This window comes from Cnephaeus nilssonii (genome assembly GCF_951640355.1).
Source record: "Cnephaeus nilssonii genome assembly, chromosome: 8".
NCBI classification, from domain to species: Eukaryota; Metazoa; Chordata; class Mammalia; order Chiroptera; family Vespertilionidae; genus Cnephaeus; species Cnephaeus nilssonii.
In genome coordinates, this window is record NC_137079.1 from 8,316,146 (window position 1) to 8,455,408 (window position 139,263).

General features: G+C 50.4%; 1 protein-coding gene and 1 pseudogene across 5 annotated transcripts; both read right to left on the minus strand.

Annotated features, from left to right (window-relative positions):
- Positions 1-19,470: 19,470 nt before the first annotated feature.
- IRF2 (interferon regulatory factor 2) lies at positions 19,471-95,020 on the minus strand. Of its 4 annotated transcripts, none has more exons than XM_079778567.1 (9): positions 94,846-95,020; positions 56,429-56,524; positions 50,068-50,167; positions 48,856-49,032; positions 48,485-48,531; positions 39,997-40,114; positions 28,682-28,846; positions 21,685-21,731; positions 19,471-20,492 (listed from the first exon to the last, which is right to left on the minus strand). In XM_079778567.1, the coding sequence occupies exons 2-9, from the start codon at positions 56,513-56,515 to the stop codon at positions 20,190-20,192; spliced, it is 1,044 nt and encodes a 347-aa protein (XP_079634693.1). In that variant the 5' UTR covers positions 56,516-56,524; positions 94,846-95,020; the 3' UTR covers positions 19,471-20,189. The 4 variants fall into 4 exon arrangements, with proteins under 4 accessions (XP_079634693.1, XP_079634695.1, XP_079634694.1 ...); XM_079778569.1 differs by lacking the exon at positions 94,846-95,020 and adding an exon at positions 94,463-94,508; XM_079778568.1 differs by lacking the exon at positions 94,846-95,020 and adding an exon at positions 93,396-93,417.
- Positions 95,021-132,747: 37,727 nt separating this feature from the next.
- On the minus strand, positions 132,748-135,717 carry LOC307104461 (large ribosomal subunit protein eL15-like; annotated as a pseudogene). The gene is made up of 2 exons: positions 135,682-135,717; positions 132,748-133,307 (listed from the first exon to the last, which is right to left on the minus strand). The product of its transcript is annotated as a large ribosomal subunit protein eL15-like (transcript).
- Between the last annotated feature and the right edge of the window lie 3,546 nt (positions 135,718-139,263).

The window sequence follows — 139,263 nt, forward strand, 5'->3', positions numbered from 1 at the left end:
CGGGTTTCATTTTAAACTGAGGTACCTCAACAAGGTTAAGTAGCTCATTCAAAGTAAACGGATAGTGGCTGAGTTGAGGTTCAAATCCAGACCAATGTAACTCTAAAATCTGTTCTCCATCCACTCTAGCATATAATGAGTACCACCACCACCACCCCCCAGACACCTGGGGTGCTTACCATCAGCTTCCAAGAGCAAATGCTTAGCACCCACAAGGAAAACATCAACCCATTCATTCCTCCCTGGCAAGACTCGCCCAAGTAAGTTTTCTCAAACTGCTCAGGGCCAACCTGATGCCCTTCACCTTGATAGAGTAACCCCATGTGCAGGAAGTTTGAAGAACATGTAGTCATTGGAAAGTGAGATTTCATTGTACATAACTGTGCACAACAATAACGTATGGATCTGTGGCCACTCGCGTACTAAGGGTAGGCTGCAGAGACACACAAGTGTCTTAGATTATTGTAAGTTTTCATGTCATCGTCACACAAGGCTGATTTCCCTTCACATAGCTGCTTCTTCCCAGTCAGCAGCGAGGTATCCCTTCTTTCTCTCCAGAGATGTTACAAAAGCAACATCGATTCAGAGAGTGACCAACTGGTCACCAAGTCAGCCTGTTTGCCAAGCCACAGGACATTTAAAAAGATAGGTACTAAAGCCAAGAATCCAAATGACTTAGTAGCACCTTCTCGAATGGAACCTTTTGTGTGTGGATCTTTGGAGACTTTAAGTAAAGGCACAGTATTTTGGTGTTGGAATCAGGACAAAGAAAAGAACATCACATTTTCCCTTAGTGCCATTATTACCATAATGGCTTCACTTAGAGGACGTAAGATAGCCAGGCACTATGCCGGATGCTTTGCACACATTGTCTTAGTCAACCCTCACAGTGATCCCACAGAGACTATAATATAATCACTTCTATTTCACAGAAGAAAGCAAAACCAACTAAGAGTCAGGTTAAGTAAGCACTTCGCAAATGACAGCAAAAGAAGTTTAACCCAGGTTTGTCTGACTATCTCTAAAGCCCACGTTCTTTTGGGTGCACCAGCCCACCCAGAGCCCCAGAGCGGAAAGAACGCCAGCAGGAGGAAATGCGGCCTGGAGCGGGAAGGCTGTCCGGCGCTCCATGGCAGTGTTGTGCAATCTTAAGGAAGGGAACACAGTGTTCTGAAGTTGCACAAGGAATGTAAACAAGACAAATGAAATCTCTCAGAATCCGTGCTAATCCGTTGCCGAAGTCTGATTCCAGAAAAAGCTTCTGTGTATGTAGCGTTTGACTAGGCAGCGTGGCTCTCAAAATACTCAAAGTGGTGAGAGCAATGGCTGAGGTTTGCACAGTGTCTGTGCGTTGAAGGTAGTTTATTTCTCCCTCAGCAAACAGTGTCTGGGCTTATAGCAGGTCTCAAGTGCTTACTGAGCTGCTTTAAAATTCCAAGGAAGACCAGACTTAGCTTTTACAAGGAAAATTCCAAAGCTGACATTTGTTGATGGACGTAACTTCTTTAGTTTTGATAACATGGCCTTGGTGGGTCCCAGTACATTCCAATGCCATCTATTCAGGATTTGTGAGCACTTACGGGGCAGCAGGGGGATGGAGTTCTGTGAAGGCCCCCTGCCAGCAGGTCCCTTCACACACAATAAACAAGCAGGTCACGGTCATGGCTCCCCAGGAGTGCTCCAGTGGCTTCACAGGAAAATGCTCCCGTGTAAAACACACACACCTACTCCATCACAGTTTATTTGTAACCGAGGCTTATGGGAATCAGAGGTACAAACGAGTTCATAAAATGTACCATCTATTATGTGTTAGACTCCACAGCAAGCATGTCAAACTCAAAGGCTAACATGGGCCAGATAAACAAGGTTTAAGTTTATGTGGGCCACAAAAAACAAAAGCTTCAATTTTCATAGAAACGTAGGTTTATTTCGATAGAGACATGCTGAATACAAAGGGCTGAAATAAATGAATAATCGTTAACATAAAATAATAGAATATTTTAATAAAAATTAATATTTTTTTCTTGAACAGTAACTTACCAGACACTGAATAACTGCACAAATTAATAAGCGTAACACAAATAAACCTATTTTTCTTGTTCTCCGAAAGTGAAATATTTCCCGTTGCACACACCAAACAAGTCAGCCCAAGACTAATGACATAGCAATCGGCTGCTAAAATATTCGCTGCTAGTATTAGTGGAGAGAAATCGTGCCCCTGCACGTAAGGCGCATAAGGGAAACTAATGCAACACGATTGTAGTAATCAGTCATTAACGAACATTGTAGTTCGTTATTAATAATTATGTATAACAGGATATTGTAAAAATTAAGTTACAAAAATTTATTAAAACGTTTCTTACATACCATTATATTGACTGGGCCAAAAAGATGTTAGTTGTGGCCCGCAGGCCACAAGTTTGACATGCTTGCTCTACATCTATTATCTTATTTCATTCTGACAACACCTGTGAGTTTGTGGAGCAAAGGATTTTCATGTCCCTGGGACACACAAGGAAACTGAAATTCAGAGAGCTTAAGAGATTTTTCTCAGGGACACAGAGCAGCTGAGCTCAGATTTGAACCCAGATCTCTCTGTATCACTTTGGAGTTCCTTGAGGAATAGCAAAGGGTGATTTTTATATGTACTTGGAGAGAGCTATATATATATATTTTTTTTTACATGCCTAGTCCTTTCTTACTCATCACCATTCACATACCAGAGTCCCCAAAGTCTACCATCCACCATGTGAAGTATTACATTGATCTGAAAGTCTCTTAATTTTGAGCCCCCAAATTTGCTCAGAATTTCCTCTACCTGGCGGGATTCTTAGCCTTTGAGTTCCTTCACACTCCGTGTCATCTGGAAGTTTTCGCCTTTCCAGACAAAGTTAGGAGTGGACGCACCTGCAAGGCGGAGCCTCTCGGCCTCGTGGAGCCTGTGGGCCTCCCTCCGCTGCCCTCTTCCCGGTGGGGGCTAAGGCAGCCGGCATCCTCTCAGCCGTTCTCAGGGTCCCAGCGGGGGAAGAACACAACATTATACACATGAAAGCAGGTGTGGACGCCAACGGAGTGAGAAAAGAATACAAAACAAGCGACAAATTTAAAACTGACAAATAACACAAGCATCACGAAGTCCAGAAAATTAAAATATTCACTCATTAACTGCTTAAAACACCTCTACCATACTTTTAACACACATTTATTAGCTACCCGTTTTTAAAATATTTTTATAGAAAGAATATAAATGCCATGCAGCCTTTTCTCCAGCTTGTTGGAAAGTTCTTTTGCACTTTACAGGCTGCTCCTGGTAATATCGTATAAATATCCAGAATGGCTTTCAGGTTCAAGGAAAGCGCTATGGTCTCTCTTTCATCCAGGAATTGTGTCAGGTGAACTCTGTACTGCTACAGGTTTGGGTCCCCTACACATAGAAAGCCTGACAAATTCTAGTTCATGTAAATTCTATCAAAAAACAAAATAGATGGCCCTGGCCAGAGTTGTTCAGTGGTCAGAGTGTAAGCACGCACACCGAGGGTCTAGGGCAGTGGTCGGCAAACTCATTGGTCAACAGAGCCAAATATCAACAGTACAACGGTTGAAATTTCTTTTGAGAGCCAAATTTTTTAAAGTTAAACTTCTTCTAACGCCACTTCTTCAAAATAGACTCGCCCAGGCCGTGGTATTTTGTGGAAGAGCCACACTCAAGGGGCCAAAGAGCCGCATGTGGCTCGCGAGCCGCGGTTTGCCGACCACGGGTCTAGGGCTTGATTCCCGGTCAAGGGCACGTACCTGGGTTGCAGGCTGGATCCCTGGCCCCATGGGGGCACGTGCGGAAGACAACCAGTCAATGTGTCTCTCGCACATCGATGTTTCTCTCTCCTCTGTCTCTCTCTCCCTCTCTCCCTCCTTTCCACTCTCTCTGAAAAGCAATGGAAGGATTCACAAAAAAATAAATAAGTAAATAAAATAAAATACATGTATGGTGAACTTAGAATTAAATACTCCGCATTACCAAGGTCATCCCCAGTTGGGGAGAGCTCCCCTTTGCGAGGGAGAACCTCACCCTCTCCTTCGCAGTTTGAGACTTTGGGGGGCGGCAAGCACCTCCCACGACGAGCTTCTGGCTCCGCACATTTAGAACACAGCTTCTCCCCAGCCCCGAGGCTCCAGTGCGGGTGCAAGCGGCTCTCGGACTCTGCACATTCACGCCCTCACGCGGGGAGCACCTGCCCAGTGGGCGAGGGAGGACTCTGAAGGCATGCCTCATCAGGAAGGTTATGAATAGCTACATGTGATTTAGTCTGAAAACCACATAAAAATCCTCCATTTAACCCAAACTAATTATACCTCAAACTCCATACAAGCAAAAACCACCCGGGCCCACTCCCAACACTAACACAAGGGAAATAGAAGCAAAGAAGTCAGACTGGAATAAGCCAGCAGTCTTCATTGGTTGCTTAAATGTCTGACTTGCAAATTTTATAAATATCTGACCTTTGAACCCATTCTTAGCCCCTCAGGGGGACTTGGGAGAGGCCCCAGCAGGTCAGGGACCCAGCCGCGTATGCTTCTAGAGCAGTGATGGGCAACCTTTTGAGCTTGGTGTGTCAAACTTCGCCAAAAAACTGAGCATAACTCAGGTAGTGTGTCACTTTGAGGAAAAAGCATTATTTCGCAAATGTTTCATCCTCGGTGTGCAGCCGCCTCAGCGGCCGCGTGTCATCACAAATGGCTACGCGTGTCAGTGCTGACACGCGTGTCATAGGTTCGCCATCACTGTTCTAGAGCCTCGTGGTAAATCGCCTGGGCGGTTCCATGTCAAGGGCTCCGTGTCCTGTGCCCTCCTGGGCACTGCGGGGCACTGCAGAACCCCCCAGAGCTCCAGGACTCCAGGACTCACAGAACACACGAGGAAAAAAAGTCGGAGGGAAGAATTCAGTTTATGCAAAAGAGGCGGAGTTTAGACCTCAGTTCCAGCTGAAGTGAACAGAGGGCCGGCACAGTGATCACACTGAACTGCAGAAAAATAAAAGCTACTTTGGGCCACGAGACCTGGAACCTGCTATAAGTGTACCCCCCACTTCATAGATGCCAAGAAGCTTAGAATGCGACTCTGAAAAGAGGGACTTTACAGATGTCACTAGTTAAGGAGCTTGAGCTAAAATCATCCTGGTTTCAGGACGTGCCCTAAATCCAATGACAGTTGTCCTTACAAGGAGAGGGGAGGACAGAGAGACCCAACAGAGGAGGCCCTGTAAAGACAGCCACAAACCAGGATGGGTCGGCACAAACTTGAATACCTAACCCCTACCTTCCATTCCTTTCCCTGTAAACTTACCTTCCCGTAATTTACCGCCTCTGGAAGCTCTAAACCCCTTTCTTTTGTCTTTTCACCTCTCCACAAATGGTGGCCCTTTTGCTACCATCCTATATAATAAAGAGCTAATATGCTAATGGTCATCACACCATCAAGCCGTAACGACTGATCAGCAGAAGATTGCATGCACAGCAGGTGCGCGTGGCTGGGCGGGGCTACATGCTCGGCAAAGTGCACGCGGGTGGGCAGGGACTTGACGCTGTGTCCTTCTGGACAAAGCTACAGTGGCTGCCTGAGGCTCAAGCAAGCTGCAGATGGCGGCTGCTACTGCCCAGGGCTGGCCAGAGGCTCAGGCAAGCTGCAGTGATTGTGAGGGCCAAGGTTCAGGCAGCCGCATGGCTGGCAGTGGCAGCAGCAGAGGTATGATGGGAGCGTCGCCTTCTCCTGATCACCGGGTTGCCTCCCACAGAGGGAGGCTAGAGGCAGCAGCAGCAAGGGGGTGATGGGGGTGGTGCCTTCTCCTGATCAATCGCAGGGAGCGGGCCTAAGTTGTCAGTAGGACATCCCTTAAGGGCTCCTGGACTGTGAGAGGGGGCAGGCCAGGCTGAGGGACCCTCCCCACCAGTGCACAAATTTTCGTGCACCGGGCCTCTAGTGGTAGATAAGCTTTGAGGTCTGATGGTCTTTTTAGGGTTTTGATGTTGTGAGGGTGCCCTCCCCTCTTATGCACATGAAGTAAACCTTTTTGTGCTGTTCATCTGTCTTTTTTTCAGTTCAGTGTCTAGGGTTCCAGCTACTGAACCGAGGAGGGCAGAGGAAAAGGGGTTCCCCCAGCCCCACATCTTCAGCGGATGAATGGATGAACGCACTGGGTTCCCTCCACAGGATGGGATACTGCTCCACAGCAGAAAAGAATGAACGACTGACACGTGATTGAATGACATGGCTGGATTTCTAATACACCATGTGAGGGGGGAGCCAGACACAAAAGGCTGTGTGTGGTATAATGCCATTCACATGACATCCTGGAGTGGGCAATGCTTGTAAGAACAGAAAGCTGATAAGCGGCTGCCAACATCTCGGAGGAGGGAGGGGATGACTCCACAGAGGCGGGAGGGGAGTGCCTGGATGCAGGAAATGTTTTACATCGTGGCTGTGGGGATGGACGGCTACATGGCTATGCATTTGTCAAAACTGAATTGAAGACATTTAAAAGATTAATTTGGCCCGGCCAGCGTGGCTCAGTGGTTGAGCATCGACCTATGAACAGAAGGTCATGGTTCGATTCCCACCCAGGTTGCAGGCTCGATCCCCAGTGTGGGGGTGTGCAAGAAGCAGCCGATCAATGATTTGCTCTCATCATTGATGTTTCTATCTCTCTCTCCCTCTCCCTCCCTTTCTGACATCAATAAACATATATTTAAAAAATAAAAGATTAATTTGACTGCATGTAAGGGATATCTCAATCATTTTTTTAAAATGAGGATAAAAGAAGAAAATGACACAGCATGAATGCCAAACAATTTTTAAAAAATTTTAAAGCCGATTCTCATCCGCTGGAACTGGGTTCACATTCCACAGGACGTAGTTTGTCAATGGGTTTGACCTCACAGAGTAAGCGTTCAGACAGTCTCACCAGGATCCATCGTGTATCTGTTCCTCCCACCAGGATGTAGTGAGCACCCTACCATGTGTGTTGTCCTTGACGCTGGGGCGTGTAAGCGCAAATGAAAAATAAGAGGCTTCATTCTTCCTGTTGCAAATGAGGGAAGAGATTTCCCCTTCTCCCTGTCCTTCCAGAATTCCCCTTCCCTCTGTCCTCTTCAAACGTGGACATCTTTCTGATGGCTAGATAGGCCTGTGCCAGTCTCACCTCCCAGGACTGTTTCTCACCACCTGAGAGCTATCTCCTTGAAACGCAATCATCAAAGAGAAAGCGCTGTCTCTCCTCACCTCCCTCAAATCACAAAACTCTAGTTTATTTCTTCATCAGAGATTAACTACTCTTCCAGATCATTTTGGATTCCTGGGTTATCCGCAGCCTTACGGGGGCACACAGCCTTACGGGGGCACGCTGTCTTATGGGGGCACGCAGCCTTACGGGGGCATGCTGCCTTATGGGGGCACGCTGTCTTATGGGGGCACGCTGTCTTATGGGGGCACGCTGTCTTATGGGGGCACGCTGTCTTATGGGGGCACGCTGTCTTATGGGGGCACGCAGCCTTATGGGGGCACGCTGTCTTATGGGGGCACGCTGTCTTATGGGGGCACGCAGCCTTATGGGGGCACGCTGTCTTATGGGGGCACGCTGTCTTATGGGGGCACGCTGTCTTATGGGGGCATGCTGTCTTATGGGGGCATGCTGTCTTATGGGGGCACGCTGTCTTATGGGGGCACGCAGCCTTATGGGGGCACGCTGTCTTATGGGGGCACGCTGTCTTATGGGGGCATGCTGTCTTATGGGGGCACGCTGTCTTATGGGGGCACGCAGCCTTATGGGGGCACGCTGTCTTATGGGGGCATGCTGTCTTATGGGGGCACGCTGTCTTATGGGGGCACGCTGTCTTATGGGGGCATGCTGTCTTATGGGGGCACGCAGCCTTATGGGGGCACGCTGCCTTATGGGGGCACGCTGTCTTATGGGGGCACGCTGTCTTATGGGGGCATGCTGCCTTATGGGGTTCCTGCCTGCACTTCCCCCGGTCACACCTCATTCCTGGTCCTAAGCTCGGGCGGTTTTCATGGCGAGGATGCGAAGGCTCCTTTTCCGGGGCCCTGACCCTCATCGGAATTAGTGTGGACACGCAGTCCTTGCGAAACACCCCTCCCGTCCGATAAGGGAATGAAGATTAATCCTCTAAGAGGGTTTTGCAGTTCTGTGTGTTCACATGTGTGGCTATTCTTGCTCTGGGTGTTGTTTGTTTGCTTGGCATGAAGTTACAGAGCAAACAGCCTTTGGATTCTGGTTCCACGTTCTCACGCAGCAAGCCCCCTCCCTTCCGCTGTGCCCTGCGGCCTCGGACAACATCCCCAGCTTCGTGAGAAAGAGTAAGTCCCTCCGTCTGGAAATAGGGGACAAGAACCCACACAGGAGGGCAGAGCCAAACCAGGCCAGATGCATGCATCTGCAAGGAACTCACGAGAAGCTCTGGAAGAAAATGCCACCTGTGGGCGCTTGGTGCCTGTCCCAGGGCGAGAATGAAGGAGCCCCATGCGTGTCTCTGCGGCCACCGCCCCTGTGGGCGCACACAGCCCTCAGACCCCCGGAGCCAGATCACCAGCGAACAGGCCCCCAGGCCTCGGCTCCTGCACCCCCACTCCTCACTCCTGTGCTAGACAGGGAAGGGCAGCATCTCTGTTGGGGCAACCAGAAGCCCTTCACTCTCCTTTCTGGCCTCGGAACCCTCCACTTTACCCCCCTCACTCGTCACGCAAGCTCCCAGGTACATCTCACTTCCCTGGGTGACTGATGGGGGAAAGCCTCATTCCCCGTCCCCGACTGTCTCTGCGTGGCACTCCTGGGGGACCGGACTCGCCCAGCCACTGGTGGGACGTGGGCGGAGCACCGCTGAAAACAAAAATAATTCATTTTTTTAAAAGATGCTTGTATTGATTTCAGAAAGAAAGGGAGAGAGATATAGAGAAACATCAGTGATGAGAGAGAATCATTGATCAACTGCCTCCTCCACACCCCCCACTGAGGATCGAGCCCACAACCCAGGCATGTGCCCTGACTGGGAATCGAACCGTGACCTCCTGGTTCATAGGTTAATGGTCAACCACTGAGCCACTCTGACCAGGCGGAAAAAATTCATTTAGAAGAAGAGACCTTGGATCTAAATTAAACACCGTTATTACTTCTCAGTGCTGTGTTTGTGTACATGCATCTTTTGCAGCTGCTCATGCCAAGCAGCATACTCCTCTTAACATAACTACTAATTTTCTAAGTAGATGCAGATGCTTCTTTAGCGGATCTTGTCCACAGGTTTTCTTGTGGTCAGTGATATCGCCACGGTCCCTTCCTGGATCTTAAAGATCTACACACATTTTGTGCAAATTACATCTTCAGCATCAACAAATTACACCTTCAGCATCAACTTTCTTGAGAAGCAAAAAGATAGCAGCAATACGTTTTTCAGTGAGCATGCACTTTTTAAAAGACCATGTTGTCGAGAGACATAGCTGTGTATGTACACCGTATGGTAAATGGCAACCACAGCGGCAGGAGCATGCAGAGCGCCTCGTACATGCTCTGTGGCGGGAAGGAACGCTCAGCTTTTGTTTTCTGCTCGCAGTTCAAGTACAGCTAACCTATAACGGCCCACGTTTCTGCTGACCTTGATGCTCGGCAATGTGATGCCCGTGTTCACGTCCCAAGCTGTGGCACAGCCCACACAGCTCAATGGACGGGCACAGCGAGGGGCAGGCAGAAGCAGCTTCAAATCCCTCTCTGAGGCCGAGGGACTTGCAGGAATTATCTGTCCCTGGACACTGTGTCTGGAGGCTCGTTTTACTTTACGCCTCCCACACACTGTCCTTAAAAAGGAGATGGTCATTATGCTGTGTCAGGAAACGGCCCGGGACGCATGTTAAAGTGAGAACTGTTTTCCCTGCACCTGCATCTCATTCTTCGAATTAGACCACGGAGACACCACCACTGTCAATATTACTGCTCCACCTTCCCGATCCTCTCCCTGCCCCTCTTCCCTTTTTTTTTTCTCTCTCCCTTCCCCTCCCCTTCCCTTCTCTTCCCTTCTTTTTTCTTTCCCTTCCCCTCTGATTTTTGGTTGCATGATTTTTACTTTACCAGAACTTATAATATATAGATACCACACTTCAATCCATGCCTTTACCTTTGTTTTAACCTTAACTATACAATTAATATATAATTTTATAAATATACATTGTTTATATTATATTTATATATTATATATAGTCTCATATTTATGTATCCTCTCTAATAAAATGGTAATATGCAAATTAACCATCACTCCGCTACATAAGCCACGCCCACCAGCCAAGCCACGCCCACCAGCCAATCAGGGTGAGTATGCAAACTAACCCCAATCCAAGATGGCTACAGCCACAGAGAGCAAGGTTTCCCAGGTAACAGAGTAAGCCAAGCTTTCCATAGCCGTTGCAGGCCTAAGCCTCCACTCAAGCTACAAAGTTTCAATTATAGAAGGTAAACAAATTCAAACAAATGGCGGCAGAATGGAGCTTGAGAGAGCAGGCCAGGGTTGCCGGCGGCAACAGGGGAAGCAAAGCTTTCCGCACACCCTGGCCGGGCCCACCCGCTTAAGGCTACAAAGTTTCAATTGTAGAAGGTGAATTAACTGCCACAGAAATGGCTGCCGCCCCAGAGGGAGCAGCAGTCTTGGCTCCACTCCAGGCTACAAAGTTTCAATTGTAGAAGGAAAATAAATTCCAGATACCAGGGCCTCCCCTTGGGTTGCCAGGGGGCGTGGCCTGCCTGCAAACCACCACAGGCCCCTCGCTCAGGCTGCCCCACACCCCAAGGGAACCCCCACCCTTATCTGTGACAACCTTCAGGGCAAACCAGCTGTCCCCCACCTGTGCACCAGGCCTCTATCCTATCTAATAAAAGAGTAATATACAGATTGATCATCACTGCAACACACAATATAGCTGCCCCCATGTGGTCAAAGATCCTGCCCCCATGTGGACACAAGATGGCCACTACAAGATGGCCAGCAGGGGAGGGCAGTTGGGAGGCACCCGGCCTGCAAGGGAGGGCAGTTGTGAGGGACCAGGCCTGCAAGGGAGGGCAGTTGAGAGGGACCAGGCTTGCAAGGGAGGGCAGTTGGAAGTGATCAACCCTGCAGGAGAGGGCAGTTAGGGGTGACCAGGCTGGCAGAGGAGGGAAGTTGGGGGCAAACAGGCTGGCAGGGGAGCAGTTAAGCATCAACCAGGCTGGCAGCGGAGTGGTTAGGGGGTGATCAGGCTGGCAGGCAGAAGCGGTTAGGGGCAATCAGGAAGGCAGGCAGGTGAGCAGTTGGGAGCCAGCAGTCCTGGATTGTGAGAGGGATGTCCGACTGCCCGTTTAGGCCCACCGGGATCGGGCCTAAACGGGCAGTCGGACATCCCTCCAAGAGTCCCAGATTGGAGAGGGTACAGGCTGGGCTGAGGGACAACCCCCCGCCGTGCACGAATTTTGTGCATCGGGCTTCTAGTAAGTATATAACAATTGTATAATTAGATAATACATAATCTATCCTATATAATAAAAGGCTAATATGCAAATCAATCAGATGGCAGAACAACCGGTCACTATGACGCACACTGGCCACCAGGGAGCAAACGCTCAATGCAGGAGCTGCCCCCTGGTGGTCAGTGCGCTCCCAGAGGGGGGGCGCCGTTCAGCCAGAAGCTGAGGGCTCCCGGACTGCGAGAGGGTGCAGGCTGGGCTGAGGGATCCCACTCCCCCTGAGTGAACAAATTTTGGGCACCGGGCCTCTAGTAAATAATATGATAATTAATGTGTCATAATATATTACAAAAACAATTGCATCATAAAATAATTTCCACTATCAGTCCTTTTGCTAAAGTTTGTCCGGTGGTCGCTTGGTGAGAGAAAGTTCACCCCTAGAGGAGTCCCACTGTACACGTGTGCCGTATCCCCTGGTTACTGCGTGTTGAAACTGTGAACTTTAACCTTGATGCTTGAAGGGCATCTTGGCTGGAGAGACCATCTTTGGTTCACATTCTTGCTCTTAAGTCTCTTCAGAAGGTGCCCCATTGTTGACTGGCTTTATAACTTGCTCATGAGAAGCTGGTTTAATATTCTTACTCTTGTAAGTAATTGGACCTTTCAGCTTGGAGGCAAAAAACCCAACCCCGTGCCACTATGCTGGAGTGTATAGGAAGGAGACCCCACTCTCTGGGCGTTCCAACCTTGGAGCTTTCGCTTTCTTCGGTGTTCGCGGGGAAGAGTGGCGACCTCGAGGTACAAGTGACCTGAATAGGCAGGCAGGACCCACTCCCACCTCCCCTGCGCCTCCCTCTGCTGCAGAGGAGCAGTGTGCTCAGCACTGGGCACCCCATTTCCTGGGCTTCCTTGCATCTGGGCTTCTAGCTGTGCGTCAGGCTCAACTAAGCCCCACGCACTCGCATGAGCGTGGAAGCCAGAACCGAAGCCAAAGCCACCTTCCTGCTGGCTTGGCTGTAACCACTGGCGATGGCGACTCTGGAGACACTGGGACTTTCTAAAGCTGTGTCTCAGTGTCCGGTCACTAATGTAACGATGTTGGGAGACAGGGTGGGGGTGATGCTCGGATTTCAGCTGAAGCAGCGTGTTCTCACGGTCAGCACTTCCGCGATGGGCCCCTGATGTCCCACCTTCACGGTGGTGGGGAGGTGGGCGCAGCCTCCCGCGGTTCAGCGTTGGAAACATCCGCCTCTCTGCATTCGGTGCCTTCTTAAAATAGCGAGGGTAGTTTCTGTTTCCTGCAACGGAACCCTGCTGATACACACTGTTTTCCTCTTTCCCACTGACGGCTGGTCTTTGCAACTGCCCGCCCTTTAACTCATCCTTGAGGCTCTCAAGGGAAGGTTGGAATGACTCTGCCACTCCTGTCTCCCTTATCTGGCTTTATTCTTCTTACTGTCAATCAAGGAATATTGATTGGCTGAATGGCCACCCTGGCTAGAATTTATGCTCCATTCGCACAAGGACTGTGTTTTGATCGCTTCTGAATGGAACGGCTCTCTCAAACAGTACCGGCAAATAGAAGGAACCCAATAAGTAGAGTTAAATGAATGAATTTGCTTTTCTTAAATAGAACCCTACTACTAAATTAATGTATTAGTAAGGGACTCATCAATAATAAGCCCTCAAGCCCTAGCTGGGTTGGCTCAGTGGATAGAGCGTTGGCCTGCAGACTGAAAGGTCCCGGGTTTGATTCTGGTCAAGGGCACATGCCCGGGTTACAGGCTCTATCCCCAGAAGGGGGCGTGAAGGAGGCAGCCGATCAATGATTCTCTCTCATCTTTGATGTTTCTATCTCTCTCTCTCTCTCTCTCTCCCCCTCTCCCTTCCTCTCTGAAATCAATAAAAACATATCCTATCTAATAAAAGATAATATGCAAATTAACCATCACTCCGCCACACCCACAAATCACGCCTACCAGCCAATCAGAGTGAGTATGCAAATTAACCCCAATCAAGATGGCTGCGGCTACAGAGAGCAGGAGGGAGGCTTGGGTTTCCCTGGCAATGGAGGAAGCCAAGCTTTCCACACACCCTGGCAGGCCCAGGCCTCCACTCAAGGGTACAAAGTTTCAATTATAGAAGGTAAATAAATTCCAACAGAAATGGCAGCAGCCACTGAGCTGGAAGAGCAGGAGGCTAGGGTTGTCCCGGGCAATGGAGGAAGCCAAGCTTCTGCAGCCTTGGACTGCTCAGGCCTTCACTCCAGACTACAAAGTTTCAATTATAGAAGACACATAAATAGCAACAGAAATGGCTGCCACCACAGAGCAAGCAGGAGGCTTGGCTCTGCTCCAGGCTACAAAGTTTCAATTGTAGAAGATAAATAAACCCCAGATACCAGGGCCTCCACTTGGGTAGCCAGGGGGCGTGGCTGGCCTGCAAACCACCAAAGGCCCCTCGCCCAGGCCGCCCCACGCCCCAAGGGAACCCCCACCCTGATCCGGGACACCCTTCAGGGCAAACCAGCTGGCCCCCACCCATGCACCAGGCCTCTATCCTATGTAATAAAAGAGTAATATGCAGATTGACCATCACTCCAACACACAATATGGCTGCCCCCATGTGGTCAAAGATCCTGCCCCCATGTGGACACAAGATGGCCACCACAAGATGGCCAGCAGGGAAGGGCAGTTGGGAGGGACCAGGCCTGCAAGGGAGGGCAGTTGGGGGCAATCAACCCTGCAGGGGAGGGCAGTTAGGGGTGACCAGGCCGGCAGAGGACGGAAGTTGGGGGCAAACAGGCTGGCAGGGGAGCAGTTAGACATCAATCAGGCTGGCAGCAGAGTGGTTAGGGGGTGATCAGGCTGGCAGGCAGAAGCGGTTAGGGGCAATCAGGAAGGCAGGCAGGCGAGCAGTTGGGAGCCAGCAGTCCTGGATTGTGAGAGGGATGTCCGACTGCCCATTTAGGCCCGATCCCGGTCCTAAATGGGCAGTCGGACATCCCTTGAGGAGTCCCAGATTGGAGAGGGTACAGGCTGGGCTGAGGGACACCCCCCCTATGCACGAATTTCGTGCACCGGGCCTCTAGTTTAATAATAATAATAATATGCCCTCAATAACACCTCCCATGGAGCTTTCACCTGGTTGAGAAAATCCTCTGAATCTCAACACTGAATTTAGGGTGACCAGCTCCTCCCAGCTTGCCTGAGACCTTCCCCGTTTTAGTGCTAAAGTCCCACATCCCGGGAACCTCTTCAGACCTGGCAAAGCAAGACAACTGCTTCCCCAGGTTAAATCCGTGAGGAGCTCAAGAAAGGCATTTGGAATTATAAGTAACCAAAGGGCCCTTAAATCACAAGTGGGGACCTTTTTTCTGCCAAGGGCCATGTGGGTACTTACAAACATCATTCGAGGGCCACACAGAATTATCAACTTAAAAATTAGCCTGCTCTATTTGGGCAAACATGTAATTAACTCACCCCCAAGGCCTTGGCAGGGCCAGACCAAAAGATTTCATAGGCCTGTGGGCCGGATGGTCCCCACCCCTGCTTTAAATCAATTTTGCAATTAAAAGTTGGCTAACACGAATCTATTAAGCTGGCCTGTGATTTCCTCCCCGTGTCATAGCCGTGTCGCAAATAATCCCGGAAGCCACCGGATGAAATTTGAGCAACAGCTCTGGGCTGCATTTTCCATTTTTACTAAAATTTCTATTTGCTTAGACCCTGACTGTGTCAGGGCTCAGCCTGTGAAATCGCTTCTGTATTTCACAGTTACATTAGAAACACATTACATGAGCTTCCCAGAGAAAACGCCGCAGCATTGACGCCCCAGATTTTGCAGGGAAGGCCAGAGAAGTCCAAGTTCATCATCCCGTTGGAAGACAGAAGAGCGGACTCTGCAGCGAATACTTAGCAATGCAAATTCTAGGAACGAATGAAGCCCTAGCCATCTCTAGCCTTGAGAAACGCACCCCCTCTAGCTGCTAACATGATCCTGAAACTCCAGACAGTATCGTCAAGTATATTTTGGGGATTTGACATGTCAGCATCTTTGAACTGGCACATGAGAGAGAACTTGGAGAATCCGGAGCATTCTCAGATCCTCGGCCCAAGCTTCTGGCAGCAGGGAGGGACTTCACGCTATTCCATTTCCCCGATGATTCATGGGGAGGGAGGTTGGGGTGTTTAGATTTTAAAACACTCTTCTCAACCAAAACTGAAACTTAGCGATGCTGTCAGCCTGGAAATTTTTTTTTTTTTTTGCACCTGCAAAAACTGTCGTGTTACTAAAACCAACTGTTTTTGCTGCACAGGCTGCTGCACGTGACGGCGGTGTTTCTCCAGCCGTGTGTGCGAGGGGCTGGCCGCGCGGCGGTTGCACAACCCAGCACAATACACCCCACAGAGCCAGCAGCCTCTGCTCCAGCCTGTTTACAAAGCAGACGCCGGGGAACGGCGGCCCTCCAGAGGGCGGCCTGCGGAGGATCGGGAGCTCAGGCGCTGCCCCCCCTGCTGAAAACCGGCCACAGGGCTCAGCCAATGTTCCTCTCGGGCCGTGTGAACTCCGAGAGGCCCTACCTCTTGATCCTTCCACAGCATGACTCAAGTTCTTGGACAGACTGAACCTTTTTGCTAAAACCGGCTCTTAGGCCCGGCCACTTCCTTCCTCCCAGCACTATTTTCAGCAGCAGACAGGAGCCTGCACCTGCTGCCCCCGTGGCCCCAGCAGGGAGCCTCACAAAGCCCTCCCCCGCCTGCACAGCAGGGCCAGCGGTGCCCAGGCCGGGGGCACGGGATGGTCTGTGTCCAGAGGGCTGGATGGGGCCCAGAGGCCAGGCAGCCCCCAAAGGCAACAGCTCACCCTCCACCTTCTGGTGTCTGCTGACCGGACTGTGTGCCCAATCTCCTCTGCAGGGCTGTGGCTGGTCATGATCCCTCAGGGTGCAGCCCAGGGCCCCAGCCCCGTGGCCTTGACCTCCAGGGAAATGACCCCAAGGAGGAGGAGGAGACCCTGGGGTGACTGCCGACTGTGTAGCCAGCCTCCGTCCACATGTTGGGAGGGAAATGTGGCTGAGACACAGCCCTGAGAAGCTGACAGTCCTGCAGACTGTGACAGCCGGGGGAGGGGTCTACTGCAGCCAGGGAACAGGCCCGGCTGGCTCCCGGCCCCTGAGCGGGTCAGGTTCAGGCCCCACTGGCCTGACCACCCTGGCCTGGCTCTGCCACAGGCTGGAATTTCAGGACGCGGTAGCTGAACACCTCCATTCTCTGTCCAAGCCCAAACTGGTGCCGAGACACCGGAGAGCTGGCCTGGGATTGCAGGGGCCCATGTGGCTACCTGCTGGCCGGCCTCTCCCAGCATGCCTTCTCTCTTTCTTCCGTAGAAATTTGTCAGGACGGTGGGGTTCTTATGCTCCCCTTTTATCTGGGTCTGTTTGTCCGTAGCTAGAATAACAGGGGGCTTTTAAAACCGAATGAATGCAACATCCAAAGAATGGCCTCAGACCAATGGAATGTCTCGTGTTCCCTCTCTCTGGCTCGGAGCAGAGGCCCTTTGGGGCTTAACATCTTTTTCATTCACTTGCAAAATACTTCCCAGAGCACAAGTTTGAAAACTCCAAGTCCTGGAGCCAGCTCGCGAAGCTCCCTCTCCTGGCTCCCAACATTTCCCTCTCAGGGGCAGTCACTTGATCAGCTAATACACTGTAGATTGGGGGGGGGGGGGGGGGGGGGAGAAGAAAAGTTATTATTGGGGGTTTTAATTTCCAATGCATTTGTGTTGTATTTCTTCTCCATGTCTGTTTCTTCTTCTCTAAAAATATTTAAGTCGACTAAACACCGCCTTTGGCCCATCTGTCACCCAAACACAGACACTGTGCTCTGGTTGGTCATGGATTTACCAGGGACCCGCGAGTTCCGTCAACCTTCCTTCCGGTGGAACCCCTGCCCCCGGAGACCCAGGTCACAGCTGAACAATGTTCTCAGGATCAGAGAGAGACGAATGGAGACTATTGAATGTCCCAATGGCTGTCACACTGCCCTTCACACACACACACACACACACACACACACACACACACACACACACCATCATAAAAGCCTATCAGCTCACACAGATGCCGGCTGAGGAAGCACGTGTCCCGGTACTTCCTCTAACTGACACCGAGGTCCGAGGCAGGGGCCCGGGACACGCCCCAGGGGTTTGTCTTCATGTCAACTGCTGCCAAGTAACCCTTAGCGACCATACGGCCTTTCTCCGAAATAACTCCAACGTGATTCTGTTTTTCACGCCCTTATCAGCCATGGGGGAGGTGATCTTTAACACTGAATTGTGCGTTTCCCAATCCTGAATTGCCTTTCACCTGGCCAGGTTCTGGGACGCTAGCTATAGCCACAGACATAGAGGAAGCAGGGCGGGGCAGGGGGGGAGGGGGGACCTTGGGTTTGGGGCCGGCAGAGCTGCTGAAAGGGGCAGGACATGAGCTGGGAAGAGGGAAGGGGAGCTGGGGAGAGGGGCCACCTTTAACCCTTAGATGGCCAGGCATGAGGCTCAGGGCTACCTTCTGGTACTGCTTCTGTGAACTCATGTGGGTATCAGCACGGGGAGCTGGGAGAAGGGCAGGGCTGTGCTGAGAGCTCCTTGCTGAGGCCGGAGCGCCTTTCCTCCTCCCCACTCCTCCTCTCCCCTCCGAGGTCACCCTCAGTCAGCACAGTGCTCCTCACAGAACCAGCAACCACCCCCAACGCGCATCTCAACCACAACCACGGGCCAGTGAAACGCTCCAGTTAATTTCTGCTCAGGGCGAAGCCGTTTACAGCCCCTAATTACCTCTGCAGCCTCACACTGAGCGGCATAAAGTCAGCCCTTTGTCCTTCACTGCGGAGCCTGTTCAAATATTAACTCAGCCATCTCCTCCACACACACCCCCGTCCCCTGGGGGGGCGGGGGGAGCCATCTCCTCCACACCCCCAGGTTAGCCATCTCCTCCACACCGCGGGGCAGGAGGGAGGCAGCTCAGCCTCAGCTCCCCGGGTTCACCGACAGACACGTGGGAGCGTGAGGTCAGCACAAAGGCTTCCCAAGGTCAGGACTACACCTGGTCGTCCAAACGGGTGGTGGTGTCTGGGGTCACACTTCTCACTGGAAAGACGTGCCCTAAGTCTGAGACCTCTGTCTGTGGCCCCCGGTCCTGGGAAGAAGATGGACTTAGCGTAGGAACCCAGCAGACAGCTCCAATTGAAGATGCCTTGTCCAGGGGCCCATGAGGGGACGTAGATGTGACATTTCAGTCCTACGGAGACGCCCCTGGATGAGAAGGAGAAGAGCACAAGGCGGTGGCATGTGCGCAAGCAGAGACAGTGGGTGGTAAAAAGACTCCCCCCGTCGTCACCCCAGACTTGGGCTTCATCACGCCCCTGACTCTGACTACCTAAGTGACCTTGAGGAAAGGCATTTACTGGGCACAACTGTGATGACCGCGGAGGGCGACTCCGGTGAAACACGCCGCACAGCGCCTGGCTGGGGACCAGCCCGCCAAGGAGGCCATTCCTACCCTCCCAGGAGGAACCTCTGGGGTTTCCTGCGGTGGGAACGGGAAAACGGTTTTGGTCCCCAAGGAGAAACGATCCTTTGTCGGTCCTGTCCCGTGACTGCGCTCCAAAGTACATACAAAGCCAGGCGTGACGCCCATTAAAAATTTAACTATATATCATATTCATTTATTATCAATCCACAGGATAATTTGATTGCTACATGAGCTCATAAAAGCTTTTTCACCTTTACAAAATTAAAAAACAGTGTGCCACAGGGTGTCATAACAACTGCTGAGAAACAAGAAAAGGAATCTTAAAATTATAAATTTGCTGTAGAAAAGATAAAAAACGATTTTATTTTATTTAGAATTTTTTTTTTACCTTGAATAAAATATTCCCCTGTATAAAAAATAAAAAAGCTTGCTCTGGTTAGAATTAGAGTATTCTCTCTCTCTCTCTCCCTCTCTCTCTCTTTTTTTTTTTTGTCTTCAAATCTGGGAATTTGCATAAGATCTCCGAGATCATTTTCCTTAGTACCGCATGGCCTTCAAGCATAGCAGATTTAGAAAGATGCTCTCTCTCTCCTTTAAAGCAGTCTTCACATGGGGCATCTGTGGAGAAGGGCCCTTTCCCCTCCTCCTGCTCCGGGTGCGGGGAGGAGGAGGAGAGGAGCCGGGTGGGGGCAGGGGAGGGCTGAGTGTGGGGAAGGAGGGCGAGGGCTCGAGAAGGTCTATCTGTAAGTGCTTTACGATAAGGTGCAGAAGCCGGCGAGTCGCTAGTACTGCCCTATGTACATATTCACAAGGATCACCACTTCCAGCTCGTTCACATTTTCTCCTCCGCTCGCTCCGACGCGCCCGCTCGGCGAGGTGGCCGGGCCGCAGGCGGCCGCGTGGGGGTTGGTCCTGTGCCGTCCTGGCGCTGGAGGGGGCGGCCCCGGACCCAGCAGGCTCTACAGGCACCGTCTGCCACCTGCCGCCGGGCTGGCGTCCTGAGTTAGAGAGAAGCCCGGCGCCGCCGTCGGACACGGCGGCCACTGTCCTGTGGCCGAGGCTCTGTGCCTTGGATTTGTATAGAACAGGTGTCAGAGAGGGAAATAAAATACAGACAAACAACACGAAGCCGAGGCGTGCCGACCGACCGCCGCCGGGAAGTCGCGGGCCTAACAGCTCTTGACGCGGGCGATGTCGGACGTCTTCTTGATGACGCTGGCCCGGGTCTCGCGGTCCGGCCGGCTGCCGCCGGGCGCGGGGGTCACGGAGGCCGTGAGCGGGTGGTCGGGGTACGGGGGCCAGGAGCTGCTGAAAGGCATCGGGTAGTTCTCCTCCTTGATGGTGACCTGGAGGTCGGGCTTGTTGGAGGTCACGAAGGTGGCCATGCTGGGCAGCAGGTAGGTGCTCCGCGTGCCCATGTTGCTGAGGTACTGCTTGCCTTCGATGTTCCGCTTCCGCCAGGGTGGCCGTCCCTTTCAAAGAGAAAGAAGTAAGAGGTGTGTTTTCCTGGCCTCCCATTGGCTGGGGCTTAAAAAAATAAAAGTGCCACCCACCCCACGCGGCAGGAAACGGAATTCCCTAAGCGTTGTGGAAGGAACGGGAGCTCAGCGCCTCTACGTCCCTCCACGGACACCCGCCCCAGCTCGGCCTGCCCCGCGCGGTGGCCTCTCTTCCCTTGTCACCGGTTCCCCTTGGCGGCCCCCCAGAAGCGCAGCCAGGACGCTGGGTGCAGGCAGGAAGGCGGGGCAGCCGCCGGCTGTCTGCTTCCCCTCCACGCCCGTGCCCAGCCCCGTCACTGGTGGCCGCTGCCATGGACACTTGGTTCCTCAAGGATGGCCCCATCAGAGGGAGGGGAGTGAGGAACAGCAGCACCCAGTGAGCGCCCCTTGACTGCTGGCAAACGGGTGCTGCTCGGAGCTCCAGGGTGCCACGCAGATAGCTAACCCCCAGGGCAGCCTCCTTCCGAGAAGGAGCCGGAAGGCCGACCTTGGAGACGTGGCTGGAACGTCGGTGGGCCTCTACACCTTGCACTGTTTTCTCAGAATTCCCGGGCTGCACTGGGAAGGGTGTAGGGCACTGGGAACCCACCAATTCCAACAGCCACCAGTCGGTCAGAGCCCCCCTCTAACTCAGACACAAAGCAGGCTCTGGCAGGGCTGCTGTCCATCACCACCACGGCCCTGGCCTGCCACGCACGCGCGAGGCAGCCTAGCAGAGGGAGACCCAGGGGAAGGGGTGACTCAGAATCAGGACCCACACACACCTGCCCGCAGGGGGCGGGGCTGCAGGAAACGGGGGTGCAGGGGGCGGGGCCGCCAGGGCGAGGCTCCAGGTGCCCTGGGCTATTTTGCTTAGCACTGTCAGATCTTCGCATCTGGCTCCCGCTTTTGGTCACGGGCACACACTATTGCCGCTAGAGCATTGGGCTGTTTATAGTGGTTGCAACATCAGCGTTTGTTGGCCTGGATTTCGGTTTCCTTTCCCTTCTCTCTTTCCGATGGCAACGTGAGTTCCCAACGCTTCATGTTATCATTCAAAACCCGAGAGTATGATACATTTTATGTTCTGTACACCTAACCGCGCACGCGCACACACATCCACGAGTAAGACTGACGACCGGAAGAAAAGAAACGTAAGGAGCGTAGGCGCGGGCGGCGTGCTTACCTCGGCGCTCTCCTCGTCGCTGGGCACGCTGTCGGTGGTTTCGCTTTCTGTTCATGAGAGAGAAACACAGGGCCGTCATTCCTGCCCGCAAACTGTCCCGAGGCTCGGGCGGTGCTTAGAAAACGTATCAGCACCTCTCTTTCCAGAAGCGAAATGGGTACCTGACCTCCCCATCCCCGTCCCCTTCCTAAGGTCAAACACTGACCGTGGGAGATGCCAGAGTGACCACGGCCCCTCAGACACCATCGCTTCCCGTGGGCCAGGCGATGTTTGCCCACGGCCACCACTTCCCAGGGTGGGGTGCTGTCGCGAGGCGCCCAGCTGCTGTCTGCTCCCCATGCCCGCCGCGCTCCCGGCCAGGCCTGTCCTCACCACGGCTTCTCCCCAGCCCCATACGGTCCGCTCCCCCAGCCCATGTCAATCTGCCCACTAAGTCCCAACGCGGAGCTGTTCTCCATCACCCCACTCACTCAGACCCCTCCTTGCCCTCACACCCCTTCGGTACTGGTATCTGGGGTTTGTAAGTTGCACTGTCCACCCGGGTCACTGTGGGGGGGGGGGGGGCAGATTCCAGGGTGGCCCCCAGGATCCTCATCCTGGTCTTTACCTTCTTGTGGGATTCCCCCCTTGGGAGTGGGAGGGGGGGCAGGGAGACGACCTGTGACTTGCTTTAAGCCAACAGAACACAGCGAAGGTGATGGGGGATGTGTATGATTACCTAACGAGACTGAGGCCTGTGTGTGTTGAGGAGATTCTGTCGCTGGCTTCGAGGAAGCGAGCAGTCATGTTGGGAAGGCTCGTATGACAAGGAATTAAGGGCTGCTTCCCGCCAACAGCCAGCAAGGAGCTATGTTTACTGTACCCCACGCCGTAGGCGCTTGGACAGAGACCCCCCCACTTCGCTCCTCAGATGGGACACAGCCCCGGGCCGCACCTGGACTGCAGATGGGTGCAGGGGACCCTGAGCTCAGCCACGCCTGCACCCCGGGACCCCAGGAACGGGGGTGAATAAATGGGTGCTGTCTGCAGCCACTGCGTTCGTGGTTAGACTGTGCGCAGCCAGAGATAAGGAATTCTGGGCCCATCCTGACCCGCCTGCCCGCCGTGAGCCACTGCCCGGAGCTGCCGTTCCCTCGTCTGCAAAACGGGAGGGCGCTCCTTCCAAAGAGGGTTCGGTGATGAGTGGGCGAGGCGGGGGCGAGGCCGACGGGGCCCGGGGCGGGGCGCACTCGGTCAAGGGGACTGGGCCTCTGCACTGAGCCCGAGGCCTCGGCCAGCACTGGATCTGCACACGCTAGACTAACAGAGTCCAAGTCGACCGCTGGTGATCACCAATCACGTGTAATACAAGATTGTTTTAAGCAAAAAAGTTAACTTTTTTAAGCAAAAAATCTTAAAACTCTAAGTAAAAAAATTGTGTGCAGTTGCTCAGCGTTCAGTTTTGAGAAAACCAAATCCAAAGGGTAGAACTCTTGAAATACACAGACCCTGAGGCTGGGCCATTCATTTTACAGGCAAGGCCGGCAGGGCAACCATAGCTGAGAACATTCGCTGTGCCGCGGGCCAGGGCTGCCGCCTGTACAGGCCGCGTTCGGCCTGGAGGACTGTTCATGGGGAGCAGCGCCCATCCTCCTCCCATTAAGGAGAAGAGCTCTCGGCCCTCACGCTCGAAGCCTTTCACCCGAACCTACTGAGGAACTGGCCTCCCGTCTCACTTCCTGCTGGTGGTGCAGCCGGGACTGGCCGGGCCGAGCCCAGCCCTATCGCCCACCCAGAGCACAGGGCACAGACCAGGCTCTCTGGAACGAAGGCTGGAGAACCCGAGGACAAACCGAGCCTCAGGTTCACTCCCTAACCCAGTGGTCGGCAAACTCATTAGTCCACAGAGCCAAATATCAACAGGACAACGATTGAAATTTCTTTTGAGAGCCACATTTTTTAAACTTAAACTTCTTCTAACGCCACTTCTTCAAAATAGACTCGCCCAGGCCGTGGTATTTTGTGGAAGAGCCACACTCAAGGGGCCAAAGAGCCGCATGTGGCTTGCGAGCCGCAGTTTGCTGACCACGGCCCTAAACGAAGAGAGCGAGCGTGCCGACATACGGCTCCACCCTGCACGCGGTCTCTGGGCCCCTGTTCTCCAGCGACTTCTCCCGGGCACGAGTGACTGCCGACGGGACCAAGAGCAACTAGAGGACGGCCCCTCCTCTCCTCAGACGAGGCAGACGTCCCCAAGCATCCGGCCTGGGAGCCACAGACCCTCGCTGGTAATGGCCTTGGCTCCCACTCCAGCCTCTGATGAAATTTCGAGACCCACTTCCCGTTGCTGTGCTGAGCTTTCTCTGGCTCTGAAGCCAAGGTTTCTCTTCCTTTCGTACACGTCTTGTCCCCTCCACTCCTAATCACCCCCATCGGTACCCTTCCCCTTCAATGAAGAACAAACAGGTGCCAACAGGCAAGCTTGGGGGCTGGAAATATGCAAAAATGGGATTCCACAGCCCAAGCCACAGCTGTGGGAGGGGCGGGAGGGGCGGGAGGCAGCCCCTGGGCGAGGCTCCTTGCGAGGACCTCACACAGACCCTGAGCATGAGCAGACGTCAAACCTCCCCGGTAAGTCCAAGCTTTTGGCTTCAGGGAAACAGCTGGGGACAAGAAAAGACACACAGGCTCTGAGCTCTCGCTTCGGCTGACACTGAGTGCAGAGCATGTTTCTGAATCGAGACGATGCCCCTGGCGTGGCTACGAAGGCTCTCCACACTGCCACACCCGAGCCCCACGTGGTTAAAGGCCCGGCCTGGCGTGCCTCCCGCCCTCGAGCAGGAGCAGCCGGTGCTGCAGCCGAGGACGCGGGCCTTTCTCTCTAGGTAACAGTGGTCCTCGGCTGACCGGGAACCATGGCACCAAGTGCTTTGCTGGGGGCGCGCAGGCCCGGTTCCCGGTTTGACTTCACCGTTACTGCCACTTTCCGGGGCCATGCTTATCCCACAGATGAGCCCCTGCGGCTGCTGCGTCCAGACCCGTGTTGGTGCCCAAACTCCAGCAGGAGTTACTTCACTTTCCCTGCTGATCACCTTCCATTTGGCTTTTTTATTTACTTCGGACACAATGGAATTAAAAAAGCATTGGGAGCTGCTTCCCGCTGGTCTGAGTTCTGAGGGTTAACAGGTACGCGATCATCCATTTCACCTTCCTGGCCTCTGCTTCCCCGAAGGCCATTGGAGGAGGGGGAGGGGGAGGGAGGGGAGCAGGGCCAGGCTGATCGCAAAGACCCTCTTCCCGAGGTCGAGGAGGACGCTCGCCTTAGGCTCCCGCTGCCCTTCAGCCCAGTGTTCTCGGCCAAACCTTCTCGGGGACTTATGGGAGGAGGGACAGCATGCTTTACAGGGAAGCCTTTCTGCATGCTGACGTCCTCGTACATTTTCTGGAAGGTTCTTGTTTGACGAGTGTGAATAAGGTTGAGGAGGATTTCTTTCCCGCGATCCTTTGCTCAATCGCTTTCATTCGGGCTCAAGTAAAAGGTTCAAAGCAGAATGGTCTTCATCTCAAGGAGCCTTTATCCCTGCCCTCGCGCCCCCCCCCCCCCCCCCGCCCAGCAGAATGCAATGGTTTCTGTCAGGGCCCCCCATCTTTGCTGCCGGCGGCTGGTCAGCAGGCGATCTCCGTTCTCTGGGCCGTGACCGGTCAGTCCCTCGTAGCATGCTTCCTTCTCCAGCTGGCCTCCCGCCCCCTCACCCGCCTGCTCCAAACACTCTTCCTTTCCGACACCAGCAGCCACCTGGCAACACCCTGCTGTCACCCCCCGGGCAAGAGGCCCTTCGGTGGACCTTCAGAGATCAATGCCTCTCCTCCACGCTCCCCAGCCGGGCTCTGGGACCCCCTCCCCAGGACGGAAGTGTGACGGATCCAACCAGAGAGAAGACAGACTTGCAAAACCGAGTGTGGTTTTGTGATCCTGCTGGGATTGTATTTCAGTGATCAGAGGGGGAAAATAGCTAACAGCAGCCTCCAAATACCAGTTTCCTAAACAAAGGAATGGAAGTGGTTAGTGGAGGTTGAAACACAGTTGAATAAGCAAAACCAAAAAGAAAAAACACAAACAAACAGACCCACACCCTGTCACGGGAAGCAGGCAAACAGCCAATCCTATTGGCAACATGCAGGTGGAAAGGGGGTCACAACCAAAACAGCTGCCTTTCTGAGCAGCACGCTCCAAACCCGACTCCTGAGACGGACACCAGCCGTGGCCAGGAACAGGTACGGTTCCCACGTGCCCATCGGCTCTGGGAACGCCGCAGCGATGAAACGCTTTGGCTCCAACCAAGCAGCCTCCCTCCCCAGGGCTCTGGAGAATCCGGACGATGAGAACAACGGAAGGACCGAAGGCCAGGCTCTAAGAGAGCCGGCCCCCGCCTGCCAGCCCCGCACGGAGCTTCTGAGACCCGTGCGGCTGTCCTGAAGCGGGAACGCTGTTCTCGGGGTTCTGGTGCTAACCCGAGAAGCCGCGGCTGGCGGAACAGCAGGGGGAGGCCTTTCCAGAATCGCTGAGAAGACTTCGGAAAAGTCTGACTCGACACACACACAGGGACGTCTATCAGAAAGCTCCAACCCGTTCAAAAACCGCACGGGCCCTACCCAGTTTGCTCCGTGGATAGAGCGTCGGCCGGCGGACAAAAGGGTCCCAGGTTCGATTCCGGTCAAGGGCACGTACCTCGGTTGCAGGCTCCTCCCCAGGCTGGGCCCTGGTCGGGGCTCGTGCCAGAGGCAACCCATCGATGTGTTTCTCCCACGTCATTATTTCTCTCTGTCTTGCCCTCTCTCTTCCACTCTCTCTAAAGTCAGTGGAAAAACACCCTCGGGGGAGGATGAGCAAACACCGCCTGGGGAGTCACGCAGCGTGAGCTGCAGCCGCACGCGGTAGCCACAGCCACGTAAGAATGGGCAGAGCAGCTCCGTGCTTCTAGCTTCCGTTATCTCTGCTGTAAAACCCAGGCTGGAACAGCCGGCCCGGCCTCCTTCGGTGGGTCTTTGCGATCACGAGAGGTGGACGTGTCCTGAGGGCAGAGCCCCGCACGGCTGTGGGGAGGGGGAGGGGGCGGGAGACAGCATCTGGGTGGCAGGGCTCCGAGCAGGCCTCTGGCACACGCTCCCTGTGGGTGCTCACTGTGCCATCCTGATGCTCATCCCTGGGCCACGGCTTTCACCCGCATCAGCCCCGGATTCCTGACTTCAAAGAGGGCGCCGTGACGGTACCCAGGCTGCGGGTTACTCTCACGATCATGAAGTCAGCGGGCGCCCAGCATCCACGCTGCTTCCCGGGCGCCATACACAGGCAGGAAATCGCAGTGATGGCTCCTGGGGGCCGGCCAACCCAGCGCGGGGCTCGCACGTAGGCTGCAGAACACGCCTGCTGATGAAGTAACGGACCAGCTTATCCCGTCTGACCGATTAGACGCGTCTGGCGGCCAAGGCGGTTCCCACGCTGCTTCAGTGGTCCAGGCCCCAAGGAAAGTTAGGGCCCTGAGGACACGGTGCCACGTGAAATAAGCCCTTTCCCCAAAGGACAGATCCTGGAGGACTCCACTTCCGAGGAGGCGCCCGGAGCAGCCAAATTCCCAGGAAGCAGAACGGGCTGACGGACGCGGGGGAGGGGGAGAGGGAGTCAGCAGGTAATGGGGACAGAGGTTCCGTTTGGGAAGATGAACCCAGTTCTGGAGCTGATGATGGTGACGGCTGCACAGCAACGTGAATGCACTTAGTGCCGCTGAAATAACAAAACTGGCCAACTTCATGGTATGCGTATTTTACCGTAATTTTTAAAAGTCAGTTAGACAGGCAGTTGGGCTTCGGGTTATTGAGTAACCGGTACCTCACAAATGGCCCCGGGCAGCCCAGGAAGGGGACCCTGGGAAGGACTCCTGAGCCACGTGTTAGAGCTGCCCCGTCACTCACGGCAGGGCCTTTGCTTCGTGCTTTCAATGTTCGCGAGCAGGAGCACTGACTCGGAAGTTATATTTCCTAATTATGGCCAAGTCCCCAAACATTCACGGGAGACCACTGCGAAGGGAGCGTAAGACGATGCGGCGGTGGCGGGAACGGAGCCGTCACTACTCGGTGAGGATGGAGAACCCACCGGGGCGGGTTCCAACCCTGGCTGTCGGGCCAGTTCCTGCCATGACAGGCCAATCCTGGGGCGTCGGAAACGGGCTCAGCTGCCTGGCCCAATCAGAAGCTGCACTGAGTTGAAAAAGAAGGGGAACTGTCCGGCCGGTGTGGCTCAGCAGTTGAGTGTCGACCCAGGAACCGAAAGGTCACCGGTTTGACATCCGGTCAGGGCACATGCCCAGGTTGCGGGCTCCATCCCCAGTACGGGGCATGTCAGAGGCAGCCGGTCGGTGATGTTTCTCTCTCATCGATGTTTCTACCTCTCTCTCCCTCTCCCTTCCCCTTTCTCTAAAAATTAATACTATATATATATATTCCTTAAAAGAGAAAAAGAAGGGAAATGTATGTGGGAGTCACAAATAAACCTGGTGGAATGGAATGAGGCTTGGGGTCTGAAGGTTGAGGTCAAGTCCTGACCCAAACACTTACTACCGACCATGTGGCCTGGAGTAAGTCCCTTCACTTCCACAGCTGAAGGAACTGGAGGACATGATCCCTGGGGTCCCACCCAGCACGCTCAAGCTCAGCTTCCATTACGAACATCCTTCCAAATTTCGGAGAATTTGTGCAAATAAAATAGACTCAAATGAACTTACGCGTCCAAAGAAATGTTATTACGTGTTAGCCATGCATGGAAATGTGTGGACGATCACGTGGACACACGCTGAGAGCTTGTCTGCTGGAGCACATGTGTCCAAGGCATGCCGGTCGAGAGAGAGCAAGAGCAGTTCCCGGGACAGAGGGGAGGCTGTTGCTGGGCAGGGCAGGCGCCCCGACGAAAGGAGCCCTCCCCTGCCCCCCGCGCCTCGCCAGAGCTCCCCCCCACACCCCTCACCTGCGTAGGAAGACACAGGGGAAATCTGCAGAGGGTACAGCTCACTCATGCTGACCGGCTGCTCGTCGCTCTCGGTGGTCACCTCCACCACCTGGCAAATGTCTGGCGGGTTGGTGACAATCTCTTGGTCCTCGATGTTGCTGTCCAGATGTGACTGTCCTACAACTTCAAAGAAAGGAAGCCGTCACGCACCAAACCTCCCGACCCAGTGACCGTACACACTCTCAGGACTGAACACCTTCCCCGAAAGAGCCGGCCAGCCAGGGCTCAGCGTCTCAGTGACCACGTGTCAGTGGCCGTGAGACTGAAGACCAGGCCCCGGGCTCCCGGGACCGCCTCCCAGCAGGCCTGCCAATGTCCTTACAGGGGGCAGCGTCCCCACCCCAGCCCAGGCCCAGCCCCGGCTGTGGGGCCAGAGGCTGCATCCGGACCTCGCCCCCGGCCCAGGCCCAGGCGGACAGCGCCTGGCACGGACCCATTTCTGTTCTCTGCTCCCGCTCCACACGAAGCTGTGCGCTATGCTCTGAGTCCTAGGGTTCAGAGACACACGATCAAACCTTAGCAGGAAGGAAGCACCACCCCAATCCCCCCACCGAGTCGTTTCTAGCTGTGGGGTGCCCTGTTCATGCTCCCCGGGCCACGTGACCGCTGGATGGAAGAGCAGGACGATGGGGCAGACGCTCGCCCAGTTCTAACAAACACACCTGAGTCGCATCGACTCCCCAGAACACAGGCAAGATGAGTTCTGACCACCTGGCTCGGAATCCTGCCTCACGTTGTTAAGTCAAACTTCTTAGTTTGAGATTATTCTAGATTCACACACCGTTGTAAGAAATAACAGAAAGAGGGCCTGTGTGCCCTTCACCCAAGTTTCCTCCAATGGCAACACCTCGCAGAACCACAGGTCAAGGTCAGGATACTACTGACAGCCATCCACGCATCCGCTCCGATCTCCTCGGAGGCTGTATCCTGCGTGTGCTTATGGGTGTGTACTTAGTTCTATGCAGCTTTATCACAGACGTAGCTTCACATACCCGCCCACAGTCACCAACACAAGCATCTCCTATGTTCCTCTTCTGTAACCGAACCCCCCCTTCCTTCAAGCCGCCTCTTCTCGCTAATCCCCGACACCCACTAACCTGTTTCCCATTTCTCTAATTTTGGGCATTTCGAGTTGTGTTCTCAACAGACTCACACAGTAACCTTCTGAGCTTGCCTTTCCCCCCCCCCCCCCCCCCACTGGGCATAACCCCCTGGAGATTTATTCATTCGGGTTGTGTATGTCAAGAGGTGTGTGTATCGAGAGCTGGTCCCTTGGCACTGCTGAGTGACATTCCATGGTCTGGATGTCCCACAGTCTGTCCACCCTCTGAAGGACTCTGGGGCCATGTCCATCCCTTGGCTGTTACAAATCAGGCTACAAAGAACATTTGTGCGCAGGTTTTGTGTAAACGTAAGTTTCCCTTTCTCTGGGATAATGTATGCCAAGAGTGCAGTTGCTGGGTCATATGGCAATTACATGTCTAGCTTTACAAGAAACTGCCAATCTGCTGTCCAGAGTGGCCGTACCATTTTACATTCCCACCAGCGTGGATGGATAATCTTTTTTTTAAAAGACTCACCCGAGGACATGCTTAGAGAGAAGAAAGGGGAGGGAGGGAGGAAGAGAGAGAAAGAGAGAGAGAGAAGAGGAGAAACATCAATCGGGTTGCCTTCCGTACACCCCAGGACTGGGGATCATACCCACAATGCAGCTATCTGCCCTGACCAGGAATCAAACCGGCAACCCTTTGGCGCATGGGATGACGCTCAACCAACTGAGCCACTCGGCTGGGCTGGACAATCTAACTTATGCACAGTCTCTCCAGCTTTTGGTGTGGTCACTATTTTCTTACTTTTTAGCCACTGTGACTCATCATAGCTTTAATTTCCTGCTCTACCCCTAATGCCCTGCTCTACTTTTACCCAGAGCTGACCTTATACTTCAGTGGGCAATTAACTGGATGGAACACACCCGAAAACTGGACCAGTAATCCAACGGGAATAACGCTGTGTTCCCGGACCTCCGCACGCTGCCATCATGTGTACGTTATTTTAACATTTTCTGCCCTGAAAACGACAGGGAAAGCATCACCATCCTGTTACAAATACAGACACCCAGGCCCAGAGATGCGGAGTGACTTGTCCAAAGCCACACAGCTTGGATCGCGTGCAGTGCTGTGTCCCGCACGTCCTCCTGGCCGCCCGCGAACGCTCAGGGCCGGCAGGGAGGCGACACTCCCGCCTCCCGAGAAGTCAGCCTTCACGGCCGGCTCCTGTGTTCACGCTCACAGTCTTTCCGCTGCTCGAGCATTTCTGTTTAGAAATGGTTCCTGCTTTGAGTGCGTCTTGGGGTGATGAAAAGACGTGCGTCAGGTAGGGAAGGGCTGGGAGGGGTGGGCAGGCCGGGAGAGGAGACGTGGGTGTGACAAGGGTCCTCAGCGCAGCGTATGGAAGGGGCGGGAACGTGGATGCTGCCTAGGTTTTCCTGGAGGGGATGAAATTAAAGAAAAGAAAGGCAGGCGAACCCTGGCAGGCAGGCTCCCGAACTCTTACCTGACCCTTGGGGCTACCTCTCTGAGCATGAGAACACCAGTGACGCCGTTCACTAGACACACACTGGGCGCGACACTGACCCCTCCGTGTTCCTTCTGCCGCTTCTCCCAAATAAAGTAAGACAGCAGGAAACGAGGCTTCCCAAGTCCTAGCAGCAGAAACCTAACGGGTGTCAGAATGTGGCCGAGGAGAGGGGGTGTACAGTACCCCCTCTTAGGCCATTCAGATCTCATGTACCTGTGGCTGGTACCAAAGCCGCTTTAACTTCCCATACTGCACTGCCTTCCCCACAGACACGGCAGCTCCCTGGGGGCATCAACGGCGGCAGCAGTTCAGCATCTTCCTAATTTTGCCCCTTATTCTCTCCCTCACTGTTGCTTTTGAATCCTCACCTGAGGATACTGGTTTATTGACGAGAGAGAGAGAGAGAGAGAGAGAGAGAGAGAGAGAGAGAGAGAGAGAGAAGATCATTGTCTCCTGCACACGCCCCAACCGGGGCTCGAACCCACAACCTTTTGGTGTACAGGACGAGCTCTAACTGAGCCACCCGGCAGGGCTCTCCTCACTGCTTTTCCCACAATGCCCAACTCTGTGATTCAACTAACAAACACTGAGCACCCACTCTGCACAAGACTCCGCTGTCACGTGCTGGGGGGCAGAGAGATCACGTGGTGCAGGACCTGGTGTGTGAGAAGCCACAGGGCTACAGCCGGCACACGGCAATAGAGAGTGCGTTCAGCAGAACAGCGGGACGAAGGGGAAGCGGGGAGAGGCCATGTGACGGGAGTGGAGGAAGTGGAGTGTTTTTTCCAGTTCAAGGAATCAAAGGCTTCAGTGAGGCGGTGACAGGGATGGGAGGGGGGGAAGGGGAGGGGAGGAGGGCCAGCAACAGGCAGTGTTCACAATGCCTGCTTTTTTGGAGCCTTTTCCTGGCCACCCCAGAACGGGCTGACCTCTCTTTCCTGAGCGCCTCTCACTCACTGTCCCCGCTGTTCAGCCAAAACGACAACGTGACACACCTTGTGACATTTCCTGACGTCCTGCTTCCCACTGTGAGTTAAGTCCGTATGTCTTCATACCAGCTGCTAGCTGTGTGTCATTGCCCCGTCACACCGGGGCCTCTGGGAGAGCCGAGGACCAAGTCACAGCAGCCGCTCCTGCCCGGCACGGGATTGCAGCTCAGCGAGTCGCTGCTGAATGGACAAGTGGGCAGACCGGGGCTCGCCGACGGCAGCGAGTCCTGCAGCGGCCCATGCCACTTGCGAACACCGGATTCAACACACGTGTTTTCTAGAAAATGTCAAGGCATTCGGCAAGTGGGTTTTTTAGACCTAGGTTAATCGTCATTGCCCCAGAAGCTGCAGGTAGAGGAGGGATGTATTGGGGTGATGAAATGTCCTGTCTTAACTATACGAGTAGTGGTGGTTACACAACAGCAGGCACCTGTCAAAATTCACAGTCCTGTATGCCTAAAAGGGGTTAATTTTTCTACTGTGTTTCACCTAATCTAGGTGACTTAAGACAAAAAATCAGATAAGCAGCTTGACTCAACTTTTAAAATTAAATTTACTGGGTAACGTTAGTTAAAAACATTGGCAAATATCAGGTGCACGACTTGGTAAAACTACACCTGTCTACTCTATTGTGTGCTCACCACCCGAGCCTCGTCCCCTCCGTCACCAGGTATGCGGCCCCCTTCACCCTCTTCTTCCGAATGCCGGTGACCGGGATTCCAACGTCCGTCTTTGTTTCGGGCGACAACCTGCATCCCCAGTTAAGCTCATTCCATCGTCCCTAAGGCAGCGGCCCCAGGAGTGTGCGGCTGCACGCCTTCTCTCCGCCCGAGCAGTGCTGTGGACACTAGAAACTGTCCGACTCAGAGGCGCAACCCAAGAGAGAAGCAGGGGACTCCCAGCATCTGAGACGCTCTCTGCATGTACTGCAGGCGCCACCCCCCATCGATCTCTCTCTCTCTCTCTCTCCCCCCCCCCTCTCTCTCCCTCTCTCTCTCCCCCTGTGAACGCACTTCCCCACCACCAAGCTTTGCCTCAGTGATAACACACAGTAACCCTTGACCCGTGACAACTGAAAGGTCACAAGAGCAAACGTTCAGCAATCTAGAACAAATACGGTCAGAGGCGGCACCCTCTGATAAGTAATCACAAAACCTAACATCTCCTGAGCACTCACCTTTGCCCCTCCCACCACCCCCAGGACCCCACACCCCACAAGGAAGTATAGCTATCAGCCTCATTTTAGACGGGAGGACAGACATCAGGACAGACAACAAATTCAGGGTCAGACGGGCAGTTACCAGTAAGTGGCAGAACCAGGATTCACACTCAGCATTCCCGGACCCCAGAGCTCAGCAGGTGCTGCACAGCAGGGTCTCCCTACCAGAGAGCCATTAGCACGCTCACACGGAGCGGCTCTGGGCTTTCTAAGCCCCTCTCAGGACAAAAGCATGCGGTTCTCAGCTCATGAGCCTCCTCCCGCCGGGCTCATGGCCAATAATGAACCTGCTTTTCACTGTCCCGTGTCGGGTGCAAAGGCAGGCTCCGAAGGCTGCAGGAGCTAGAAACCCACCGGGCTTCCCCGGCTTATTAAGGTCAGCACGTGAGGCAAGAGCCGCCCACAGGAATGCAATCCTCCCTGGACCCAGTGCTGAGAATTACAACAATATTATTCATGGCTGGCTCCTGGCGAACCGGCTTCATGCCTTACAAGGTCAGTCTGGCTTTATTAACCATTGTTGACATCACATAGGGCTCCACCGGAGAGAGCAGTGCCCCGCGCCTGGGAGAGCGCGCTCGCTAAATCAAAGACGACCAGAAGCTGAAAGGTCTTGGGAGGTGGGTGGGCCCCTCCTGCTGAACAGCTGAGAGCAGCTGAGACCCCGGGAGGCTGGGAAAACCGCCAGCGTCACCTGGGAGCTGCAGGGTCCGGGATGAAGCTCCCTGGGCGGCGTACAGAGTCAGCCCTCCGCATGGGGCTGTGGAGGGGGTCCTCGGCCCACCGGAGGCCTCAGGTGTTACCTGCTAACATCAGCCCTGATCCCGCAGCGCGGAGCGGGGCAGGGGGGACCACTTTCCGACTCAGATGTGTCTGAATGTATTTTGATGATATCATAGCCCTCATCATCTTGGTATTTTACCACCGTACAACCACCCGCTCCCCTCATTTGATCCTCGTACCTGTGAGGTAGGCAGGATCAGTACTATTTTTTTTATTTGTTCATCTTCACCCCGGATATTTTTCCATTGACTTAGATAGAGTGGAAGGGAGGGGGGAGAGACAGAGAGAGGGAAATACCGATGTGAGAGGGACACAACGATTAGTAGCCTCCGGCATGTGCCCCAACCGGGGCCAGGGATAGAGCCTGCAACCGAGGCGTAGGCCCTGGACTGGAATCTAACGCGGGACCCTTCAGTCTGCGGGCTGGTGCTCTGCCCACCAGGGCGGGATCTGGCTAGGGCGGGGTCAGCACATTATTTCCATTTTATAGATGAGGCAACGGAGTCCTAGCGGGGTTAGGGAGCTTGCCCGAGATCACACGGTAAATAAAGGACCGCAGACCAGGTCTGGAAAGCACGTGTTTTAACTTCTAATCTGGTGCACTTTTAAAACAATAATAACGTGGTCACGGTGTGGTCTAGCAGCCCAAGAGCCGTGGTGGGAGAGACCGTCTGTGGGGCTGGTCAGAGAAGGGAGCCCCGTCCTTGCAGGGCAGGCTGCCCCGACAGCAACGGCCCCGGCAGGGGCCTGGGAGGCAAGAGGTGACCGGCACAGTGTATACCCCACCCCCACCCTCCCACCCCGCGAGAAGCATCACACACATCGGTGTCCCAGCACAACTCAGAACAGGGCACCAGCAGGTCTCAGGGTCAGACATCCGGGCTGGCCTTCTTGGGCCGGCAGCTCGAACCCACACCGGGTCTGCACATACTGTGGCCACTGCGCCGCAGCCGCTGCCCACAACAGCGAACGCACAGCCAGCCTCGCTCTCTCTCCCACGGCACGTGGACGTCCAACTGTTCAGAGTAGTTCAGAGTCAAAACGAGTTCTGAAGAGCTGGGCGGGGACCAGGACCCTGGGCCGTGAGGGAGACTCCCGGTCTGTCCTTCGGTCGGTCGGTCGCTGTCCTCCGGGCAATGGTGGCCTGGGGAGACTGGCATTGTTTAAAAACCGCTCTGTGTGGAGAGTGAATGGGGAGGGGACGGGATGAAAGAGGAGGGGACTGGGAGGAGCAGCAGAAACAGAAAGAAGGGCCCTAGCTCAGTGGTTGGCAAACTGCGGCTCGCAAACTGCAGTTTGCCGCTCTGTTGACTGAGTTTGCTGACCATGGCCCTAGCTGGTTTGGCTCAGTGGAGAGGGCCTCAGCCTGCGGACTGAAGGGTCCCGGGTTCGATTCTGGTCAAGGGCACACGCCCGGGTTGTGGGCTCGGTCCCCCTGCAGGAGGCAGCCAATCAATGATTCCCTCTCATCACTGATGTTTTTTATCTCTCCCTGCCTCTCTGTAATCAATAGAAATATTTTTTTTTTTAAAGAAATAGGAAGAAGGGGAATTGAGACCTAGGATGTGGGAAGACAGGAGGATTTCATAGTGAAGTTAATGAGGGGGTAGCGAGGGAGAGAGGGGAGGAGAAAATATTATGTAGCCTCATAGAGATGGCAGGTTTCTTGGGTAATTCATGACTTTTTAAGGTTAAAAAAATGACAGCCAAAACCCACTGCCCGTCTCCCAGCTGCCGGTGGTGACAGCGTGCCATGCAGTCACCTCTGCGCCCAATGAGGACGGCACGGTGCTCCGGGTCCTGCACCTGGGTACAGTGACATCCCGTCCACACCGCACATGGTTTCCTACTGTGCCGAGGTTTCTGGGGGTCCTGGTCAATGTGGGTGCCTCGTCTCTGGCCCCACTACTGGCGGGTGAGAGCTCGGCCTGCCCAGGAGCAGGCATGGGGCACAGCCCCCCCGCAAGCAGCATGGGAGACTTCTCTCGACTCCCACCTAAAGATCCCCCCAAAGCTACTGCTTATCTTGTAAGTGGGATGTTTTGTATCTGAAGCCCCAGGAAAAATGTCAAAAACGGGGAACCATGGAGCCGGGGAAGATGGAGACAGTGCCACCGCCGAGGGTCCCCTCAGCCCCCCTCCAGTCACTGTGAGTCCTGGCGCCAGGGCCTTCGGGGCAGGGGGCAGGGGGCACTCTCCAGGGGTCTCTACGTGGGGAAGCTCTTCTCTGCAAATTCAGTCCTCCCTGTGGACACCTGAGTATCCAAGCTTGCCTAAAAAGGTACCCAAAGTTTACTTTAAAGTTAGTCAAATTTGGAAGCAATTACAAAAAAAAAAAAAGCAAAAAAGGACGTTCTATAAGTTGCATTTTGGGATGCCAAAACCCAAATCACACTGTTTCCTGATTTCTGTGGTCTAGTCACTTAGGACCGGTCGGCTCACTTCAGCGAGTGAGGAACGGCCTCCGGTTCCCCAGCAATCTTTGCTTCCTTGAAGGGCAGGGCTGCCTTTTATCAAGAAACACAAGGGGCTGTACACTGCCCGGGCGGGGCGTCAGACAGAGGCCCACACCTGCCCGCTCCTGCACCTGCCCCGGGCCCTGCACGCAGCTCAGCCAGTGCTGCGGCCCGGGCACGGCGCCAGCGGGGAGTCAGAACAATCCAGCAGGCTGCCGGCGGCTTCCGCTCCCGAGAAGCAGAAGTTGCCGCACACGCAGGAAAACGCAGCACCAACAAGCGAGAAGAAAAGCGGGGCGTGCTTTGTCCTCCCCTCGAAGGGAGAGCGGGGACAGGTGGCCGGGGCGCTAACCTGTGCCTTTAGCCACGGGGGCAGAGGGAACGCTGAGAGACGGGTCTTAGACACGGAGACGGCACCCTCCTTCGGGGCGTGCACGGCTAACCAGACGGGAAAGAGCATTCGGCTGTCCCAGGCTAGAAGGCAAGCCCCGAGTACAGCCTGCGGACGACTGCGAGTGCGTGCACGTGTGCCTGTGTGCGTGTGCGCCTGTGCATGTGTGTGCATGTGTGTGTGCCTATGCGTGCGTGTGCATGTGCATGTGCTTTCCTGCTATGATTTGTGGCCAGAATTAACATAAAACTTAGCAATCAAGCAAGAGCTCACTTGTCGGGGCAACAGTGCACTTTGCACACTTAGGGATCCGCTTACACAAACAGCCATCCTGTCCGGAATACAACGTCTGGGTGCCGGCCTCCACCGGATCAAGTTAATGACTCAACCACTGCCCAGCCCCGAGCCCGCGGACACCGCGAAGGAGTCCTGCCACATTAACCACTTGCTTCCGTTCCCACTCATAAAAGCGGGGTGAAGGCACCCTGACACTCCCGTCTTGGTGCCTAAACACAAAACTGAAAGGAACCCTGGGTTCAGAACCAAATGAACTGGACGCCCGAAACAGCGTCATGTGGAAGAAAGCATTTTTAAGGAGACTCCCCTCCCAGTGGCCTTGGGATGAGGGTCCCGGTGTCTCCCTCTCTCCACAGAAGACGGGGTGGCCGATGAGCGGTCACAGGGCAGCGTGTGGACAGACGCCCCGGGAAGGGTTTACAGTCCAGGCAGTGCAGCTGTCAGCAGTGACCACACGTTACCCACCCTTCCAAATACCTGAATGGCCCACGTCATTTACCATCACGCCCCTTCGCAACGGCCACCCTCGACAGAGAGGTACTCAATCTCGTTTTGCTGCTACCCGTTATTTTATTATTAAGCCAAGAAGAGAATCACGTAAGGCCGTGGTCGGCAAACTGCGGCTCGCAAGCCACATGCGGCTCTTTGGCCCCTTGAGTGTGGCTCTTCCACAAAGTACCACGGCCTGGGCGAGTCTATTTTGAAGAAGTGGCGTTAGAAGAAGTTTAAGTTTAAAAAATTTGGATCTCAAAAGAAATTTCAATCATTGTCCTGTTGATATTTGGCTCTGTTGGCTAATGAGTTTGCCGACCACTGACGTAAGGCAACAGGTGATCGCTAACCACACCCGCATTCGCCGTGGCCCGGAAGCACTGACTCATTACCTTGGTACCAGGGGCACGTGGCACCATCGCAGCGGGGCGAAGAGCCATCGCCGGACCCAGAAGTGACACACTGAGACTCAGCAAAATAAGTGAAAGCCCCCTGCCGCCCTGAGAGGGGTGCGGCAGCGTGGGGCCGCGGGACAAAGGGCCAGGGGGGAGGGCAGCTGGGCTTCTGGTTGGGCAGGGCGCCTCCCTCAGAGGGGAAGTGACCCGACGCTCAATCCCGATGACCTCACTCTGCTCAGGACACACCGGCTCCACGCAGAAGTGCCCCGTGGAGCGTGAGCGCCCGGGCGAGACAAGGCCAGGCCTGTCCCGAGACACCGCCTGCACTCAACGCTGTCTGTCCCACTCTGTCTGCATCCCCCAAAGACGTCCACGCTAAGGGACAACCCGGGCACGCGGTCCACTCCCAGAACTCCCAAACCGCAGGGCACCAGGGCTGTAGTGGCTGCGGCCTCGCACCCGTACCCGGCTGGGCAGCAGACGTGAAGGCGCCCGGTGGGAGGCTGGCTCCGTGCCTGCTGATCTCTGGTTCTACCAGCATCACGCCGTCTCCCACCTGGAGCACAGGTGAGCGGACCAAAAGGTACCCAAGGGTGGCGATTGGGTTCTGGGGCCGGAGCTGGGCCTCACCGTGGGACAGAGCCCCCGCCACCCGTTCCTGGCAGCATCCTGCGGCGGGATGCTCACGGAGATGTAATTCACACGCCACCCTCCCGCCCAGGAGGCTCCAAATGGTGTCTACAGTGTGTCCGTATGTCAAACGTGTGTGCATTTTACTGTTCTACTTGAATTTTAAATACATATTTTTAAACACACCCTTCAGCATTTTGGAAATAAATGCCGACCTCCTTCCCGTGGCCTGCAGAGGCTCCGTGACCTGCCCTGCCCCCTCCTACCCAACCCCTCCCCCCCCCCCCCCCCCCCGTCTGAGGGACCCACCGGCTGCTCACTCTGCTGAGTCACACTGGCCTTCCCTCTGGCCCCTCACACTGCCCCTCCTCACGGCTGCGGGGGACCCACCGCTCCTTGGAGAGGCCCCAGCCTACACCAGTCCCTGGCTCTCGCTCGCCCCCCTTCTTGCCCTGTGCAGCCTTCGTTGTTAGGTGTGGCTTCGTTTACTGTCTCCTTCTGCGAAACCAGGGGCTGGGCTACTTCCTGCTCGTGGCACCGCGTCTGGCATAACGAAGGAGCTCAAAACTCCTCGTGGAACCCACGTGCGCCCTTTGGCGACACGTGTCCGAGCCTCCGTTTCTCCATCTGCACGACGAGCGTGGCCACCGTCGTGGCATTTCTGCCGTGCGCAGGTGTGGAGGGGACAGTCCCCCTCTCCCGGTTCCCAGGTTCAATGAGGACGTGTCCACCTGAGCCATTCCTGCAAGACCCGACTTGCTAATCATTAGCCACGGAGGCGATAACGCCATCCCATCTCCTCGGGCCGCCTGGGAAGGCCCTCTCGGCCTACTTCCTGGAGGCTGGACCATCGGAGTCCCTTTATCTGCTCCTCACACAGCTTCATGGTTCCGCCCTGAAACCTGGGGGCCGGAACTGGCAGCGTGAGACGGTTCCAAGCCCCCCTCCCGCGGATGATGTTATTTCAGATCTCGGTTCCCCAGGGTCGGGCCCAGGGGGCTGCTCGTGTGTATAAGAAGGGAGATGTCAAAAACAGTTTACCTATGATGTTCACCGTACTATCCACTTCATTTTTTATAGCTGAAGCCAGGACCGCGTACTCGGGAGAAAGATCACTTACTCCATTACTAAGCCCCAAAGAGGACTCAACTGGTTCTTGCTAGGAAGAAGAAAAGAAAACAGAATTGAGAACACTTCCTTCCCCGCCCTTTCCTCAGCGTCACTTCTACCCTCCGTCACTTTCCTTCATGCTGGGTCATTCATTCCCTCATCCCCCCGGCAGCCAGGAGCCAGAGCAGCCTGTTTTTGCACAGGTTCCGAGGAGGAGGAAACGGTCTCGCGCGGGTGCCTGCTTTCTGCACCGCGTGCCTCGACCCCAGCGCGGCTTCTCCGAGGGCGTGCGTGGGCACGGGGAGGGATCATGCCACCTCGTTTACGATTTCTGAGGAAAAGCTCCTCCCTCCCTTTCTGAGGAAAAGGCCTCAATCACAGCCCAAGGACAGGAACCTGTGGGTGAGTTCTTCCAGATAAGGTCTGCCCTGGACTCTGGCCACGGAGCATCCTGCCCTGGGGGGTGGGGGCCAGACTCCCAACCAGGGCCTCCCTCCCCTGAGTCCATCGAGCAACCCACACCCACAGCTTCAGAGACACGTCCAGGTGCCTGGATGTCCCCTGCAGCCCGGGAGCCACACATTCCTGTGAGGGAAACAATGAGACCATTTCCTCCTCCTCGGGGTCACGCCTCAGGCCTGCCTTCTTCCTGCCACCAGAACCCCCACCCCCACCCCCATCTCTGAGAGCACCAGCCACCGGGGAGCCGCTGAGTGACACAGTGACTCAGCACTGTGCTGGGAGAGGTCTCCCCACAGCAAGACTGCACCCGTGTCTGTGACGGCAATCGAGCCGGACCAAAAAAATGCCACAAGGACAACTGCTCTGGGAACCCAAAGAGAGGAGGGTGGGGGGCGGGAGGGACACAGGCCGGGAGCAGGCCAGGTAGGGCTGCAGGACTGTGCTTTGAAAAGTCCAGGGTGCTGCACACCTCTAAGTTTTTATCAACGTATTTATGCACTACTTGGAACCAATGATGAACACACATCCCCCCCACCCCCCACAACACACACACACACACACACACACACACACACACACACACACAGTGACTTAGGGAAGCCACTTAGGGAGGGAGGGGAAAGGTCTCCTCCTTCATGATCCCACTTGGAAACGCCTCCCCCAGTACCTATACCTTCAAGCCATCACCTCCCTGTACAGCTCAGCTCTGAGAGAAATCACACTGCAAGGCTGACCAGATGTGCCGGGGGGCGGGCATGAGGCAGGGTCCAGGCGGCCACGCGGGGCAGAGCCATCACCCTGCTCTCCGGCAGCCTCGTGCATCTACCCCGCTTCTACGCGTTCCAAGAAGTCTGTCCTTCTTGGGGAAATCCCACTTGTCGGTTGCTTGCATCACCATCTCAGCTCTTCCTTACGCCAAGCCTCTGGACAGGTGCCTGTGCCCCAGGTAGCCAGCCTGCGGCCTGCCGCCATCCCACCCAAGGAATCGGCTCTGACTCCCGGGGCCTGGGGGCAGGGAACGCCTGGCCCGGCTCTGCAGGACCTCACTAGTCGCTGGACTTCACCTCTTGAAGCCTCTCTGAGGGATGGAGGACAGCGCTACACTGAGGACAACAGGACCCGTGTCATAAAGACGAGTGAGGACCAAGTGAGATAAATGCGCACCCGTCACGAACTTAAACAATATCTGCACCCGGCTGGTGTGGCTCAGTGGTTGAGCGTTGACCTACGAACCAAGAGGTCACAGGTCTGATTCCCAGTCAGGGCACACGCCCGGGTTGAGGGCTCGATCCCCAGTAGGGGGTGTGCAGGAAGCAGCCGGTGGATGTTCCTCTATCATTGATGTTTTTATCTATCCCTCTCCCTTCCTCTCTTTCTAAAAAATCAGTAAAAACATATTTTAATTTAAAAAAATATATTTGCTATTATCTCCAGTCTCCAGTACAACTCTGCTCGCCCCAATCCGGTGGCCTTTCCTCAAGTCCCCTTCCCTCAACACTACCCCCCCCCCCCCCACGGGAGGCCTGCGCGCTGCGTCTGAGGGATGAGCACCTGGCGTTGCTGCACTTGCCCACCTTCCTGACGGCACCCTCCTTCTCCCGCGGCTCCTCAGTGGCCCCTCTCTGCACGTCCCCGCCCGTCACGCCCCCCTCCAGTCACTCCACTTCCTCACTTCTCTCAAAAGCAACCACAGAACATTTGAAGGAATTCTGGAAAGAACTGCTCATTTTCATGGGCTTCTTTTGTTGTCTCAAGTTATTTTTCACTCATTCGGCTTCCAGGTTTCTTATCAAAGTAATGAGCCAGTCAGACTTGCATATATTTAAAAACCTGGATCATTCCAATTTCTCCATCGAAGACATGTGTTTCACGCGATCTGCAGTTCCATTGGTGGCAAGTGATATTCTGTCACTTTGCACCTGAGAAAACTATGACTCAGACACTAAACTATCTTTCTGAGATCCGGTGGGGACAGGGGCACGGAACTCGGTCTTTGATCAGGCAACATGTCCGATCCCAGGAGCTCCCGTCTCCATCAGCCCGAGTCCACACTAACCCAGCGGAGCCCGGACAGAGCCATCCCAGCCTCTTCACCAGCCCCCATCTTGCACCTTGCACCGCTTCTGTGACGGAGACCGAGTCCCTCCATCCTCAGCACTGCGTGGCTCCTCCCGACCCCACTTCAGAAGCAGCCTGTCCGTGTCAGTCTTCAGTGCGGCCGTCCCCTCGGCACATCCGCTCTGGGAGGACCGCGCAGCGAGCTGTACAGAGAGGTGTGCCCCGTGCCTCCCTGGGAGCCTCCATCCGGGTGCAGAACAACAGGGAGCTGCACTATCCTCGGCCGGAAGTTTAGTGATCGGATGAGAATACCTAAACCTCACCCTAAACTCTCTCTGTCTCTCTCTCTCTGTCTCTCTCTCTCTGTCTCTCTCTCTCTCTCTCTCGAGCAAGGAACCCAAAATAAACACGGGGTCTGCAGCTGTCTATGGAGCATAGTCTGGAGGTCCTGCGGGTGCTGAGTGAGCGGCCTTGGCCCTCGCTGTGCCCAGTGCCTCCAGCCTCTGAGGTGCCCACTCCTGCCCGGCCTGGTGACTCCTGACGCAGCCGCCTCTTCCCGCCCCCTTTCTTACTCTAGAGAGAGGCTCCTGTCTAAATCAAGCCGTCATGGTTTCTCACCCTCTCACCTCGCCGCAGAGAGACCCCTCCTCCATGGTACATTAATGCTGCCAAATAATTATGCCCAGGAATCTTTTTTCTCGTAGAATCCAGGTTTGGCCTACAGGGTAAGGGATTTTAGGCAAAAAAGCAAAGTGGGAGGGAAGCCTTCTTTCTAAAATAACATGCCGCTGGGTGGTCTAAAAGCTGCCTTTGCTGGAGGGGCTGGAGTCCCAGGACATCAAGGGCCACTCCCCACTCCCCCTCTGCTCCAAGCCCATTCTGTCTCATCCCTGTGCCCCAGTCCCTTGTCTAGATGTCCCCTCCCTGAGGCCAAATACAATGGCCTTAAGACCATTTCCTACCCTCATGCAACCCCACCCCAGTTGCCATAGTTCCTCTGTGCAAAGCCAATCTCCTCCAAGATAAGAGCATCCCCAGGTCTCTCAAAAACACACGTCTGAACCTGACAGCGGGCCTCACGGAGCAGCCCAGGGCATGCGCACTGCACCGAGGAGGCCACCAGGACAGGAGCTCTAGTGAACAGACGGAAGCCGCCGGCCCGGGCCCAGAACCCCTTCTCCTTTCCTTCGTTCCTGGGAACGGACCTTCATTCTCTGCCTCCGTCCCTCCCCCAGGACCTTTCTTCTTGGCTCACTCTCTCATCTTCTCCTTGGGTCTCGGTTTTCGTCTCGTGCGGCTCCTCTGTTAGGAAGGCATCTGTTTCCATGGCCTCCGATGACATCCTGGAGTACGCGACCCGCATCTGCCCTCCAACTCTCCCCTGAGCTCTCCGCCTGTCAGACCCAACTTCCCACCTGACGCCTGCCTAGAGGCTGTCATTTCAAACTCACACGTTCAGAGTTAAACGCTGAAAACCTTCTCCACAAAACACACGCCATTCCCACAATCCCGTGAGGCCTGGAAACAGGGCCGCCCCTGGGACCCGCCCCTGGCTTCCCCTCCGCATCCTCCTCCCTTCTCCAGAGACATGTCTCCTGCTCCCCAGTCCAGCTGCACCCCCTTCACCTAAACCTCCCACCGCAGCCCCTCCCCACTGCTTCCTGCCGCCATGAGAAACCCTGCCTGCAAGGCCCCGTCCATCCTGCTCCACGTCCTCCCAAGGAGCTCAGCTCTGCCGGGTTTCACAAAATCACCCGGAGAGCCCCCAGCTTTCACACTGTGCTCTGAGCTGCACCCCAAGTGATTCAGGTTTAAAGCCTGAGACCTCTGCTCTCAGCCCTGACAGGTGGCCACGTGGCCTGTCTTGCTTGGGGCAGAGACACGGAACATGCTGCTTTTTAATCCAGCTCACCTGTTAGAGCCAACCGCTCTACTGGAAAGTTCTGCCAAACCATGACCCGCTTTCTGTCACTTCTGCCCAGAGGTCTGCACTCAGAACTAACCCAGACCCAGACCAGGCCTGCTCCTCACCCCGTGAGTCAGAGGTCCCCCTAGGTTCCATTTCCCACCCCAACACCAAGTCTTTGATCTGAAAGCACTTCAGAGTTTCAAAGCTTAATCTTTCATCTGCAAACAATCCTTTGAGGCAGGAAGTATTCACCGTCCCCCCACCCCCTTGTTTCCCATTGTTCCCTCACCAACTGCGCCCTTTTCCTGGCTCAGCCCCTGAAGGCCACACAGCAGCCCTCCTCTCCAGGCCCCTGTGGGTGATGCTCCCGGTGCTGGAGAGGGACTTCCTTTTATCGCCACCCCCCAGGGCCTGGCTCCGATCCCACCGCCTCTGAACGGCGGAGGCCCCGAGTGTGGGTTCTGGGGTTGGACGAACTTGGATTAAAACTCCAGCTCCACGAAGCAGTGCAACCTCGGGGAAAATTCCTCAACCTCTCTGTGCCTCCATTTCCTCATGTGCAAAGGGAGAGAACTGCCCGTCACAGGGAGCACTAAATGGGATGACACTGAGCCCAGCACTTGGAGGAGGCCCCACAAGTCAGCTACCACACCTCTGCTTCAGTCACCTCTGTCCTCATCCATCTTGACCTTGTGACGTTTTCAAATACACAGATGCACAGCCTAGTGCTACTCACTACGGTGTCCCTTCGTCTGACTTCCTCAGACAGGCGGTTCCTCCGTGCAGGTGGGTCTCCCTCGGGTGAGAACGGCTCACTGAGCACGCAGGGCTTTCTCCCCAAGAGACCGTGGGGCACACGGAGGCGGTGTTTCTGCACCTACTGCGTGCCCCAGGGGCCTGGGCCCCCCATGCCCGGGGAAGCTGTTTGCTGAGAACACGTGACATGGAGTTCAACGGCCCGAGTGACCCCAGAAGAGTCCTGACAGCCGGCCCGCGTGCTCCGAACGTCCTTGGCTAAACCTCCATCCAGCCTGGACTGAATGAAGACTGGGCAGGGCTTGCTTTAACCGCAGATCCTCACACCTAGTCACCACACCAGCCGGGCTTCCTCGGGGGAGGAACGCCACCTGGTCTATCCAGGGGCATGTGTGCACGGGACAGGTGCGCTCGGAGCTCGGGGGTTTCCCGTGCAACAGAAAGCAATGCACGTCCAGCTCCGTGAGGATGAGGTCCTTCCTTCAGTTGCACAGTCCCGAGAACCGCAGTGAGCTTGGGAATGCTCTGCAGGAGCGGTCAGAGAACACTAGGCTCTCACCGTCACGGGCCACACGACTGGGGAGGCCTTGCCCAGGGCTGCCTGCAGGACGGATGCACGCAGACTGAGACTCAAAGGTGGCGCGCCTGCTTTCTGCTGAAGGAACAGTGTCCCTCTGAGGGACCAGACCTTCACCACAGGAAGCCTTCACAGTGCACACCGGGCTGGGATGGAGCCTGAGCCGCACGGCTGCACCTCACAGCAGACCTGTCGCTGCTTTCCTGGGCTGAGATGGCCACGCCCCACCCAGGCCTGTGTCCTCCACAACCTGCTCCTCTGCGGGCCGTGGGAAGACACGGCCATCGCCGATGTGACTGCACGTGTCCTGGACCCAGAACACCACGTGACGTCAACTCTGAGACGCACGTTTCCACATCCCTCCCATAGCATGTGCCTCGTCATCAATTACGTGTCAGGCTTTCGTGGCAAGCTGTTTTTCTTGCCTAGAGATACATAAACAAGGATGCCTCTTAGCCCCCATATTGGTTTTGGATAGTCCAAGGAGTGTGGGGGACACGTTTCATCAAAGTTTGTTGAAAACGGAGCATCTGTTACCCCGTTATTATTTCTCCATTAACTGAGGTTGTGAAGTGAAATCTGCATTCTAATGTAAACCTCCCCCCTCCCACCCACATGTTATATTTATTTAAGCATCTACTAGGTCAGCGAACACTCACGCGTGTGTTCAGTGATCAAATATACACTGATCACCTGTCCTGTCCCAGGCACTGAGCTAGATGCTGTGAAAGCAGAAAATAGCATCTAGTCATATTGATGATTATAGCAACTTCTTCACACCCGCATATTTGTGGGGAACTTACACTTTTCTGACTAAACAAAACTAATCAGATTCTAGGCCCTTAAAAACCCCAAACTATGGGAAACTTGAAACAACTAATAGCTAGGTGTGTTTTTTCAATTGCAAGGGAAAAATTGATTGTTTTTAAAAAGTGAGGTAGGGGCAACCTGTAAATTAAAGAACACTTAAGAGACATATGCAAAAATCACGTGTGGGACTTCTGTGAATCCTGATTTAGGAAAACAGATGCACACAAATGAGAACGTGCAGGAGACGGCTGGAAATCAGACACTGACTAGTATTTGACGATACTGGGAAATGCTGTTACTTTTTTCAGAGTCAATCATGACATTGTGCCATCTTCTAAGACTGCCTATCTTTTAAAGGTATAGACTAAAATAGTCGTGGAATGATAGTGTCTGTAATTTGTTTCAAAATATTAAGCTAAACCATATGAAGTTATTTTTTTGTAGGTCAAAAATGACTGAAGAGCTGCAATTTTATATCAGATGTAAGGAAGTGGGTGGGGGAACTAATGCAATCAAATGACCGTCAGCTGATTCATGTTGAAATTGGGGTGATGGTGTGCAGAGTAAATTTTACTCATTTGTCTCCTTCCTGTGTGCATAAAATGTTTCTGCAATAAAAAGTTAAAACAAAATTGGTCCTTGACACTGTGCTATATTTAAAATAAGGCAAAAGCTAAAAATACTGAAAATGAAACTGGAGGTATGGCTATTAAAATACCCTGCCTAAAATATTTCTTTTCCATTGTACAGGTAAGTGTGGCTGAAACGTTAACTATTTACCTACATTTTCCCTCCAACTCTTAACTACCTTCACACGTGTAACTTTATATCTGAAGTTGATTTTTATATCTCTTTTCCTCCTAGTGTGACTCACTGGCTTATTTTTAAACACTGCACTGTCTGGACAGTTTGTTTTTCTTCAACAGTAATTCTAGGTTAGGAATCAGAATACCCGGCATCTCCCTTAAGTTCAGTGCTAACTAACGGTGTGACCTTGGCCACGTGCCCCACAGCCTCTGGGGTCCACGTCACGCCGCTCTCCCAAGCCCCAGCTTCATCTGCAAACAGGGCGCAGCGACCCACAGGGTCTCCCCTCTGCTGGCCCAGGGGCCGGGCACTGCGCTGCCTGCTCTCTGCCCAGCGGCTCAAGCTCATGCTCAGCTTTGCACAGCATTCCTGACTACCCCCTGGCTAGCTACAGGGGCTCCCCAATCTACACACAAAGATCCCCACTGCAGGGGTTTCAGATGCACAGCCTACTGGTAACCCACACAGACCCAGCCCTGCGGGAAACCGCTGGGGATGGTGAGAGCTGGCTGCACAGGGGTGCAGGGAAGAGCTACTGAGGTCCACGCTAATACCGCGATTGATCTCCTCCCTGGGCCCCCAGCTCCTGGCCTGCCGTGGACTAGATCTATAAAATATGGGTGACACGGTTACTACAAGTATATAATATTCAATATACCTTCAAGTATATGTGATAGCCTGCAAGTGTACTTCCCGGTTATCAGGTAGGAGCTGGCTGCTGCAGCCCAGCTGGTACCAGGTAACCAGCTGGCGACGGTGTGGGGACCAGAGGGAGGCTTGAGACTGGCCAGCTCCGTGCGAACTGGTGACTTCACTCACAGATTTCTCGGTGAAACTGCATGAAGCAGGGATATGTGTGCCCGAGTCTGCGAGTGGGGCCATACCAAAGAGGACACGTGGAAAGCACGTAAAACACACACACTGCCAGAGAACAAGCTCAAATACTTCACAGAGGCCACGTCACTGGCGTTTATGAGCCAGAACAGGAACCGTTAATATGGTCACAACGTTAGCCTTCTCCCTGAGCAGCCAATGATTACCTTGATGTGCTTTACTCTGTCTTCCTTTTCTGTCTTTGGTTTCTTTCCTGTGGCAACAGAAAATAGTTTTGGATTAATGCATGAAGAACACACAGAGAAACAGCTCCCCTCAATTAAACGCTTTCTAAAGCTCTCCTAGAAGCCGTGCGTGCGTTCACCTGCACACGTGTGAACCTGTGAACGCGTTAATCTGTACACGGCCAAAATTCCAAATGCTTTCCTGCCTTTGGTGACCTGAGAGTCCTTCCCCCAGCCAGGGAAGGGCGGGATTATCCTCCTCGGTGCGAACTACAGATGTGGAAACAAGGAAATCCCAAAGGCGTTATCATCTACATCAAGAGGTCTCAGTATTAGCAAGTCGGTGTGTCTACCTTTTTTAGAAGGCCGCTCAGATAAGGGCAACATCCGGTATACTCTGAAGGCGTTATTTCCTTTCTTTATACTTTTATCCTTGACTTCTTCAATATCAGGCAAGGAGTTCATGGCACATCGAAAATTCGCCTTCCATGTTTTTGGATCGGGTTTATCGACTCCTGGTTGATGCTTTCCTAACAAAAGAGCCAGGAGAATGAAGGTTAAGGAAAAGAGAGGGAGAAATACTCACACAGTAGACGTTTCTGGAAACACAGGACTGCTAGCCAAGTAGTACAGAGAACCGACCCTCTGAGTCCCAGGCTCTGCCTACCGCGACCAACGTCCTGGTTTGCCTGGGTCTGGGGTGGTTCTTGGGATGCGGGAATTTTTGTTTTAAAATCTGGACAGTTGCGGACCAATCAGTACAAGTTGGTCATCCTGACTTTACCAAACAGCTTGAGAAAAAATAATAATGGTGGAAGAATGGGGACTCCATGTGAGTAACACGGAAGGCTGGGAGGCCGCGAGGCCGATGAGCACAGGTAACCGGAGTGTCTCTCTTTCATCTGACGGTCAGATATTCAAAGTCCCTTCCTGTAAATAGCCCCCTACTTAAATTCTGTTGTAAATAAATACATTCTTGACTACCTTTTAGGGAGATAAATCCACCCAAGTTTATAGCTGCAGAACAAATATGTTCTTTATGACCCCGGTACACATGTGGGGAGCGCAACCAGAATTCTACGTTAGAGGAAACGCAAGCGCTGAGTTTCTGTGGGATGGGCAGAGCCTCACTTCTGAGTGGCAAGGTTTGTGGCCCCTCCTTCGCCCCCCCCCCCCCCCCCGCCTCCTCTGTGTCCTGGATGCGCCTGGGGCAAACCACAGGTTTTTCAGAGCCTTCTTTATGAGCCCATCATCCAGGAGATTTTATATGTGTAGGAAAAACAAAAACAAACACTGTGGTATAACAGAAACTTGCTAAGAGAGCAGACCTAAAATGTTCCCAGTAAAATAACCCAAATAATTAACAGGTACGTATGGGAGGAAGTGAAGGTGTGCATTAACATCCTTTCACGAGGATCACATATCTCAAATCGTCACTTTAAATGTCTTACAATCTTATTAGTCAATTACCCCACAATTAAGAGAAAAAAGAAAGCATGCAAATGACACAGTGTCCCGCGCCCCCCCCCCCCCCCCCGCCCATGCACGACGCGGGGCATCGACACCTGTGTGGATCGCCCAGTTCCTGAAGAGCGGCGCGTCCTTCTCCACGTCCCAGCCGTGTCTCGCTGCATGCATCCAGGGGATCTGAAAGATCTTCTTTTCCTGGAAGGAGAAGCAAGTAAGAACGGCAGCCGCAGGTCTCAGGCCACCGCTGAGGAGGCGTCTTAAGTTCCAGCTGGTAAGGTTCCCCTCCGAGCATACACAGTAGAATCTGCACACCAAACCCGCTTCCCCAGGTCCAACCTCGGCGGCCCGCCAGGGAGGCCGAGAGCCAGGCAGGGCCTGGCAGAGCAGGAATGCGACCGGTCCCAGGTCACAGGCACGACCTGGGAGATGCCCGTGTGCCTTACCTGTGCCGCTTTTCTTTAAAGAACCACAGACAACTGGCCTCCGACGGAAACGTCTCATCTTTATTTTATTCTTACCACGTATTCCCATCATTAGGTCAAAAGGAGCCCCAGCTGCCCCAGAAATTAAAAATTAGGCAGCTCTCCAAGTGACCCCACTGGTACTGCGTAAGGGAGGTCGGGTGGACGAAGCCACGGTCACGGGACCCCGTGTCTCGATGGGCTGGGGCAGCAGCAGACACAGAGCATCCTGCCTGCTGCTCAGCCTGCGTCTGCGCCCCGCATGGGCCGCCGGAGCGTCCAGATGCCTCGATGACCACAGCCGACAGTCCTTTCTTGGAGCAAAGTCCCTCCCTAAGATTCTTGTACCGGACCCTTTCCACCTCTCCTACAGCCCGAGAGGCAACTCGAAATCGCTTAAACCAACCCCGGTAAACACCACTAGAAACTAGTGCTTGGGAACAAAGTCACACTCATAGTAAAACCACACATGTAACCTGGTTCAACCAGCAGCACCCGTGGTCTCCCAGGTCCCCTGGCACCTTACATGTGACGACACATGCTCACATGGTCTCACTTCTGCTTTTTGCAACAACTTAATGAGCTACATGTATGTTATTACTTCTGATTCACAGTTGAAGGAGCTGAGGAATGGAATTAAATTATTTAGCCAAGGAACTTATGACAATAAGTGTCTAAATTCCCATCTTCAGTCGCAATACAGCATCCCTCGCCTCTGGTGCTCGAATGTACGAGATTTCCAGTTTCACAGGAGAACCTGCTGACTTGGATTCTATGGACACTGAAGCCCAGGAAAATGTATTTTTTAATATATTTTTATTGATTTCAGAGAGGAAGAGAGAGGGAGGATGAGGTAGAAACATCAATGACGAGAGAGAATCATTGATCGGCTGCCTCCCGCACGCCCCCTACTGGGGATGGAGCCCGCAACCTGGGCATGTGCCCTGTCCGGGAATCGAACCGTGACCTCCTGGTTCATAGATCGACGCTCAACCACTGAGCCGCACCTGCCAGGCAGGAAAATGCACTTTTAAGTTCTTAGGCTAGTTTGATCACTCCCAGGTCTGGGGTCTCCACGGGACACACAGACAGGAAAGTGTTGGGAGGGATCTTCTGCCATTTGGGTCTCACAGTGAAAACAGAAAGGGTCCTGCCGACCCAAAAGGGCCCGGTGCCTGCGCACAGAACCAACCACAAAGCCTGAACTAAGAGTATGTCAGGACATTTGAGAGTTCCCCAAAAGCTGTTAAAGGGGGAAATTCTGCTGTGTTTACAACTCAGTAAGTAAAGGAGAACCGAAAGTGAGAGATTTTCGCAAACCCGTTCCGTTCGCTCTGTATCATCGCGGAGACAGCAGCGTTTCAGGTTAGCCATCTCCAAAAGGGCCGGCGCCGGAGGGGGGCTGAGCGAGACTTTATCGTTTCGTGTGGATGAAAACCCGAGAGGAAGTCACGTCATGCAGGTTCGACGTTCACATGAAAATGAACCGACTTCAGGGACAGGTTTCCTCAAGCGCACAACCAGAATCTAAAGGTCTGTGCTTCCATACAGGGGCCCTTAAGGAATTTGCTGTTGCTCTTTTCTTTCTAGGTCAAACGAGTTCTGTGGGGACACAATCTGAAATCCGTCTCGTAAGACACAGAGTTGATTCCCACAAGTGGATCTTTTCAAGCATCTGCATGCGTGCAGGCGGATGTGTACACACACACACACACACACACACAGCTACACAACTAAACCGTCTCCCAGAACAGCGGTCGCTAACCGGTGGTCCGTGGACCACAGTGGTCCGTGAGGTCCGAAAGGCTGGCGGCCGCTGTTCCAGAAACCAGACCCAAAGCATGAAGCTACCAAAGTAACGACTGAACTGAGCAATCCTCCACCACAGAACCTCGTGAAATGGGCCAAGGACCCGAAGAGACCAAAGAAATGGCCCATAAGCACATAAAGAACGACCCGACACCACCCCTCCTCAGGGAAATGCCAATCAGAACATCGAGAGGCCACTTCACACCCACCAGGATGGCTACAGCAAAAACACAACAACAAAGTCCTAGCCCTAACCGGTTTGGCTCAGTGGATAGAGCGTCGGCCTGCGGACTGAAGGGTCCCAGGTTCAATTCAGGACAAGGGCACGTACCTTGGTTGCGGGCACATCCCCAGTGGGGGGTGTGCAGGAGGCGGCTGATCGATGTTTCTCTCTCATCGATGTTTCTAACTCTCTATCCCTCTCCCTTCCTGTAAAAAATCAATAAAATATATATATTTTTAAAATCCTAAGTGCTGGTGCCGATGTGGAGGAACGGGAGCCGCCACACAGGCTGGAGGATGGGGACTGGGGCGGCTGCTGTGGAACACAAACTGGCTGTTCCTCAAAGAGTTCAACGGAGGCACCACGTGGCCCAGTCACTCCGCTCCTGGGTGCATCCCCGAAGAATTACAAATAGGTGACCAAGCAAACATTTACACATGCAAGTTCATCGCTGCGCTACTCCCAACAGCCGAAAGGCAGAAGCCACCCCCATGTCCATCACGGATGAACGGGTAAGAAAACGTCGCATGTGCACACGCTGCATGAACTGGAGCCTTCCTCAGCCCCGAAGGGATGCAGTGCTGACACACACATGCGGCAACACGGGTGGCCCTGGCAGACACGGTGGTACGTGAAGGAAGCCAGGCACCAATGCCACATATTGTATGAACCAGGCGAATCCACAGGCACAGAAGGCATACCCGTGGTTGCCATGAACTAGGGAAGGGGATGGGAGCGGTCACGTGATGAGGAAGTATAGTGTTTCCTTTTCAGGGGATGAAAAAGCTTGTAATTAGACACTGGCGATGGTTGCATAATATTGTGAATGTACTTAATGCCACTTTTAAATGATAAATTAAAAAAACACTTTAAAAATGATAGATTAAAGAACAACCACATGGGCCCGGCCAGCGTGGCTCAGTGGTTGAGCATTGACCTATAAACCAGGAGGTCACAGTTCGATTCCCAGTCAAGGCACATGTCCGGGTTGTGGGCTTGATCCCCTGTAGGGGGCGTGCAGGAGGCAGCTGAACCATTATTCTCTCTCATCACTGATGTTTCTATCTCTCTCTCCCTCTCCCTTCCTCTCTGAAATCAGTAATAAATAAATAAATATATAATAAATAAATAAACCCTACATGGAACTTTTAAAGAAACCATCACACATCTCTTTTTTTAAAAAGACCATGTTGAAAGGTAAAGGTGAAATTCATTTTAAAACTGAAAGAGATTCTGACCAATAAGCATTCTGGTCATCGATCCCCGTGTTCTATGGGACGGTGATGGCACTGCACTGCGCTCTGCAGACCGTGACATCACAGCCTGTGACATCAGTATGCGCTTCAGGAGCCCTGAGTGCCCAGCCCGCACAGGTGGCGGGCGCACACACCGTGTACGGGAGGACTGCGAGGACCAGAGCCCACCCGTGTCTACATCTGAGGGCGGGAGAGAGAAGCACTGCTTGAGTTGAGAAGAACCTTTAAGATGACCTCGAGCAATGCAGAACCATCAGACCTCGGCCCCACGTGGAAACCAGTTCTCTCACCTCCCTCTGCCTCTCCTCTCCCCCAGTATTTATAAGGCGTTCTCATTTCTCTTGCTATTTTTGTTTGAACTCCTCACCTGTTCCGAGGTGGCCTGATCGTTACACAAGCACGAGCCTGCTCTCAGTGAGGAGCAGGGAAAGGTGTGGACTCCCTGCTGGCTGGGCCTGGAGAGTGGCCTGGCCTGGGTCCAGGCAGAGCTCCAGTAGGAAACACCAGCATCGGGAGCCCGAGGGGGCATGACGGGAGCTGCTCAGGAAGAGTGGACCTGGGCGTGGCTGCCTCCTCCCTCCCTCTAGAAGTGGCCCCGAGAACCACACGCGAGCACCTGGACCAACCCAGAACCGAGCTGGCCCTTCAACACGCCAATGGCAAGAGGGCAATCAAGGAGGGCGCACTGTCCACAACCAGGAGGGACTTCGAGTCACACAACCAAACACAACACCGGACATTTTTTGGATTCTGATTGCAAAAAATCAATTGTAAAAAGGTATTTTGGGAGTACTCATGGCATGACACTAAAAACTTATGATTGATTTTCCTGATGGACAACAGTATTATGAAGACATGAGAAAACGTTAAGTCTTCTAGGTGTACACTGTCAGGGAGTTGCTCTGTAATACCACACACACACACACACACACAAGTACACACACACACACACACAGGTACACATACACACACACACACAGATAAAACAAAATGTTGGTAATTGTTAAATCGAGATGTGCATTACTAAATCTAGATGGGAATTCACTACACTATTCTGTCCAGCCCTTGGGCCATTCAAACACACTATCTGTGTTTGCAAATACTCCTAATAAAAAGCAACTGGCCCCAGCCAAGGCCCCATTCAGGTCACATAAAACGGTCATATGGTTTCCTAAAGTCATTCCTGTTTACTTCATACCCCACCTCGTTTCAGAACGACTCACTTAAACAAACACAAATACAATACCATTAAATTAAAAATAAGCAAAAAAAAAAGTGGATGAGGGAAAAGGAACAAAAAATGTAAGATCTGAGAGGTATCTGAAACAATCAAATGAGGCCAGGAGTGGTATTAGTTTTAAAAAATGATGCTGCAATACCCTGTACACCTGTGAGAAGTGGCCCAACTGGGCTCTCTGCTCTCGGCAAGTGATATAGAGCTAAAGACTGACCAGCTAAATGAGTCGTCGAGTCCTTAAGATTAAAGACAAGGCAGGAGGTAAAAGAGGACAAAGAAATTTGCTCAGAAGAACTGCAATATCCCTGGTAATGGGAGAGAAACCTCCCTCGGGCCCTCTCAAAGAAGGCATCTATATATATAAAAAGCCAGTGACCGGAACACCAGAACAACCAGAACAACTGGTTGCTATGACGCCCACTGTGGCCAGCCAACGGGCCCGATCAGGGGCAGGGCAGGCCAGCCAACCTCCCTGTCCCCTCCCCCCGCCAGCCCGGCCCCGATCGGCCACCATCGAGGCAGGCAGGCTGGACCCCACCTGTGCACGAAATCGTGCACCGGGCCTCTAGTAATCTATTATATTTAGTTGCTTTTCTAAATTTTAACTATATAATTTCAGGTGTTTTTTATTTTTTACAGATACTGTCTTCCTGATTCACCCCTACCAGTTAGGATCAATTAAATGGAGAGTTTGAGAAGGATAAATAAGGAGTGTTTACGTATATGGGGGAGGAGTGTAAATGGTAGAATGCTTACTTGTTAGGACAGGTTGGCACACAAACAGAGTTTCACAACAAAGAGAAGACGTTTTAAACCACTATGCTGCACACCTGAAACTAATATAATGTTGAATGTAATTGAAAAATTAAAAAAGAGAAATGATAAAAAAAATTTTAAGAGAAGACTTTTTTAAAAGACAAAAACAAAAGTTCTCTTCACATAGAAAATACTGGAAACAATGAATACGCCCCACTCCCCACATGACACCCTAGAGCCTGACGTCCTGTAGCCCTGGAGAGCCAGGAGGGGCAGCCGGCAGTCTGAGAGGGAGGGGGCACGACAAGCGGCCAGCTGCCACCGCAAGGCGAGCGGGGGGGGGGGGGGAGGGGGGGGGCACCGTCTGAGATGAGGACACAGATCTTCATACAGTCACTTGATGTTTCTATGGTCAATTTCGCTTGGATGGTTTTTGCAATTAACAAGCATAAGATTTTGAACACAAAGAACAATTTTACTTTCAGAGGTCCACATGCACATGCTTTAGTAAGGATCAGACACGCACACTCGCACATATGCACATGCACACACACGCACACACTCACACATGCACTCACACACATATACACATGCATGCACATTCACACGCATACACACACATTCACACTCACACAAATAGATACACACGCATACTCATACAGACATATATACACACATGCGCACATACATACACACACATACATGCACACTCACCTTGTTCAGCCACTTCAGCCCTGGTATCGTGTTCGAGTTGATCTGTTCCTCCAGCCACGGGCGCATGCGCATCCTTTCCACCGGCATGGTGCCCGCCTGCGGAGAGACAATCCACATGAGGCGCTTGTGCTAATGACTGTCTTGTCTACCCCAGCCTGACCTGCTTCTACTGTCCCCTTCCTCGTAATCCCACAGCCTGTGTCGGGGGGCCTGGGGAGGGAGGCATATTCAGGGGCTCCACCCTCGAGCCACCGGCCCTGCTCGAACAGCCGGGTCGTTCCAGAGGGGCTGTCTCCGTGGGGCAGTGCTGCGGGCCAAGCAGGCTCTCAGCTGAGAGGGTCCCACAGACGGAGGCTGGAGAAACTCAGCTACCCAGAGGGCCCAGCACCTGAGTGACCCCGCCGAAAGCTAGGTCTCGCCCCCTCCCAGCCAGGCTGTGTCAACAGCACACACCGTCAAGGTCCCAGCATTCAGAGCATCAGCACTGTACACCTGTGGGCATGATCCTCCCAGGACCAACGGGGACGGTGCAAAACCGTTGTTGTGGGAAAGACATCACAACCAATTCATTCCTTTGGGATAGTAGGGCAACAGAAATGCTCTGAACCCCAACACTGCCACTTTAAAGCTCTAAAGGGATGTTCACTGGGTCCCAGGTCCCTCCTGACAGATTCCATCTCCGCTCAGCGCTCGCAGCGCCTCGCTCTGGTTCCAGCCTTGCTTTATGTGAACGCGGGCACTCATTCACTCCCGCAAAGAGCCTCTTCACGGCGCCCCTCCCTCCCCTCTCCTGACACCATCCGCCCTTTTCCTCCAGCTTGCCCTCCCTCTGAAAACTGTCCCATGGCTAAACACCTTTTCTCTGCCAGCTCACCCAGTGCTCCTCCCTCCTGGATGCCCTGGAGGCATCTTTCCCATGTCCATCAAAATACACCCAGAGTAGAATCACTAACAACGCACTGTCGCCCACGCATTCATCCTATTTACACAAAAATTTCAATTTAGTGCGGATTCAAAAGCCAAGACGATGCCAAGTCAAGCCTCCATTCTATAGGACTTGGTGGACGGTGTGACATAATCCTCTTTCCACCCTTAGCTGTCTTTTACTCATTTCCTAAAAAAAAAATAAAGAAAGAAAAAAGAGCTCTGAAGCTCTGAGGATTCTATTCAGATAAACTTGGGCTGAGATGATCAAAGCCTCATTAACTCCCTCTTCCAGCTCCCAAAGGACGTCCTCCCTCCTGGATGCCCTGCCCGCAGCTCTGCCCGAGTGCTAGCATCTTTGCATGACCTGGATGGGGCCGCACCCTTTGCCGATAGAGCCTAATCAATTCTAGAACGGAATTCTAGAACCCGCCTCTCCCTGGTACATCTCTCCCAGTTCGGATGCACTCATGGCTGCAGATGCCTCCTACTTCTTTGCTCATACCATGCCCTCTCTCCTCTTTCCTGGACCTTGCCAACCCTCAGCCATCCTCCAAGACCCAGCTCCCACCCTCCTTTCTCCTCGGGCCTTGCCAGTCCACGCCAGCCTGGAGGAATCTCTCCTCCTGTGACTCCGCACTGCTCACTGGCCTTACACGCTCATTTGAAAATCAAGCATGGCTTTAGGAAAGCTATTGTAAGCTGTCTTTATTCTTACCTCACTCTACCTTAACTATGAACTTTCAGCTGTGTGCACTCTTCCTTGCTAACCGAACTGTAAGCTCTCTGAGTAGGAACTCCACCTCCTACGGGTCCTTTTATGATCCTACAAAGCCCTCCACCCGGAGACGTTCAGTACAAGAACCAGGCCAGTTCTGAAGATCAGCCTAGCGGGGTCGCGCTGCAGGCGGGCTCCATCTACTCATCTGGCCACCACTCTTTGAGACGAGGGAAAGGAACCTCAAGGACAGTCCAAAAGGACGTGGAACAGCCACAAGGAGCCCCAAACACAGCTGCTCTTCGTGGTTCTCAAGTCCTTCCTCTCAGTCACGTATCCACCTGTTCACAGAGCACTGACTGAGAATGACATCCCAGGAGCAGGAAAGATTAGACATTCCCTGCCTAACAGAAGACAGACAGGGAAGAAGAGAATTGTCACACCACACAGAGCCCTGTTTGCAGATTGAGGAGGAGCTACAGGGGAGCGCTGGGAGAAGATGTTCACAGAAAATCCTCCTGGGCGACCGGCCACTGGGAGGGCTCTGCCCAACAGGGGGATGAGCGCCAACCCCGTCTCCAGATCTCGGGGTGCAGAGAGGGGGCAGCTGGGTCCAGAGCAGTACAGGAAGTAGAGGGAGGAGCAGCTACAGTCGTCACAGGCTCCTCAGAGGGGACAACGTAACAAGCAGAACTGCTACGGACCATACCGTCCTGGTGTATCAAACTTAGCAATACGGAAATGGCAGGGATGTGAAAACGGCCCTGCTTCCGCTTCATCGTTATAATCATATGCTATTTCCTCCCCCCCATTTTCCCCCCACAAATGACCCATTTGGGGGGGGGGGGGAAATGGTCACCTGAAATATTTCAAAAAGCTTTCCGACTTTAAAACGAAAGCTTCCATGGGGAGGTACAGTCAGCCTCGTTATTTGCGGATTGCATATTTGCAAAGTTGTCTACTCACTAAAATCTATTTGTAACGCCCAGATCAATTCCCGGGGTGCCTCCCGGGTCATGAGCAGACACGCACAGAGAGGTGAAAACCTGGGGTCTCCCGACACCCATGGTCCCAGCCGAGGTCCGACAAGGTGACATTCTGCCTCATTCCCGCTCACACTGTAAACAAGTGTCCTTCTCACTGTCCATTTCGTGCAACATTTCTCTGCTTTGCGTTGGCGATTTTACCGTTTAAAACAGCCGGCAGGGATGGTCTGGTGTGGAGAAAGTGTGTGCCTCTCAGGCCTGAGGCAGTGTGCTTGGCTGGGAGTTCAATGTCAATGAACCAACCACTGTTAAATGAGGCGCCTTCACACGGAAACACACCGAGAACACGGTTACCGATCGGTGGATGCAAATGCTGTGATCAGAGCCTCCCAGGAACCGAAGGTCCTTGCAGAAGGAAGGGAATTTGGACGAGACACACACGGAGAGGGCCACGTGAGCACACAGACAGAGGGAAGGGGGGCCATGCGGGGGCAGAGGCTGGAGAGCTGCTGAAAGGTAAGGAAGGGGCCTCCCTAGGGCTTCGGAGAGAGCACCGCCCTACAAACACGTTCCTCTGACTTCTGTCCTCCAAAACTGTGAAGAGAAAGCGTCTGTCGCCTTGGGCCGCCGTCTGTGGTACTGTGTTCAGGCCGCCCTAGGACACAACACAGAAGGCAGGCTGGCTCAGTGCCAGGGCCCCGCCCGAGGCCGCAGGGGAAGGCGCCCCGAGGCCGTGAGGAGGAAGGGGAGACCCTGCGAAGACCCAGGCAGAGGTCCAGCGGCCAGAAGACCATCAGGAACAGGAAAGATGCCAGAGAGAGGCTGGCCCTGCAGGGCCGGGAGAGCCACTCCTAGGATGCTGCCCACCTTCGCACGGCTGCAGAGGAACTGCAGACTTAGGTGAGGGAAAGGTGTGGTGAGTGTGATTAACAGTGAAGGTAAGAGCCGATGGCGAAATCCAGAGCAGTGCTTTCCCCCCTCTCCTGCGCAGATGAACCCCAATTCGGTAAGTCCAGGTTAAGGTCTCTGACCAACAAGCCCCAGGTCCTCGGCCCACACTGAGGCTGCAGATGAACTCGTACGTTTACAAGTCACCCGGCTCTTCTGTGACTTCCTGCGAAGTCTGGTCATTCTGGCAAACAGGCCTCACTCGTGCCCGTGCCAAACGTGGCTGCCTCATCTCTCTGTTGGCCCCACTCTTATGTACATGCTAAGCCTTTCTACCCAGGATGCAGCTCAGCCAAACTTCGAAGCCTATCGCTCACCAAAATACGACAGAAATCACACATGTAAAGTTTTTCCTACATCTTTAATCATGACCGTCATTAAGTATACGTAGGTTTTTAGGAAAAGCAAAGACAGCAAGTATCTTACCAGAAAGGGAAACTGCTATAAAGGGCTCACTTATTTCAGGTTCATTTTTTTATTATTATTCTCAGAGAATCATTTTATTGACTTGCTTACTATCAGCCATCTTCCGTATAATTACAGGACAACGTTGAACATATCAAAGACTCTCAGAGTATCGCCACTGAGATTTTCCTCCAAGTCTTCATACCTATAGTGATTAATAAAGCAATTTCCAGGGATCGTCATCTCACGCTGTGGTCCACATGAATGTGAATTATTAACACCAAGTAACCAAAGTGACTTATATACGTCCATGTGGTGTTTTGTTTCATAGCCGGGACATCCCTGCTGATACACAACGAAAAGCCAACCGATTTACACGAAGGCACTTCCTCTTTTTCACTCATTTTACAGCCAGGTCCCACCTCCCACACTGGACAGGTAATGGATTACTTGGTCTTGGCACATGACACAAATGAGAAAGGGCGCGGTTCGGCACGGATTGCTCATGACTATCCGAATGTGAGCACGCGCTCTTCATTCCATGAAAGAAAGCGAAGGTGGAGTGCTACAATGAGCCTGGCACCAGGAACTCATCATGTAGTTTGCACTAGAAATATATTCTATTTCCGGAGACTAAGAGGCTGGGAAGACAGTCCCGGGGGGCAGGAGACCAAGTACTGAGAGTACCGAGTAAAGAGGCTCACTTGGCCTGTATTTCCTCGCTTCCATCAATGAGATTCCAACTGATAGGTCAGTCTTCTTTCTATAATGCAAGGTTCCCACGGGCACCAATACCCCAGCCACATGAATCTTGAACGAAGTTAAAGAAGGTATGGAACTGGTAGAAAAGACACAGAGAATCAAAATACAGCAGAACACAGAACACCGGTGCGCAGTCCTGACGTTGCCGTTACTACGGGGCGTCCTTGGGCCAGTCACTCCCTCGTTCTAGCCCACACTTTGATCGTCTAAAAAAAAAAAAATGAGAGGTTTCAAAAAGATAACTTCCGGGGTTATCTAAGATTCTAAGAATCCTTGTGTAACACGAAGGCTCGTTATCTGATTTCTCTGTTTTGTGAGCGTCTAATCTTATGCACTGTGTTGGTTTTAAAAGTGAAATGCTGACATTTCAGGATTCTACAAATCTAAAACATGAAGTAGCCACCCTCCAGCCTGACAACAGGCACTTTCTAAAGTCAGCTCCCAGTACACCTCTAAGTTTTGGGGGGGGGGGGGGGATCATCTTCAAACCCATGGCCTCGTGCTATAAATCATCTCGGGACACGGCAGGTATTTAGACGATTACTGGCATCAGGGCTGCTACATTAAGGCACGCAGCCGATCACTGTGATTTGCAGGGTGTGAATTCACACATCCTGTGAAGCACATCCCCCATAAAGTGAACAATGCCTCGTTAGTGGCATTAACAGGGATCCTGAATGTTAATCTAAAAGAACAAGGGCTTGGATCTCGGTATAGAAATAGCAATGGCCCCTACTTATTGGGCACTTACTATAGGCCAGCACTAAAACCAGGATTTTCTATGCGTTTCTCATTTACTCTTACAACCCTGCAAGGTAGGGAGGGACTTTATTACCCCATATTACAGATGAGAGGAAAATTGGGGAAGTGTTTAAAGGCAACCTGCTCATAAGCAGGGACGCCCAGACTCCTTCGGGTCTGTCTGACACGGACGCCCAGGGGCTCAGCAACCCTAACCTCTGCTTTCTTCCCACTTCAGGAAGCAGTTAGGATGGGCTTGTAACTGTTCTTCCTGAGCCTTTCCCGACTCCTCTCTGTTTTGTGTATCACTGACATATTAGTCTTCCTAAAATGCCACCTAAATCATGTTAATGTTCTGTTCAGGAGACTTCTAACCCTCCCTGCTGGATTTAAGATAATAAAATCCTTGGCTGAGAGAGGGAGCCTTACAGTGACTACTCAACAAGAACAATGGAAGACCGGAGACAATGGAAAGATGTCTTTACAGGACTGAACGAAAATAACTGCTATTCAAAAATTTAAATACAGCCCATATTTCCTTCCAGAATGAAGAGGAAATAAAGGCATCAGAGAAAAACTTAGAGGATGTTCTTCCAGTAGCCCCACAGCTCATCAGTTACAGGAGACAGATCATGCCTCCACGGTCACAGGAGACAGGTCAACACTGGGCAGGAGTGAAGGCAACAGTATGGCCACCAGGAAGCTCAGACCAGGGCTAACGCTGGAGTCTGTGTCGCAGAAGCTGACCATAGCAGTGCTTGGCTCCATCTCTTGCAATTGTATCATTTCCTTTAAATAAACTGTGAGGATTCCTGTCACCTAATAGCCTGCCCTACATAGCCATGTGCTCACCCATCTTACCAACCTACAGAAATGTGACCCTCCCAACAAAAGCTAGCTCAAATCTGTGTTCATCATGACAACGTCTCTCACAACCCCAACCACTGGACCCTCTTCTCCTACAACGCGTATTGTCTGCAGTAGCCAGTCATCCAATATACCAACAAGTATTTACTACACACGTATTGTCACAAAACAAAAACAAACAAAACTGTGCTAAATGCAATGGAGGATTCCAAGATGTGCACGACATGATCACTACCCTCAAGGAATTCATAAGTTAACAGGGGATATGAGACGTAACCATATAAAGGTAGCGACTAATACTATAATTATAACAATAAAAGACTGCACTAGAGATCAGAAGGCAGCATGGGGTTAATTGCCAGCTAAGTGAACTAGATCATAAAGAATACATCAATCATTCTTAGATGGGTCTGTAAGGGAACGCTTACGGAAAAGAGCTTATAGAATGGCGAGGCACTGCCTAGGCAGAGAGAAGGGAGCAAGCAAGCCAGGGAGGCAAAGGCGGGTGTCCACGGCCAAAGCAGGACGGAGGACGGCGTGCGTGCTGCTGTGGGCAGAGCACGTGACCTAGGCACCAACACGGAGGAGCTTGGTAAGAGTGAGCGGGCGCCCGGGAGGCACACACTGGATGTTTTACATAAATCATCGCTCACCCTCCCAGCAGCCCGAATCCGTTCAATATTACCATCCCCATTTTAGGGATGAGGGGAAGTATAGCTTGAAATGGCAACAAAAGAAAAATGTGTCCTAGCCCCCAGAAGAAGCAGCAAGATTTGAACCCAGGTCCTTCCGCAAGGCCTCAGATGCCCAGCTAGAGGCTGAGCTTGTTTGCAGAGGCTACTAAAACCTTCCGGACAGCCACGTGTCACTGTCGTAAACCAAGCAGCACTTGGTCCAGGGGCAAATGGAGGCAAGGAGATGCGCCCGAAGCGACTGCGTGGGCCCGGGATGGTGGCTGTGGGAATGCACAGAAAAACACCACACAAGTGGAGTCCACCTGTAGGAATGGAACAACAATTTCCAGGAGTAATTTTTCCAAGATACACGGTAATCCTTCCCAAAACACAAGGTCCTCTTTCCTGACGTTCTACACTCCTCACTGACTTGTGTGTGCCTTTTTAGCAAAAGCAAGAATTCCAGCACAAAATTACGTGGACTGAGCCGAAACCAGTTTGGCTCAGTGGATAGAGCGTCGGCCTGCGGACTCAAGGGTCCCAGGTTCGATTCCGGTCAAGGGCATGTACCTTGGTTGCGGGCACATCCCCAGTAGGGGTTGTGCAAGAGGCAGCTGATAGATGTTTCTCTCTCATCGATGTTTCTAACTCTCTATCCCTCTCTCTTCCTCTCTGTAAAATGTCAATAAAATTAAAAAAAAAAATTACGTGGACTGAGAGGAAACTGGAGTTGAAAACTGAAAAATCATCGTCATCCTCATCATCATCACATCCGTTCAAGTGTTTCCTAGGAATCAGACCTGAGGCCAAGGGCTTTCCCTGCGTTATTTCACTCAGTCTTCACACCAGCTACATGAGGTGCAGCTCCTATCTCCCTCTTACAGATGAGGACATGACACTATTTACCAAGCTGCGGAGCTATTAAGAGGTAAAGCCGGGATTCAAACACAGATCCGCCTGACCCTGGAGAAATTTGCCAAAAGCCTCTAGACCAGTGTTTACCAAATCTCAGGTTGCAATGCATGGGGGGGGGGGGGGGGTCATGAAATCAATTTCCTGGGTTGGTCAGCAGTTTCATGTTAGTGTGCAAGAATACAGAGTGGAACTATGAGAATCCGCCAAATAAGAATGAGCATTGCGCCCTGGCTGGTTTAGTTCAGTGGTTAGAGGGTCAGCCAGCAGACTGAAAGGTTGCGGGTTTGATTCTGGTCAAGGGCACGTACCCCGGTTACAGGCTCAACCCCCGGTGCTGGTTAGGGCAAGTGCGGGAGGCCACCGGCCAATGTGTCTCTCTCCCATTGATGTTTTCCCTCTCTCTGTCTCTCCCCCTCCCTTCCTTCCACTCTCTCTAAAAAAAACACAATAAAAAATCAATGGAAATAATATCCTCAGGTGAGAATAAACATAACAAAAAAAGAGTGAGCACTGTTTCGTTAAACGTTTGTTTCAATTTTATATTATACTGGCACTGTGGTCAAAAGAAGTATAAAAAGCACTGACTGGGCTGAGCTGCTTTCCAGATGTGTAAACAGATGTGTGTAAGCATGTGGGTGGCGGGTGGAAAGTGGAAAGCAGAAGAGAAGAAGCAAAGCCTCAGAACTAGACTGACTCCTGGCAGACACGTGAAATGTAGGAGCAGTTTCATAGCATGTTCGGAGCTAAGATAACGTGACTGCATATTAGGGGAGGGCTTTGGGACGTACGCGTTCGGCTCTACTTAATACTTCTCTGCCTACATTATTCAAACCACTACATCCTCTCATGGGAACCGGAGGATGAAGTCATGAGATGAGAAGGACATTTAACATGTGGATGGAGCGGCGGACACAGAATCCAGCACGCCCCTCGGCGTACATACTCTCCGCACGAATGCAAAACCAATTTTAAAGGTTTTATTAAACTTCCGGAGAGTTAGTAAGCAATGGAAATCAAGTGTGTGATATCCACGGTATCGCTGATGTGATCCTTATGTCATGCATTGTTTTACTTTAATGAACTTTTAGAAAAATGCATGTCCATCGATTCATTCAAGAATTTTAGTCTCTAGCCCAGGTTTTTTCAAGATTTTAAGCAATTCAAGCATGACTTCTCCTGCCCTGTGGATTTTTTAGAAACCCAGCCTTGACTGATGAGGCAGGATTGCTGCAAAGGGTTACCCTAAACATATCACAGTCATGGTTACACCTTTCTATTCACCTACCCCAGCATCCAAAACCGTTTGTGCAATGTTATCGCCTGGGGGGGGGAGGGGTAAAAAAAATTCCTGCCCCATCCTAGACCTACTGAGTAAGCCCTTCCAGGCGTAGGAACCAGGACTGCTTCATCATCGGGGGTATTCTGACAGCCCTGGCCTATCCCTGGGATGCAGGGCCCATGCGCCCGAGAGCCTTCCAGATTCCACGGTCAACAGACATCTTCCACGGAGCCATGGGAATCGGGCGGCCAATGGTGAGTCAATTTCGTGAGCAATGGATAGAGATGCACATGAAATTAAAGTGCTAAAATGCCTTTCAATACCACAGAACAGGTTTCCATACTGAGAATCATCCCAAGGATCGTTTGCATATGCGCCGTCCTCCCCGCCATTTTCTTACCAGGTGTGCTTTCTACCGCCTTTGAGGAGATACCACCAGAGTGACTGGACCAAAATGACCCTGTCTCTGAGCACAAACGACGCTGGTGCCTGAAGAGTGTGAGTCGGTCCCCGGGAGTGACGGCGGCCTCGCAACCCGGGGCCGGCCGAGACACGGACACGTGGCCTGCCCGTGTGCGCCCGAAACACACCCCAGTCCCCCGGCTCTCAGCACTGCGGCCACCCGCGGGCATTCCAGGAAACTGCTCCGTGCAGGGAGAATCACGGATCCTGTGACATCTGTGAGGGCGGGTGCTGTCCCGGGGGAGACCCCAGTCCCCAGTCCCTGCCCGCCGTCCCTGGGATGTCCACCCCCCCCCCCCCCCCCCCCCCCCCGCTCACGTGCAACAGTTCACACCCCATCACAACACAAAGGCCCCAGAGCTTTAAGGCAGACCCTCCGGCCCCTCCCTCACCAGCTCCTGTTCCCGCCCCGCAGGAGCGGTTCAGACCCTTCCCCCTCTCACTCACTCCCTCCCACACTCATGGTCCCGCCAGTGGTCTTGCCTCCAACTTCGGGGAGGAGAGTGGAGGCCGCCGGGCTCTTCTTTGTAAATGCCTGACGCCCTTCCCTCTTCCGACTTACCGGGGCCTCTGTGACCCCCTGCCCCGCCCCCCCCCCCCAGCAGGTGGGTGACGGTGCCTCTCCCCGCAGCAGGGCATGTGGAAGGTTTAAGGAGACGTACTGGGCCGCATCTCAGATCTACTGGAGGTGACATGTCTTTGGGGTACCCAAAGAGAGGTGCTGGGGGCACCGCTAGATACGTGAGGCTCAGGAAGGCGGTTTCGCCTAGAAATAGCCAAGCATCCTTCCACATCCTGTCCAAATGCCACGTGGCCAACGCACGCCTTCCCTTGAATTCATAAGCACGCTGCCTCTCACACGTATCTTATACTGAACCCCTTCCATTTCTATGCGCCTCCTTCCCGAGACGACAGGTCCTTTCCAGCTGGAAACCGTTAACATTGCTACCTATGTGAACTATTAGCCTTGCACTTCGCACCCCCCCCGCCCCAGTCCAACAAGGTAGCCACGAGCCACATGTGGCCACTGAACACCTGGAACGTGGCTCGTGTGAATGAGGACCCATTTGTCCCCCAAGATGGACACCGTGTCAAGGCTGGTTCTAGTCTCTCCAAATCACTGGGAGTGGTCAGGTGTCTGGGAAAAACAAAATATCTGCAAAGAGCACCCCTGTGGGGTTACTGAAGAGGCAGGTACCCACCTGGCATTGAAACTGTTCTCTTTTTAGAAAAGCCTGGTTTTCAAAAGCCTGACTCACCCTCTTCGAGCTCAGTCCCCTTTGGAAGGCAACCTGTTGGTGAGTGGGAGCTTCTGTGTAATTCTTATCCTGCTCTAGACCTACAAGCCCCTCAGACGCCCCGAGCCGGCGGGTCCAGAACACCCCCATGGTGCTACTAGCAGCAGCTGACGGACTGAGTGCACAGTGGTGTGTGGCCAGTTGTGACTAGTAGTTCACCTGATTCACCACAACCCAGTCAGGCGCTACTGAAATCCCCATTTTATAGATGAAAAACTGAGGCACACAAGGTTAAGTAACTGGCCCAAGGTCACAGAGGTACTGAGTGACAGAGCTCAGATTTAAACAGGAGTCGTAGGCCCTTACTGAGCCTTTGGACTCTGAGGTCAAAGTGGGGTCTACAGAAAGGCATCGAGATCCCCAGGCCTCCCGGTCTGCGCAGTGTCCTCACTGGGAGCCTGAGCCGAAGGGGCCCCCAGGCGGGGCCAAGAGAGTTTGCACAGACACCAAGTTAGGGTCAAGGCTGTTCGATGGAGCATTATCTAGAACAGCACAAAATTTAAGCTGATCCAATACCACACAGGAGGAAGGTGATTAAATAAAATGTGGCAGAGTCAAATAATGGAATATTGTGACTATAGGAGACTATTTCATTTCTAGGGGAAATGCTCAGAATACATAAGCTAATATGGAATGAATAAGTATAATTATACTACGTATATATTTGATGTATTCTGTTAGTAATATGTAAGTTAGCATAGCTCCCTGGAGTCCCCGGGGAACCAATCGTGCTGACCCCGTGATTCCAGCAGTCACTAGGGGAGGGGGGCAGTAACGTCTCGGTGCGGGGTACGACATAAAGAGGGTGTCCATGGTGGGGAGGAGGCAGCAGCACCTGGCGGGTGGAGGACTGAAGCCCATGCGGGGTCGTGAGGGCAGAGGCAGGAGGGAGCCCAGGCCAAATGGGGGTGTCAGGGCCCAAGCCCAGTGAATAGGCTTCTGTTCAGGAGGGCAGCCCCGTCCAGGGTGTAGGAGCCGAGGACAGGGGTGAGGAGGGCATCCTCGTTCAGGTGGGGCCGCCGTGGGGACATGAGATTAGACACACACAGGTGACTAAGTTAATATTAAGGATAATGACAGCCAGGTTTCTCACTATTGGAGGAGGAGGTTCAAATACAGAAGAGAAAAACAAAAACCTAGAGTAACCCTGGGTGTTCGATCAGAATAGGACTGAATTCATCATTTGTCATCCATCCCCGTAAGTAGAGGGATAAATATAGGCACTAAAAAGTACGTGTCTGTGTAAGTATATGTCTAAAGAGCACATACTCCCTAACCCTGTCCACGCAGAGGGACGGGGGAAGCCATTCTCTAATGGTGATGAGCAAAGCCGGGCCCAAGTCTTAGTTTCTAAATCCCATTCTCCACGGAAGGAATAGGGGCTTCTTGGGAAAATGGCTGACTCCAGGGCTAGAGCAGGGAAAGCGGAAGATGGGCCTGAACCATGTCGGGGAGGGGGGCCAGAAAGCAAGGAGGTGCTCAAAGCATGCTGGGAAAACATCAGGAGGACATAGCAGCCAAGGTAAAGGGCTCCCACTGGCCAGATCTGAGACCATCTGAGCATCCAAATAATGATAAAAAGATATGCCGAAACCGGTTTGGCTCAGTGGATAGAGCGTCGGCCTGCAGACTCAAGGGTCCCAGGTTCGATTCCGGTCAAGGGCATGTACCTTGGTTGCGGGCACATCCCCAGTAGGGGGTGTGCAAGAGACAGCTGATCGATGTTTCTCTCTCATCGATGTTTCTAACTCTCTATCCCTCTCTCTTCCTCTTTGTAAAAAATCAATAAAATATTTTTAAAAAAATGTTACAGCCCATTGACTAAAACAGGGACCTGTGAAAAAGTAAACAGGGAGAAGAGAAAGCTTCTCCATAAAGTAGAACGCCAACGAGTGAGTGTGGGAAGATGACTGAACTAGATCGCCATTTGGCAGCTACCAAAGAGTAATTATTCAGCCAGGAAACATCAATGGCCGCCAAGATCAGCGGGTGAAAGGTTGATGGGAAATGGGCACCTACAGCGTCTCCAAGTACCTCGCACAAAATGTTTCTCATCACAAAGGGGAAAAGAGCAGCTTTACAACGGAGAAGCCTGACAGATGCCTCCTTCATCAAATGATCCAAAGAACATCACCAATAAAAGAACAAGGCAAAGTCATGTACCCCTGAGAGGATGCAGTAAGAACAGAGCTTCGCTCTGTGATATTCTCACAGGAAATAAATAGCCCCGATCTAATCACGAGGAAGCCACCAACAAACCCAAACCGACGGACATGCTGTAGGACACCTGGCTTGTCAGTGTCAAAAATGTCGAACCCACCCGGCCAGCGTGGCTCAGTGCTTGAGCGTCAACCTATGAACCAGGAGGCCGTGGTTCGATTCCTGGTCAGGGCACATGCCCAGGTTTCATGTTAGATCCCCAGTGTGGGCATCCAGGAGGCAGCCAATCAATGATTCTCTCTCATCACTGATGTTTCTCTCTCTCTCTCTCTCTCTCTCTCTCTCTCTCTCTCTCTCTCTCGCTGTTTCTCTGTCTTCCTTCATCTCTGAAAACAATAAAAATATGTAAAAAGAACAAGTCAAACCCATGGGAATTAAGGAGATTAACGAGGCATGACAGCTGAGCCTGACTCGGGTTCCTGTGCTGAGGGCATCAGTGAGACAACGGCAAACCTGCACGGGGCCTGCGGCTCCGGCGGCACCAAGGCCACTGCCCGGCTGTGGCGGCCACATGGTGGTCACGCTGGAGAGGGCCCCGGATTGCAGGAAAGACACACTCAGGTATTCAGGGGTGATGGGACATCATGTTGGCAAGTTACTCTCCGAAGGTTCAGAAAAAATAATTACTTGTACTATTTTTGCAACTCTGGTGTAAATTCTGAAAGTAGCTGCAAAGAAAAAGACTCGGAGGGACAGACATTAACCAAGCACGCAGGTGATGTACAGAGTGCAGAGGGGAACAGCAGCATTTCTGAGAACACAGCACACGCGGGAGAATTCCCCTTGTGGCACTCAGTTCCACGGCTGGCGGTTCTTCTTGACCCAGGCACCACGGCTGAATCAAGTACACGCTCCCATCACCATGTCCCTCCATCCACGAGGGGCAGCGCAGGCCAGCAACAACTCACTGAGCTGGGCGCCGCCACACTTCACCCCCCCCCGGGAAGGTCAGGAGGGACGCTCCCCAGTTGGTTTCCATGGCAGGCGGCGTAGAAAACAGAGTGAGGCGACCAAAAGGCTCGCCGGTGTGTTTGGAAGACGGCCCTCCGATGGATTTAAGCATCAAAGCTTACCTCCAGTCCAACGTCTGTGCTTATATTTCATGGAAGTTCTTTAAGTCGTAAGGCACAAGGTGGTTACCAAGTGCATTGCCTCGCCCCACAGGTTAAGTTAGAGCAAAGGAAAGAAGTGGGCAGGATGTTCTCAAGATGCACCCGTGTTGTCAAAACAAGACAAACCAACAAAACTCACAGACACAGACCACAGTGTGGTGGTTACCAGAGGGGAGGGAGTCATAAAGGGTAAAGGGGGTCAAAGATATGGTGACGGAAGAAGATTTCACTCTGGGTGGTGAACACACAAGGCAATATACAGATGATGTATCACAGAATCATGCACTTGAAGCCTACATAATCCTACTAACCGATGTCACCCAGATAAATTTAACTTTTAAAAAAGAACTACTGAGCCCTGACCAGTTTGGCTCAGTGGATAGAGCGTCGGCCTGCGGACTGAAGGGTCCCAGGTTCGATTCCGGTCAAGGGCATGTACCTTGGTTGTGGGCACATACCCAGTAGGGAGTGTGCAGGAGGCAGCTGATCGATGTTTCTCTCTCATCGATGTTTCTAACTCTCTATCCCTCTCCCTTCCTCTCTGTAAAAAATCTATAAAATGTATTTAAAAAAAAAAAAAAGAACTACTGAAAGGATTAAGATGGCAAATTTTACAAATGTGTATTTTACCACAATAAAAAAAAAAAAAGAAGTTAGGAGCGCCATCCCTGGGCGGCCACTGACCACACTGATGGGATATTGAGCCGTGTGAGGCCCCGCCACTGCGTCCTCCGCAGGGCACGCCAGGCCAGCCCCCAGCTGTCCCCAGAGCTCCCAAACTGGCACTCCCAGCAGTTTCATTTTCTTCCAGGACAATATTCTCACTGCCAGTGCCTTTCAAGAGCTTGGCTCAGAAACGGGCCCCATGAGTCAGGGTTTTGCTTTTTGTTTCTCATCTACAGCTTTTCCTCAACTTGTAGAATCCGGGGCCTGAGCACCCTGCAGGTCCCCTCGCTCTGACTCGGCTGAAGATCTCAGCGCCTTGGCCTCCGAGGACACGGCACCCATATTTACATTATCCCAGAGCCGCTAGGACACTGTCAGAATGGAAAGTGAAACCAGGGGGTCAGGAACAATCCCTTCCTTCAACACAGCCGCACCCAAGAGCTACTCTGAGGGCCCTCCCCACCCCAACCCCGATCTGTGATGGGCCTGCAGCCGGAGCACGGAGTCAACAGCACAGATATGGCCTGCCCGACGCCCACTGCGGTCCGCCGCGTCCTTCCTCCACGTCCTTCCTCCCCGACCTCCAGCCTGCGGTCCGGGCCACAGTGTCTGCACCTATTATTGTCCTTAGGCTCAGGAATGTCCCCTTTCACCGGCTAATTACATTCTTCAGGTCTTAGCTTCCAAACCACCTCCTCACAAGCCTCCTTCCTCCCCCAGGCTGGGCCAAGCCAGGCCTCACTAGACGCTCACCTCCAGAGGCCCAAGACCAATTCTGCCTGTTCACCCTCGGTTCCCAGGGCCTGGAGAGGCTGCCTAAGAAACTGGGAGCTGACCGTGCACGCCGGCACCATGATAGTCAAAGGGGGAGCCCAGAGGGACCCCGCAGCCTAGGAAAAGCAGTTACAATGAGGAGCATGATCATTTATTTGCCCATAAAACAGAAAAGGTATGTAGCAACGCCGTGGGGATTCTAAGAAAGCAGTGGGGTATACATTTTAACAATTACTTCTCATAAGCAATGCTTCCTATTGTTTTGGGTTTTCAAGACATCATCTGGAACTTGTTTACCTGAAAGCTTTGTCTATGAGAATTCACTCGGAAAGTACTGATGCTCACCAACACGGGGCTGCCATTCCCAAGAAGCCAACAGGTGCGCGTGGGACCGCATCCACACAGACCACCTCCAGGCGTGAACAGGGCCTTGTGAATAGTTACACTTGCCTCTGAGTGGGTGTAAAGAGGGACCCTCCCTGGGGAGACCAGACATGAGGCTCCCCTGTTACAGGAGACAGTTGCTCTGGGAACAGGTTTGGTATCTCTTATTGAAAAGGCTTGGACCAGATGTGTTTCAGAACTCAGAACTTTCTGGATTTTAGGGAGATAATATGGTGCACATACCATCTAAAACATAACGCTCCCAGGAATCACAACCACTCAACCAACGCAGTAGTATTTCTGCTGTAAAATGTGAACAGTCACACTGACTGGATTAGCAAACCCTATGAATAGCTTTATGCTGTTTCAGGGCTGGCTACTCTGCCCAGTGAGTCACAGCAGAAATTCTCAGTTTTCAGAGCTATTTGGGTTGCAAATGAGGGACCTGGGATCTGTAATTGATTTCAAGTTATTTCTGTCCTGAGAAAATATCACTGTTCCCGTGTTATACAAGAAAATCAGCCTCTTCTTCCTTAAATTGTGCTCACGTTATAAATTAATCTGGCACACACAATGTTTAAATTATCGAATCGATTAACAGCACCTTTATAGTCCTGAAATGGAACGGTTTGAATGCAAACTGCATTTGCATATTAGAGAGTGGGGAAATACTTTTGCTTAATATTTTCACAAAATTTGAAATCCTAAGTTGCCATTTAAAAATTATTATTGACTTAAAATTAGGTCTGCCTAGCAGTGTGTGTGTGTGTGTGTGTATATATATATATATATATATATATATATATATATGTTTTACTTTACCAATCTAATACATATTTATTTATAAAATAAGAAAAGCTTTCAATAAGACTCAAAACTTCTTTTAAATATCTTCCCTAAGGTTCCTTTACAATGACACTATTCCTTCTCTTATGACATCTTAAATTTTAGTTCAAAAATTAAATTAAGCGCCAGCCAGGTGGCTCAGCTGGTTGGAGCATCATCCCGCTCACCGAAAAGGTTGGGGGTTCGATTCCCGGTCAGGGCACATACCCAGGTTGGGACATACACAGGAGACAGCCCACAGATGTTTCTATCTGTCTCTCTCCCTTCTTCTCTCTCTAAATTCAATAAACACATCCTCGGGTGAGGATTTTAAAAAAGAATTAAATTTATTACAAAGAACACTTTCATGAATGTCAGTTAAACTGAGCTAGTTTATTGCTGTTCGTGCAGAATGAGGTGGGTCCCTGAGCCACTCTCCCGGTTCACAGAAGCCCGACTGCTCTCTGGAAACTGTGACATGGAACAAAAAAAACTACCTGTGGAGGCCCAAAGGCAGAGGCACTCAAGGAACCTTCTGGAAAGCGTACCTCCTCCCTTTCCTTATCACTTACTATAGCTCTGCATGAGAGGGCAAACGCGTGAGGGCAAAGGATGCGAGGAGTGTCACGCACGCTGACCTGCTTAGGTGCTGGGGCCCGGGGTGGCACGCCTGGCCGTGTGCAGGAAGAAAACACTCGAGGCTAAGGACGGTCCAGGGGAGGGAGCCCCAGGCTCCACCTTCCCTCCCCAAGGGCCCGGCACTTAGGCCTGCGTTTACATCCACATGCGCTAAACAGAACTGTTTGTAAACAGATGCATAAAAATGTCAAAACTTGCCTCCAAAAACACACCAACGGCCCCCGATGCCTCGGGAGCTAAGGGCGGTGTGGGGTGGTGATGTCAATGGCTGTTTACAGACGCCCCTGGTAGCAAGCTGTGTTTTAGATACACGATCTCTTGAACCCTCACAATCGCCCGTCAGGTGGGTACGACTTGTCCTGCCTTAAGAGCAGGAAGCTGCGGCTGGCTCTGCGCCAGAGCCGGCTCTCCGCCCGCCCGCCCGCCCGCCCGCCCAGGAGGGAGCTCCGTTATCTGAGCAGGTGTCCGCGAACAGGCTGGCACCTCCCGGGACAGAGCGTGCCCTCCGGGTCCTCACACAGGAACGTGCGAGAAAACTGGCGCGTTTCCAAGCTCTCCTTGGACAGCGCCCCATCTGGCCGGCGCTTCCTCGTGTTGGGAACGCGTGTTCCGAACATTTCGGGGAACACGAGTGTCAAAGTCCCCGGGCCTGCTGACAGGGCATGCGGACATGCAGGGGCATTTATTTCCCAACACACCTTCTCCTCCTGCTGGCGGGGTCTTTGTTCTGGGGGAGGGGAAGCTCACGGTGCAAACGCCCCACCGCCGAGGATGGAGCTAGGAGCTAAGTGAGCTGGCTGGGGCTTTTCCTAAAAGCGGAAGTCTTCTGACCCTGTGTGACCTCAGGGCTGCACTGATGAAAACACTTTTTTTTTTTTTTTAGTGATTTCAGCAGCAAAGATAAGCATGGGTTTAAAAGCTGAAATTCCTAAGCAAAGCTTTGTTAAGTCTCCACACCTCTATTTGACCCCCTGACCCCGGGAGAGCCTGACCAGGCCTGGGTCCCAGCAACACCTCAGGGACTGCGGCAGGGAGAGTCTTAAAGATGAATGATGTCACGCTGTCCCCTCCCCTGCTTAGCCCGCAGCCAGCAGGACGGGACAAGGCAAAGGGGCTGGAGCGCCGAAGGGACCGTGCTTGTTGGAGAAGGAATGCAGAGACCTAAGGCTGTGCCTCCGGATGGAAAATCCGCTGCCCCATCTGATGAAAGGAGAAGGAGGGTTAAAGAGGTCAAGCCCATCCCCAGGGACTCCCAGAAGGAGGAAAGAGTCTGGGTCCATTTCCTCAGACGGCGGCGGCGGCGGCATGGGAGTGACAGCAGAGAAGGCGACAGTGGGGCTGTGCAGCCAGCTGTGGGGCCAAAGCCCAGCACCAGCCCTTAGCAGTGTGACCTCGGGCAGGTTACTGGCCCTCTCTGTTCCCATGGGGCTTTGCGAGGTTAGATGAGGGTCAAAGAGCTGGGGGGGGGGGGGGTGCCTTCTATCTCACAGGTGCTATGGAGTATAAGCAAGTACAACCTTCCCAGACAGCAGCTGGGAGACAGGTGTCGAAGGTGTTAGATGGCATCCTTTGACCCAGCCGTACCCCTTCTAGGAATGTTCCCCAAGCAATCCTGTGTGATGCATGTTTTCTTAAAAAAAAAAAAAGGTATTCAATGATCATTCAGTATGTTGTAATATTACAAATGTAATATTCTGTCTTATAAAAAAAAAAAACAAGATGAGAACGCCTTAGGAAGTTGCACAGATAAATTACTTTCCAGATATACTTCAGTTATGAAAATCTAACAGCATTATTTTTTTTTACTCCGTCGCCTTTTTAAAGGAGTATTTTCTAGAAGACTTCATGGAAGGTAGTAAGAACCTAAAAGAGTGGACTGGCTTTTAAACACATTTCATACATTTGAAATCATGCTGGGACCCCAGGACCTGGATGGCATCGGATTCTGCAATTCAGCAAAACAAGAACCACGCACAGCTTTCAAAGCATATGGGCCCGGCTCCCACTGCATGTTCCAACCTTCCCAGATGGAAAACGGGGGAGGGCGCGGCCCGGCTCTCCCTGAATCAGCGTGTCCTCCGATCACCGCCTGGGCCGGTCCAGAGTACAGCCAAGGCGGAAAGGCCCAGCCTCCCTGCGGAGTGAAGGGAGGGTTCATGTCAACCTGCCCCTCTTCCCACGAAGAGGTGGGCACCCCTGGACCACCCATCCAAGCCAGCAGTCTGAACGCCAGAGAAGTCGCCTTCGTCCTCAAGGACGCCGGGGAAGTGTGGGGAACGGTAAACAGGACGGTGCGTGTGCGCGAAGGGCAGGACCTGAATCGCCTGCGTCGTGCATGTCACCCAAGTCGCTGCATCCCTCCCACCTCCTGTCCACACCCCCAGGCCTGCAAAGGGTGCGACTGTCCACCAGGAACACCGAGAAGACGAGGAGACAGGGAGAGAGGCGGGGGCAATGCTTTCAGGGCTTGAGTTTGAAACGTCAAATGGCACAGACTGTGAGGAGGGCCAGCGCACGGGCAACTGCCAGGAAAACCTGTTGCATAAAATGACCAGACTGTGTGCTGCCGTCTGCTTTCAAACCCATGACGGGCGCCTTCTGCCTCCCCCCCAAGACGGCCGCCTGGGGAGGACGTGCTCGGAGGAAGGCTGACCGGGAAGGGGACTGCCTGGCTTTTCCCCGGGCGAGAATGAGGGAGCCACAGGCCGTGCCCGAAGCCGCCTTCCTGCTGCTGCTGCCACTGATCCTTTGGGGATTTCCTCTGAGTCGTCCGCTCTGCCAGGAACCTCTCAAAAAAAGGGCTACGGAAGATTCCTGTTGTTATTATTACTCAGCATCCAATTCAACTCTCTATATGCAAATCAGGCCGAAATCCAACACACAAACTAGACACTTAGGCAAAGAAGTCCAACCGGAAAAGAGCGAACACTGCTACCCACCCCGAGCACAGGAACACGTCGGAAGCAAGGCCCGTGTTCTCTCCTCCGCACACCGCACAACCGTCTTCAAATATTCTTAGAAGGTACTTCCCGCTGCTAAAAACTAGTTCCAACAGTCCCTGGACACTGGATTTGGCGCCCACTGTATTCTCACTATTCCCTCCCCCCCCGCCCCCCTCTGCCAGCGCTTTCTGGACCACATAGTTTCCTTTCCTCCCCTGTCCTGGCTGAAGCAGACGGTGCTGGAGGGAGCTCAGGCTTGGTGTCCAGCACACCTGGTCTCCAACCTCCCCACTCACCACCTATCAGCTCCTCCACATCTTAGTCTCCTCGTCTCTAAAGACACCTTCATAGCAACCTGGCAACGCTACCGTGAGAGAGACCTGAAGGGCAGGGTGTGTGAGGAGGGAAAGTGTGAGACGGCGGCTTTGGCCTCCCCTACGACTTCCACGAGGAAACTTCAAATAGGAGAGCTGTGCTCCACCGAATGCCGGAGCGGGCCACCCAGGCTCCATGCCGAGGAGGAGGAGGGTGCCCACGTCCACCTCCCGGAATATGAGCCTCGTCCCCACTCTGCATCCTGCTGGCCGCGTTCACCTTCCCAAACATCACAGTCACCCGATTCAAAATCCTCCAGTGGCCCCACCACGCCCGCTGAGCAAACGCTGGGTTCCCCGCCCCATCCCGTCTGACTTCTCGTGCCTCTGATTCCTTCCACCTTCTCAAACAACCGAAGCTCAGAGCATCTCTCTGTACAAAGTCCTTGTGAGCAGGAATCCATTTTATTCATCTTTAAACTTCCCAAAATATCAAGCACGGTACCTTGCCCATCATATGCAGTAATTATTAAGGAGGGGGGTGGATGTCTCCCATACTACCCACTGGGGGCAGGGTATGGTGGAGAAAAGGCCGAGATATGAACTGTATGTTGTGATGGATACAACTTATTATGATAAACAAGCAAGGGGAAATGATTGCAAAAAACATGCAACCAAGAAAAGAATAAATTTACTATTGTCAAGACATTTTCCAGGTGAATCAAGCTAAGGATAAGAACAAACTTTTGAATTATACTTATTCAATATCTCATTCAAAAAATCTTGTTGAGCTCTAGGCAGTTTGGCTCAGTGGATAGAGCATCAGCCTGTGGACCAAAGGGTCCCGGGTTCGATTCCAGTCAAGGGCATGTACCTCGGTTGCAGGCTCCTCCCCGGCCCGGGCCCTGGTTGGGGCTCGTGCAGGAGGCAACTAATTGACATGTTTCTCTCACTTTGATATTTCTCTCTGTCTTTCCCTCTCTATTCCACTTTCTCTAAAAATCAATGGGAAAATATCCTTGGGTGAGGTTTTTAAAAAACATCTTGTTGAGCTAAGTACTGTGCCAAGCACTGGGAAGAACTCAGGGGGAGGGGTACAAGGATGGGGACGTGAACTCTCTCCTCCAAGGTCTGCCGTGCGGTGAACAGCCGCTCAGACACACAAGGTGCCGAGTCCTGAAGCTGACGCTGGAGGCACACACGGAGGACGATGAAACTCCAACAACGCACTTTATGGCTCAATGCACCCCAAGCACCCTGAACACAGGCGCTCCACTCAACTGGTTCTGGGTTCGTTCTCTGCATCAGACTCACCCCCACCATTTCATTAGCCTCCCAATGCATGTGAACCTGGGTTTTATACAGGGGGATTTTTGGAAGGCATTTTTTTTTGGGGGGGGGGGTAACTATACTATTATATAAAAGGCCAAGGAGAGTGAGAATTCTGGAAGACTTCAAAGAAGAGGGGGCATGTGAACCAGCCCTGGAAAGGTAAGAGATCCTCAGGTGGATGAGAAGGAAAGACCTTCCAAACAGAAGTAAGAGCTCCACAGGGCGCGGGAGGGGGTGTGGACGGCGTGTGAACTACTTGTTAGTAACACCAGCCGCTGTGCCCCTGGGAAATGGTTGTGTGTGTCAGAGACACAGCCTGACTGGGACTGGCTAACCACCGAGAGCCACCTGTCCTTGCCCCTCGACAGGCGGCCGGTGCTGGTGGCAGCCCAGGGCTCACCAAGCCTGGCCCATGAGCCTCCACCTGCTCTCTGGCCCTGCCCCTCCCTGGCAAACACAGCGCGTGGGCCCTGTTGGCTCCAAGGCAGCACGATGGGTCTATGTCTGGACAGGGCACAACAAATGGAGAACGCGGTCAGTCATCAGAATGTAACTCGGCCAGCGCGCACTGAGTCCTGGGCACTGCCGAGCCCTCACATAAGGAGCGGGCGCTCCGGAACGTGGAACGGGGTCCAAAAGGCAGTCACTGGTCACAGGTGTACAGCGTGATATATTGAAACATAGCAAAGAACCATGCAGGGCCTTTGAATCAGGCCTTCAAACCGTATCCCTACCATGAAGTGAAGAGCCCAGCAAATACCCAATGAATGCGACCAGCGCGGCCAGATGGCCACGCTATTTCAGCCCCCGCACCGAGGGGGCGGCGTTCTCAGCCCTGGGGCTGCCCCCGGCTGCCCTGGGCTTCCTGAGTCCCTGTAGCTTAGGCGTGACCCGAAGGCTCCGCACACCAGCCCTCCCAGGGGGTCACTCCGAGAAGCTGCCAAGCGCGCCCCCTGCCGGGCAGGGAGGAGCCTCCGCACCCCACAGGCCAGCCCCCCGCCGAGATGCCCCAAGACCAGAGCCACCAGGACGCCCTGTCCTAAAAGGCCTGCTGTGCGAAGGCGTGGCTGCGGGGCTCCGTGCCAGTCTCCTGGCTCCCTGACTGGGGTTTCTCCTCGGGATTCAAGACAATGGTCCCCATCGCCACCTCACTTGAGAATTGCAAACCTGTTCGTGATCACTTCCCCCTATGAACCAAATCCAAACACAAACCAACGAGAGGACGAAAACACTGCTGTGCCTGCACATCACTTCCTCTTAGGAACGTGTGAAAGCACGGCCAGGCCAGGCCTGGTTATCATCAAAGCTCAGCCATCGTGCCCCTGCGAGACAAGGCACACCCCGACAGCTCCCCCGAACACAGCTCTGCCACCCCCACCTGCTGACAGCCATCAGCAACCCTGTTCTAAAAGGTAAGGGGGAAAGGTTCCAAGCCTCAGGAACCAGCTCCTCCCCAGGTCGGCTCCCCCCTCAGCACCAAGGCCTTCCTTGCTGGTACACACAGGGGCATGTGCCCGGAAGGAAGGTGGGGGGCCACCAGGAACCCCCTCTGACACTGCTCCCGCCACACCAGAGCTCTCCCTGCCTCAGAGAGGAAGGAGTTGTCACCCCTTCACTCTCCGCTCTCGCTGTTCTTTCAACAGAAGATGCCGGGCTCACCCCTCTGCCCCCGAGGGACGCTCGCTCCTTCGCATGGTGGGTGGCGCGTCCCCATTTCTCTGGTCACAGATCCCCCTCCTTTCCCTCCCCTCCCGCAGCCTTTTCCTTGCGGTGCTTCTATGAAGCACATGTTTCATTCTCTCTCTGTCTACAGATGAGTCTTTACCTGCCTGCCCGTCTAGCTAAGCGGTAGGAGAACAGGAGATGTTCACCTTTCCATCTCCACAGCCCAGGCTTCACCCACAGCAGCTCAACAATGTCTGCAGAAGGGATTAATCCTCCTGAGAGTCTTCTTTAAAATATTTGTTTGCAGCCTGGCCGGCGTGACTCAGTGGCTGAGCATCAGACCTGTGAACCAGGAGGCCACAGTTAGATCCTGGTCAGGGCACCCGCTCAGGTTTCGGGCTTGATCCCCTGTGGGGGCGTGCAGGAGGCAGCCGATCTCTCTCATCATTGATGTTTCTATCTCCCTCCCCCTTCCTCTCTGAAATCAATAAAGATATATTTGAAAATATATATATATATATTTGTTCGCAGGAAGAAGTCTTCAGCTTCATTTCGTCATTCTCTTATCTGTACTTGAGGCCAATTTTAAGGATCTTTTTTCAAGCCTTGGCCCCGAGCCTGAAGGGAATACACGTTTCTGTAATTCCTCCTACCATACTGCCTTCTATCAAACACAGACAATATGTATCTCCTTCCCAATTACTTATAACTCACTCTTAGTTATAACCCATGCTATCTGGCCGGGCTGTATTATTCAGTAAAGACCAACTTTTCAAAAGGATTGAGTGAAATGAAAAAGTTGAGAAGACTGTGCAGTAAAGCAATAATCAATTCGCTACTGGGACGCTGTGATAGTTCACTGAATTTCTTCATCTACCACAGCTCTTAACAAAGCAGATAAATGGTTTCTCATTCTGTTGATAATTCACAAAAAAATACACAAGTGCTTCTATTGATTTCAATTAATAGATCTTGTTTTTACAGCAATAAATGTTTTGCATCCACTCATGTAACAGAATTGAACTATTACTGAATGTATTACATGAAAATTCTCCTGACCCCAGAGGCCATGGAGGCCATTTTTACTCACTGTATTCTAACACCACAAAAGTGATCAAGCCTGGAGTGTTTTCCATGAGCCCCGGGTGTTGAAGGAACCAGGTGAGCAGCTGTTATAATTAATTCACTCCCATATTCAAGCACTGCTAAAAATTTTAGGAAAAAATCAATCAGAACAGAAAAAATTAATCCTTTCCTACAGAGTTAGCTCAACAACACATACGGGGCACGTACTCTGGACCTGTGACCGTGGGCCGGATACCTGATTTCTCCAGCTGAAGAAATGGAGGAGCTGACATAACCTCTAAGGAAACGTCCAGTTCTGATATTCTGTGATTCCCCATTTTCCCTCCCACTCTGACTTACTTCATGCAGTACCATTTAACCCCTCTGCAGGTGCTCTATCGGCCTTACAATACCTCAAAATTTTAACCATGTTTTTGAGCCGCACGCTTCATATACTGTAATGCGGGAGAACCTGTCCGTTTTCCAGGCCACACTAGCATGTCATTTTGGAACCCACAAAAAGAAAGACTCAGTCCTACAACTCAACAACCAAGAACCCAAATACTAAATTCAAAAATGGACAAAGAACTGGAATAGACATTTCTCCAAAGATATATAAACTGCCAAGATGCAAATGAAAAGATGCTCAGTATCACTGGCTCTTAGAGAAATAAAAATAAAAATCACAATGAGATACCACCTTGAGGAAATAACAAGTTGTGGCGAGAATATGGAGCATTACTGATGGGAATGTAACTGGTACAGCCACTGTGGAAACCAGTTTGGGGATTCCTCAACATACTACACATAGAATTACCATATGACCCACTGGATTAAAAGAACTGCAAGCAGGGACTCACACAGATACTTTGACACTAACGTTAACTACAGCATGATTCACAATAGCCAGATGATAATAACAACCCAAGTGCCCATCAACAGATGAATGGATAAAGAAAATGGTGAAATATTATTGTCTCAAAAATAATGAGGCTTTTACACATGCTACAACATGGATGAAGCTGGAAAACATTCGGGTAAGTGGAATAAGCCAGTCAGAAAAGGACAAATATTGTATGACTCCACTTACATGTGGTTCCTAGTCGAATGCATAGAGAAAGAGAGCAGAACGGTGGTTGCCGGGGGCTGAGGGAGGCGGGGTTCTTGTTCATGTATGTACAGAGTTTCTGTTTAAGATGATGGAAAAGTTCTGGAGATGGATGGTGAGGAGGGCTGCACAACTTTGTCAGTGCACCGATCGCCCCTGGACGGTATAAAGATGACTGTCATGCTAAGCTGCCTGTTATGTAACTTTTACCACCACAACAAAAGCACTAGACATGTGCCTGTGAATTCACCACTTGCTGCCACTGTTTCCTTCAGTCCTGCTGTGGACAATAATTATCCTTCCATTCCAGGCAACTTGAAGCACTCACTGGCCAAACAGACAGAGAGAGAGAATATGAATTAGGGATGGGTTTTCTAAATTAAATAAGGGCCCATTTCCCCTTCATGGTGATGTCATCGCCAACCATCTGAGAGAAAGCCTCTGCGGGCACCGCCCCGGGGGGGGGGGGGGTTGAGCACGGTACAGCCCTCATTAGCGCACTGGCCTGCTGGGTACAGTGTCTGCCACGAGGGGAAGGGACCCAGACAACCGGCAGGGCTGACCCACATGGTTTTCCTGAACGACAAGGACACCAGGCCGCAGCTGAAGTCTACCTGCCCAACTGAGAAAAACAGCAACAACAACAACAACAAAACAGCGTGTTGTTTTATTTTATGCCGGTGCCTTGATTTGCTAAGAATCTGCCTTTTAGAAAGACAATGTATACAGTTGGCCAACAGTGCATCGCGTTAGCACTGTTGCTAGCCCGACAACCCCTGCGACCTCGGGAAGAACCCCAGAACACAGATACCTAGAACCACTTCTGGGGCGGTGGTCACAGCTCCCAGCTGCTCGGTTCGGTTTTATCTTGCTTTATATTTATTAGCATAAATCAGGCTCCCGACTAGAAGCAATGCAGATCCTCTACGTAGCAAACTCAAAGCCAAGATGATTGCTTCTCTACCTGTTAATGCCTCCTTCTACATGCAGTTAGCATGGAATAAATGCCTGTTAAATGACTGAATGAATGAATGAATGATCAAAAGTCCAGTTGAGTGACCTTCTCTACCCCATCTCCCAAATTGCAACCTATCTTTGAAGAAAAAAAAAAGTCTTAATGTACTAAAAGCACCTGTGAGAGAGGCAAATCCGCTCCAGTAATATTTTAAATTCACCCTGACCTCTCCAATAGCAGTATGACCACACCCCAAGATGGAAATAACAGTTCATCTACATTCCCCACTGGGGCCTCCCAGGCCCTCCAAGTTCCCACTTTCATTCTAGCAACGGGGAGAAGGGGTGCAGGCCATCTGTGTGGGTCCTTGGGAGTCCCCAGAACACCCCACACGCTCAGGGCGTCCTCTTGGGAGGACACCTCAAGTCTAATTCTCTACCCTCCTTCTACCCTGAGGACATTAGCCTTAAAGGTCAGGGAAACCATGCCTATGAGTTAAGTTTTTCCACACAAACAAAATCTTTGAAGAGTCTATAAAGATTTACTTTCAAGATTACTATTTTAAGGTAAGATTGTACTTTCCTGTTCCGTCAGTTGCAAATCCCCAAACCCAGCAGAATTCACTTAGATCTACGCTACAGTGTTTTCATTGGAAGAAAGCGATCATGCAAGCTCTGAGCCACTGAGCAGCTGGGATTTTTTTTGCTGAAGGTTTGGTTTAGTCTTTATTTTTCTAGCTGCTGGCCCTGCTAACATGATTCAGTGAAGGTCGTATTGAATCTCGCAGAGAAATGCTACCTAAGCAGTTCTTACGTGGGCTTCAGTCAAAATAAATTGCCTTGGCTCTGTGGATAAGTCTGTTGCTTCTACCCAAGAATTACAGTCCAAGAGAACAAATGAAGGCAACTGTGAAATACTGTATTTGATTTCAAAAGAATTTCACTGCCTAGATGCTACGGGGCTGAGTATCTATATCTAAAAAGCCAGCGACCGGAACGCCGTAAGGACCAGAACGACTGGTCGCTATGACGCCTACTGAGGCCAGAGAACCGGCTTGATTGGGTGGGGGGCTGGACGGCCAACCTCCCACTGTCTCCTCCTCCCAAAAGGCCTGCCCCGATCCGCCAACTGGGGCCGGGCCGGCTGGACCCCACCTGTGCACGAATTCGTGCACTGGGCCTCTAGTTTGTTAATAACAATGTTACTGTCAATAACTAACGAACCCACCAAGACAGCAGTAGCTCCCAAATGTTTAGCTCCAGTTTATCAGCAAACATAGCTTATTTATGTACAAGAAGGTATTAGTATCCTTGGAACTTAAATGTCAAAGGAATAGACTGGTAAAGACTTCTTAAAGGCCTAGGTACACAAGAAAAAAAAATGAACAATTTTTCACCCTGCGGATACTGAAATCCCTAACACAAAACGACACATACCAACATCCATGTGCTCAACGCATGTACCACTAGGTTCCACCACAAGAAGATCCGTGCCAACCATTCCAAGCTGGAAGTCAGCCGCCTCAGCTAACCTTTGCTTACAGCTCAGAATCAAATCCACAAATATTTATCTAGTTCTTACTGGTATCAAGCACGGGAGGGAATGTAAAGAAACCCAACGCGATCCTAGCTCTCAAGTAACTTGCCCTGTAGGTGTTATACGTGGAAAAACCCAAGGAGTCAAGGGTGTCGTAACAGTTCAAGAGGCTAGGAGAGACTCAAGGCGCTCGTGACGGATCACCATAGGAATGGCACACGCTTTGCTTCTGGAGAAATTCGAAGCATTTTATTACTTAAGGCTGACTAGACAGCCAAGGCTTGTCGGTGGAGGCACAGGGAGATGCAGGCACAGTTATAACCAGAACAACCCCTTTAACTCGACTCTCCCTCTGTCCTTCTAGGTTGGGTTCCTGCCCGTCGGTCCGTGTGACAACTTCTCCCCATACTTCTCTTCACACGGTGCTGCATTTGCTAATCCCGCACTGTCTACCATGGCAGCCACCAGCCACGTGGCTATTCCGCTCTTGATGTGTGCCCAGGCTGAATTAAGATGTGCGTGGGCATACAAGACACATTGGATTTTGAAGATTCAGAATGAAGAAGAAAAAAAAAAGAGCATAAATTGTCTCATTGAAGTCTTTATATTCATTACATGCTGAGAGGATAATATTTTGGATATGTTGGGTAACATAAAACACGATTAAATTAATTTCAGCTACTTCTCTTTGCTTTTCTAACACTGCTACTAAAAAAGTTAAAAATTGTATTTTTATGGGACAGTGTTGTCCTCATCAATACTTTCTCTTCTTTCTTGGCTGTGCTTTGGCATTCTGCCTCTCAACTCCTAACAGCTACGCCTAACCTTAGCTTAGTTCATAACAATCCAAAAATGTCTCCGGTAGCTCTAAAGGATCAAAGCTATTCTAAACATTTTTTTCAGACAAACATTACAAGTTTAGAGGGTTCTTCAGTTATAAAAAAAAGCCAGAGGTCACTTTGAGACACACTCAGTCCTCCTCCAGTGGGAGACTTGTAGAGGTTGGAGGGACGGGATAAGACGTCCCTGGATTCCTTCGCGCTCCAGTGGCCCAGGAATGTAAGTGATATAAAGATAGGGAATGTCTGCACTCACTGCCTCTGGGAACATTTACTCCTCACAAGACACAAGACTTGGATCTGTAGCCATTTGTCTACACTAATTGCTCTGATCCAAAAACATAGTTGCACCTCTCTTCTCTCCTCAAGAGGGACAAATGGGTACAGCCTGGACTAGGTTCCTAGGTTAAGTCCCCACAGTGCCAGGGAGACCCATCTCTCTACGCATGTCCATTTCCAAAGAGATGACGCCCAGACCTTAGGGACACCGCTAGTGAGAACCTACAGAGTACAACCCACATCCACGTTCCATCAGCCTCCAGAGGGTCTAGGTCTGGGGACCAGGGTGGCAACATCACTCCGGCTGCTGACCTGGTTGTAAAGATCAGGAAAGAACTCTTTTCTCCTACCCCAGTGTCCTGTGTCCGCAGTATTCACATCACAACACCCCAGGCCCTTCACAGTTCCTGACCCAACCTCACCAAGGATCCTTCGACCTGAGGATCCTGAGCCAGCAGGAGCTGTGCGGGACCTTCTCGTGTCCCGGCTGGGAAAGCCCTGATGCTAGAGCCTGGCTCCATACGTCAAAGTAGAGAGAGCTCGAGGACGGCCCAGTCCACGCACAATAACCTCAGTCCAGCCACACAGAGTCAGACACATCCAGCTCCCCCACCCCAATCTGCCATTTACCCGAGGTGAGGTCAGACGCACACCTGAGAGTTGTCTTGAGGATATTTTTCTGCTTAAAAAAGTAATTGTGCTGCCCTAACCGGTTTGGCTCAGTGAATAGAGCGTCAGCCTGCAGACTGAAAGGTCCCAGGTTCGATTCCGGTCAAGGGCATGTACCTTCGTTGTGGGCACATCCCCAGTAGGAGGTGTGCAGGAGGCAGCTGATCGATGTTTCTCTCTCATTGATGTTCTAACTCTCTATCCCTCTCCCTTCCTCTCTGTAAAAAAGCAATAAAAAATATATATTTTTTTTAAAAAGTAATTGTGCTGTTGTATTCAATGTGGAAAATACAAGTGTTTCAAGGATGGGAGAAAGCCAAACACCTATAATCCCACCATGCAAATGTCTCCTTCCAGGTGTTTTGTTTTTTGTTTGTTTGTTTGTTTGTTTGTTTGTTTTTAATGATGTGTATACAAATATACGAGCATTTTTAAAGTAAAACTAAGGTCACAATTGAATATCCCCTTTTTCTCCACTCAACATCTAACACAAACATTTTCCCATCATTAAATGCTAAAACACAAAGTTAATAAGCTCTATACTCATGGTCTGGATGTGCCATATTTCATTTAAATGTGTTCCTGTTGTTGGGTATTTCGGTTGTTTCCAAGTTTCCACTATAACAAAAACTGGTTCAACAAACATCCTTGTCCCTAATCTTTGTTCCATCTCTGGTTACTTCATGGGAGTTAAGTTCCTAGAAATGGAATTACTAGAACAGGAGGTTTAACATTTGTAAGACTTTGAGTATATACCACTCAATGGAATCCCAGAACGTTCATTTCAATGTACAAGTCCAACTACAACATGGAGTGATGGAGAGCTTCTAGTTTCAAAACCAGTGGCCTGCAGGACCCGGCCATGGCACTCACAGTGCAATGCTAACGTGTGCCCTCTACCCTGCAGGGAAGCACAGTATTGGCCCTTTCGTCCTATGTTCCCAATTCCTTAGTCACCTCCTACAACCCGACAAAAATGGAACAGCAGCAGGAAGACCAGCATGAGGGGAGAGAGGAGGACTTACGAGAGCTGGTGCAGCATTTCTGATCTATTCTATCAACATGCACCTTCCTCTCAGGGTCCATGGCTGCCTCCAAGGGCAATTTTGGGAGAGACTGAGGCCTCTGGTTGGGAGAGCAATTCCTCCATCCTATCCAGCTCTAACACTACCTCGATGGTGGCTTCAGCCATGCCCCCGATGACAGCCACACAGAGCCTCCTGCTTACCTGTGACCAGCTAGTCGGTGCCTAGCCGTTTTCCCATCAGATGTCATCATCCCACAGTTAAAGAGGCCTACCTCCACCATCAGAAGTGGGGAGTTCTCCAGTATTTCAACTTGCCCTTGCGTTACAATCCATTAACTACCAATTTGCTCCCACCACCTACAAAATGCTTTCAATGACATTCGTGGCAAGACCAAAAAAAAAAATCTACCTGCCCGATTCCTTCTCTCTTTCCCGCTCAAGAATTCAGGAGGCACGGTTCTATTCTCTACCTTTTCATCACCTCATCCCCCAATGGTCACCCATTCGGTTCCCTTCCCACTGTGAGTCCACCACTCCACACACCCACTAACACCTTCCTAGGTGTGAGGACACCCTTCTCACCACTGTCATTTTCTCATCGTCTCCAATAATTCTAGGGTAAGGAGAAGAACAACAACAAAAAAGCTCTCTTTAAAAATAACACGCTAGATACTACCTGAAACAAGGCAGTTTGTATGCAGTTCCTTCTCACTCGAAATGTCAATCTCATGAAATTCGGATTCTTGCCCAGCTGATGTGGCTCAGTGGTTGAGCATCGACCTATGAACCAGGAGGTCAAGGTTCGATTCTGGCCAGGGCACATGCCTGGGTTTCGGGCTCCATCCCCAGTAGGGGATGTACAGGAGGCAGCTGATCAATAATTTTCTCTCATCGTTGATGTTTTTATCTCTATCTCTCTCTCCCCCTCTCCCTTCCTCTCTGAAATCTATATAATTGGGGGGGGGGGGAGGAGATTAGGATTCTAAGCTTATGGGGCCAGGACAGTGTATTCTATCTATAAAGTATTTCTTTGGATCCTACAAAAACCTGACATTCATAATCTCAAGAACAAATTAAATTGGAACTCATCTTTCCCTTGATCACATTGGTGAGTATCAAATGCTACTACACAGATAGCCATAGACGGCTAAGTCTGCTGAAAAGAAATTATTTGTGAAAATTACACAGAAAGTAGTTAACTCTCAAAAATGTTTGTTAATGAAAGCTGGGCAGGCTTTTATCATGCAAAATCCTAAAAAAAAAAGGGGGGGTATTTCATTGAACTAAATTGGTCTTGCCCTTGAGATAAAAATGCTTAGACTCATCATCAGAAAGAACCGCACAGCCTTCTGTTTCTCATAAAAACAGGGACTACAGGCATGTGCACAGGGCACGAGACAGAGATGTTTGTGCTCAACTCTCGTTCTTTCTTGCTTATTGACACTAACTACTAAGTAAAAAGAGGAATGTGAGCCAAAACAGAAACAAACAAAACAAAGCCCTAACTCGTTATGTCCTTTCTAGACAAAGAGACCAAGTCCTCTGGCCTCTTCGGAATGGAAAATTCAAACTTTCACCACCACAACAATACTGCCATTTTCATGTGAAAAGCAAGGTCAACATGGGCAGAGCCAACAGGGAGCGGCCACGGATTCCCTACTCAAAGCACTGTCTAAAATGTGGATAACAGGTTCCATCTGCTTACCTTCCTCCATAGCACAGCCCCTGAGCCAATGAAAAAACAAAAAAGACTTGGCTCTGGGAGGAGATCCTGGATTCAGCGCCTCTCCACTTTGCTCTGGCCCACACACCACAGGGCTAGGGACTCAGGACATCCCCGTGACTGTCAGAGGCTTCCTGGGGGGAAGCGGGGTGTTCCCTAGGGCTGGAGAGGAAGGAGAGGAAGGGGCTGTAGATAGTTGCAAATTGGAAGGTTCCTGTGTGATTCCTAAAGGCCCCCTCCTCCTGGGTGATTCTGAGACACAAAGTCCCGTCCAAAGATGACAGAACTATGCAGGCCCGATTTACAGATGGGAAAACTAAGGTCCAGAAAGAGGAAGTGACTGGCAAGTTACTGAGAGCTGAAAAACAACGCCGTGTCCAGGCCTCTGAACTTCGACTTCATGTACCCACCCCCAACTACACAAGAGCCCTGGACACGGCTGGCTGTCACAAATATTTAATAAATAAATGAAATAAGGGCACAAAGTTGGCATAGTTCATGTCCTGGGGTCCCTGGATCCCAAGCAGAACTCAGTCCCTGATGGCAGTGGGAGGAAGCTGGGCTAATAGAAGTTATTCCGTGTTTCATCCCTTACCATTATTTATGCCGTCTCAGAATAACCAAAACTTCAGGAAGCCTCACCAGATAACGCGCTCAGGCAGAAAACCGCTTCCCAGGCTGCCCAGCACATCACGTTTTGCCTGGAAGGAGATCCACTAGATTTGATGATTCCAGTTCTCTCGAATCAATCAGGACTTCCGAGTGGAGTCCTTGTGTTTCTGAGTAATAAAAACGGGCATATGAAGTCTCCCCGACGAAACACAATTTGTTTCAGAGACAATTTGTCAAAAGATGGGCCTGGTGAGCGGGGAAATCATTTTAAAGGGATCACGGAAGGTAAAATGCTAGCAACCAGGGCCTCCTGCACGCGTCCCGTGAGGCCGGGCCCAGTCCTGGAAACGGTTACAACTCAGCAACAGGAGCCTGCGGCCTTCACTGCCTGCGGTGCGTTGCCTCGGGTGCCTTCTATAAAGTACTGGCTTCAGACTTCATTGTGGGCCCTATAGGTAATTTACTGCTGTTTTCTGAAAAATCAAGATTTTATCAAACCTTCTCACTCCCATTCCCACCAGGAGGACCACCATGCCTGGGGCAAATACTGATCACCCACACCCAGGGCCAAGCCGAGGGCACAAATGGGGCAGGCAGAAAGCCCTGACCTCTGACCCCTGTGTGGGCAGGAACATGGTGTCCCATACAGGTGAAAGAAATGACTTTATTATTAATAATAACTGACATTTCATAGCAATTTATACTATTTTTATATACTACTTATGTATTTTTATGTTATATATTATAAATATATACTATCTATTCTTTTATTTTCACATATAAATGTCCCTAGAACATTTTACATGTTTCACATTACTTTCACATGTACAGTGTTGGGCACATAATAAGCATTTAATAAATACAAGTTAACTGAGTCCCTTTAAAGATGTCGTAACAAAATACTAAAATCAGTTGAGGCAGTGGTCGGCAAACTGCGGCTCGCGAGCCACATGCGGCTCTTTGGCCCCTTGAGTGTGGCTCTTCCACAAAATACCACGTGCGTGCGCGCACGTACAGTGCGATTGAAACTTCGTGGCCCGTGCGCAGAAGTCGTTTTCGGCTCTCAAAAGAAATTTCAATCGTTGTACGGTTGATCTTTGGCTCTGTTGACTTATGAGTTTGCCGACCACTGAGTTAAGGCATACCTGTAATAACAGCTAGTGAACTGAGTCTGAGACAACGATGAAGAAGATTCAAACTAAAGCACAGTGAGTTTAGGAAGATGTTTCTCTGATATAAAGAGGGAAAATACATCAGTCCAACCACTGTTATTTCCATATCATTGGTCTCCATGACTACCATCTAACTTTTCTTCTGACCAAAAAAAAAAAAAAAATCACTGACAATCCCATATTTCATTGTCAGACACTTTGATACTGTACATAAAAGTTATTCCGTATTTAATCCCTTACCATCATTTAGGTAGTCTCAGAATAAGCAAAATCCCTTCTTGCTGAAAATTCTATAAGAGAAAGTCAGTGTTTAATCCGTAGTCAGGGCTTCCTGTTTTTTTTAAATTAATAAGAATCTGATAGAATTCTATAAATTAGTGCCTCCCACATTGGTAGATTACTGTAACTGATGCAACCTCCTTTCATACACAGTACCTCATCTGTTTCCCCAAAGCAACACTATATCAGATATACAGTTAACTATTATTATTACCTTCCATAGCACTGACCCCAAATGATAATTACTATGTTTGGTTTTTAGTTGTGTACTGACAGCTCACTAACTAGAACGCAATCTCCCTAGAGGGTACAGATGTTGTCTTCCTGCTCCCAGTTGAACCCACAGAGTCCAGCACTGTGTGGGGGCATAGTGAATGTTCTAGGGAAATTTATTAAATGAATACAGGCCTTTGTCTGCTTTAAGCCCTTTTTGGTATAAAGCATATAATGGAACCATGCCCCAGATATCCCATTTACAGTTCAGTGGTCTGGTCTCTATCAAAAGGAAATTGCATGAAAATTCTCTAAAAACAACAGAGCGTACACGCGATAATACTAAGAATAAAAATACAATGGCCTTGCAAACATGAGACTATCATTGCACATCCAATGTTAAACATCCAAAGTTTCAAATTTTCCACTAAGTTTCAACACCTTTAACTAGCTGTGGTATATTGGGCATTTGCCTAATACAGTATTTCAGAAAGCAGAGGGAGAGAAAGTGAGGCCAGAGTTCAGCGCTGCCAGGACTTTTAGACAACCATTTGTTGAGCATAACTTGCTTCCAATTTTACTACAAACCCTTACTCTTGATTACGATGACGTTTTTACAGGTAATTCCGTCTGAGATCTGTGGAATTATCTCTGACTTTTCAAGGTCAACAGGAAAAAGACAACTCATTGAGAATGAAATATATAAATGCTTAATATTAGGAAGCAGCAACAAATCATACCAGACAAGAAGTACTCTTTGATCTATGAGGCCAAAATCTAACTTCTTACGCAACAGGCTGTTATAAATTATAATCACTCACTAATTGCAGTGAAATTCAGGACTTTGCCACATCAGTCAATAGATGTTTCAAGGTTACCCCTTAGAAATGCCAGTTTACATTCTACAGAGTCCATCTCCCGAAGTTTCCTAAAAAAAATAGATTTTTCCAGGATTTTTTAGGTTTCCTTCCCCCACACACACACCTCCACCCTTGCCCTCTCAAAAAAAAAAAAAAAGCAAGGGAGGGAGGGAGGGAGGATAGATTGGGGGTTGAAAAAACTAGAGAACCCTGAAACTGTTGCCTGATGAAGTTAAACAGGGATCGCCCTCCAGCCCTGGTAAGGGAGTGTGCATCTGTCTAACATCAAGACCATCCAGACCCCTGTCTGCACCTGCCCTTGAACACCAAGACCTGCAGGCTGCTAAGTTCCAACGTTATTTGCAATCGGTCTGAAAACTAATAAATGACTGCAGGCTTGACAGCAACCTTGGTGATTCCTGAAAATCCACAACAGGAAATGTAACTATCCTCCACCCTCCCCAGCCATTCATCAAAAGCAGACCGACTCGGAGCAGCCGGGAGGCCGGTGGGGAAGGCCACTGGTCTAGAGCGAGATTCTGCGTTTTCTCATTCCCGGACCAAGGACGGGAGCACGGCCCACAGCGGAGGGAGGGAGGGAGGGAGGGGACTGGAGAGCCAGGCGGCGGGGAAAATGTCCCCAAGTCCCCAACTCCACTGTGCAAACCGGGTGCAAGCCGAGCCGCCCGTGTGCGGCCACCTCTCCGGTCTGTCCCAGGAGGCGCCCTGAGGGCCGGTGAGCCGGGGTCGTGCCTGCACCGCCCACCCGGGCGCCTACCCGGTGCCGGAACGCTGCCTCCGCGCCGGGCTCGGGCTGCCAGCCCCCTTCCCCTCTGCCCTCCGAAGGGGCGAGGGGCGAGGGCGGCCACCGCACTGAGACCGGGCCGCTGCGGGGGCGTCCGGGGAAGGAGGACGAGGGAACACGGAGACCCTCCGAACTTGGAAAGGCGCGCCGAGCCGACCCCCGGGCCGGGCCGGGCACTGCGAGCGGCGGAGGGCGGCGGGCAGCGCCCGGGGACGAGCCCGGCCGAGCGGGCGGAAAGGAAGTGGCGGCCGCGGCTCTGCACCAACCATGTTCGGCGGCCGGGCGGGCGGGCGGGCGGGTGCCACTCGGCCCCCGGCGCGGGGTCGGAGGGCGCGGGGCGGGCGTTCCCGTCCCCACCCTGCTGCGGCCCCAGGTCCCCCGAGGACGCGGGCCCCCAGGCGTGCCAGCGGAGCACCCCCGCGCGGTCCTCCGGGGCTCCCCGCCCCCACCTCGCCCGCTCCGTAGCCGAGGCCGGGCAGGCCCAGCGCGCGAGGCCGCCCGGGGCGCTGCGGGGACGGGAGGCGCCGGGCGCTAGGCCGCGGCCAGGGCCGATGACCCCCGGCGCTGCGCCCTCCCGGGACGCGCCGCCGGAGCCCCCCGCGCGCCGGGACAAGTGCAGTGACCGAACCCCGGGGCCGGGCCGGGCGCCGGCCGACGGGAAGGAGGACGCGCTGTCGCTCCCGAGCGGCGGCCCGGCCCCGCGGAAGCCCGGCTCACCGGCCAGGCCCCGCGACCAGACCCGCTCGGAGCCCGCGACCCTTCCCCGATCGCAGCGGGCGGGCGCCCCGGCAAGTTTCCTCGGGCCCCGGCGGGCGGCGCCTCTCCCGCGGGCGCGGGGCGCAGGCAGCGGGCGGACCGGGGTCCCGGCTTGTGGGCGCCGGAGGCTGCCTGCGGAGGCGCCGCCGCCGGGCACCGAGGACCCGCTCCCCGCCTGCGATCCGGAGGCGACGGCGTCTGTGCGCAGGCACACGCTCGCACACGGTAATTTTGTTGTAAAAGGAGGCCCGACTCCGGCGGACCTGCACCCCCACACCCCACACCTGGGGCGCGGAACCACACAGAGCAGGTCTGTGTCCATGGAGCCTCCTCTCCGCATCTGCAAATCCAAAAGTGAAATTAAACCTCCACCGACCTCCTCCTCCTCCTCCTCCCTCTCTACCTCCTCCTCCTCCTCCTTCCAGCCTCAGCAGCAGCAACAGCAGCAGCAGGACCTGCTTCCCCTAAAAGCAAATGATCCATAACAGCGCCGACTGATCCTCCAAAAATCGGTATTAATATTTATGAACCCCAGCATTCTCCGTCTGCAAAACACAGTGTCAGACCATCTGGACACACACACACACACGTCCCCTCCGATCCTCACAAACATGCCCTCAAGGAAAACACACACGCACAGTCACAACTAGTATCTGAAAAATGTTACCTCTCAGTGTGCTTTTTCACGCTACCAGTGCAATTCCGCAAGGTGTGAGGGTTGCTAGGGTGTGTGAAATGGAAATGAAAGCCCGGCAGTTGAATAATCGCAGGAGCAAAACTAAAAGTTACTCCCCGGCTGGCCTGAGAACAGCCCAGATCGAAAGCAAAACAAGGAGAGGAAACTGCGAGGAGCCGAGGCTGGAAATCCCCCCGCCCCCCGCCCTGCGCCGGCCGCGCCGCCCGCCCGCCCGCTCCCCGCCCTCCTCCCTCCCTCCGCCCTCCTCCCTCCGCCCTTCCTCCCAGTGTTTGTCTCCGGCTTGTGCAACCGGGAGGCGGGGGCGGGGGCGGGGGCGGGCGGGCGGCCCGGCCGGGAGGTGCGGAAGTTCGCCGCCGCCGTTCATTGGCAGGCAGCGCTGCTTTCATCATTTCTCGAAAAGTCTATTTCATTTTCACTTCCCCATGTCGCGGGAGCAACAAGCGGCTGCTCGTGAGTCTGCTGTTCACACCCCGGGGGCGCTCACACGCGCCCCGCGAACACCCGAGTGCGGTGGGGTGCGGTGGGGTGCGGTGGGTGGGGCCGCCCGGGGTCAGGCAGGAGCCGGCGGCTGTAGGGGCGGGGAGCAGGTACCTGAGTCTCCATCCTAAGGGCCACCTGGAGGTTGGGGAGGGGGGAGGAGGAGGGCGTCCTGGGAGCCAGAGGGGCTCTCGCCATCCATCCAGTTAGGGGAGCAGGTGTAAGGGGTGTGGAGACCCGCTCTTCGAGGAATGAATATTGAGTCACTTTGTAACGCTGTCCACGCAAAGGAACAATTAACTGACAAGACGGCATTGCTTAGGACCTAGGTGTTAGTGCCAGGGCTGGGCCGAGGGACTGGCGTCCTGGGCCACACTTGAGCCCTTATCAGTGGTTGAGGGTGTCGCCGGTTGAGGGCTGCTGCCATCTGGGACACCACCTGGCGCTGTTTTCCTCCCGGGGCGATAAGGAAGGCCTTCCCCTGGCAGGTCAGCAGTGGCAACTCCCCAACTCCCAGACTGAGTGATGGCCTGTGCGACAGAACTTACCCAGTGCAGGAGGGCATGCGCATCATTTTGCTCAAAAATGTCTGGGTGGAGGCTGGCCCAGGAAAGAGGCTTTATACTGTGGTACTTGAGCTCGTTTCCAGCTGGGCATCCTTAGTTTACTAGCTGGGCCTCCTTAGTTTACTAGCTGGGCCTCCTTAGTTTACTAGCTGGGCCTCCTTAGTTTACTAGCTGGGCCTCCTTAGTTTACTAGCTGGGCATCCTTGGTCATGTTTAAACTGGGGGCTCAGTTTTCAATGCTGTACAATGGGGAGAATGGAGGAATACAAGAATAAAAGTAGCACCTGTCACGGTAAGATAGGTTAGCTCAAACTAATACACTTCACTTGGGACCTACTGGGCTTTGGTCCCTTGTTTTAAAAACATGGATTCCCATCTAGTTGTACCTGTTTCTTCCCCACTTGAAGTTTCATCAAGCTTCTCCCAAACTTCTCTACCCAGAGAAGAGTCCTTTCCTGGGAGGCCACAGCTATTTAGATGTAAAAACCTTTCTAGAATCCTAACTCCCAACACCCTTCTTTGTCATAGAAGTACTGAATTATATTATGGACTAGGAAAAGAAAAGTGCCCAAATTTGTAGATGCAGTGAGGAGGCAGATGAGGGTTTAGGATTCTGTTTTGTGGGCATCTCAGAAATAGATCTCACATACATATGTCTTATCACCTTTCATATAATCCTACCTGACACAGCCATTCACTTATTTCATGAAGCAGTGACCACTCTGGGCAATTAGAGACCCTCTATACAAACTCTGCAGGATAGTTGTTATCTACCCACCCACGGGTTCATATTAAAAACCCAGTAGTCATTCTTAATGTCTTCTTTCCCCAACATACAGTAAGTCCTCACGAACATCATCGTCATCCGGTTCTGAGGGTTTAAATGAAAGTACTTATAAGGCCCCGGCCGGGTGCTTGGAGCATCCTCCTCCCAATATGCCAAAGTTGCTGGCCCCTTCTCCGGTCAGGGCACATACATGAAGCAGCCAATGAAAAGCATAAATAAGTAGAACAACAAATCAATTTCTCTCTCTCTTCCTCTTTCTCAAACCAATAAATAAAAATTTAAAAAATAAAAAGAAATGTATACAACCAATTTTATCCTAGGCTAATTGATATAAACAAGGGTTAAGTTCCTGCTGCATCTCATCAACGTTACAATGAAACAACATTGAACCAAATGATGTTATTCAAGGACCCGCTGCGCTTGCAATCCTTAGTTTCCTATTGACCTGTTGATTCTACTCCCAGACATCTCTGGGCCTGGCTTCATTCAGTTACTGCAATGGCCCTGCTTCCTGTCTCCTAACTCACACCCCTCCAGGCCCGCAGCCACACTGCTGTCCACGTTAAGTAGAAAATAACTTCAGAGCAATTAGAGACCCAGTAGTGGGGGTGCAGGAGGCAGCTGATTAATGATTCTCTCATCATTGATGTTTCTAGCTCTCCCTCTCCCTTCCTTTCTGAAATCAATAATATATATATTTTTTTTTAAAAGAGTAACACAGAAATTAGTTGCACCTTTTTCAGTACATTATAACATACCAGTCATATGATGACAATATGTCTCATTAGCAATGATATTAAATTTGATAACTTTGTTAAGGTGGTGTCTACCAAATTTCTGCCCTCCCCCCTAATTTTGTTTTTCACTTTCAATTATTAGTATGTGTCTTATCAGGAGTTACTTTGCAACTTTGCAAATATCCTGTTTGTCATAATACTTTCCCCAACTGATTTTAGCATACATCGATGATACTTTTCTAGGACAATTATACAGTGTGTCTGCAATATGATGATATTATATTTCTAGGATTCTTTCTCTATTTACATATTCAAATTGTGCTATATGGAAAAGTTGTCCCTCCTCGATCTATCTACCCATCACCCTTTTATTTATTATATCAGTATAAATTCATTGATATTTACTTTAGTTTATGGAATTTAATACATTTATAGTATTGTTATTTTGTGGCTAAAATGTCCCAGATTTGGCCACTGGTAGCTCTTTGAAGTTAGCTCCTGAGTTCTTTTAACATGGCTTTGTTTTTATTGAGAGCACTTGCTTACTTTTTGCAATAATAAGATTGAGGTTTCATTTTCAACTCCAATCCTAGTTCCGCTCCTCAATGAAGCCCACATTACTTGACAAGACATAAAAAGTCTGTTTTGATCTGGCATCAAACTGCTTTTCCTGCCGCCCCTCCTGCTACCATGCCCCAGGAGCCCTAACCCTTCCCTTGTCAAACCAGCTGCCATTCCTTCTTGTGAGAAACAGAGCCATGCTCATGTTCATTGTGTTATCCTTAGCACGGCGCCCAGCACATGGGCACCCAAATGCTTGTGAATTAATCATGACTTGCCCTTGGCGGAAAGGAGAAAATCCGCTACCTGGAATCTCCCCAGTCAGGAGCAGACCTGTTGGCGTTGTTAATTAATAGACCTGTTGTGACTTTTCTGCAGGGCCGTTTCCAGTCCTCACTGCTCAGTCTTTTATGACATTGAATAATGCCCACTGTGCTGCCCTTCTCCGTGGGGCCTTTCTGTTCCCTCTGTCCTGTTCCCTCTGTCCTGTCCTGCTTCCTGGCTGGCTCCTCTTCGGCCAGCCCCTAAATTACAGTGTTTCCAGACATTCTGTCCTCAACCCTCCTGTCTTCTCATTCTGTGTTCCTTCCCTTTGAGTGCTCTGAGCCACGCCCAAAGTTTCAGATACCACTATTTAGTGATATCTCCAAAATCTGTAACTTCTCAGCTCTGGGTGCATTACCTCCTAGGTGTTCCTCGGTTGCAACAAACTAAGCGCGTCTAAAGCTAAACTCGTAACATCTTTCCTTACAACCTTGTATCTGTCACTTCCTTAAGCAGCCAAGACCCTGGGAGGCATCCCAGTTTTCAGCCTTTCCTGCCCCCCCTGAGCTCCCTGAGGCCTGGGCATCGTTTCTTATTTTCCAGGCCACTGAGCTCAGAGAGCATAGGATGGATTTCACTCCAGTCTTATGCCCTCCAGGACATACCACAGCTGACCAAAAGTGTAAATACAACCCCAAAATCCACATGACGTTGATATACACAACAAGAAATATTTCTTAGCCCTTTAATGAGATACATATGGTCATAAATCTCTGTGTGTGGGGGGGAGGGAGAGGATCAATATAGCAATATGTAACGATTTTGACAGTCTCTGGAAAAAGTAACCTGTGCCATACCAAGGAAATCGCACCAAACACCTGGGTCTAACACCAAAACCACTGTTTGAGCAGCTTAATGAAACTAGAGGGACCTCTTGAGCGAGGCATGCTATGTTCCAGCTGTGGAATGGAACATCCTAAAAGACCATATGCCTGGGTGCATTTGACACATTTCTTTGCAAGGGGGTGGAGTCAGGACAGTGATTGCTTGGACCTGTAGCAATTGCTCTCTCCATGAATGCATCTCAACTAAGGAAGAAATTTAAAGATACATTCAAGCCCGGCCGGTGTGGCTCAGAGGCTGAGCGTCCACCTATGAATCGGGAGGTCGTGGTTTGATTCTCAGTGGTCGGGGCACGTGCCTGGGTTGCGGGTTTGATCCCCAGTAGGGGACATGCAGGAGGCAGCTGATCAATGAGTCTCTCTCATCATTGATGTTTCTATCTCTCTCTCCCTCTCCCTTCCTCTCTGAAAGCAATAAAAATATTTTTAAATAAAAATACATTCAAGGTTAACCCCCTTCAAATGGGTTAATTTATTTTTCTAATAAATTAGAATAGTTTCACAAAATCATCACTCAAGTAACAGACATTTGTTTAGTACTCGGGAACTTTCCTCAGCTCTGGGGGGACATCGCTGACCCTCCGCCTTCCCAGGAGCTTTCTTACTTACAGTCTCGCGCATTCGCAACTCCCAGACATGCCCACCCTCACTCACGGAGCGGCTGCAAGGCCATGGACACTCCAGGGCTGCTCAGAGGCTGACAGTCGGGACAAGACAAACCCCTGCTCTCTTGGAGCCTACATTCTAGTGGTGGTAATGTCACCAGGCAGACACATGAGCAAGCCAACAGGATAGTTACCGGTTTGTATTTGTGTTCTGAAGGAAATAAACGAGAGCTTTGATAGAATATATTGGGGGGGAGGAGGGGAGAGAACCAAGATGGCGAATAGGTGAACACCTGTACTTGCTGCCTCTCACAACCACATCAAAACTACAACTAAAAGACAAAACAGATATCACCCAGAACCACGGGAAAGCTGGCTGAGTGGAAGTTCTACAACTAGAAGGAAAGAAAACGCATTGAGACTGGTAGGAGGTGCGGAGGTATGGAGGTGAGCGCGGGGAAACGGGCTGGCAACTGGGTGCACTGTTGTTTTTTTCAATCGGGAGGGAGATACAAGCTCCTCACTGCTCTGAACTCCAGGGTGAGACTCTGGGGACCCAGACTCATACGGGGAGAAACTGGACTGTCTGGCATCAGGCTGGAACGAAAGGGCGGCTTTCTCTCAGAGGTGCTCACAGCGATCATTGTTCTTACACAGGGGCCCGAGACACGGGAACCTCCCCTGTGCAGAGCTGACTGGCAGCCAATGCTGTTTGCCCCACCCTGGTGATTCCCTGAGACTCCGCCCCACCCAATTTACAACCCTACCCAAGCTGTGCACAGTGGCTTTTGGACAACTTCAAGTGTACCAACATCAGAATTATGGGGTGCCAGAAGAAGAGAGAGCAAGATATTGAAAACCTATTTGAAGAAATAATGACAGAAAACTTCCCCTACCTGGTGAAAGAAATAGACTTACAAGTCCAGGAAGCACAGAGAACCCCAAAGAAGAGGAATCCAAAGAGGACCACACCAAGACACATCATAATTAAAATGCCAAGGGCAAAAGACAAAGAGATAATCTTAAAATCAGCAAGAGAAAAACAGTTAGTTACCTACAAGGGAGTACCCATACAACTGTCAGCTGATTTCTCAACAGAAACTATGAAAGCCAGAAGGGAGTGGCTAGAAATATTCAAAGTGATGAATAGCAAGAAACTACAACCAAGATTACTCTACCCAGCAAAGCTATCATTTAGAATTGAAGGTCAGATAAAGAGCTTCACAGATAAGAAAAAGCTAAAGGAGTTCATCACCGCCAAACCAGTATTATATGAAATGCTGAAGGGTATTCTTTAAGAAGAGGAAGAAGAAGAAAAAGGTAAAGATAAAAATTATGAACAACAAAGTGACATCAAATACATTTCTATCAACAAATGAATCTAAAAATCAAGTGAATAAAAAATATGAACAGAATAAACTGGTGAATATAATAGAATCAGGGGCATAGAAAGGGAGTGGACTGACAATCCTCGGGGGAAAGAGGTGTGTGTGTGGGGGGGGGGGGTGCGGGAAGAGATTGGACAAAAATCTTACACCTATGGATGAGGTCAATGTGGGGGAGGGCGGTAAGGGCATGGGGTGGGGTGGGAACCGGGTGGAGGAGAGCTAGGGGGGAAAAAAGAGGAACATGTGTAATAATCTGAACAATAAAGATTTATTTTTTTAAAAAAGAATATACTGGGGGATCTAAATGGTCGAGGTCCTCTCTCTCTCTTCCCCTCCTTCTCTCTCTCTCTCTCTCTCTCTCTCTCTCTTCCTGCCTCCCTCCCTTCCACTCTAAAAATCAATGGAAACAATGTCCTCAGGTGAGGATTAGCAACAACAACAAAAAGGAAAAAGGTGTATATACTAAGCTGTTAATATCGGTTACCTTGAGGACAGAGGGGTTACTAATTTCTTTATCTTTGTATCGAGGAAAAATGATAATTTTAAAACAAAATGAATATTTAGAAATATGGAGCATATTAAAGAGAAAAATTAAAACCACTTGACATCTGATTTCTCTTTTGTTAGGTTGTGTATGTGAGAGAGAAAGAGAATATCACCCTGGATAATTCATTATAACTAGATTTTTCTTGACTGTGCACTATGTTTATGTCACTTCAATGGCTTTTGGGCCAGAGTGCTTTAACCCAAAGCCACCGATAGAGCCACGATGCAGACACGTTAATCAGGCAGGCATTTCAGTTCCTTATGGGACCTGCCTGCTCTCCCTGCGGGAAGGCCCATGTAGCCCTCTCTGTGCACTCTGCCTCCCTAATGGTAAGGAGATGTCCTAACGGGTAAAACTGGGAGAAGAAAGGCCTGCCGCTCTCCCACAGCACGAGCCCTACTCTCACTAAGCGTTCTCTGCTTCGTACTGATAAAATCGACATCATCCGAAAGAACCAACGCAGCTTCCCTGCTGCCCGCTGGACGCACTCCCAGGAAGGAAGCTGGTGGGTCTGGCCCTCAGACTACACTTCAGCGGAGGGCTGTGTGCGTATCTGCCCCACACGACGGCTAACCGTGACACCAGCTCAGGGGCCTCAGGACAGGTGGGAATCTTAGTCCGGCTTTCTTTGTGCCTCTTCTGAAGAATTGTTCTGCAGCAAATCGATGTCCACATAAGCATGGCACTTTCCTCAGTCAAGCCCCAGAGTAAACAACTCCAGACAGAACAATGGAGCCCAGAAGGACAGCCACAGGAGAGGCTCACAGCTTCCCCCAGGGGGTGGGGTGGCGCTCCACCCTAACCAACAGGTTACAGTGGAGAGTGTGCACGTGTGTGTGTGTGTGTGTGTGTGTGTGCACGTGCGTGTGTGTGTGTGCACACGTGCGTGTGTGTGTGTGTAACAGCCAGCTTTAAAAAGCCCTGTAGAAGCGTTCACACTTTATTTTTTTTAATATATTTTATTGATTTTTTACAGAGAGGAAGGGAGAGGGATAGAGAGTTAGAAAAATCAATGAGAGGGACACATCAATCAGATGCCTCCTGCACACCCCCTACTGGGGATGTGCCCGCAACCAAGGTACATGCCCTTGACTGGAATCGAACCTGGGACCCTTGAGTCTGCAGGCCGATGCTCTATCCACTGAGCCAAACCGGTTAGGGCAAGCGTTCACACTTAAAAATGTCCTCTCGTCCCACAGAGAACACCCACCTAACAAACTCATCTGATCCTTTAGTCCAAGCCAGTTCTGTGTTTAGGCCAGTGGTCGGCAAACTGCGGCTCGCGAGCCACATGCAGCTTGTGAGCCGCGGTTTGCTGCTCTGTTGACTAATGAGTTTGCCGACCACTGGTTTAGGCCCAAGGGGTTTTGTTGAATAATACATTAAATACATTGGTAGTCTTAGGAAAATAGTTTTTCCAATTAAAAATTGGAGATGGAGGTTAGGGGGAGACTCGAAGATCCAACATGTGGAAGAAATATGTGCACTTAATAAGATCCTGAGGCAGCTCTCCAGCCTCTCAGACTCTACACTGAAAACCGTTTCCTTGTGAGACTGGAACTGATTCCTGAGGCGTGCGGGAGGGGAGTTAGAGTCCCAGGGCCGTGCCTGCAGGTGCGGGTTCCTCGGGCCCTCTTAGGGCAGCCTCAGCGGACCAGCCGATGTCACGATGGTGGTGGACCTATTCACGGTCACATTCAGGATGCACAGAAGAGTAGGCCCAAGTTATTGGGTAGCTCAGCATTCCACTCACAAGTTACTTTAATTGCATGGCGATGTCTATTCCGATGTAAAACATCTGGTGGAAACTAAAGAAGGAAATATCTCACGTCCAGATGTTTCACTTACGGTCATGTAGGCAGAACACCTGTGCACTAACTTGTATTGTATCCAGATGTCTGGTGGTGTGTGCCCTTCTGCTGTACAGTTTATTCCCTTCTGTTAGCCAGTAGGAAGCCCAAATTAGATTAAAATTTCATTTATCTCCAAATTTAGGCTTTAAACAAAAATAAATGGGTTATAAGAATTCATAATATGGTGAGTCATGTTTTCTGCTATAAAAATGTGAGAGACTCTGTTTTCAGAAAGGCAAAGTAAAGACATACCTACCCAACCAGCTTCTCTCAAAATTCACCAAGAAACATTAAGGAGAACAGGTAACAGAAATGCATATCCCTCATCGGAAACTAACAGATGTCTGTGCCCACAATATAAGGACACAGAATTTGAAAGAGGAATAAGAAAGGCTAGACAGAGAGAGGGAAGGTCACACTTTAGCACCTGCAAAGGGAGTTGGAGGGCTATCTGGGAGAAGCAAGCAAATTCTCCATACGGAACCCAGAAAAGGCACGGAGATAGAAAAATCTCGCCAGGAGTCCGCAGAGTTAACTTAAACGTCTATACAAGGAGCAGCTCGAGCCCTCCCATCCTCCATCTCCATCCAGGACCCAAGCAGTGTGTTGACTTCTCCTCTCCTTCCTTACAAAAGCGGGCAGAGGTAGAGTTCTTCCAACACGAGAGGATTGAGGGAGTCTGTATGCTGAACAGTGAAATCTCCATCCCCTTTTCACTACTCAGACCCAGAACACCAACATCCGCAACAAATCTGCCAGAGAGGAGATAGGGTGCTACCCCAGAGAGACCACTTGTAAACAGTTATATCCGGGAGGCCTCCATACAAACACCAACTGGCCCCGCAGTCTGCCTCAGTAAAGATACCTGTGTACACGCCCAACATATGTACACAGAGCTTCCGGTCAGGTCGGCTTTCTGATGCCTCACTCTTACGAGGGAGTACCCCAGGTGTTAAGCAACACTCTAACAACGGTGAAAACAAACAATAAAGAACTTAGGGCTGGCTGGCATGGCTCAGTGGTTGAGTGTCGACGTATGAACCAGGAGGTCACAGTCCGATTCGCAGCCGGGGCACGTGCCTGGGTTGTCAGCTCAATCCTCAGTGGGGGGCGTGCAGGAGGCAGCTAATCGATGGTGTTTCTCTCTCATCGATGTTTCTACCTCTCTATCTCTCTCCCCTCCTCTCTCTCTCTAAAAAATCAATTTTAAAATATATTTTAAAATAAAAAAGAACTCAGAGGAAACAAAAGATGATGCAAAAAACTTCAAAAAAACATTTAATATCATTAAAGATATGAGAAAAGATATTGGCTGCATTTATAAGAGAAAAACAAAATTATAAGAAGCAACAATAGAGAACAAGGTTCCTAGAAATTAAAAAATGACAGATATTTTTAGTTTTATAGAATAATTGGAAGGTAACAAGTAAATCTCACATAAAGTATACGTTTTTTTAATGGACAATACAAAAAATAAGAAAAATGGATCCTCAATACAAAAGATCCAATACCTAGTAGAAATTCTATGAAATGAGAATTGAGATAACAGTAGATAGGAATTTAGTCAAGACATAAGAAAAGTCCTCAGAAAAATTTAAGGAACGTGATTTTCCAAGTTTAAAAAGCACCCCAATGTCTAGCGCATGTGAATACAGATGTGATGTGAAGGCCTGTATCCGGACTATCACCCACAGTAAGAACTAAAGGGACAGTTTGGCCATGGAGGTGCAGTGAGCCCATGACTCCCTGTGCTTCCCGGTGGAGGCACTTTTCATACTGCACTTGCAGTAATGGAGGGCGGCGGGTGGGGGCCAAACCAAACCAAGAAAGGGAGGGAGGAAACAAAGCTCAGAGACTGGAGAGGCCGAAGCAGCTGCAAGTTGTAAGGCAAAGTTCTCAGAAAGATGTAGTTGTACAGAAAAAGAGTTCCAGAACTTTGTATGGTGTCAGCTGCGTACTGGATCAGACAGGTGGAAACCAGTACTCCAATATGCTGAGAAAGAAGGACCGGGGCTTGGTAAACTAAATATTCCCAGAGCTCATGCAGATTTCGGAACTGATTTGAGTTCCCAACGGCCAAAGGGAAGAGGTCTTACTGATCATCCAACTCTCCATAGGGCTGAACAATCCATGGAGTGAAGGCTACGCTACTTCCTATGTGTTTTAGCAAAGCTTAGAGGCAGGTCTTTAAAGGGTTAAAGCCGATGTGCAAGTTAAACTGCTTGCCTAAAAAAGGCCCCAAATTCATCAAAATAAACAAAAAACAAACACACAAAAATCCAGACATTCAACAATGTAAAATACACAGTGTCTAAAATCCAATAAAAATATTACCAAATATCCTATCTAATAGAGGGTATATGCTAATTGACCCTCACACCATCGCAAAGATGGAAGCACCCACAGCCAATAAGGAGGGAATATGCTAATTGACTGTCCCACCCTCAAAGATGGCAGTGCCCACAGCCACAAGATGGCGGCACCCAGTCCTCTCAGCCCCACAGGGGTGGCAGGTGCGTGGCAAGCCGGACCCACCCCCAGGCAGGCCTGGCCTTGCTGCACACCTGCCTCCAGAGTCCCCCAGTCCCCTTTGCCCCCCAGCCACCCAGGGCCGGCCCGAGGCACAGGCAAGCCTCAGATGGCAGCTGCCCAGCCACTCAGCGCTGCCCGAGGCTCAGGTAACCAGGGCTGGTGGAGGCTTGCACTGCTGGCAGTGGAAGCAGCAGAGGTGTGATGGAGCATTGCCTTCCCCTGATCACCAGGTCATCTCCCACCCCTGAGGGCTTCCAGACAGTGAGAGGGGGCAGGCTGGGCTGAGGGACCCCCTCCACACCAGTGCATGAATTTTGTGCACGGGGCCTCTAGTATCAAATAAGAAAATATGATCCAATAATCAAGAAAAAGTCAATAAATTCCAATGTCACCCCAATAAATTCAATTTAAAAAAGAAGAAGAAAGAGCAATCAATCAGAAAAGACACAAATAAAAGCCACAGATGATGGAGTCAGCAAAGTGGGATGTTATTAAAAAGCTATTATATTGCAAACACCTATTTAAAGAAAAATATGAATCTAATGGGGAAGTAAATGGAAGATATTGAAAAGAAGCAAATAGAATTTCTAAGATAAAAAGTACACCATCTGAAAGGAATGTTCACTGGATGAACCCAGACCCAGATCTTGGTTTCTAAATCCACTCTCCAATAAAAGAAACCAGAGCTCCTTGGAGAACTGATGGAGTCTAGGGCTGGGGTAGGGAATACACAACATGAGCCTGGTGCCAGAAAGTAAGGAAGTCCTCAAAACACAAAATGAAGGAGGTATGTCAAAGGAACGTGGGAGCCAACTGAATGGCCTGTGCTTAAACCATTTTCTTTTCATATATTTTTACTGATTGCAGAGAGGAAGGGAGAGAGGGGGAGAGAAGGAGAGAGAGAGAGAGAGAGAGAGAGAGAGAGAGAGAGAGAGAGAGAGAGAGAAACATCAATAATGAGAGAGATTCATTGATCAACTGCCTCCTGCACACCCCCTATTGGGGATTGAGCCCACAATCCAGGCATGTGCCCTTGACTGGAATTGAACCTGAGACCCTTCAGTCCACAGGCCAACACTCTATCTACTGAGCCAAACCAGTTAGGCCATGTGCTGAAACAATTTGAACAAAAAAATAAATAAACAAGAAATATTGTGAAAACTCAAAGTATAAATATCTATGAGTCCATGCTGATATAAATCTATGATAACAGAGTGAGAGAAAGACAAATAACCCATAGAGAAGAATTTTAATTAATTTTATGGAGGCACTCCTCCCTCAAAGAGATGGAACATAACTGTACCACCTTAAGTGTGGGCTGCACAGTGTCTTCCTTCCAAGGAGTACTGCAGGGAAATAGGAGGGAAAATACTAGTAACTGCAATGGAGAAACCTGACAAGCACTACCTCAGACAGGCGATTGAAGTTACCATCATCAGTGATAAATCGTGTTGATGGCATGCACCCTTAATATGATCTCATGAGAATGACACTTTACCTCTGTAGTCTTCCTCCCCTTAAACCCATCACTCCGATGCAGTAGGCAGAACAGTGGTCCCCCACATGTCTACTTTGTCAACCTGAGAACCTGTGGATATATTACCTTATGGGCAAAAGGGATTTTGCCGATGAGATTAAGGATACAGATCTTGAGAGGGAAAGATTATTCTGGATTATCTGGGTAGACCCAACCTAATCACATGAGTCTTTAGAAGAGAAGAGCCTTTACTGGCTCTGAGAGGGGGAGGGGGGCGGGGAGAGAAAGAGAGGACAATGGAAGAAGAGAGATGGAAGGGTCAGAGAGAGTTGCTGGCGTGTAGATGGAGGAAGAGACCACCAGCCAAGGAAGTAGAAAAGGCAAGGAAAAAGAATCTCCCCAGTGCTTCCAGAGAGGGACACAGCCCTGCTGACATCTTGATTCTGGCCCAGTCAGACTCAGGTCAGGCTTCTACCTACGGAATTGTAAGTAATACATTTGTGTCATTTCAGCCACTAAACTTGTCATAATTTGCTACTGCAGCAATAAAAAGCTAAGGCATTCAGTCTAACCATAAGAAAAGCATCAGCCTAGTTAATAATCAGGTTGATGAATTCCATTTTAAAAGGCCTGTACTGAACACAAAACCCAGAACTTAGTCAAGGAGGTAAGATTTGCATACTGGAAACAATGAGGAAATCATCTTAGAGCAATGTGTCAACTTGCAGGTTGTATGGAGGCAAATTATGCTGCCAGTTCCCTCAAGTAACCTTTTGACAAGGACAGAGTTCACTGTTGTAGTGCCTTGAATGATGTCCCCCCAAAAGGTAGGTCTATATCCTAACACCCAGAACCTGAGACTGTGACCTTATTGGAAACTGGTCTTTGCTGACATAATTAAGGGAAGGGTCTGCAAATGATATCATTCCAGATCGTCCTGGTGGGTCCGCAATGCAAAGACAGGTGTCCTTATAAGAGACAGAGAGGAGAGGACGCACCCACAGAGGAGAAGGCGGTGTGGAGACAAAAGCAGAGACTGCGGGGATGGTGCTGCAAGCCACGGGATGCTGGGGCCACCAGAACCGGAAGAGGCAAGGAGGGACTCCCCTTGAGCCTTCAGAGGCCAAGAACTACGGTCATAGTTATTCTTAACTGTGTATATATAATGTTAATAACTACTGACCAACCATCTTTACCTTTCCAAGTACATGAGATCAAGTAGGTATAAAATCTTTATCCCTATAACTACAACATTTCATTTAACACCCGGATTCGGGGTTCGTTTGATTTTTATCATACCTCATCTCAACCTCACAGTCCTGTGTGGTCCCCATATGTAAGTTGATAATTTTCCAATATCAGGCAACTTCCTGATTTGGTGTTTCTTGCATTTTTATTCCTATCCAATGCCAGGAGCAATCAAGAGATTGGGGGGGGAAATGGAATGGCACATAAAGACTAGTGTTTTGTTTGTTAACTCTGACAAAAATGATCAAGTAATTTTGTTTTCTCTCTCTTTACCTAAGGATTTTTTCAACCCTTTTTTTTAATATATATTAAAACTTTTAATGAGGAAAATGAAATAGATTAAAACTAAATGTGTTTTCAGAGCAACAATAAGGCCAGTGATCTTGAAAACCCTTAAACAGTAGGGAAAAAATTAGCTATTTTATGTGGCTCAACAAAAATATGAATATACACATACATCCTACAGGGTCAAAACTTAAGGATATGTCTGCTTGCTTTTAATGACATTACCTGACCAATGTTTAGCAGAATGACCCATTTTCCTGGGAACGGTGAGATATTTGGACTAAACCCATATGCCCAGCTTTTTACCACCAAAGAAGGAAGGAAGCACATAGAACTAACACTTACTGAGTACGCCCTATGCACCGGGCACTCTGCTGGCTGCTTAGACACCTTATCACCCCGGTGGTTATCCCTGCGAGGGTGGGGATCTAATTCTCATTTTAGAATTGTATCATCTCTGCCGGGTCTGCGGCAGCAGCATCCTTACTGGCATCTGCTTCTAATTTTGCTTCCTGACAGTCCATTCTGGATTCAGATGCAACAGAGTGTTACTCAACTATATCGGGTCCCTTTCCTGCCTGGAGCCCTTCAGGCATCCCCCATGGGGATTGGAATAAAATCCACACTCCCTTCAGTGGCCTACAACACCTCTGCACATGGTCTGGCCCCACCTACCGAACGCTCTCTGGTTGCATCTGGGACCACAGTCTTCCCCACTCACTCACTGTGCTTCAGCCCAGGGGTCAGCCCCCAAGCCAAAGCCAGCCAACAGCCAGTGTTGGTACTGAGCTAAGAATGGTTTTTATATCTTTAAACAGAGGGGAAAGAAATTAAAAGAAGAGCAATATTTTGTGACATGTGAAAATGATATGCAATTCAAATGTCAGTGTCCTAAATAAAATTTCGCTGGATCACAGCCACACTCTGCCCAGGCTGGCATTTGTGCTACAATCGCTGAGTAGTCGCAATCAAGACACCATGGCCCATAAAAGTTCAATTGTTTGCTGAGTGGTCCTCTGCTGACGCCTGCGCCTGCGTTATCACACTGGTCTCCTTTCTGTTCCTAAACTCACCCTGCTCATTCTCTCCTCGGGGCTTTCTACTTCCTGTTTCCTCTTCCTCTTTGCATGGCTGGTTTGTTCTCATATGATCTCGCTTACCATGGCAAACACAGCAGAAGGTCACGTACTACCAGACTGGATCCTGAACCTGTAAGAAGGTCAGACTCCAATCCTGTGTCCAGAGAGTGGGTTTAAGGTTTGTTCTTTCCTATCGCAGCTGTGAGGAAGGAGGAGCCTTCTCGAGCCCGGGGCTGCTCTGAGCCCCACTGACCTGGTGACACGGGGCAGTCCGCAGGGACGAGGCCCCTCAGCTGTTGCACCAGGCGGCTAGGACGCTGGAGGAAGAGATTGCGTGTTGCCTCTCCAGCCTCGAGGGCACAGAGGAGGCTTAGAGCCTCTCCGCACCGTCATTTCAGAGACATCTCTGTCCCATCACGGCCAGCAGAGCGGTGTGCATGTGTCCACAACCGTTTGGTGTGATCTGAGCACATGGGAACTTGTTGTAGTAATATACAGAAATGTCTAAAAAGGTTTCAAAAGGTTTCAAAATGTTTGAGTTAACTTTCCTGAAACTTAAAGTGTGATATTAAGGACACATACCCCACTACCCTAAACGTGTGTATCCCATAGGTAAGGATGTGAACTTCGATTACTGGCTCAGAGTGACTTGCTAGGATAGCCATATGTGTGAGTGACGTAAACCGTGCTTTCCCCAGATACACACCTGCGAATGCACACCCTGATTGACATCCACATGTAGCCCCTCACCCTGTTAAGATTAACATGTGTGCATTGACGTAATTCATTGAACTGCTGCGGGTATGAACAGGCTTTAAAAACGGGTCCTGACCAGTCGACAGTGCTTGCCTGTCCAGACAGCCACAAAGGCACATCCTTCTGCCAGTCCGACAGATGACGCCACACTGTGCCGCTCCCCGCTCCTCTCTCTGCCAGACGACAGAAGAACGGCTAGTACCGCCCCGACCTAGCTCTCAGGTGAGGAACGTCGGTCCCCTACATCCGGACCGGATCAGCCCAACTGCCGAACCCCAGAGGACACCACCACCGGGATCCCGTTAAGCCTGTACCCGCAGCATCAGGAACTTTTGTGAGTAATAAAGTGCTGTGTGATTTGTAACTGCATATGTTTTTATGTGGTGTAATTCCTCCGGCAGTTAATTAAATTACTTTGCGTACGCTTGAAACTGAAATTAAGGTTTTTAGTCTTTTCAGTCCTAAGCCTACCCTCGGTCCTGCTTGCGTAGAGCAGTCTCTTCGCTAGCAACTACTTAAATGTCCCAACACTTGCACGGTTAAGTTTATCTCAAGGGACGCCTTGGATAACACCCCAGATCCTTTTCCGGGATCTACTTGGGACAGAACTACATGGAAAATGAGGTTTCTTTCATCGCAGCACATGAACCGCAGGAGAAGACAGTAGCCCTCTGGACAAAAGGGAAATGAATCTAGTACGTGATACAGTCAAAGAGCACAGATCTGAGCTCTAAGGACCTCCAGTCTCCTTATCAGCTGCAGCACCACCCAAGTCCTTTGCCCCCTCGGAGCCCAGGGCCTCTTCTGTAGAAGACCACCTGCTCCTCTTCTTAGAGATGCTTAAGGATCAAAGAAGAAAACCTCTTTGCAAACTGCATCCTAAGGAAATACAAAGTCTTTCGCTCGTCCTTTATTAATACCATGGAACAAGAACACCAAATTCTACTTAATAAACACGACCGTGACAACCTCACAATTTTGCACATATTTTAAGACTCAAATTGGCATGTTCTTAAATGTATTATTTTGTTCTTAAAATAAAGAAAAGATATGTTTAAGATTTTAAGGGATGTTGGCTTAAAATGCAAACACATTCTGAGAGGTGCAGGGAGTGATCTGCCTGAGGCAGATGAGAAAGGGAAGGTCACAGATCAAGGCCACCGGGACAGAGCGGCAGCAATACCTCCTCTCCCATTTATGTGCCAGTTTTAATTTAGTACATTTCTCAAAGCAGTTCAGCGAATAGGGTCACCGTAGGAGCTGTGTCAGTGGAACTGCATGTGCCGAGTACCAAGGGGAGCATTCTGACGGAGGCTACCGAGCGAACTCTTGAATTGGGATTTGAGGAAAGTGCAGTAAATCTGCAGAGAACGAGGACAAGGCTGGGCTGAGGCTGGTTTTCACATAAACCGGTGCCTCTGTTTAGGCCTGGGTGGCCCTGAAGTTGGGATATGTGGGCCCAAGTCGATGCTCTGACACGTTCTACTGTGTGAAGTTGCTCTCTGGAAACCAGTTTTCTCATCCATAAAATTGGGAATGTATGTGCTATCTCAGGGTGTTGTGAGGAGTAGAGATAGTGGAGTAAAGCAACGTGCACTATGCCCTGCTCAGGGGAGCTGCTGTTACTGTTCTAACGTGCCGGGCCAGTTCCTACAGAGATGTGCACCGTGACAAGGCAGTCTTCACTGGCTGTCCCCATACCAGATGCCACCACAGATATCTGAGCGACAAACCCTACCTGGGTACCTGGACATGATCGGTGACGGGCGCTTTACCAGAACAGACAGAACCACCTGCTCCCGCAGGTGCCGAGGCAGCGGTGAGACTGTGATCGGCTGAAGAGTGGGTGGGAATGTAGGGACTGACTCGGAAAATGCTTGCAAGGCCAGAGCCGCAGGAATTCTTCGGAATGGATCCCAGAGCCTAAGGAAAGAACTAATCTTAGTCGAGAAGGAGAGCCAAACGCTGAGCCAGGACAGCGGGCTGAGTGTCGGGTCGGAAAGGTAAGAGCAGGAAGCAAGAAAGCGGGCCCTGGGCCCGGGGGGTGGGGGGTGGGGTGGGCGGGGTGAGCAGGTGGGGCACATGAATGGCTGGTGGCTGGTGGGGAGATCTGGAGCGAGGGGGTGGCAGGGGCTCTTTCTCCAGCTGCCACTGCAGAACTAGCTGCCTGTGGAAGGCCAGGGACCCATCACACCTGCCCACACCTTCCTGGACGGATCCTTGCCAGCCCCAGTGGCATCCACCACTCTGCTCGGCCCCCCCCCCCCCAACAAAGAACAAGAGAACGAAAAGGGGAGCAGAGCCTGGGCGAGGTGAGAGGCTGCTCACCAGGGCCAGCAGCTACAGGTGAGCAAGGAGACTCCAGGCCCCTAGCAATACGGGATGTTCCCTTGGCCACCCCTCTAGCCCACCTTCAAACCCAACTGTCTCAGCACAGATCTCTAAAGCAACTCACCAAGAATCTCCCAAGTTCAAGGGTTGGAGGTGGTGAGACCGACACGGGCTCTGACGGGAGACACCCCTTTCCAGGTTGTGCTTGGTCTCCTCCATCGCACGTCCATCTGCCCGTCCTGGCCGCCAGCACTGGCCGTCAGAGGATTTCCACATGATAGTGCAATATTATCAGCCAGCGTCTAAAAGGTGACAGTTTAGGGTTATCAATAATGTCTAGTCCTTGCTGGTTTGGCTCAGTGGATAGAGCGTTGGCCTGCTGACTGAAGGGTCCCAGGTTCAATTCCGGTCAAGGGCACATGCCTGGGTTGTGGGCTTGATCCCCAATGGGGGGCGTTCAGGAGGCAGCCAATCAATGATTCTCTCTCATCATTGATGTTTCTATCTCTCTCTCCCTCTCCCTTCCTCTCTGAGATCAATAAAAATATATTTTAAAAAATAATACTCTATAAAACGGTGGGTGTGTGAGAGATGAATACTGAATATTTTTTAAGACTCTAGTAATCAATCATATGCAGTTGTACTCCGTGAACTTCCAAGGAGAAAAACATTGTAGTAGAGAAAATGTTATGGGCTGAACCACATGTTGAAGTCCTAACCCTGGGTCCTCAGAATGTGATTGTGTTTGAAGACCTTTAAACAGCAAATTAAATTAAAGTGGGGTCCTCAGAATGGGCAACAACCCACTGACTAATGTCTTTATGAGAAGAGGACTTGGGCCACAGACAGAAACCCCAAGCACGTGCCCGCACAGAGAGGCGACCATTTGAACACACAGCTAGAAAGCGGCCATTCGCAAGCCAAGGAGAGGCCTCCGAAGAAACCAACCCTGACAACACGTCCAGCCTCCAGAACTGCGAGGAAATAAAAGTCTGTGGACTAAGCCCCCCAAACTGGTGCTTCGTCATGGCAGACTAACGCAGACAACCCGTTCATATCCTAACCGGCGCTTTGGGACAGGCTGGAGTAGCGTTAATGGTCATTGCAATACTGTTTTGTAAAATTTACTCTGGACGTGTGTTCATTTTTATTTGTTAGTGATTTAGTGTCACGGATTTACAAGCACTCACTTTCCCTACCTTTGCACTGACTCACACAAATCCTTAAACCGTCACAGACAGACCACTGTGCATCCCCCGCTGCACCCCTAATGCCTGGCCAGGGCTGTGGCACTGTGGTGGCCTTGAACGGGGTCAGTGTAGCTAGGCCAGAACTGTGTGTCCCAGAGAACCTGAGCAGCATCTGGGCGGCAGAGGCGGGACGGCAGCCAAGCGTGGAGTCAGAGGCTGGCGTACGTGCACCGGCAGGTTCCTCTTATTGATCTGGGGCAGCAGCTCGGCCATAGCGCCCCATGGCTTCTTCAGCTTCTCTGAGTCCTGGTAGGTGTGAAACTCCATGGCAGAGTGCCCCGCTCTCCTGCAGGTCGCCTTCCCCATCGAAGGTGGGGGACTGGAGGCATGAGAGACCGACGGGGGACACGTGGGTTCCAGTTCATCCACATGGGTCCCAGTTGCTGCTTGCTCTCTTCACGCCTCTTCACGCCCATGGTCCCCTCATGAAGCCAGCCCATCCTGTGACCAAGACCCAAGTCTTGACCCAGGGACAACAGGTTGCACAGGCCGCGCAATCAGCGCCCATAGTCAATAGGCTGTAATCCCGGATAGAAATGCCTTGTTTCTCTTGAAACGGTTTTGCTTCTCTGATCCGGCTTTCACTGCTGCTATAATAAAAGCCTGAAACGGGTGCGAAGGCTCTGGGACTGGCCTTGAGGTGCGCCTGTGGGGCCCATGGAAACAGGAGGAAAACGGCACTGGAACCTGCAGGAAGGAGGCACTGTTACGGGGTGGTGGGGAGATGAGCCACACTGACAGCCTGGTGCCTTGGAAAAGAGGAAACAGTGAACTGTGTGACCCAGCTGAGGGCACTGCCAGGCCCAGGGCAGGAGGTGCCCCTGGCCTCGTCCAGCTGCCGACAGTAAAAGGAGAGTGGGAAGATAAGCTAAAGAGCAGTTAACCATAAAGGCGACAGGACCGGCAGAGTGTAAAAATAAAATGGTCTCTCATTCTCAGAGGCAAACAAAGGCTTCTGGATCTGGTTCCAGTGAGGATGGAGTGAGCAGATGCCACAGTCTCTCTCCCACTGGTTACATCTAAAAAACACTGTTCAGCCCTAGCCGGTGTGGTTCAGTGGACAGAGCATCAGCCTGTGGACTGAAGGGTCCCGGGTTCGATTCTGATCAAGGGCACGTACCTTGGTTGCAGGCTCCTCCCTGGCCTGGGCCCTGATTGGGGACCGCGCAGGAGGCAACCAATCGATATGTTTCTTTCACATCGAGATTTCTCTGTCTTCCCCTCTCTTCCCCTCTCTCTAAAAATCAATGGAAAAATATCCTCGCGTGAGGATTAAAAATAAATAAATAAATAAATAAATAAATAAATAAAATAAAAATACTGTTAAGCCCTGCTGATGTGGCTCAATGGTTCAGTGTTGAACTATGAACCTAGAGGTCACTGTTTGATTCCCTGTCAAGGCACATGCCCCGGTTGCAGGCTAGATCCCCAGTAGGAGGTGTGCAGGAGGCAGCCGATCTATGATGTTTCTCTCTCGTCAATGTTTCTATCTCTCTATCCCTTCCCCTTCCTCTCTCTCTCTCTAAAAATAAAAAAAAATCAATAAAACATATTTAAAAATAAATAAAAACACTGTTCAGAATCCATAATGCAACTAATAACGACTCTGAAAGGAAATAATAGCAAAGTCAGCTGGGAAGGGAAACCAACACTTTAAGAAAGGTCGGTAAGATGGCGGGTGGGTGTCTTGGCAGAGACTCAGCACCGCCTGAAACTCAGGACTCCGGAAGCTGCAGAGAAGGAGCCAGGAAAACCCTCTCTGCTCAAAGGAACAGGACAGAGAGTCAGGAGGAAAACCCTGTTCTCAGTCCCTCCCGACCTCTCCCAATGCCATAGCATTGAGATGTGGGGTCTCAGGGAGAGAATGAGTGTCTTTTGCACGTGGAAGGCGTGTGAGTCGCTGAGGCCAGAGGGTAGACTGTCACTGACTGTATCACGCCAAGATGGCCAGCACAGTATCTCCCGTCCCACATGCGGTTTCCTGGCCTTTTCTTTGGCTCCACTCCCAAATTTACATCAGGAAAAGCAGAGTGAGGGAAGGGGAGGGTAATGGGGGAAAGGGTCATTTGTCCCTGATTAGCTAAATGCCCTTGGGCAAATTACAAAGATCACCTAATGAGATCCCTTTGCTGTGTGGATGAAGAAACCTAGACAGGTGACGTAGCCTAAAGTATCAAAGGTGTGGCTAGTGCTAACACCAAGACAAGAACCCCTATTCTTTCCAATCCCCGATAGGGCTTCTATTGCCCTAGCACCAGACTATTGCTACAGTAAAGTATTCGTTTAAATAAAGGAAAGCACCATGTCCACTGTCACTAAGGGCGAGCAGGAGGGCTGTGGTCCAAGGAAAGTGCTGTCCATACAGGGCAGGCCAAAGGGGCAAGGGGCCTCGGCACGCTCATCGCATTTAAAGACCAGGGCTTGCCCTAGCCAGTGTGGCTCAGTGGATAGAGCGACAGCCTGCAGACCAAAAGGTCCCGGGTTTGATTCTGGTCAAGAGCATGTACCTCGGTTGCAAGCTCCTCCCCAGCCTGGGCCCTGGTCAGGGCGTGTGCAGGAGGCAACCAATCGATGTGTTTCTCTCATTTCCATGTTTCTCTCCATCTTTCCCTCTTAAAAAAAATAAAAATCAATGGAAAAAAATATCCTCGGGTGAGGATTAAAAAAATAAAAAATGAAGACCAGGGCTCTGCTTTGCTGACCCAGAAACCCCAGGATGGGTGGCATCACACCAGCTGTCCCAGAGACCTGCACTGGATAAACCAGGATCCGGGGCACTGCTTGGTTTGGTAAGGGGGACAGGTCTTTCAAAGACCATTTCTCTGTCCCCAGCAGGCCCTCCAGTGATCCAGGTGCCTCCGGGGCAGCAGGATGAGCATGACCCCAGGCCCCGGGACACCTGGTAAAGCACCCAGGCCCGGGTAGGGGTCTCAGGGACTGTCCCTCCCCCACCCCCTCTGCTGAGTTCCTGCTTTCGAAGGTGGCAGTCAGCCATCCCCTTCCAATCAACAGTCATCCTTCCCTAGAGAAAGTGAACACAGTGGGTTCCTCTTTCCCCAGGTTAATAGCACTTACTATGTTCTGTCTCAGATAAGCTAGTACCGATGTCCTGGCATATATAACACTGTGATTGGCTCAGGCATCTCCACCTCCTTAGTCAATAATTTACCGGCCTTTCTTTAGTCTGACTCTCCGCATGATCTTTTGCTACATTCTCTTTTAGTCCCAGTGCTGCTGGAGAAATCAGTGGGTCCAATTTCCCCGACATGAGTGGGAGTGGGGTTCTTGGGGTACCACTGGAATGAGCACTTCCGGAGGCCCCCACGGGGGGGTGAATGGTGTTTATTGGCATGGGATTCTATTTCTCGGGTTGCAAATCCCTGCCCCTTAACCCCCGTCCTAGAGAAGGTGCAGCTGGAGCTCAGGTGGAGTCAGAAGTAGGGCCAGTGCCCAGGGTGTTCCTTCCGCAGTGGACCTGAGGCCGGAACAGCGTTAGGCTAATCACAGTCCATTAGGCCATTGTGTGGAGTCCACCTGGCTGCGGGCCATGCGGGCAAACACAGGGCGTTAGGGCCCTGCAAGCCAGAGGTCAGGGGGGAGCAGCAAAAGGAGGAGAGAGGGGGAGGGGGGAGAGGAAGAGGGAGAGAGAGAGAGAGAGAGAGAGAGAGAGAGAGAGAGAGAGAGATGGAGAGAGGGGGAGGGAGCCAGGGGAGAAGGGGAGAAGAGAGCGGGGGGGGGGGGGGGAGAAGGGAGAGACGGGGAGGGAGAGAGAGGGGGAGAGACGGGGAGAGGAAGAGAGGGAGTGAGAAATTTCCTTTGTTCAGGGATTAAGTATCTCAGATACTATAGCCTACCCTTGCCGTGGCCTCGCCTATTCTGGCCACTGACTGGCTCCCAGGTGTGACTGACAGGTAAGCATGTCACCCAGACCTTACTGGGCAAGTGTCTATTGTCCAGTCCCTTCCCCAAGAGATTTGCGGGGCACAGACCTATAGAGTGTTAACTGCCACTTCCTGGCAAAGCTGTATAAAGGGCGTGCCTATATTATCTAGTCTCCTCTCTACTCCTTTCCTGTTAAATAATAACCAGGTTATTATAGCAGTATCACCAGAGGTTAGCTTCATCTCAAAGTTGTGAGTGTCTTACTGTTACCCCCTGTGCTGACTACAGTATCTGCCAATACCAATGCCTAGTGACCAGTCTGGGTGCCAACCAAAGAATCCTCGTGGGCCATATTTTGAGAAATCCTGACATTAGGCACCTATTATAGTTGCTCATGTAATACTTTTACCCGATGGCACACGGGGCTGGTTTTGCTGCACTGAGGCACACTTCAGTATAACTCTCCAGTTATTCTCACCTCTTAGTCCATTTTCCATTTCTTTTTCTTCTTTTTAACTCTTTTGGCTGCCTTTCCCCCCTACACTTACACCATGACCCTCACACACAGGTATTAGCTACACTGACACACTGCCCCAGCGCCCCGTGGGCAGCAGCGAAGGTCAAGTCCGTACTTTCGGCGCCGAGCTTTACCTCCAGGTCTCCGCGGGAGCACCAGTGTCCTCATCTGCCGATGGTGCCAGTCACTTCGGTCACCTGCGTTCTTCACAAGATGGCTGTGAACTTCAAACAAGATAACATAGGTCAGAACACTCGGGAAGACTCGGCAAGCCACACGCACGTAAGGAAAGCAAGCAGGGGATTTGCAACAAGAAAATAATTACCCATCCAGGCATTGACATTCGGCTTTTGTTCCTTCCTTGCATCTGATTAAATCAAAAGCAATGCCAGGTCTAAGATTCCCAGGGACCAGGGCTCTGTTTTTTGCTGGGCAAGAGAAACATGCTCTCGGTGTAAAGCTCCATCTGGAATTCTGGTGGCTTTCTGTGCGGATCATTTTCATGCTAATGCAGGGAAGGGCAGCAGGGATATTCTAAATATACATCATTTTATTTAATGAGCAACTTCATTAATGGTTACGGCTTGTCACGTGACCTGCCTTTTCACAAGCAGGAGTAGGTGCATGGCAAGCCAACCTTTGTGCCTGCCTGGAGGGGAGAGAGGAGACCCGCACGGGTCCCTCTAATGAGCGGTCTCACGGGGACGCTGCGGGAGGCAGGCCATTGTGCTCCGCCGGGGCGGGAGGGCTTTGTCCTGGCGCGTCACGCTTCGGCGGCCCTTGCTCACGGGGGCCGTGGATGCGTTTGCAGTTGCTGGCAGGTGTGGAGATTTCGTTTTACATACAGAATGTTCTCCAGCTCCTGTGAGAACCCGCAGCTCTTGGGCCACGCGGTGCAAGAGGTTGAATGTGGCGCGGCCCCTGGAGCTGCTTCGGACCAAAGCAAATATTTTCCACTTCCAGGAACCGGGGAAGGGCCACCTGTCAGCGGAATTTAAAATATTTCTCCAATTAAGCTCCAGGCCTACAGAGGCCGTTTGTTTTTGTTTCTTTTTTCAATCCTCCCCCAGTACATGCTTATTGATTTTAGAGGGAGGGCAGGGGAGGGGGAGAGAGAGAGAAACATCGGCCTGTTGCCTTTGAGACGCGCCCCCACCAGGGATCCAAGTCCCGGCCCAGGTATGTGCCCTGACCCTTCAGTGAACAGGACGACGCTCCAACCAACCGAGCCAGTCCCGCCTGGCCAGAGTGAGCTTTGAATGCGAGAAGAAAGAGGACAGCAGTGCTACTAAAAAAAGAAAAAGGAAAAGAAAAGGCTGTTCTGGAGAGGACAGGGCGCTGCCGGTGAGCAGCCTGCAGCCCTGTCTGAGTATCTGCACAAGGAAACACCTGCGTGCCGGGGGCCTGCAGCCCCTCACTGCGCCGGGCAAAAGGAGAAGTCTGTGGATTTTCCCGTGCTGCTACCTAACGGTCAGGAAGGGGCCGGAGCTGTGTCACCCTGAGGCTGCCTTTTGGATACTGTTTTAAGCTGTTTGTTAATAAGACTCAGAGAGAACCTCTGAACCTCCCCCTTTCCTGCCCAAGGAAGTCAGAGAAGCCTGCGTCAGGGACGTGCCCTCGGCCCGATGAGGAAGTGTGGTGAACGGAGGCTTTACGCAGGGGTCTGTTGGCTAGATCCCCCCGTCCCCACTGTTTCCGAGTTGCCTAGCAAGAATCTGCCTGCCATGGGAGAGCGCTGTAAATCACCCATTCTCGCTTCTGAAATCTAAGACCGCCCTTCACCCCCACCCCCACCCTCTCCTCCTCACCCAGAATGTCAATATCCAATGTTGCCTCACGGTCTTCGGAGCTTGCTTGCATATGTGCATGTATTAAAAACTGATTTTCTCCTGTTCATCTGTCTCTGTTCATTTGACTATTAGCCCAGAGAGAACTTAGAAGGTGGGAGGAAAAGTACTAATGTTTTCAGCCCCCACAGTTTATATCTAGAAGAAGTGGTATACATGATGGACAGACAACGTTAGTTGGATGAGTTAGATAGTGCACCCCGTCATTTTAATAACATTTTAACTTTAGGGGGGATTTCCTTTACAAAACTCCACCAGCCGGGAACCACTGACCTTTCTTCTCTCTGCATCTCTGACACCTCTGAGCCTCTTTCCAGTGAGGTCACTGGTCTTGGGGTGGTACAGATGCAACCACACTGCCAGGCCTCTCTTCTTCAGCTTCTTTTTATTGCAAACTTTTTCCTCCTACCACAGGTAAGGGTGTGTGCGTAAATGCACGAGCAAACTTTCTGTTTGTCAGCACTGAGAAAAGTGATGAAGCATTAGCGCTGTCCTAGTTTTGCGTGTGCGGTATCATCAGATCCTTCCATTTAACATCACCAAAAAGGTGCGATTCTGTGTCTTCCAGCCGGTCCTCCTGGCAGTTCCTCCCTGAGTCACTCCTGTGAGCTCGGGTGGATGACTGGTCCTCAAAGACTGTCCCTGAGTGGAACCGAGATACGAAGGTACAGTTTTTGAGTGTGGGATTTCCTCCTCAGGACTTCCCAGCTCATTCCTGTCCCACCTGGTGGGGGGCGTAGACCGCTCACTGGCTAACACGGTGAGGCAAGTGCCCACAGCTGGCCGGTCTGAGCTGTTTCTGAAGCTCAGAGCAGCTATGACTCATCCCTCTTGCAGTCCGTTAACTTCCCACTCCTCTCACCAGACCAGCTACTCCTCTCACTCTGACTCCTACAAACCCACTTATTTTCAAGTTGGCTCAATCACCATGACATTCAAACCCAACCTGCTCCATGCACAGTCTGCTGAGAAAACACAGTGAGAGTGGAGGGTCCACACAGAAATAACGCCCACAGACTGAGGACTGCCTTCTTGGACGATGGGTGGCAAGAAAGAGCTGCTAATGAGAGACAGCAGCGGGCTTGCGGACGTGTGCCATCCTGCCCAATTGAATTAAGGGCATGCAGTCATCCTGACCGCTGGTTGTCAGGAAGTCACTCCGGATTTTAATTGAATTCACAGGCTCCTGCATGATTAGGAACATAAGACTCTGGTGCCTAAACTGGATTGAGCTGGTATCGACAAGCTAACGTGGTTTTCTATCATAAAGTAGTGACACTCGAACTTACTCTCCCTATGACACTCCCAGGTCCTGTGGCCAAAGCCACAAAAGGAAAGTAAAAAAAAAAAAAAAAAAAACACCAACATTTTCAGAGGAAGTGTAGGTCCTTCCTGCACGGTTCCAACCGCCAGTGCAATAAAACAGGCAGTGAACACGTGACGGGTTGCAGCTGGAGTGAAGAGAAGCCAAGCGTTTGGTGCAAAGTCCCTGCAGCTAAGTAGCAATAGCACCAATCCTTCCTCCATGAACTAAAGAGGTCTTCAGCTCCGCAGCCATTTCTGAGTTTGCCCCTTTACCCAGTCAGAGTCCAAGGATCTAGAAGCCCCAATACTTCCAAAGGGGAAGTTATCCAGGAGATTCATTCCACAGTATTTGCTGAGGGCCTGCCATGGTTCAGCTCTAAGACACAGGAGTTATAACAACAGTTGCCTTGGAAATCAGCCCAATAAAATGAACGGTTGGACTATCAGTGGGAGCCCAGAGATACAGATTCAACATGCGCCTGAATTAAAAGGAGAACCCATTTCCTATGTTGTGATATTTTTTTAAATTCCTTTGCTTTAAAAGTTAGACCAATATGGGCTACAGCCTTGCACTAAAAACTGAGCTCCGGATGTCTCCATGCATCGCTCAGCGGCCGCTCCCCGAGATGTCGATCAGAGCAGCTCTTCAGTCTCACGTTTAAAGCCAGTGTGTCAAATACAAGTCTGTTTGTCTGCTGGTGGTGGTCCACCAGCCGAATCCAAACCCATGAGTCATCCGTACCTCCTTCTACTCTCTTACCACCAAGATCCCATCAATACCGCATCATTCCACTTTACTTTTAAACACCACTCAAACAATACAGTAGTGATCTCTCCCGCAGACGCTGTCCTAGGCATTCACAGGTGGACAGTATTATTGTCACCCCATGTTACAGATGAACAAAAAGGGCTACAGAGGTTAAACAACTTGCCCAAGAGCAACCAACTAGTACATGGCAAAGCCAATATTCAAGCTCAAGTCTGATTCCCAAGATAAGGGTCCTAAATCCTGTGCCTCTAAAATAGCAATCACTGCCCTAGTTTAAGCCTCATTCCTTCTTCAGTCTCTTCACTGGTTTTCTGCCATCACTCCTTTTCCCAGTTCCTTTTTTACCTTTTTTTTTTTTAAAGTGTATAGAGGCATAGTATATAAAAATAAAATTTACCCCTTTTAAGCACAGTTTGATGAGTTTTGACAAATGTATATGGTTGTGTGACCACCATATTCAAGACACAGAACTTTTCCATCATCCCACAAAGTTCCTCGAGCTTTTACCCTTCCCTGCTTCCCAGCTTTGGCAGGTCCCATTCTGATTGTTCCTCTACAGTTTGCCTTTTAAAGATTGTAATGTAAATGGAATAATACAGTTTGTAACATTTGGTATCTGGCTACTTCACTTAACATAAAGCTTTTTATTTCATCCATGTTGTTGTGGGTATCAATAGTCAGCCTTTTGATGGCTGCATAGTATTCCTTTGCATGGATATATCCCTGTTGGTTTATCTATTCACCAGGCCTTTGAGTTGTTTCTAGTTTGGGGCTACTATAAATAAAGCTTCTAGAAACATTCACTTATAGGTCTTTGTGTAAACAGGTCCTCCTTTATCTTGATTAAGTAAATACATAGGAATAGGGTTATGGGTCATATAGAAAATGTATGTGTATGCTTGCATTTATGAGAATTTTTCAAGCTGTTTTCCAAAGTGGCTAAATAATTTTGCATACAAACCAACAATGAATGACAGTTCCAGCTGCTTGATATGCTTACGGACAAGGGGGCCGGGGACAGAGATTTTTGCTCATGGAAATGCCACGGACACTAAAAGTCTTGAATGGCAACACAATCTTACATTGATTACGAGGCAAGAGCACTGCCTCTTACTCCATCCACTGCGTACCCCGATGCAGGCGCAGGGAGCATTGCTTCACAGGAGAGCTGGGAGTACAGGCAGTAGCCCTTCTTATCTGGAGGTACCTAGCAGTCTGCACAGCACCTACAAGGCACTCCCTGGTGCCTACTCGAAAACTTCATCCAAGAAAATCAAGTACTGCTGAATGTGTGACTCATTTACTAATTAATACAAAGGCCTCTTAACTACAGCGTTCTCATTGTTGCCGTTGTTGATATTATCATCATCACTGACAAAGAGCCAGTGTGGCGTGTTAAGCAAGCCCTCCCCGTGTCTTTGTCTTCCTCCTTTTATGGATGAGCTCTCCTCTTCTCCAAAGCCCATGCCCTGTTGCACACAGGATAGCAGCCCGGCCTTGCCTGCCCACTCAAGGAGTCTCTATCAGTTCCTCTTACGTTCTGTATCCGTCTGTCCTCTCCCCGCATCAGCAGATAAACACGCTGTAGCATATCCCACCTCAATAAAAAAAAAAATCCCCTTCTAGGTCTGGCCCCACTCTTTGCTCCCCTTTATGGCAAAACTCCTGGAAAAAGAATGGCAGAAGGTCGAAAATTATTAAAGCTGAGGGGTGTGAATATGTATATTATTCTTACTACGTTTTTAATGTAAAAAGTTTATTAAGCTATAATTGATACAGTAAGCTGTAGACATTTCATATATACAATGGGCATATGCAAATACCCATGAAACCATCACATTCAATAATTAACATATTCATCACACTTGAAAGTTGCCTCATGCCCCTTTGAAATCCCTCCTTCCTACCTGCAACCGCTGACTTGCTTTCTATTGCATATATTCATTTGCATTTTCTGGAATTTTTATAAACGAAATCATTCAATATGTACTCTCTTTCTTTTTGGTCTGGCTCCTTTCACACAGCATAATTTTGAGATCCCTGCATGTTGCAGCATGCATGAATGGTTCATTCCTTTTTATTGCTGAGTATTATTCATACCACAGTGTGTTTATCCAGTCACCTGCTGATGGACACTGGGTTATTTCTAAGTTGGGACTATTACAATAAAGCTGCTGAGCATTCATGTACAAGTCTTTGTATAAACATATGCTTTCATTTATCCTGGATAAATATCTAGAATGGAATGGCTGGATCATATGGCAGGTGTACCTTTAAAAAGTTAAGAAAATGCAAAACTGTTTTCCAGGGTGTCTGTATGATTCCACATTCCCACTAGCAGTGTATGAAAGTTCCGGATCTCCCACATCCCCATCAGCATTTGATATGTAGTCAGACTTTATATTGTTACCATTTCAACAGTTGAGGTTTCTCATTGTGGTTTTAATTTGCATGTTCCTGCGGACAATGCAGTTGAACATGTTTTCATGTGCTTATTTGCCATCCATGAACTTTTTTTGGTGAAGCATCTGTTCAAATGTTTTGCCCATTTTTTAAAGTTTTTTTTATTGTTGAGTTTCATGTCTGATGAAGGATACATGTCCTTCATCAAACATTATTTATGAATATTATTAATATTTTCTCTCAGTTTTTTCATTCTCTTAACAGTGCTTCACAGAAAAAAAGGTTTTAGTTTGATAAATCCAACTTATCGATATTTTAAATGCATAGTGCTTTTGGTGTTATAGCTAAGAAATATTTGCCAAACTCAATGTCATAAGTGCTTTCACCTATAATTTTAGGTTTGATATTTAAGCCTATAATCCACTTGAGTCCATTTTTGTATATTGTATATTGTGTTGGGGTTTGGTTTTGTTTTGTGTTTTTTGGCATAGGAATATATAATGTTCTAGCAGTACTGACTGAAAGATAATCTTTTCTCTACAGAATTCCCTTTGCACCTGAAAATCAATTGTCTATATGTGGAGATACATCTGGTCTCTCCATTCCATTCCACTGACCTATTTGTCTGTCTTTGTAACAATATCATACCATCATGATTACTGTACCTTTATCATAATAAATCTTGATGTCAGGTAGCATCAGGCCTTCAACTTCATTCTTACCCCACCATCAGTTTTCAGGATTCCTCTCTATTCACACTCCTTCCTTCACTCATTTCATTCAGTCCCAAGACATTGAATATCATCTGTACACTCACTTATATTTCAGCTCTGACCTTTTTCAGACTTACACAAGCATATATTTTTATTTGACATTTCCATAAGGATTACTAATAGGCATCTCAAATAGCATGTCCAAAAGCAAATTCTTGATTTTTGTCCCCTAACCTTCTCTCTTTCCTCATGCCCCATCTCAGTAAATGGCAATAGTGTTCACTCTGTTGCCTTTGTCAAAACCTTTAATTACCCTTAGTTTATCTCTTTTGCTCACACCCTATTTATAATCCATCTGCAAATCTGGGGAGTCACATCTTCAAAATCCAACTATTCTTACAAATTCTATAGCTCATTCTGTACCAAGCCAACCTCATCCTTCAGCTGGACTACTAAAGCAGTCTCTATATTTAACTGGTTTATCCATAATATGTTCTCCCCATAACAGCCATAGTGTTACTCTTAAAACGTAAGTAATCCTAATGGGCATTTTTTTTTTTTTGCAGAAATTTATGAGGTGATCCTGAAATTCATGTGGAATTTCAAGGGATTCTAACTATCCAAAACAATCTTGAAAAAGAACAAAGTTGGAAGACTCATACTTCCCAATTTCAAAACATACTACAAAGCTACACTTTTCAAGACTGTGTGATAATGGCATGAAGGTGTAGCTTAATATTATAGAATAAAAATGCAGACATCAATGGTCAATTGCTTTTCAACAATGCTGCTCAGATTATGCAATGGGGAAATAGTATTTTTAATAAATGATGCTGGGACAAGTGGATATACAAGTGCAAAAGACTGCATTTGGACCCTACCTCACACCATTTACAAAAAAATGACTCAAAATGGATCAAAGATCTAAATATAAGAACTAAAACTGTAAAAGTCTTAGAAGGAAATGTAGATGTAAATCTTCACATCCTTATGTTAGGCAATGGTTTCTTAGATAGGATACCAAAAGAACAAGCAATTAAAGAAAAAAATAAATTGGACTTACTCAACATTAAAAACTTGTGCTACAATAAATACTATCAAGGCAGTCAAAAGACAACCTATGGAATTGAGGGGGAAAATCTGCAAAGATACAGTTAATGCCATTTGTGCCAGCCAAACCCAAGGACGGATGAAGTCAGGGGAACAAATAACAAAAAAAACAATTACAGCCAGACAGACCCAAGATAAAAGTAAAGCAGACCAATCCCAAACTCCCCTATACACTTTTGATGCACCTGGAAAGCTGAATATTTTGCTGAAACCTTCCCCTAAGATTCTCACCCACAGAAGAGAGGTAAGACCCTCAAGACAAAAAAAAAAAAAACAAAAACAGCGTAGGTTTGCTTTAGAGCACGCCCATGCCCCTTCTTGGGCATGAACTTTTTACTTCCTCCTAAACCCTGAAGGTCCCCATGAGACTTGCAACCAGGGAGCAGCGGGCAGCAGCAGCTCATCCCGTGCTTACTCCCTGACCCTGTCTCCAGTGAGCTCACAGCAGCCCCACCTTGGCTCACTTCTTTCCTAGAACGTTTCTAGGGAGCCAGAGCAGAGCACCACCAGGCTCTCCCCTGTTGTTTCTTCGACCCTAAGTCCTTCCTTTGTTTCACTGTCCCCAGGTTTGCTCAACCTTCTCTCAAAATCACCTGGACTCATCTTGTGAAACCTTTCCTGCAAGACGTCAATAACCCTCACACCACATGCCAGCCGGAGGCAGACCCACTCCGGACAGGGCCTCATTGGGTAACAAAAAGTCCGAGGCTATGAAACAAGGTTAATATCAGAGGTTGAGACTTCCATCTCTGCCAGATGCTTTAATTATCAGAGAGGATACAGATTTGGATATCCCACCACTAAAATAAAGCAACGTTATATGTGGAGTCTTACTCAAATTTATCCTAGGCTATTCCTATTAGGCAAGGATTCATCAAGATACTCGAATACCTTGGACAGGTTATCAATTAGTCTCAATTTGGCACTGAATTAAATTGACATCAATTACCCTTAATTTGAAAATAATAAATTTGAAAGTACTGTTTTCTTTATTATGAACATGTCTAAAACAGAATACACAGGAAAGCAGAGAGTAATTCCACTTAAATCAGTATTTTTTCCACCTGGGAAACAGCGCACTGAACAATGAACCTTTTATGATCCCATCCCTAACATTTAGACAAGAAATTATCTTGTAATCTTAAAGAAAGGTCAAGGTCACCACTGTTCCCCACAAAAGTCCAGCCATCCTAAATTGGATGACACAAAAACAAATGTTACTCCAAATTCCACATTCCTCTCTAGGTGAAGAAATGGCCTTAGGTAAAAAAAAAAAGAACTGCTAAAAGAATCTACCATTCTTAAACATGGCTCTCCCTCCCATTTATTTATCATAACAATAGAAAGAATTAAAAATCAAGAAGCAAAAACAGAGCTCAGAAGATAGAAGCCAAGTGTCTATTTTTTTACAGTCTGCCCATACCTTAAATAAACATGAAACATTACAACTAGAGTGAGTTAGATACTACCGGAAGCAGAAAGACTAAAACCAAAACCTCAAATATCCGGCCTTCATCTTTCTTCTACATGAAATCTACTTTGCTTCCTGCCTATATTTCCTCACAAGAAGTTAAAATCAGATATGATGTTATATAATGACCAGGTCCATACTATCTTTATAAAAATGAAGTGTTTTTCTGATAAGCACATAACCCACATATCAGAAAAATTATGGTCCTCGCCAGTTTGGCTCAGTGGATAGAGCGTCGGCCTGTGGACTGAAGGTTCCAGCGTTTGATTCCGGTCAAGGGCACAAGCCTGGGTTTCGGACTCAATCCCCGGTAGGGAGCGTGCAGGAGGCAGCTGATCAATGATTCTCTCTCATCACTGATGTTTCTATCTCTCTTTCTCTTTCCCTTTCCCTTCCTCTCTGAAATCAATAAAAATATATTTTAAAAAAGAAAAATTATGTTTTATCAGAGGGGACAAAACCTAGAAATTGTTTGTACCTGTATACAAGCAAGAAGACATATATAAGGTTCAATGTGAGTGTATATTCCTCTAGACTTTAAAAAAAAAAAAATGCCTGGCCCTGACTGGTTTGGCTCAGTGGATAGAGCGTCGGCCTGTGGACTGAAGGGTCCCAGGTTCGATTCCAGTCAAGGGCATGTACCTTGGTTGCGGGCACATCCCCAGTAGGGGGTGTGCATGAGGCAGCTGACTGATGTTTCTCTCTCATCGATGTTTCTAACTCTCTATCCCTCTCCCTTCCTCTCTGTAAAAATCAATAAAATATATATTTTTTAAAAGTGCCTGTGTGTGGGAATAATTATGATGGGGTTGGGTCAGAGTATTTATAAAGGTTTTTGGAATCTAACATCTTTCTTGTTGTCCAAAGCAACAACCTCCGGAGAAAACAGAAGAATCCTGGTGAGCAGAACATCAGCAGCAGAGTGTACCTTCCCTGCACAGGTAGGAAGCAAGTGAATGGGGACAGATTCTCATGACCTTCCCCAGTTCACGTGCTTCACTTCCCAGCCTTGACCCCCCTGGTCATCAGTCCAGCCCTTCTTTTAACTGGCATGCCTAGTTGACCTGGCCTTTCAGAACACTGGCCACCATACAGTTACTATGGTTACCTACTCGTTTGCAGGTGGCTTTGGAGTTTAAGAACTATGTTCACCACTTTATTTTGAATTGCCTTACCAAAACTGTCATGTGGGGAGGGAAGGTAAAATCATCCTATTTTACAGATGAGGAATCAGACTCAAAGAGGTACACGAACCTGTATGACAGTCAAGAGTTAATAAATAGCAGAGCTAGGCCTCAAGCCACCACTTCATCTTTCTCCTCAATAGGGCATTTTTTTTAAAAAAAAGTAAGTTAGGGTCACCTCTTACCTGCTCAATCTCCCATCCACCATGCACTCTTCAACCCATTTCACTCCAACCTTCCCCTCACTCCTGAATTGGAATGGTTTGTTCTGGGGCCTGTGGTGAGGATTGTAGTTTCCCATGAATTACATATATTAAGGATAACATACTACATATATTCCAAGTGTGTGTATACATTTTTTTTGGGGGGGACACTATATATATATATATATATATATATATGTATACACACACTTGGAATAATTATAAAGGCACGTTTCATTTTCAAAATTGAGCTGTCAGCTGTGGAAGTGTGTACACATTTTGGGGGGACACCCTGTAACAAGGGTCTCAGTCCATCACTGCAGTTAGGCGCTTCCTCACTTCCCCTGACATGTAGGCATGCCTCCAGTGCTGTCTTCAGAAGATACGAACAATTACGAGTTGGAAGATCAGACAACAGGGATCCCAGGCCCAACTAAAGCAAAGTACAGAACGGCAAGGACAATCGTTCAAGGACGCGTGCCTGGGTTTCCGGGGGAAATATCTGACTTGCAGACTCCGCTGGAGTCTTCTAATTTCCCACCAGGTGTCTGCGGGGGTGGGGGTGGGGATGGGGGGAGAGGGGGAAAATAAAAGAAAATCCACCACTCCAATAAAGGCCAGGGTGTCAGCCTATTTCACCCCTGGGAGGGATTTCTGACAACTTCAAGGACAAGCGTGAACGTGAACCACCGGGGCTGGGCCCGCCTGGACTGCGGCGCAGCGGCCCCTCTCCCGGCTCAGGAAAAGCAAACACTGTGCACCACAGAGAACTCAACAGCCGTCTATCGGCTGCAGACCTGCTGCTTTTTGAGGCAGAAAACAAACAAGCTACTCCCAAGAGCTTCCCCAGCGGCCCACAAACCCCGCCCACCTTGAACTTTTCCAAGGTTCGCGGAGCCACCGTTACCCAAGAAACTCGCGGCAGGAAGTACAGCTGTGCCGAGGGCAGTACGATGCATCCTGGGACTTGTAGTCCGCCTTCAGAATGCGCAGGCGCAGCGGTGAAGGCAGGGGGGCCGCGGGGGGCACCTGGGCGCAGAGCCCCACGGGGATTGTAGTCTCTCACCAATTACATAATCTGTTTTAAGGATGTCAGAAGTCAGGTGGTGCATTTAGGAGATGTCTCGTTTCAGACAACAAGGGTGCTCTCAGTGAATGCCTGTCGGACGGGGAGACTTGGTTTGGGACTGGTGTGCGTACACACATCCTTCATTCAACTGGATCTGAGATGGATGGAGTTAGCCCCCACGTGGAGAGTGGGCAAAGGACAAGCCACTCAGTCTACGTGTAAACAGGACTGTGGAACCATGAGAAAATACTGTAGAATCAAGGAAAGGAGCCCTTCCGAAGGCTCAGAAAAAGAACTGATGTCAGCATCATTCACCTCATGAATCAGGAGAATGTTTTTGAGAAATTTTGACCTCTTCAGGAAGGATACCAAAAGATTATGCATATGACCAGCAGGCTAGTGAACGTATAGCACAGTCTGGAAGAACATGCAGTAAATGTTAAGCTTAATTTTCTTTGAATGAGAGGTTACTTTGTTTCACCCTTTTATGTAGTTTCTGAAATGTTTACAAGGGCTAAGTATTCTTTGGGGGGATAAAATCCTTCGAATGTGAAGAAAAGTATAAAGAGCAATTTAACACCCTGGAATCTACCACGAAGCTTCATCATGTTTAGTTGAGGTCTTTCCTTCCATGTTCCTTCCTGCATTCTAAAAGAAAAAATAATTACAGAGAGGGAAATCCCTTTATAAATATGTAGTCCTTTTCCTTCTGCAGAGAACTATACATATCTATCTACATGTATATATATACTTTCTGCAGAATATTTATGTGTATGTTGGTGTATATCTACATACATATGTGTACATATTATATTTTTCAAATAATGATGTTACATGTACTGTACATATCATTCTACAGCTTGCTTTTCCCACTGCTCTGCAACCTGTTTTTTTTTAGATTTATCAAAAAACACAATACATGTAGTTCTAAATCATTCATTTTAACTTCGATATACTATTGCATTGTATGACAATGACAGTGTAATTATCTAACTTGACAAAGGATATTTACCCCATTGCAAGTGTTTTACTCTTACAAAGAATATTGTTATGACATTCTTTTTTAAAATATATTTTATTGATTTTTTACAGAGAGGAAGGGAGAGGGATAGAGAGTTAGAAACATCGATGAGAGAGAAACATCCATCAGCTGCCTCCTGCACACTCCCCACTGGGGATGTGCGTGCAACCAAGGTACATGCCCATGACTGGAATCAAACCTGGGACCCTTCAGTCCGCAGGCCAACTCTCTATCCACTGAGCCAAACCAGCTAAGGCTGTTATGACATTCTTAAACAAATGTGTAATGTTTCTCTAGGGTATTTACGGGTGAGTGAAATTGCCAGGTCTTGGCAGTATACATACTTTCAGCTTCACCAGATGCTGCCAATTGCTCTACAAAGTGGTTGAACCTCTTTCAACTCCACCAGAATTCCAGCAATAAACAATGTATAAGTTTCGGCTTGCTCGCTCTTCTGAGGAGCGGGATGAAATCTTGTGCCATCCCACCCTGAACACGATCATCGCTTTGCCCAGTGTCTCCGTGCTGTAGCTGCTTCCCGCCCATTAGTCAGTAGCCACTGCACTGATCAGGTCCGCTGTCACGTTACCTTAGAGGTTGTGTTCAGGTGACCCTCATTTTCCTTAATAATGGCCCCCAAGTGTAAGAGTGGTGATGCTGGCAATCCAGATGTACCAAAGAGAAGCTGTTCTAAATGGTTTATTCGGTAAGAATTTTACAAGCATTATTTACATTAGCGGTAACGGTAGAGCTGCAGAGTATGGCGCCTTCTCCAAGCGGCACTGGCGAGACCCACCCATAGTGTGGTAGAACTTGTGGCCCTTCCCAAGGCCACGGCTCTTGCATCTCCCTGTCCTTGTGGACTGGTTTGGTGACCCATTGGGTGCCAGGATTTCCCCTGATAGCCATATGGAATGGGTCAATGAAGATAATCCCAAATAATTTGTAGGTGGAATCTTTACTAACCCAGGAAGAATTCAGGACTCTCCTAGCCCACAGTGGCATCCAGCTTGCTCCTCGGCAACAGACTGAAGACTCTGAGCAAACTAGCTGGTTAACACCATGATGGACAGGCTTGCCTTAGGCACAGGGCATTTGCGGCCTCCAGGAATCCAACATATGACATAACCTTGCTTGGCCTTGTATCCCAGCTTGGATGCTTTGTCGGCCAGGTGGTGGGAGGGGGGAGGGTGCGGGGGAGAGGCTGTGGAGCGCAGAGAGCTGGCGGTTCTGCCAGCAGCGCACCCTGAGAAGGAAGCACCTGACATCGGACTGCTTCTTCCTCCCTAGCTCCTGGGTGTACGTTCAGCGCCCGCCTTGGTTAACTGGTGGCTGCGGCCAGGCGGAAAGGAAGGGCCAGGGGACCTCTTCTTCTTCTTTTTTAAAAAAATATATTTTATTTTATTTTTTTATTTTTTTTACAGAGAGGAAGGGAGAGGGATAGTTAGAAACATCGATGAGAGAGAAACATCGATCAGCTGCCTCCTGCACGCCCCCTACTGGGGATGTGCCCGCAACCAAGGTACATGCCCTTGACCGGAATCGAACCTGGGACCCTTCAGTCCACATGCCAACACTCTATCCACTGAGCCAAACCGGTCAGGGCACCAGGGAACCTTTTCTTTTCAGTTTATAATGTAAAGACCAGATGATGCTAGTTTTGGGGCTGGGTGAGGGGGGACCTGAGGGTACATTATTGCGTTTTGTCTAAATTTATATGTACTTAAAATTCTTCATAATAAAAGCTATAAACTATTCTCCCCCCGAGCTGTCTGCCTGCTCTCTATCTATGAGTCTGTCTCTATTTTGCTTGGTAGTTCAATTTGTTCATTAGATTCCACAGATGAGAATGTTGGGAGCGGGGGAGGTGTGTGGAAGGATTGGAAAAAAAAAGAGAAAACTCATGGACAAAAGTGTGGTGATTGAGGAGGAAACTTATGGACAAAAGTGTGGTGATTGAGGAGGAGAGGGGTGGGTGGAGGTGGAAGAGGACATGGGGGGGGGGATAAATGATGATGGAAAAAATAAAATAATAAAAGATATAAACTAAAAGAAATTTAAAAATTAAAAAAACAAGTAATAACCAGGAATGTTTCCTCCTTTTATGAATCTCCCTATTGCCAAGGTCTTACATGTAGGTCTTTAATCCACGGTGAGTTGATTTTTGTCTATGGATTCAATTTCTGATGTGTATTTTTACATTGCTAAATTGGTTCTTCCCCTTTGCCATTCAATTTCTGTGGTTGCCACTTTAACCTCCACAGTCCACCTTTTCTTTTCTTCTAAACTTTCTTCTCTCCTCGTAAGATCCATCTTTGCCTAAAACACCCTCTGCTTTGCCTCCCACACCCCCTACCATCCCAGACAGGCACGGCCTCTGGTGCTCCCTGCCCCATCTGCAGCCGGCATGCTCACCGGGAACCACTGCACAAGCAATATTCTGAGTTTCAACCCTCAGGTAATAATCCTCCTGCTTTTAGTCATTCATACGCTTTCATTCACAGAAATGTTGAGTCAAGCACCTTCTAATTACTGACCTAGATAATATCCCTAGATTTTTAAAGATAATATAAAGTTTATTTTAGGAACAACTGCGAATCATCACAGAAGCTAATGAACTTGGGAATTCTAGAAAATTACTCAAGCATATAAAGCCAGTTCCCAAGATTTCTTTTTCCTAGTTCAAGGTCACAAAAATTGGAACATGGTGGGAAATGACATCCATCCCTCATGTGCCTGTTGTCTAAATAATTATGAGTTCTAAATCAAGCTAACAAATTGTTAATTGAAAAGTGTTCTCTTGCCCTAACTGGTTTGGCTCAGTGGATAGAGAGTCGGCCTGCAGACTGAAGGGTCCCGGTTTCAATTCCGGTCAAGGGCACATGCCTGGGTTGCAGGCTTGATCCCCAGTGTGGGGCATGCAGGAGGCAGCCAATCAATGATTGTCTCTCATCGTTGATGTTTCTATCTCTCTCTCCCTCTCCCTTCCTCTCTGAAATCAATAAAAGTGTATTTTAGAAAGGAAGGAAGGAAGGAAGGAAGGAAGGAAGGAAGGAAGGAAGGAAGGAAGGAAGTTACTGGGTTCCAAACTTCTCTCATGCCTGACCTCTCTATTTGTTTAAAAAATAAAATGTTCTCTTCTCCTGACTTCCCAAAGGCGGTGGTTGAATTTAGAATTCTCCAACTCCTTGGTACAATGACGTGGTGACAGAGGGCGAGCTGGCCCCAACCCTGGGCCAACACCCTCCCCTTTACTCTGCTCCTCACTTGAGGAGCCTCCCATCCCCCTGCGTGGACTCCCGAAGCCCCAGGCACACTCCAGCCACACACCGTCACCTGCTTCCGACTGCAGCTCCTTGTGAACCCTTTGAGCAAGCACAGCCCGCCCTTTGAAGATGGACCCAAGGGAGACGCCATGCAGGCCCAGGGCCACTTGGACAGGGGCCTGAGTACCCGGAGTGTGGTCTAGAACAGAGGGTGCAGGGTCCAGGTAGGAAGGGGTACCATCAGGGGAAGACGAGGGGTGCTCTCTGAAGCACAGGGTACAGGCAACGGTCCTCTTGCCCAAGTCAACTGCTCAACCCTCTCAGCCCACCTCCCGCCTCCGTCTCAGCCACAGCGGACAGTTCCGTGGAAGAGCAGTTTCCTTGTGCTGCCAGCATCCTACCTCAAACTCCAGCTCTGCCCAGGGCATCTCCAGCATTGTGGGATTCCTCCTACCGCCACCATAGCCACCACCCTACACACACACACACACACACACACACACACACACACACACAAGCACACACACAAGCACACACAAGCACACACACACACAAATGAAGCCAAAAAAAACCTCAACTCATACAGGACAGGAGCAGGCAGGCTAATGCTCAAGCCTACCATTGTTCCACGTAGACAATTCTGGAAAGCTTTTAAGATCCTGGGAGAAAACAAGCCCACTGCTCACAGCAGCAACCCCACTAACACGCCCTCCCCTCCCCTCGGCGTGTCCTCCTCGCCCGTCTCACGCCCCTGCTGTCTGGCTCTCGCATCCTGGAATCACTTCCCAAATAGAACACCCGCCCCCAGGACCCGGCTCTGTGTTCAGGGCTTCGGGAGAGAAGAAAGGGACAGACCGGGGAAGTGACAAGTCCAGCCACATCCCCCGCACAGTCTCCCCGGTGTCCTTCAACAACAGCCACTAAGAACTGCCTGGAGGGGAAAGTATCCTCCACACACTGGTTTTGGGTTGGTTTGCTTTTTAATCTGAGAAGGTGGTCCCTTTGCTCTTGCCTCTACGTTAACGTCCGAATTCCCTTTAGGAAATCTCACGTTAATGGTTAAAATTTCCCGAATTAACTGTGGCCTGTTGGGAGGTAGGTTGGAGGAAGCTGCTTATGGGAAATGAACAAGGAAGGAAAGCAGACCAGACGCAAAAAGCGGTTACCAATTTTGACAACAAAGATTACAGTCAACGAGAAAAATTGCAAGTAGCCCCCTTTTACCATTGGCTGAGGACGGTGTCTGCCAGATTTCCCCAGACAATCCCCATGTCAAAGTTTTGACATGAGATTCATAAACATTCCTCTAAGTCAGACCGTTTCCCAGATTTAAGCTTCAGAAAATGGATCACAGACCCTCCATAGCCACACACAGGCCACGGGCCACTTTCTGTCGCCAGGGCTTCAGGCTTGGCCTCCTGGGCGGCTCAGAGCTCCCAGGTCCTGGGTACCTATGGGAAGGAGCCCTTTGACAGGCCAGCAAGCACCACTCCTTCCACAGCCCGGCCTGCTGGGGTGCCCCACTGAAGAAGGCCCCTCTAGCTGGCTTCTCCTGGCCTCTGGAACCACCTTATTCTGCACCAGCTTTTACTGCCAGGCCCTGAGTGAGGATCCCAGTACCGACGTTGGCCCTCCTGGGCGGGAGCTGCTACTCTTGGGCTGGCTTGGCTCGGCTCATTGAGCTTCCTTGTGTTTAATTTCTGGGTAATTTCTTGAGAGTTGAGCAGGGAGAAGATTAAAAGAGAAAGGCAGCCCTAACCGGTTTGGCTCAGTGGATAGAGCGTCGGCCTGCCGACTGAAGGGTCCCAGGTTCGATTCCGGTCAAGGGCATGTACCTTGGTTTCGGGCACAGCCCCAGGAGGGGGTGTGCAAGAGGCAGCTGATCGATGTTTCTCTCTTATCAATGTTTCTAACTCTATCCCTCTCCCTTCCTCTCTGTAAAACAATCAATAAAATATATTTTCTTAAAAAAGAGAGAGAGAAAGACAAATTTAAAAAAGAAAGACAAGGAGTCCGCTGGCATGGCTCAGTGGTTGAGCGTCGACCTATGAACAGGGAGGTCATGGTTCGATTCTTAGTCAGGGCACATTACCTGGGATGCAGGCACCGTCACCGGTGAGAGGCGTGCAGAAGGTAGCCAATCAATGAATCTCTCTCATCATCAATGTTTCTATCGCTCTTCCTCTCCCTTCCTCTCTGAAATCAATAAAAATATATTTTTAAAAAGAAAGAAAGGCCGAAACCGGTTTGGCTCGGTGGATAGAGCGTCGGTCTGCGGACTGAAGGGTCCCGGGTTTGATTCCGGTCAAGGGCATGGTTGTGGGCACATCCCCGGTAGGGGGTGTGCAGGAGGCAGCTGGTCGATGTTTCTCTCTCATCGATGTTTCTAGCTCTCTATGCCTCTCCCTTCCTCTCTGTAAAAAATCAATAAAATATATTTAAAAAAAATAAAAATAAAAAGAAAGAAAGGAAGGAAATAGTGTCACCATGCAATGAGAGAGGCCTGATTGGGGTCATGGGCCTCTCCTTCCAGGCGCCTAATTCCACCCTGAGGCTTCAGCCACTCCTGACCTGCAGGTGAGGCTGGCCAGCTACTATTTATCTTCACGCGTGAAAACCAACATCAAGGGGGGTGGCGGAGAGAGGACCGACCTGGGAGCATTAACCTTAGAGCTGGAAGGAGCCGTAGACTATGCTCTCTTATTGGCAGATGAGACTCTGCCGTAGGCCTGCAGCCTAAGATAATGTATGGGGTTTTTCTATAGATCTGGGAAAATTAAAGCCCCAAATGGTGGCTATTTAATAATGTTTTCAACGAGCCAGGGGTCATTTTGTACCATAAGACTGGTGCGGAGGGATCCTGCAAGATGTGGCCTCCGGGCATTGATTTCATCATCTGTGCTGACCCCCAGTGGTGGAGGTGAGAGGCACATGCAGGAGGGGTGAGTGCATCCAGGAAACACATTTACGGACAAGATAATAGACAATGGACCCTCGTTATGATCAAGGCTACCGGACCTCTTAGGTTAGGCCCTCCTCTTCAGAAATTAGAACGTCATCCCTACAGTTGTGAATAAACACCTTTCATGTACAAGCACTGGAAAGTCAAATTTTAACCTCCAGATTTAAAAAAAAAAAAGAAAGAATATTTTTAATATTCCAAATATTATTCAGCAAGCATTTATTGAAATGAACCATGGGCCAGACACTATGCTAGGCCTTTGGGGTGAAAAGATCAGTAATCCAGGGCCTTTGGCTGGAGGAACTCATGGTTCTAGCCCTGGCAGGAACAATCCACAAATCACTGCATTCAGTGAGATGTTCACGATAAGCAGTGTAAGGATCTCTTCCTTTGCACATTCCCCCAGACGACAGAGGTTCAACAAAATATGAATGGAAAGAATATAGGGATACTCTCTTCCCTCCCCTGACATCTAACACAAACCTTCCATAGCTGCCTCAGCAGCCTCCCCTTTTAAGGTGCAAACACCCCAAGAAGTAGGAAGTCTTTATCAAACCCACTTTCCCCTGCCTGAGGTCAGCCTGAGGTCATAGGATGCAACTTTCAGCATATAATTTTGCCCATCCTATATAATAGAAGTGTAGTATGCAAATTGTCTCCTCTACCAGGAGTTCATCTGGGAGTTTGACCAGGGGGCGGGGCCAGCCCGGGAGAAGGGAGGGAGTATCTGCAGCCGGTAGCCGCTAGGGACCCTACCAGTGCACAAATGTCATGCACTGGGCCTCTAGTCTTTTATAAACCTTTATCAGTCTTTGTGAAAACCTTTGAAGACAAAACCACAACAACAAAATACTTTCCTATTAGCCTAAAACACCTGTTAACTTTATCACTTTGTTTCCCAAAATAACAGTGTAGAAGAAACAAATGCTTTTTTTTACATTAGTATTATTAACAGCATCAAACATCAGAGATGTCAGAGAAGAAAAAAATAACCTGGAAACTACAGGATTGTAAGGACAAA

Excerpts from the sequence above, each read along its gene's own strand:
- IRF2 (XM_079778566.1), bottom strand. Across the intron at positions 21,732-28,681 it reads CCCTGTGTCTTCCTACGCAG|AAAGCGAAACCACCGACAGC; the intron begins GTGAGGGGTGTG and ends TCTCATGAACAG. Across the intron at positions 20,493-21,684 it reads GCGACGAGGAGAGCGCCGAG|GGACGGCCACCCTGGCGGAA; the intron begins GTAAGCACGCCG and ends TCTCTTTGAAAG.